The sequence below is a fragment of the Brachyhypopomus gauderio genome, chromosome 19 (genome assembly GCF_052324685.1).
Source record: "Brachyhypopomus gauderio isolate BG-103 chromosome 19, BGAUD_0.2, whole genome shotgun sequence".
In the NCBI taxonomy this organism is placed as follows: domain Eukaryota; kingdom Metazoa; phylum Chordata; class Actinopteri; order Gymnotiformes; family Hypopomidae; genus Brachyhypopomus; species Brachyhypopomus gauderio.
In genome coordinates, this window is record NC_135229.1 from 12,550,185 (window position 1) to 12,694,363 (window position 144,179).

General features: G+C 45.7%; 7 protein-coding genes across 11 annotated transcripts; 4 read left to right on the plus strand and 3 right to left on the minus strand.

Moving 5' to 3' along the window:
- Positions 1–5,687: 5,687 nt before the first annotated feature.
- On the plus strand, positions 5,688–13,676 carry inhbab (inhibin subunit beta Ab). The gene is made up of 2 exons (XM_076982009.1): positions 5,688–6,745; positions 11,763–13,676. Exons 1-2 carry the CDS (start codon positions 6,319–6,321, stop codon positions 12,539–12,541), a joined length of 1,206 nt encoding a protein of 401 aa, XP_076838124.1. The 5' UTR covers positions 5,688–6,318; the 3' UTR covers positions 12,542–13,676.
- Positions 13,677–50,454: 36,778 nt separating this feature from the next.
- Positions 50,455–56,855, plus strand: mplkip (M-phase specific PLK1 interacting protein). Its single transcript, XM_076981194.1, has 2 exons — positions 50,455–51,206; positions 51,527–56,855. Exons 1-2 carry the CDS (start codon positions 50,886–50,888, stop codon positions 51,731–51,733), a joined length of 528 nt encoding a protein of 175 aa, XP_076837309.1. The 5' UTR covers positions 50,455–50,885; the 3' UTR covers positions 51,734–56,855.
- On the minus strand, positions 56,623–59,996 carry LOC143482709 (ras-related protein Ral-A-like). Its single transcript, XM_076981193.1, has 5 exons — positions 59,399–59,996; positions 57,839–58,005; positions 57,543–57,751; positions 57,031–57,205; positions 56,623–56,875 (listed from the first exon to the last, which is right to left on the minus strand). Exons 2-5 carry the CDS (start codon positions 57,950–57,952, stop codon positions 56,753–56,755), a joined length of 621 nt encoding a protein of 206 aa, XP_076837308.1. The 5' UTR covers positions 57,953–58,005; positions 59,399–59,996; the 3' UTR covers positions 56,623–56,752.
- Positions 59,997–65,011: 5,015 nt separating this feature from the next.
- On the minus strand, positions 65,012–68,786 carry c19h7orf25 (chromosome 19 C7orf25 homolog). Its single transcript, XM_076981102.1, has 3 exons — positions 68,610–68,786; positions 67,383–67,513; positions 65,012–66,821 (listed from the first exon to the last, which is right to left on the minus strand). The coding sequence occupies exon 3, from the start codon at positions 66,803–66,805 to the stop codon at positions 65,492–65,494; it is 1,314 nt and encodes a 437-aa protein (XP_076837217.1). The 5' UTR covers positions 66,806–66,821; positions 67,383–67,513; positions 68,610–68,786; the 3' UTR covers positions 65,012–65,491.
- Positions 67,888–93,846, plus strand: fbxl7 (F-box and leucine-rich repeat protein 7). Its single transcript, XM_076981101.1, has 4 exons — positions 67,888–68,596; positions 71,905–71,994; positions 88,374–88,976; positions 91,743–93,846. The coding sequence occupies exons 1-4, from the start codon at positions 68,560–68,562 to the stop codon at positions 92,477–92,479; spliced, it is 1,467 nt and encodes a 488-aa protein (XP_076837216.1). The 5' UTR covers positions 67,888–68,559; the 3' UTR covers positions 92,480–93,846.
- Positions 93,847–95,324: 1,478 nt separating this feature from the next.
- impa1 (inositol monophosphatase 1) lies at positions 95,325–98,307 on the plus strand. The gene is made up of 9 exons (XM_076982231.1): positions 95,325–95,452; positions 95,994–96,087; positions 96,174–96,307; positions 96,423–96,527; positions 96,613–96,658; positions 96,745–96,853; positions 96,974–97,082; positions 97,532–97,683; positions 98,075–98,307. Exons 2-9 carry the CDS (start codon positions 96,025–96,027, stop codon positions 98,200–98,202), a joined length of 846 nt encoding a protein of 281 aa, XP_076838346.1. The 5' UTR covers positions 95,325–95,452; positions 95,994–96,024; the 3' UTR covers positions 98,203–98,307.
- Positions 98,308–98,380: 73 nt separating this feature from the next.
- Positions 98,381–109,948, minus strand: LOC143483387 (uncharacterized). 5 transcript variants are annotated; one of them, XM_076982228.1, is made up of 21 exons: positions 109,761–109,948; positions 108,718–108,808; positions 108,501–108,566; positions 108,242–108,408; positions 107,998–108,161; positions 107,165–107,259; positions 106,891–107,058; positions 106,558–106,662; positions 104,852–105,124; positions 104,646–104,737; positions 104,370–104,558; positions 103,750–103,932; positions 103,562–103,660; positions 103,156–103,245; positions 102,727–102,841; positions 102,528–102,646; positions 102,332–102,445; positions 102,177–102,240; positions 100,788–100,881; positions 100,270–100,438; positions 98,381–100,006 (listed from the first exon to the last, which is right to left on the minus strand). In XM_076982228.1, the coding sequence occupies exons 1-21, from the start codon at positions 109,806–109,808 to the stop codon at positions 99,824–99,826; spliced, it is 2,688 nt and encodes an 895-aa protein (XP_076838343.1). In that variant the 5' UTR covers positions 109,809–109,948; the 3' UTR covers positions 98,381–99,823. The 5 variants fall into 5 exon arrangements, 4 of the variants coding, with proteins under 4 accessions (XP_076838343.1, XP_076838342.1, XP_076838341.1 ...); XM_076982227.1 differs by having other exon boundaries at positions 104,370–104,737; positions 104,852–105,097; XM_076982226.1 differs by having other exon boundaries at positions 104,370–104,737.
- Between the last annotated feature and the right edge of the window lie 34,231 nt (positions 109,949–144,179).

Genomic DNA, 144,179 nt, shown 5'->3' on the forward strand with positions numbered 1-144,179 from the left:
AATTGTGGCTGATGGCTGAAAGACCAATGAAGTCTTGGTAAAACACCTGGTGCATACGTTTGCATCATCGTGCGTGTCAGTTCAGCGCTGGTGTCTAGCGCACCTCTTTTTTGCGCTAAAATATCCTTTATTCTCACATCGTACTGCCAGATACTTTGGTGGAGAGTCAAAAAGGGTTCCCCTTATTAGCCCAGATAAGTTTGGTGTCCAGATTTAGCTTATTTTCCGCCATGGTCGCGAGGCTAGCATGGCTATTGCCTGAGGAGAGACCACAACTTGGCTAGCAAGCTATGTCCTACAAGACTCATTACATTAGTTGATCTCATACAAGGTGTTTTCTGACAGTGTCTGTGCGTAAATTGACACAGTTTTGAACTACATTGGACGATGGTGTGCTGCACAGATAAATGGTCGTGGTAGATGTTTGAGTCTCATGATGATTTCGCCAAGCAAGTGCGGGAAATGCTAGCTCGGACTCTACAGTAAAAACTAACGCAGACACGTCTGGTTGAATCTGGGCGAGGGGACAATTGTGTGAATTTGCATTCTTGCTGAAATCGTCCTTTAATTCCTTCCCATGATCAGATTTTATCCAAGTGTTCTTTCTTGACCGTAACTTGACTTTTTCATAATTGGTTCTATAAAACCTGTGCGCTCTGACTGTGAAACAGTTAGCTTGCTTCAACAGTAAGAAAAGTGTTTCGGCTTTTCTATGTTTATAGGAATGACCACTGAGCTCGGGAATATTTATTTATTGCACAGTGCGCAGGCTAATCTGAATGATAATAATAATTAAAAAAAATAATGAATGCAATAAGCATTGTAATAACACAAAACATAAATTTACAGTTTCAAGCCACATTTTACAGTTTCTGTAATAATACATGTACAAGTATATGTGTATTTTGTGGAAATGGTTTTCAGTGTTCAAATAAATGTGTATGAATTTAAAATGAGGCAGAGTGACAAGCTTATTGCTTGCATGTTGGTTGCCGGTAAGTTTCCTGTAAGTTTGGGTTTGGCAAGTGGCAGTAAATTGGATGTGTTATTCAGACTATATTTTTGGGATGTTTTATCTGGGATGTATATTGTGTATATCAGAATGTATATTTTGATGGTGTCCACTAGGGAGCGCTCTACCTCTTAGGATTATGCCTGGATGTCATTCCATAGCCTTGGGCACCATTGGACACAAATGGGGGGTGGGGGGGGGGGGGGGGGGGTCAGAGCAAGGAAACTGCAGAACTCGCAATGACGTGGAGTTGTATACATCACTCAAGAGCATATGTCTAGTGGTGTCATGAAGGCGCGTGGTGATCGGAAATAGACCTTTGGAAGAGGCGCGTCTCTCATGGCACCCATGAGCGAGTGGCGTGATTCATCGGCCGAGGAGGACGTCCACGTTTAGCCCCGCGAGACGTGCGAAGGTTCCCTCACCACTGCCTCCGATTCGACACCGAGAGGGTGAAACGCCACCCCCTCCCCCACGCCGTCTCGGTGATATCACCTAGACCCAGAGTGTCTGGCACACTAGAGTGTCCATTGTGGTGGGTGTGGGTGTGTGTGTGTGTGTGTGTGTGTGTGTGTGTGTGTGTGCGTGCGCTTTTCTCTCATGAGAAGTTTGTGAAGTCGTGTGGGTCTTTGTCATCAGTGTTGTTTAAAACCCTCATCAGAGACAAAGTAAAGATGAAACTGGATTCAGTCACACTGCCATGGCACCGGTGTGGAGTTCAGTCGGGTGCTCCGGCTCTGCTGCGTTGCGATGCTGAATAACGGCCATCTCTGTCCCTCGTGTGCAGAGGTGTTGCCGTGATTTATCGCGAGCACGCACTTGTGCGCCTTACGTCAACGTCCAGTTGTATTGTGAAGAATAAAAAGTCTACCACAGCGGGCCTCTTTGTCTCGTATAGAGGACCTTGTCAGCATCAGCTGTGGGCGTGTGTTCGACTGCCTTATGTAGGTTCCTTTAAAGGGTCTGGACATTTTTCTTGTGGACTTGCTTGATTTACTTTCATGTGCATGACCATGTTCCAGAAACGGTCGTTATAATTAATGAAAACCGTGAGCGGCTGGAGATGTGTAATGGAGGTGGTGGACGCTGAACCGCTAGAGCTATGACCAGTAGTTTGTTCTCATGACATGAAAAACGACAATTTCAAAATGAGCTGTTTGTGCATTTTAGATTTCGTATATGGACTGTAACAACTCTGGGAGTGAATGGTATGTTTTGAATACTTACATATTCAAAAATCACGTCGGTACAGCAAAGGAAGTTTAGTGTTTCGATGACGCGGTCCTTTTAAGCTGTGTTGCGAGCTAGCTGAGGTTAGCAGAGGTTAGCCGAGATTAGCTGAGGCCTTCTAAAGTCGCCTGAAACTCAGACTGCGAAAGCCAAGATGAGGACATGTGTGATTCCTACGGGGCTTGCAGAGGCAGTGCGAGGTGAGGGGGACCAACATGACTTGGGCTGAGTCATCAGCGGTGATCACGGACCTTCTAAGCACCATGTGTGAAGAAACAGGTAGGGAGAGAGAGAGAGCGCGTCACAGGCGAAAGGGGGAAGGCGAGCGTTGGAGAGAGAGAGATCCCGCCTACCCAGCTCGTTGCGGCTACGTAGGGTCTGACTCAGAGAGAAGCAGCAGTGGGTGAGGACTATCCTGCCAAAACTCACACGCCACCTCCTTACTGTGTCTTACATCACCATCTCTAACACACACACACACACACACACACACACACACACACACACCCAGCCATCAGTTATACCTCAGCATAATGTGATTACACGCACTAGCACAGAGCCTGTGGGTTATGGGTGTAAAGGTGAGCCAGGCTGTCCTTGGCTCTGTGTTCTAATCCCACAATATATTTATTGATGCTTTATGATATAAACTTCATAATAAAAGGTGTTTTGATGGACATGCGACAATAAAAATGCAATATGACAGTGCTCACACGGCCTTAAATAGAGATTTACTTGATTTCAGATTTGTTTTTTGCCTTTTGTGCCCATTGAGACCTACATAAAAACTGCAAATTCTGGGGGTCAAACTTATAACTACGTAGCTTTGAAATGAATACCTAAATAATTGAGATGCTTCCAGTCTTGAGACCAATCATGGCTGTTGAATTTAAAACCTTCTTGAAGAACCTTCATGGAGAACCTGCTGTGGTAGTCGTAACGTAGAGTCGTTGAAAAACTATGGGAGACATTTAGTACCATGTTAGACCGGTACAAGAGCTCCATGGTGGTCTTTACTGACGTGCTGATTACGATTCTGTTCATAAAACAACAGGTAGTGACTTCAGATCAAATCTGAGCTTTGTTCTGATGTGGCGGCTTCAGAGTCCAGCAAGCTCATTTTCTTTGTCCAGGGAGGATCTGGGTGATCGTGCGTGCGAATGGGCATCTATCGGATCTTTAATGAGCAGGAAAGAATTTTTTTAATGTGTACATGTACTAGATGAAGAGCTTAATGGACCATTTCACAGAACAGCAAGAACAGCAATGAAAACGTGATGCACAAAAAGAACGTTTCTCTGAAATACATAACGGTGGAACACGTGAGGCAAAGAACGGACAAGGACACACACACACACATGCACACACACACAGTGTGTCAGCTTCAGAGAGGAGATACTGCAGTCAGTGGGATGTGTGATGGCTCCGTATGGGCAGCTTTCAGAAATAGCTCACCACACACACACACACACACACTCGGTACCGTCCACTGCCCAAGCAAACATGTGGCTGCACTAAGAATAAAGAGTGATATAGTCACATGCCGTGAGAGTGCCATGTCCTGATGTACTTATAAGCATCATATCCCAAAGGATGTGTGAGTGTGTCTGAGTGAGTGAGTGTGTGTGTGTGTGTGTGTGAGAGGCTCCCTTCAGTAACCTGCACTGTGTTTAGTGTGAATGGGAAAATCAAGGAATGATTTCTAACCACCACCTTACCACACAATTCTCTTCACGTGTGTAAGACGCTTGTGTTTTTGTACATTGGTCTGAAGCTTTGTCTCATATGTTAAACTGTTTAAACAGAATCATACATTAGGTACCATTACATTACATGTTACACTGGAAACTGGGGAGGAAAGAGTTCTCCAATATAAGCACACAGGACTCTTGGGGGTCTGGTTGTTATATGGAGTAATCGACACTCAAACCTCAAAAATAAAGAATATCTGCAAACATTATGCCTATGACCCATTGAAAACCAGAAAGGAGTAGAAATAATTTGACTCCTAATAAAACTGTACTTTATTCATTTAAAATATGTAAAACCAAGCCCAGTTCAGACTCAATACTCTCAAGTCACCTTTATCAACACTGCAGTATTGACAGAGTAAGGCTGTTTATCCTCAAACCTCCTAACATTACATTGTCCAGCGCTGTATAAATTGTGACACCAATTATAAATGATTTTTTATATATATCATGATATAAAATGGTTCTCTGCTGTTGTGGAATGTGATGTTTTTGCACTCGTACGAGACCAGAGGTCGTGACCTCGTGACTCTGCTTGCGGGGTCCTGAGCCCCTAACGTATGGGGACCCCTGACATCTGGAGCAGCATAGCTTTCACACACACGTTCTCTCCCGATGAAAAGCGAGGCCCTCGCAGTCCGGACTGAGCAATGCTTGTTTTCTTTAATTGTTTTATGTGTTTCGTACATTACTGATGCCCAGATCACCCCCCCCCCCCCCCCCCCCAGCTTTTCTCTCGGATGAATGGGGAAGATAGAAAAGAGTGGACAATGCACACTGTTGCCACTAGGTGGAGCAGCGTTGCGGCGCTTCCCATTGTGAGATGGGCCGTGGTTGGCACAGGTCGAACCTATCGCTGGTGTCATGTTCATGCTAGTCTGTTCAAGCATCGGCTGTGACACACACAAAAACACCCTCTGCTGAAGTGGACCCACCTTCCACGCTATATTATTCAGTCAGCCAATTAGATTAGTTATCTCAGTTTCTCAGTAGTTTTTCTCTGCTGCTCTGGATATCGTGAATGGATAATTGGCAGGGAGGCGAGCTACTGTATATTTAGCAACGTCCAACAGGTGACATAACATATGTTTGCGTCATTCCTCAAGTCGTCAGACTCTCAGTTTAATGATTAAATGTTAAATATGTAACAAACTGGTAGTTTGAGCCATGTGGCCTATGATAGTATCATGCTGAGTAGTTAATTTGGTGCACAGAACACCCCCATTGGTAGAGGAAATGCCCAAGCTGTGCTTCTTTCTAAGGGGTGTGTGCGTGTGTGTGTATGTGCGCGCGCGCGTGTGTGTGTGTGTGTGTGAGAGAGAGAGAGAGAGAGAGAGAGAGAGAGAGAGAGAGACGGAGCATGAATCAGTCTGTGTGCGTTTGCATGTGTGTGTGTTGTGCACACAGATAGTCACGCTGACCCCTCACCTTCCCCTAACATCATGTCCCGACCCACAGTTAAATCACTGTGCAGATCAGCAGCAGATGGATCAATGCCTAGAGAGAGGGCGGGAAGGAGGGAGGGGAGGAGGGAGGGACGGAGAGAAATAGAATGAGAGAGAGAGAGAAAGAGAGAGAGAGAGAGATGTACGAATGGGAGAGAAGTGTGACAGCAAACGTGCGCGTGAGTGTTAGGAACTCTGTGCCAGGGACGAAAAAAAAAACTGTTACACATATTACTGGAGGAGTTGCTGAGGAGAGAGAGAGAGAGAGAGAGAGAGAGAGAGAAAGTAGAAGTTAGTGACTCAGAAGTAGTGAGGAAGATAGTAATAAACTGAGAGGGAGGGAAGTAGGGGGAGGAAGGTATAATTACAGAGAGAGAGAAAGCGAGAGGGTAGACACGGTGAAGAACGAGGGAGAGAGAGAGAGAGAGAGAGAGAGAGAACTGTCTAACCCTGCCCACTTTCCACAAAACCATTCAACTCCGGCGTAGGGAGCACCACTCTGTCAGTTTCCTCCCGAGTTCCGCACCTCAGCTGCCAAGCGTTTGGACCGAGCTCGTCCGGACCACGTCGGGACCAGGACCTCCCTCCCCAGGACTACAAGCAGGAACCAGGACCATCCCCGCCGCCCGAGCCGGCCAGGACGCGCCCGCCGCCCGTCTCTCCGCCACCAGCCTCCTTCCTGCGCTATGGCCGCCCCTCTCCGATAAGGATTTAACTCCAGCCTTCACGCCTCCCGTTTCCGCTCACCGCCTTCCCCTGACCCGGCGGGGTGGGCACTCCTCCACCGCTCCCCCCCAACGGAGCCCGGCGCGCGCCCATCGCTACGACGACGGGCCGAGTTGCGTGGGAGCCTCGCGTGCGCGCTCCCCGGACACCCAGAATGCCCTCCCTCGCTGCCGTGGCGACAGCCCTGGCGATGTTGTTACTCCTCTCTGGCTGCCCGAGAGGTAGGTGTTCTCCGACGCCGGGCGCTACGAGGGCGGCCCCGGGACGGGAGGCGGACGACTCGGCCGCCCCGTGCCCGTCTTGCGCCCTGGCCCGGCTGGATACGACGACGCCGGCCTCCGAGCCCGGCATGGTGGAGGCGGTGAAGAGGCACATTCTCGGCGTGCTTCACCTGAGCGCCCCGCCAAACGTCACGCGCCCCGTGCCACGTGCCGCCCTCCTCAACGCCCTCCGGAAGCTGCACGTGGGGCACGTCGCCCAGGACGGGACGGTGGAGATGGAGGAGGAGGGGGACGAGCTCACCGGACATGGTGCGGACGCAGACGGGCAGCCTTCAGAAATCATTACCTTCGCCGAGCCAGGTGAGTCCGAGAGTTGAGTCAGGTGAGTCCTTACGGGCTCGTCCGGCGCCGGACACTGATGCAGGTCGCTCCTTCTGAAGTAGCTCATATTAGGTTGCTCACGCTGAGATTTACAGCACTTTCTTATCTTCACTTTAAACAGCAGGTTGAGAGAAATCAAATTAACAGCAGGTTGTTTTAGTTCATGGGGAAATCTTGTGAGAATTCATACGAATGTTTTTTGTGCACCATTATGAGACATTTCATTATCATCTACGAAAATTAACCAAGCCACAAAAAGTGATGAGTGCTGTTCATCACTGGACGACTGAAGTGAAGGAGCCGCCCCTGACAAGCTCGGAAATTTCTCTGTGAAGTGTCTGAAGATTCAAAGGTTTGATCTGTCTCCTGAGGCAAGGCAGATTAGGACGAGAGACAGAGACAGAACCCGGGAGAAAGAGAGACAGAGAGGGATTGCTTTCTATGGGTCGGAACTCTACAGAAACGAACACGTGTTCTCCAGCTGTGGAACACCCAGCCAGGAAACTGTCTGTCTGCACTGCTACCGATATGCTGCACGAGAATCATGCCCCTCTGTAACCTTTTAAAGTAGTTTCATTTGATACGACACTGGTAGATATAATCCTTATCATTGCTGTTTAGGCATAAATTTGGTGGATAGAAAGTTTGACATATAGTGTCAGTTTGGCAGAGAAAGAGATTAGTCCTGCTTTTAGGGTATCTTGTGCAGTCATTGGTGAACTAAAACTGAAACGTTGTCCCTAATTTGAGTGTAATCTGTGCATGGAAAAGCCTACCGCAGAATATGAAGACATTCGTTTCAGAAAACGATTGCTTCGGACATGGCTGGCGTTTCAAGCCAACGCTGGCGCCACCTCCGAACGCCGCAGCTGACATTCGTGCGTTTCTATCTGTGTTCGGAGACGTTTGCCTGCTTTGACGCGGGACACAGTGGGAGATCAGGTGGGGGTTCTTCTCTCTACCTGCTGGGGTTAAGGCTCTTTGCCATCTGTGGCAGAGTGCGCCGTGTCACCAATCCCAGAGTAATCTTCAGAAAGAATGATGTCGTCGGTACCCTCAGTTTGACGTGGCGAGCGAGGGTGGGGGGGCTCCCTAAGGGAGAGGCACGCACCCTTTTGGAATACAGTGGGCTCCATTAATAGCCGTGTTCCGTCCCAGCGGGTTCCTCAGAGATGTGGGATGGGGAGGTTTGCAAAGGCATTCCACTTTTAATTGGTTCCTCGTGACTTATTTCTAACAATGTCACGGAGCCACAAATCAATATGACACACAAACAAAAGGGCGAGCAGCATTTATCCCGGCAGGCCCGGCTCGTCGTTGGGCGTAAACAGACGGGCCTACGCACCAGCGCCGCCGAACGCTCGTTTGTGCCGTTTTTTGATGGTAATGAGGTGGGCGTGTCCATAGCGGAGGGGTGTGTTTAAAGCCTCCGGTGTGGTGGCCAATGGGGGCCTCCTCGCTTACGTGAACATGGCCGTCAGCCCACGGCGATGAAGAGGCCCGTTCTGAATGGACCCCGGGGTGAAAAAAGGATCCTTCCGTGTCTTAATGAGGCCACAGGGTGATAACGACACACCCGAGAAGGGAGCTCAGAGAGCGGCCGACTGCAGCCCATACAAACACTGGGTCATTAGTGGGATATAATTGCTTCATTCATCAAAAAGTACATCCCAATAATTACTCTGGGTTTGCCAGGGACTAGGGAGGTGACTTTCAAAGTGTTTACTGAAAGAAAAGAGAGAGGGAAGGGGAGAGAGAGAGTGAGAGAGCCAGAGAATGGGGTGGAGAGAGAGAGAGAGAGAGCGAGAGACATCTCTGATACTCACTAAAGTAACAAAGAACATCCTTAGTGAGTGTCATATCTGAGTCCTAGGTGAAGTCTTTGAGGGAGGGGGGACGTTTTTACAGCTGTGGCAGATTTTTCTGGCACTGGGCAGAACCTTTGGCCAAATCACAGATGCTGGGTGAGGTGAGGGGGACATCATACCCCTTCTCCACGCCCTCACACCTGGGACGATCTGTTCTCAAAAAGCTGGCCTGCTTCCTCACAGTCCAGGACTGCATCCACAAAAAGAAATAATTGCAACTGGTGTCAAGTGTCGCAACAGAAACAAGCTTCACCTTTTAATTCGCATTTTAGAGCGCTATTTTCTAAAGAATCCGGTAAATGTTTTATAAGCTGGTCATATGTCATCAGAATAGCTGCGTACAAGTTTAGTCTTCTGGACAAACAGCGAATTGCCTCTTCATTGAAGGTGGGGAACTATTCGTTTCCGAGAAAGGTCCCTCGCAGGCGTGCGGGTTCGGCCACGGTCGGTCAGTTGTCGCAGAAGGCTGGATGGTGCAGGGTAAAGACTCGTAAGCAGACTCGGGTGAAGGCGGGACGTTCAGTGGGAGGTTCGGGGGCGTGTCCTCGACCTTACATGACACCGGTCATAGAAGCGTCGGCAAGAGTCCTTCTGGACTGTTCCAGTACAGAGGGCAGATGTGTGGCGCGTCTTAATAGCAGATGCACACACATGTGCTCGCACACACATGCACACACACATATGCAATTGCAAACACAGTGTTAACTGTGTAAACAGAATAAGTTCTTGGATTAAGAAATAAAGTCCAACTGACCTCTGGTCCCAAATGTCAAATCTGTTCAAATAACAGCCAGTGGTACTAAAAAACAGAGCTGGCATTTATCTGTAAATAGATAACGGCTCTCTGTCACTGCCATCTTGTCCGAGTCTCGCACTGGCTCCCAGTAAAAGGAGTTTTGTCTTTGAGCAAGAATGTATTGTAAAAACAGCTTATGGCAAAATGTACTTGAGCTTTACTGTTCAGCAGGACTGACCTTTGGGTGACCATGTTTTATATTTCAACTAAGGTGGAGGGACACACACCCCTACCCATGTTTAATGAAGTTAGCAGTCGTACTTACACGATAAATAACAATAATCCTACACAAGCTGCAAAGACAGATCATCGTATTTATCTTCCTCCAGCTGTTACTGTAATGAAATAATGAGACAAATAATAACATAGTGCTAATTGAATAAATTAATAAATTTGCCATTCAAATCCACTACTTCACAGGACAAGATCTTCGGAAACTTCTGAAGTTCTGATGTAGCCAGGTGTGGAAAGATCAAGTCTGTGCATGTTGCACATGAACAAAACAGGCATCACAAAAATAAGTCCAAGTGTGAGAGCATCATCAGTCTCGGCTGTGTTTGGGCATTTAGGCCTAGTTCATACACCAATCATAAGATCATATAGCAGCTACATTTTCCTCTCTGACCAAAGGCTACCATATAAACATAAACATGCCATATTTGTCAATTGTGATTATTACCCCAATCGAAATTTGTACTCCACGTTCACCCATCAGTGCTGTGAGAACAAACACAAACACTATTGATCACTATGGGGCTGTGGTGAACACGTGCCCAGAGCGGTGGGCAGCCCTAGCCTGGTGCCCCGGGGAGCAGTTGGGGTTCAGTGCCTTGGTCAAGGGCACTCCTGTCATGGCCTGGGAATCGAACCCACGACCCTCCAGGCACAAGACCACTTCACTAGCCATCAGACCATGACTGCCCTATGAAGCAACAAACTGTGGCGTGTGTGAAGATAGGAACTATAGAATGGTCAAAGCAAGACCAAAAGTGTAGAAAGCAAACATCAGTAGGAAAGGAAAGACATTTTAAGCATTGCAGAAATCCCAAATCTGGGAAAAAGGACATATGAGGACATCACCCAAACTAACCCAGCCAGGCACAGAGGGAGCTGCAAGCATCCCACTGCCTGTCCCACCAAATGTCCCACTGTCCTGCTGACTGTCCCACTCAGTGTCCTGCCGACCATCCCACTCAACGTCTCGCTCAATGTCCGCCAATTACAATTTCCAACTGCTTGTTATGAAGATCTAACGCTAGGAGACATCGGCAGTGGCCTCCAGCGGGAGATCTGTGAACACGCCAAGCGGGTCAGCAGCAGTCAGCAGCCCACGGCACTGTTCAGCGAGCGAGCGCAAAGTTCTGAATGTAATCGGTGACTTATTGAGCCAGATTTTCTGTAGGGAGCTGCATAATCCATTCAGACGCTGTTATGGACAACCTGTTGCAGCTGAATAATGAATGGATGAGTGCAAAGAAATCCTGCTTGTGTTGCATGGAGCTCTTTTCTTCGGTGCCATATCAAATGACAAGGTGAAAGAGAGGTGAGAGAAAGGTGAAAGAAAGTATCACAGACTCCTGGTAAAATCTCACCTGTATTCCCATAATGAAACATTTCAGTGTAGAGCCAGGGTATATGAAACAGGCTTAAAGGCAGGGGGGTTTTGTCATTAAATGGGCTGTCTTCGCCACGATCGAATAACCGATCGTGTATTTTAACCAGACGTGTTGACTAAATAATTGAATTAACAGCCATTCTTCAGGAGGTGGGGTCTGGCTGGGATTGGTGTGAAATATCTGGTGTCTCAGATCAGTAAATCACTGGAGGTAACTGAATCTGAGCAGCTTACTGCACGCAGTCATGTGCGAGGTACTGGGATGGCCCTTGTCATAACATGACAGGCTTTATGTACACAAATGGAGTGCCAGGATTTTAGCAGCAGGAAATGTTTTTATGGAGAAGGGCTAGGTGTTGATGAAGGATTGCAGATGGTAGAGTAAGACTGTGAAAGCACCCAACTTGCAGAGAGAGAGAGAGAGAGAGTCTGTGCTAGTTTATTAAGTCCACTGAGGTTCTCGTTTCATTCAGCAATTTCTAGACCGTTTGGCCTCTCTCCAACACGCACAATAAATTCCAGTTTATACCATAAATCAGCTGAGTAAATCTTGGGAAGGTTAATTTTTATAAATGGTGCCTCTGGCAAGATGCTTCTCCAGAGAGGTGGTAGTACAGAACTCGTGTCTTCCCACTGTGTTATTATTATTTAAGTGATAGAAGAATCCAACCATCCAGGTGTGTGATGAGCTGCTCTGATCTGCTGTGTTTTCAACAGACGCCCCCGGCATGGTGAAGTTCGACATCTCCAAGGAGAGCAGCGGTCTCTCCGTGGTGGAGCAGGCCAACGTATGGCTCTTCCTGAAGGTGGCCAAGGGCAGCAGGACCAAGGGCAAGGTGTCCCTGCAGCTCCGGCAGACCCTGGGTGGGCCCGGGGCCCGGCGCGAGGAGACAGTGTCCGAAAAGACGGTGGAGACGCGGCGCAGCGGATGGCACACGCTGCCGGTCGGCGGGAGCGTGCAGGCGCTGCTGGACGGGGCCGAGGGACAGCTGCGTCTGCGCGTGTCCTGCCCGCTGTGCGCCGAGGCCGGTGCCGCTCCCGTGCTCGCGCTCCCGGACGAGCAGGAGAAGGAGCGTTCGCACAGGCCCTTCCTCATGGTGGCGCTGCGCCCGGCCGAGGAGGCGCGGCGGCGGAGAGCCAAGCGGGGGCTGGAGTGCGACGGGAAGGTGCGCACCTGCTGCAAGCGCCAGTTCTACGTCAACTTCAGGGACATCGGCTGGAACGACTGGATCATCGCGCCGTCCGGGTACCACGCCAACTACTGCGAGGGCGAGTGCCCGAGCCACGTGGCCAGCGTGGCGGGATCCGCCTTGTCCTTCCACTCCACCGTCATCAACCACTACCGCATGCGCGGCTACAGCCCGTTCTCCAGCATCAGGTCGTGCTGCGTGCCCACGCGCCTCCGCGCCATGTCGATGCTCTACTACAACGAGGAGCAGAAGATCGTCAAGAAGGACATCCAGAACATGATCGTCGAGGAGTGCGGCTGCTCGTAAAGAGAGACACGGCGGAAAACGCCCCCTCGTGAGCCACTCCGAAAAACTGCCCAGCGACACTCGGTTCACGGTGGTGCCACGTCCGGTGGATTAGTGGAACGGGTCGGCCCATACGCATTTCCCGAACCGTCGCCATTTCTGGCTAGGACAGTTTCTTTTGTGGTATGTCTGTGGGATGTTTCAGAGGCTGACCCTTGACTCGAGTGATCTCTGTGGCACTTTCGTATAAATGTAAAAAAAAAAAAAGAAGACTAAAAACATAATATATTTTTGTTATATGAGGGGGAGTGGGGAGAGTAAGTGTGAACAGGTGCATGGTCAAGCTCAAATGTCATTCCATGTCCTCTACGCTGCAATAAAGAGAAACATCTCGGAACTGCGAAGCCGAGAAAATGAACTATGCAACTTGTCGAGTGTTGTTATTGGATGTCTGTTCTTTTGTTCTCATTCATGTTGTTTTTATGGTTTTCTTTTCATGAACTTTCCCAACAAAGTTTTTGAGTTTTTTTTATTTCCTTTTTTTTAAGTACTTGAAAAAAGTTTGACCAGGTAGTTTGACCTGGAGCCAAACTATGATTATATTATTAATGCTATTATTATTATCAATTCTTATAAATTATGAGTGTTGATAAAAAGTGATGAGAATTTGCACTAGGCCAGCGTTCTTATCATGTCTGCCATGCAAGAATATGATGATGTACATTTGGAACTCAAAATACCAAAGAACCAACTAGCTTTCACGAAAGAAAATGCCCAGCCTACCTGTGGAATTAGTCCAATTATCCGCAGTACACGACAAACAAAATGTACCAATGTCACTAAAGTCCTTCTCATGTCAGCGTTTTCTCCGTTTCCCAGAAGTCTGTGTGTGGTGCCTGGGTCACATGACATATCCTGCAGGCTTTATGCAGAACTGCTTTCTGATTGAGACGTTAATTGTTCACACTACGAAACGAAATACGGACTTGCGGGAAAAATGACCGCGCTTGTCTTGACAAAGCAAACAGCCAGATATGAAAAGCTCTTGGAAATTAAACATGTTACCTTTGTATGTACAGATATCAAACATGAGGTGTTACAATGTATTGTTGTACAAATCGAATATGTGCTTGTTATGTTTTATATCTAATTTATTTTGCAGCTTACTTCACATTTCATTAATAAAGCTAAGTTGTAAAAAAATGCGATTTTCTGTTTACATTAATTTTATTCTTCTGCACATGTTCTTGGTTTATACGTGAATATTACTGCTGCATCCTCCCTTTGTCCTTTGAAGATCCAGAAGTTTCTGCGGGGCGGGTTTCCTCACAGAGCACATATGCCAAAGTCTTCACGTCCTGATGCCGACGTGGTGACTAGCCTATAAACTGCTGCTTCTGGTCGTCCTTTTAGCTTTCTCAGGGACCACGTTTACCAATGTAACCTTCTGTTCTGGACCAGTGAGCTTCCTGGGTTCCCAGTTGGAGCAGAGTGGGTTTTTGGGGCCATCAAACAGCTCAGAGGGGTTAACTGCTCACTTTCCAGAGGTGTAAAATAAAATTCTCTGAGGACTGATGAGAAGGAAAGCGTGAACTTATGCTTCCAGTGTGTGTAAGCTAACAATAGCGTTATAAACTGCGTTATTATGAACTAACAAATATGGTCTAATATGTATTGCTCTGAGATCTACATTTTACTGCTCTGAGATCTACAAATCATTTCATCTGAGCCTTAATGAAAATCACATGATAATCCTTAAATATTAGCTACATATTTTACCATATCATACCTATCCCCTCCTATCAGTACATGCTGCTTCTTATCACATTAATGTGCATCACTTTATTATGACTCTTCCTGATATTGTTTCCTTGTCAGATTATGAAGTCAAATGATTTCTGTCCCTGTGGGCATTTATGTTGGTTGGGGATCTAAGACAATGTTTACTTATAAGAAGGCAGTCTCATAGCACACGGTTTGTCCCAGGCAATGTCCCCGAGCTGACTGTGAAGAGCGTTTGTGAAATAACCAGTGGTGATCGGCCTGGGCTTTCTGGCTTCAGCATTCGTGCACTACATCATGTGACAGTCAATCTCGGCAGTGATGCAAAAAAACAAAACCCCAAACAAAAGCACATGTCTGTATTTAGTTAGTGTAGCGTAAGGTCATGCTGAGAGACTCCCCTGCAGGTAGCCAGGCCTTTTGAAAAGACAGAGAGATCAGAATGCACTGGTACACCATGCTGGCTTAAGGACAGGGAATAGTACCAGCACAACATACCTTATCCGCACGTGCTCCGAGACCACGAGTGATCCACCCTGAAGAATGAGAGCTATCCAATCAACAGCCACTGTATCTAAAGCACAACCAATCAAATCTCAGCGAAGACAGCCATGTCATTCGTGCTTCTGTTGACCTGGGCCCTGCTCACAGCTGACTTCACCCCTGGACCTTCACGAGCTAAATCAATAGTGCTCCTTTCAAAGTCAAAGTCAAATTTATTTATATAGTGCTTTTTACAACATATGTTGTCACAAAGCAGCTTTGCAATCATATGGGTCCAGATCCCTAATGAGCAAGCCAGAGGTGACAGTGGCAAGGCAAAACTCCCTAAGATGCCATCTAGGGTAAGAGGAATATCAGGCCAATTTCTTACATGTGTTGTGAAAAGCGCTATACAAATATATTTGATTTGATTTGATTTGATTCTAGCAGCTCCAAGAAGCAACACCTCAGTCTTATCAGAATTTAGAAGAAGAAAATTAGACACCATCCATTTTTTTATGTCCTGGACGCAGTTCTCAATTTTGGTAGTAGTATTGACATAATCCGGATTAGAACATATATACAGATATACACATACAGATATATGCATTAGAAGATATATAATGAGTTTCATCTGCATAGCAATGGAAGCTAATAGCATGCCCACGAATGATTGTGCCTAGCAGTAGCATATACAATGAGAATAATATGGGGTCCAATACAGATCCTTGTGGGACACCATATTTTACTTTTGTACGTTATGAACATTCGTTATTTACAAATTGGCAATGATCTGTCAGGTAGGATTTGAGCCAGGAGAATGCTTGACCTCTTATGCCAATGAGTGTAGGCCCTTGCGAGCTGTATCAATGTGGAGGTTGTCCAATCAAAAGGCATACTTATCATGTCAAATTGAGGTGTCTTGCAGCGTCCCATGCCCTGACGGAGACTCACTGTACCTGCCTGCCGGGGGCCCCCTGGGCTGAGAGGGGGATGTCAGGTCTGTTGGGAGTTCAATCTCACACGAGCATTTGCTTGCACAAATCTATCTCGACACTTGTCTCAGGTGATGGAGTCTCGCAAAGACGGTGAACTGGTTGGCTCGGGACATGCCACGCTGACCTGTGGCAGGACTCCGCACAAGGTGGCCTGTTGTGCTCAAGGCTGAGAACAACATCCCCTGTCTGATGGCCTGGTCTGCCTTCTCACTTCCACAATGGTAGTGAGAGTGATGGGGAAATCGAACCCTCGCCCTTTTGTTCGCGGAGGAGGGGTGAAGAGACATGCAGACATGCCGGCTCCGCTGTTATCGCATCGCCCCCCCCCCCCCCCCCCTCACCTGCCCCCAATTCCACCTCACACCCCCCCACCGTTGTCCCATTGCCGAGGTGTGGTGCACGGACGTGCACGCAGGGCGGAATGCAATACCTGCCCCGGGACGAGGGGCACAGGAAAGACATTCAGGACAAGAGACGCGTCTCAGATAAGGCAGAGGCTGGCGTCGGCGAGCGAGTACTACATGGGTAGGTGCGTTAGCGCGCTGACCCAGAACATCATCGGTGCATCTGGCATGGCCCAGTGATGAGCACAGGGACAAAAGAGCATTCAGGGCATTCTGCCCATTCCGAACAATACTATCTACGAAAAGTGTCGTATTTATACTGTCTGGCATAACGCCCTACAGAAAAGCCCAATGTTAACACATGCACATATTATGTGTACTATAAAGTACTGTGACTGCTTAGGGCTGATGCCAGATACACTATATGCAAAAAGTATTGGGACAACCACACATCACACCTATTCTAACATCCCCTTCTAAATCCATAGGCATTTGCAATTAGAGCAGCTTCCTCTCTTCTGGGAAGAATTTCAGTAAGTGTGTCTGTGGGAATTTTTGCTCATTCATCCAGAAGAACATTCATGACATTCGACACTGATGTTGGACGAGATGGCCTGGTTCACAATCTTTGTCCTAGTTCATTCCAAAGGTGTTTGATGGGCTTGAGATCAGGGCTATGTGAGGGCCAGTCAATCTGCTCAACACAAACACACCCAACCATGCCTTTATGGACCTTGTGCACTTTGCTTTGTGCACTTTGCTACAGTCATGCTGAAATAGAAAAGTTCCCACAAAGTTGGAAGCATAAAATTATCCAATATGTCTCGGTGTGCTGAAGCATTAAGAATTCCCTTCACTGGAACTAAAGGGCCAAGGCCAATGGTGGAAAACAACCCCACAGCACTACCCCTCCTCAACCAAACTACACTGGGTACGATGAAGTCAGGCCTTGTCCATCAGACTCGTCTGTCGTGCTGCCAGTGGTCACTCCACAGAACACGTTTCCAGTGCTCTAGAGTCCAGGGGCATCATGTTTTACTTCGCTCCATCCGACACTTGGCATCGTGCCTGGCAATGTGCGGCTTTGCACGCAGATGGGAACTTATGGAAGCAACGTGACGCTCCCTGTGCTCAGTGCGCTGATGTCAGAGGAGGTTTGCAAGCAGCTATTGACTCAGCAGCGCGTTGGCAAACGATACATCTCGGCACTCCGCGACTGCACTCTGCAACGTCACATGGTCTGCCGCTTTGTGGCTGAGTTGCTGTGGTTCCTAAACACTTCCCGCCGTTCAATAAAACCACTCGGAGTCGAGCATGGAACATCATGGAAGGACGACATTTCACAAACTGACTTGTTGCAAAGGTGGCTACTGCTCACAATAGCATGCTTGACTTCAATGAGCACTTTTAGGCTCACCCGTTCTTTCACTAAAGTTAGCAAAGGCGGTCTGCATGCGTGGGTGCTGGACTTGTTTCACCTGTGGCAGTGGGACTGAACGAAACATCCAAACTCAATGATTAAGAGCGTCCCAATACTTTTGTCTGTATAGCATATGTTGATTCCTAACAATGGTGCTGAAATGGTTCTTACATAACCGCAGGCACATGAAGAAGAGCATATCAATGGGGTCCTTAAAAACGATCAGCTCGAACGAATTCTTTTTGATTCATACACCACTGCATCAAAAGAGATGAAACCTCAAAGCATGTTTCCAAGGAAGCAGTCCTCAGCAAAAGTAAATATCTTAAGGCAATGGTCTTCAGCTGTCTTTCCCTACTGTTTTCTAAACACAGATGTTATAGAGGAATGCAAATATGTACAAAAGTCCCCCACTTGGTAGTGATCATTTTTGTTTGATGATTAAATGAAACGAAAACCAGCTGGACAACATAATCTTGGTGCCCCGTTCTATTAAATTGACATCTAAATTCCAGTCCAATTCCAAAATCTGTCTTTATACCCACGTAGCATTTACCTTCATCGTTAGTTCTGTCACAGTATTCAAATTTACAAAATACACAAACACCAAAGACTAAAGACTGTAAGGGAAGGTGGGTATATACGTTCAATATGCCCAACCACAACTCCCAATGCCAAATGCACTACAGTAAACTCTTGGGAGTTCCCCCTCTCCCCCCACACTGTTTCATAAATGGCTAAAGTTCATTGAAGAGCTTCTCTTGGCTGGGCACGCTGTGTGTGCAAAACCGACCCGGCCTGATAAAAGTGGCGCGGGTGCAGAGGTGACGGGCCGGGCTCGCGGGTCTGGTCGATCAAACGTAAATAAGGAAAACATTCTGCAAACAAGACATGGTGCATTGACCTTCCTGGGCTGCAGCCCTTGTTGGTTTCGGAAACACTTTGGATGGATTGGGCTCGGGGTAAAGCAAAGAATGGTGGTACAACACGTGGTAGTCCAACGTGCTCACCCTCCCGCCACATTCGCAGCGTGGCTCTTCGTTATATCACTTTGTTAATTTAGCGCTTATTTCTTATTTTAGCGTCTTGCTGTCACCATGTCTTTTAAAGGTGCACAGAACTTCCAAGCAGCTGATCGGTTTTATCTGCTACCTGCTGATTGGGTCTGACTGACCTGCCTTAAGCACAGTCTCTCATCAAACCGGGCTGTATCTCGGGCTGTGGTGGTTCCCTTGACAGTGTTCGCCAGCCTCGCAGAGCTTCTCAGGTTCAGCCTTCCTGTCCGTGATGGGATACGTGTCTGTTTTAGGCTGGTGTAAGCAGGTCATTTCTCAAGCCTACGGTGTCACAATTGGGACACTCTCCTGGGACCTCCTTATGAGAGTTCTCACTTGGCACCAAACCGTAAGCCAGTATTGTTCGGAGCAGAAGTAATACCCCGCCATTATATCATTTTGTTACCCTCATTAGAGATTCTTTACCCTCACAAATGCAAAAGTTGATGTATGATGACTCTAGCTTTTGACGACTCTAAAAGCTAACTAGTTCGATGAGACACTTACGAATACATAGAAATACTATGCCGCTTGACCACAAGAGTGTTTAAGGAAAAGTGTTTAATGTTCAAACCCTTGGACGTTCGAGCTGGCCTCTGCGCACCTGCTGCTCAGGGGAGGGGCATCTGTAGGGTAGTAGCCTCATTCAACACGTGCTAGTATTGCCCCCGTGTTATTCTAGGGCCTCGAGTGGGAAGTGACGTGTAACGTAGATGATGTAATCTGCCGCCGCATTGACCTTCTGGCTCCGACCACTGTGTAATGATTTTTTTCTCTACTGTTGGTCATCCTACTCAAAAGGCAATCTCTGTGCCACACAGGAGCTGTTGGGTGCCATTTTGAAACAAACACAAAAGCATAGAAGCGGTATCTGTGTTCAGGCTTTTTTTTTAATGGGTCAGAGTGTCGGGATGTTTAGGGTTGGACACAAGCCGTGTGCTGGAGTTTGGTGGGAAGTAGCAGCACAGGAACACGTCATGTTAAGCAACGGTGTGTGCAAGCAGTAATGGCACGATGTAATTGCAACCTGCAGTCCTGTAGGTTACGATGATTACGGTGCAGTCTTAAAACGTCGTAATACGACACGTTAGAGATGTGGGTTTGTGGTGCGTGGCTGGGTCCGCTTTTTCATTTTACAAGGCTTTGGCTCAGACGCCGGTTCCAACTGAACTGTCATGACTTTGAGTTTCCTGTTTCTTGTGGTCTTTGGTCACTTGAAATGTTCTATTTTTAAATGGCATTCTTCCAATTAAAGTAGGTTCATGTCTCAGAACTTTTATAGCAACATTTACTACATTGTAGTCCAGAGTTGTTTAAACGCAGTGAGTACACATTTTGTATTCATAAGGACTCGCAGGAAACCAAACATATAACATGGATCAGCATGTTTATTATTTTTTATGGTTTGAAAGCAGTGAAATTGAAAAAGGGCAACATTTGAACGCAGACAATGGCATTAACCAGAGGCGTTTGGAGTGTATAGTCCTGTACAAAAAAAACCTTTTGTTGTTGTTGTTGTTTGGAAGGAATTTATATAACTTGGGCAGACAATTCCTGTTTTTCCTCTCCTCGAAACATGATGTATTTTTTTTCCCTCTGGTTTTCAGAATAATTGAAAATAAATGCACCGAGCCAAGTGAGGAACCACGCGGTGTGTTACTCAGCAGCAGTGGAGAGCAGGAAGAGAGTGAGCTGGTTACTAGCGAGATGCACATGGTGTGGTGGCAGCCTTCATCACCTGCATCCTCTTCCTCGGATGGTACTGAACATGCTGACTCACTCCCACTGCAAGTGTGGGTGACTGAAGTGTAAAGCCATGTGTGCCACCTCCACATACTATACACACACACACACACACACACACACACATGCAGCGTGCTAAGGAAGCACACACTCACGTGTGCATGCTCTCTAAATATCGGTCTATATGCCATGCAGGTCCTGTAGTGCATGCCGGCCGGGTTACGTCGTGCTGCATATGCGTCAGAGCCGTCACAGGTCTGTTGAATCAGTCGGAGCACACGTCACTGGGACTGCGTGCGGATCGGTAGCCGTAGGCTAACACGTGCCACGCTTCTCCTTGTGGCAAATTACACCCTGCTATTAGGATGGAGCATGTTCTGGGTGGAGGCCCATTACTGATTTATGATTTTGGCTACAGTGGGGCGAGGGTGTAAAACATTATTGCCAACGTTTGTGTTAGTAGTGTGTTTCAGTGTGTGTGTGTAATTTGTAACTCATAGAGTTTACTCTGTTTGGCAAATTCACACCTAACCAGAATTTATTTATGTGGAGGAGAGGTGTGTCATCATTTCTTATGACCTATGAACTCTGACTCAGAGACTTAATGTGGTTATAATACCAGTTATAACATTGAAACTTTTAAACTTTCTGAATGAGCTGTTTGTGTTTTAAAAGCTAATGAGAAAATTTACCAATTATATTAACTGTTCAGAGTTATTAACCCCTGGCAAAATCAAAAGATTAAAGATATTGTTCAGATTTTATTGTTTATTGTAACGACATTCAAAGCGAATTAGTGAGGCGCTGTTGATTTTACAAGAGACTGTCCAACCTTTGACATCATGCGTAAATTGCTTTAAACCATGATTGATAAGATTTCTATATGTAATATCTTAAGATTAGAGCCTCAATTCTGAAATGACCCCAAATCCCCCATTGGGACCCCTTTTATAACTGAGTGGCTGTTTGGTCGTATCGTTTATCAGGCTGGTGATCACCATGAATGGCCCGCCATTGGCTGAGGTGTCCGTGGCGACGATGACGCATCGGTAACGAGGCAGCAACTTGCTTCTCCTCATCCTCACCGTCCCTATGGCGCTGTCTTAACCCCCACACACCCACCCTCTGCTCCTGCCCACTTAGAGCCAGGCCTCTGTTTCTCTCTCTCGGTACTGCCTACAACACTCCTCAGAGAGAAAGGAAAAATAATAAAATCATAATAGATCTGTCCTCAGAAGCTTGCCCCTGACCTGCCCTTTCTACCCCTCCCACACTCCCAACTGGGTGTATTACGTGCCAAAGCTTCCTGCTCGTGGTTGGACACGTGTGGTCACAGGGTTATCGAGCACACTATTCTACCTGTTAGAAGTAAAAGGTCTTTGGTGATCCGTGTCTATTACTCCAGTTAAAACAGATGGCGTTGTTGGCACGGCATGTGAGAGCGATTGCACAATTTCCACGGATTTTACAGAAACGGCATAAAAATGCACCAGCAATACAAAAAGGAGGAGGTCTTCTTCAAATCACCTGTGTGAGCACCACGGCCATGTTGGAAGTTTCGTGCAACGCGCGGACTCTATTTCGGTTCCTTTTGCTCCAGGCGTCCTGGCTGAGTGTGGGAGGCTCCGCCCAAAGTCTCCTCAAGCAGTCATGGGATTGCTGAGGTGCAAACTTTCATCAGGGGTGGCACGAACTACTTCTCCAACTGTCCACCCTACACTGCTGGCCACGGGCACCACACGTGCTTGTTATGTTTCACTATGTTGTCAGTGCGAGGCAGAGGGATAAGAACAGCACAAAATGGCCGAAAGGCAGCTTATTTTACTCTTAATCAGGACATTATTTCTCTGCTATTAAATATAAATATGTTTGCTATTAACGCATAATGTCCCTAGAGTCCCTAGCAAGCTTTAGTAATGTTATTTTACATGAAGGTACTGTGCAGAGTTTCTGCTCAAATCTAGTGTTTTTGCCTTGACAGTTCACATTCACTTTTGTAAGCGTCCCATCACCGTTTGCGTCCTCAGCGCGAATGTAGATCTGTCCACGACGGAGAAGTATGCACACATAACATGCGTGATCTGCACTCACACATGAATATCAACAAAAAATGAGAGAATCCATCAGTGACGCGGGAAACAGAAACACTGCTTCCAGTGAAGGATGGCTGAAACAGCCAGCCATTGAGGATTAGGGCGAGAATGTGACAAAGCCAGAGATTTAGCTGTTATTGCCGGCATTTCTGTGCAGAAACATATGTGGGTGCAGCAGTGAAACCATCAGCGCTAATCTGACAGTTCTCAGGGGACGCGACGCCATGGGTCAGATCTATTATCAGCCTAGGACCACAGACGAGGAGTGATTTGATCCAGTTTTTGTGTTCACGCCACTTTAAAAATATACAAGTACATAAATAAAACCATTCCATTCTGAAGTTAAAAAGCGAACTTTTTGCACGTATTCATTGATTAGCTTAGCATAGAGTATAAACTTAACAGCTCTGGTTCAATGTCTTTGTCGTCACCCAAATTCAGCATATGCAGGTAATTGTGTAAAACCCTTACCTTAAGGATAAGGTATTACCACTGATAACTGGAACTGTGAGCGTCTCACAAGTGGGAGTGGTGGAATGGTGAAGAAATCACTCAAGCCTGACGTGTTGACAGTTCCCCAAGGAGGCTGCATATTTTAAGGCTTTCACTCTACGCTTATCCCTCTGTTATGAAAGGTGGCCTTCCGGTTATGGACTTTTCAGCCCATTGTTCAACTCTGTTTTAGAGTCCAACAGGCTAGCTCTCCCACTGACCCGCTAATCCTCATCCTGCGTGGAGAAATCCAATATCGTTTTTACTGACGTCAACTAAATGACGGATTTTGTGTTCGTGTCAGCTAAAAAGTCGTAGGACTATACCGTGGAGCCTGGATTTCCCAGCAATACCTTCTGCAGTCAAATGACCAACTATGCAAGGTGATTGGTGATTGCATTTGGGCGTCACTTACATTCCACATGTGTTTGTAGTCACTCCTCATCATCACCTTATTTTAGAAGTCACTACTTTGATCCTACACTGTCTTTATTTTCCATACCTGTCTCAAAGATGCATTGTACAGTTATGGTCTTTAGCTCACCTATTGTCTTCAGACTCCAAAAGCATTTCTGACCAGGTATTGTTTTGGGTGATAGGCCATTCTTAACATAGCATTAACCCTGACGTGGTAGTGGCATGGTAGGTGGGGTTGAGGTGGTGGACGTTACTTGAGCAAACCGGTGTTGATGGGTGTTTTGCCCCTGCTGGATTGATAGTGGTCTCGCACTGAAAAATACTCAGAAATACTAACAGCAGCCATGTGGTCAGAAGCAGACGTCATGAAAATGTCCATATAGAATCATATAGAATCTATATCCATAGAATCAAATAGGACACAAACTCTAACTGCACTCTAACTTAGATTTTATGTATTAGATGATTCAAATATACTCAAATCTCACAGTACAAAAAGTGTATCAGATGTTAATTTTAAGTGAAAAAAAAAACAAACAAAAAAAGAAATTTAATAGACAGAACTTGGTTGACCGAGGTACTATGCAAACCATGAGACAGGCCTAATTGAAAAAAGGTATTACTAAAATTGATTATTCAGCAACAGACTTGAGGAAGTTACCTGTGTTATCTGTGACTTAAACCTGTGCTATTACCTATTATGCCAAGGTCACAAAGAAAGCATGTTTCCTGGTTTCTATAGTAAAAGCAAAGATGCTTTGAAGAACATATTCGAAAGAACTGCAGAATACATTATGTGGCTGAGGTGATGACCACTCAAGCCTTCCAGACACGTGTTTTCCTTAGTCAAGACAAACTGCCACAAATAATAGTTAATCTATTTTGGGGGGAACTCTTTGAGGTCAAAGAACAGAATTTTTAAAAATATATTTTATTGCATTTGACTGATTTTCTGAGGTTTCTGGAATATTTTATCTTACATTATGGACAATTTGAAAAAATCTACACCTTGTTAGTCATAACATCATGTCTTCGTTAACACATTTGTCAGTTGCAGCTTAAAAATGGAAGAAGAAATGGAACCACTGGCTTCATGACATCAGAGAGGAATGAAAGAAGCGAATGTTGTATGAGTAATACAGGACGGATTTTGGAATACTGGGTGAGTATTGGAATCTTGGATGAGTATACTGAGAATACCGGATGAATGCTGTTGTTGTCATATAGAGACATTGCTGTGCTTTCAGAATTCAAGAGTAAGTTAAATTAATGTGAATGTGTTATGGAGTAATGCAAGAAAGGATAATGGTGGTAACTAAATAAGTGGTGTCAGGACGAAATGCAGTTGCTCTTCATGTCAACAGCTGAATCCTCAAACATTCAACAAAGTAAATGAACAGATGTCTACGTAAGTTAGCCCTACTATGAAGGAGCAAAACGGAGCACTGCAGAGGCACTGGGAAACATCCGAGAAGACATTAAGCAAATGAGGGTTTCTGGATATCGTGGATATCAGTTTTCCAAACCTCCAGAGCCAGCATGGCTTGACACGATACCAACGTGGTATCTGAAAACATTCGTTTTTGCCTTTTTATTGTTATTCTATTAATTTAAAAACCATCCAAGTCCTAGATTTGTAGATTCTGTCTTTTTCTTCCAGGGCAGACTAATGCATGAGACTGGGGCTCCACTCCCTATGGGCAGATTGCCTGTAGACGCCAGGCCATTGCACCGAGCTATGGTTTACCATGTCTAAACCACACGTTGGCCCTGATACGGCCAGGAGCTGTTTTTCCTCGGTGGATCCCGACTAATTGAGGAGTATCACGCACACGGGTCTTCACTGGAGTAGGCCCTGGCTCCTGCTTCTGAGACTCGCTCCGGATGACTGTATTCGTGGCCACATCAGACGGGCCCCGACTCAGACGGGACCGTGGTGTCTCGCCGCTTGATCCTCGGGTCCTGCAGCTCTGATTGAGGAAGCCTCTCTCTCGTCCAGGTGGCGGGATGGTGTAATATCTCTACGCCATGGCTTTCTCTACGCCAAACCAAACGGTAGATGTGAACCTGACGGTGTTAGTGAAGGTGAAGCTATTCAGTTCAGTACTGTTTCCATCCACCAGCACACCTTTTATTTTATTTTCTACAAAGAAATCTCCTTATTTGTTTGTAAACAGTAAATTTTGCCTTTCTGCATTTCATGAACATATGTAAAAAGAATTCCAGGTCCTCCATAAAGCAGACAGAAAAACTTTAAACTATAATATTAGGATTGCAATATGCGCAAATCACCTTCCTTTTCTCCTTCTGATTAACTGAAAAGTAAAGGCCAGCGTACATAAATATAGATGCACGGTTAACTCAGTGGTGGTAAATCCCCCTACACAGTTCATTGACATCACAGAGTGGGCTCAGATGCACACTGGAGTGGACCTGTTCTCTCACAGGACCTCACTGTGCACAAACGTCTAGTCCGCTACATACGTTGCACGGAGACCGTCTATAATAAGATTACGTGGTGCGTGACATCAGGTGCCTCCGCCACCCATAATCACACGGAAAAAACACGTGAGCTCAGCGTCTGGAGCCAAAAGCGTCGACTCATCCCGCCTTTTAACGTCGTGAGTGGGGAAGGTGACACACGTGTACCTTATCTTCAGATCCAGGTATTACTGCGGCTCACGTGTTTCCAGGCAGCCTGCTATCATCACGTGGGAGCCTGACTGATGGCGTGCCATGCACACTTAGGATTCGTCGCAAGCAGGTGGTTGCATGGTTGGCACACGTTGCCTCGTGGTCAGGGAGGCGGCCGTGAATCAGCAGCGGTCTCTAGCAGGTTGTGGCTATTTTAAGTGTAGTGGCGGTATGGCCAGGTGTGGCGTGTATGCACACGCATGTGTGTGTGTGTGTGTGTGCGTGCGCCGGCTGGGGGTGTGTGTTTGTGCTGTGGGCGTGATTCAGTGTCATGGTCTCATCCAAGAAAGGGCCTTTGGCAAAAACGGAACAATTTTTTTCCCATTAGTCCCGGTTATTCCCGCACTCATTAAGCCACACATGAGTGCCTAAACCACATAAATGGAAATGGGTAACTAGGAGATTATTTGATCTTGCAAAGTGAAGCCCATTTCTGAGTGGGGTTCACAGCTGCAGGTGACGCTGTACAGATATTCCTCAGCCTTATTTGGGTTGCAAAAAAAGACAGTATTCACTAATGTTGGCACCTTTGCTAAACTGATGGATCTGGGGTTTCACTGGTTATTACTCTTAAATTTCGAATTCCGTAGATTTTCCATTTGAATTCCATCTTCACGTGTTTCAGGGTGTATGTGGTGGATATCGAGATGGTCTAGAATGTGTGTGACCTTGTTGACTTTAAGATGAAAGATGGATGGTGGTCACAACCCCACCTACTATGTGTCACACGCGGCTAAGCTATGTCCAGTTTTTATTTACCATGGCCAGAGTGCTCACTGTTCTCGTCTGTATATTGTCAGGAATTTAAATGTTGTTAGGGCCAGTAGCTCATTAAAACACATCTGTGGTTTTCACCAGAAGTGCCCACACCCCCCTGCACACACATCCCCCTGCACGTACACACACACACACACACACACACACACACACACACACACACACACACACACACACACACAAACGCATACACACCCTTCAATGCTAAACTAGACTGGGCTTGTTTATTTTTTGTTATAGTGTTACCTTTTTATTGAGGTGCTTGGAGTACAGCCCCCTAATATTTTAGCCATTATACAGTCGGTCGTGTGATTGAAGAGGAGGAAGTGTGGCAACACACACACAGAAAGGGAAGCGGCCATCTTGTCATCACACCCTCAGCTAGAACTTGCAGTCATGACACCCTGTGGGGAGATTTGCCTGTGACTGCATTGTAAACTCCTGCTGCACAACATTGTTAGCAAGCGAAAGAAAACAGACAGTAATTCCTACAGGAAACGGCGCTGCTCACGTACACGGGACTGTCGTCACTTTACAGTCATGCGCTAACCCACTAACCTACAATGGCCCAGTACAAGAGAGTGTGATGTTCGTTATTGTCAGCCTAGTCAGCACTATGGACCAATCCCTTGCCTTCAGACCAATTGTACCTGCACAGATATTTTCTAAAGACATTAATCTAGCTCTGTGGGGTTTAGCCGTCAGTTAAATCGGCTATGCACGCACCCACCATGTGGGTTGGAAGGTCGCAATTCTATTTCCTAAGAGACAGATTCAGGGGCCAATGGTTGAAACTACTGAAGCCCATGCTAATCGGGAGTGAGCATTTATTTAGAGGATGAGGCTCATGCGTGTCGGTCTACATGTTCGTGTTCTTCTGGAGAGATGACTCATTAGGAATAGAGACTTTGTCCTCCCAAGGGCCACGAGGGCTTCTCTAGATGTAGGTAGCATATCCGCGGGGAACATGTTGATTAATTAAAACGTGTCTCGGGCGATTCATTACGGTTACGTGTGATCGTCTATTTCTGTCTAGATTTACTGATGACACAGGTTGTGTGGTTTTTTTTTTTTTTTTTTTTTGCATGTGTGTGCGTTTTTTTTTGTTTTTTGTTTTTTTTCCTCATCAACGTTATGACCAATCCACCCAGCGTGACGTGTGAAAACGCTGGTGTTCTCCATCAACACCTTCATTACTTAGCCTGCGTGATGCGCCCGCCCACCCACCAGGCCTCGGTGAGTGACTCTGATTGGTGAGGAACAGGCCATGTGTGGGCGATGAGGTGTCATTCTCATATTAGTGGCTCACACACTGTGTGTACCTACACCCCGTGGTCTATTCCACAGCTCTGAGAGGATGATGGTAACAACGACGAGGATGATGCCCACGTTGTCGAGGTACAGTATATTTTATCCACAACATCCGACCAGAGATAGAAGCAGCATGCCATTTTTCTCTCTCTCTCTCTCTCTCTCTCTCTCTCACATACACACACACACACACACACACACACACACAAGAATAGGATGCAAACTTGCACAAACACTCACGCACACACGCCCACGCATGCAGACATGCTCTGACTCATCTGCCTACCTCTTAGTGTGTTATTAAGTAAACATCTGAGAGAGAGGGAGAGAGGGAGAGGTAAGGAGGTGAACGGAGGTAAGAGGGGATCCCTCATGACAGCTGGTAAAGGAAATAGGGTGAGAGCTACGATCACCACCCACAACATCCACCCTAAGTCCACCCACCAGTACTCCTGGAAGGGCTCTGGTCATGATGTTAACGTCCATGAAGATTTCTAATCTTTTATTTTTTGTCAAATGCCAGATGTGATGAGACATTTATATTTTATTGCTACAGTTCACCTGGTGGTAGGGTTTACAACACACTGCTTTTTCAGTAATACGACATTACGCTAATGTAAAGCGTGATGTAAATCTCTTAGGTCATTTGCAGATATCAAGAAAACTATTACTACAATAGTAAGACAATATTATGAGGCAACACATTCTGAGGTAAAGTTCCATTTTCCCAGAGAGGTAGGGTTCTTTAAAAGCTTAAAATAGCATCTCCTCGTGTGTCATTTTCAAGGGACCACAGCCAAGCGACAGGGCAAGTGCTGTGGAAGCCATTCAAAACCCACCTGTTTTCCATGAACTTTTCATTACCTCTGTATCGAATGTGTGTCTAGCCACAGCAACTGTAGCCGATGAGGAGGGAGATGAGGGAGACGCTCCCCACCAAACCTGAAGCTCTCCTGCCGAGCCAAAGAAGTTTCATAGCTGCATGGATGGTCCATTTGTGACCTTGTCACATTTTCTGTATTTAGTGGACAATCTTAGCCAGAGCCGCTTGCATATTCACCAGCGTTACGGTTAAAGTCTTGGGAACTGAACCTGCGATCTTGGCTTTGCTATCACAACACTCCACCTTCTGGACCAGGTGAGCTGGAGCTACAAGAGAGGTGTGACGTTACCGACTGTGCGCACGTGCCCCCGATACCATGAGCAGCAGCCGTCTGTTCCTCCAGTATCGGCTCGGTAGCCCAGTTTCTCACGGAGGTCCCCTTCTCTGGTGTCGAAGCCCGTCACGGAAACGTCCCGTGGACCGCGGCAGGCGCGGGGAGAGTTTCTGCTGCACCCAGGTGTGACGGCAGGTCACACAACCACACCGTTGCCGCCAGTGGGACCAGATTAAAAACATATCCCATTATGCATCTGTGTGAGTCGGCCCTCATCAGATGAGCGTGGATTCCATCCGGAAAGGCCACCACAGCCGCAGAGGGGAAATCTGTGGGCCACATGCACTAATCAGTCTACAAAGCCTTCTGGGTCCCGGTCGGCCACGGGCATCATTCTTCTGTGGTTTCAGAACAGTGGGTTGCATCAGTGAAGGCCTGATCTCCAGCTGGGGACATTGGCAGTCCTCTTTGAGCCTTTCAGCGGTCAAGACGTGATAAATGACAAACAAAAGTCTTGTATTTACAGAGCTGCATTCACTTTGATAGGTGAATTTGTAATACACAAATAAACGGAATTAACGGAATTAGGAAGTTAGGAAGTGGAGTAACTGGCAGTTTTTTTGAGAGAATCTGAATTACATAATGAGAACACATCCATTAACACTACTATGTCCTGGCGGAAAAATACACTCATCTGGCAAATGAAACTGTGAAAGAAAAAAAAAGTCTTTATTTTTATCCATCTCACACCCGATGAACACTTTTGGACGAAGGAGAAGAGACAGAGAAAATCTGTGACTGTTTTATTGTTACTTTTATAAAGACCATGATGTCAACTCTCTTGACCAATGAAAAAAGAAGTTTTTTAAATGTACATTCCTTATAATCAGATTATACTCTTTTTTACCATTTTACATCAACGTCTTTACCGCTTTGCACATTCGTTATCGGCAGGTGTGGACTCGATTGGGCCGTTAGAGACTGAACGGCTGCCGGTTTAACGGCACGTTATTCCTCTTGATCTCACGTGACCCCCGTGGCTTTCCTTCGCCCGAGCATGAGTCAGAGAGGCATCAGAGGAAGTTCTTTCAGTCAAGGGGCTGTTTCATGTTCCACCATGCTGACGTCCAGCAGGTCCCCTGCTGACCCTGACATCAAGGTGATCTTTTGCGCACAGCTCTCCTGTCCACCTGGGTAAATTGAGCAATAGTGAATATTCTCTTACAGCAGGGTTCTCTGACTGACTCAGTCAAGATCTGCATCTCTACAGACATCACCATATCTGATTTCACAGATCAGGTCACTTTCTTTCTTCGTGGTTTGTATTAATGAGGTGGTGATGAATTTCATTCTTTTTCTATAGTGTAACGTGCTGGAATGTGCGGGACGTTCAGGATGTGTGCATGTGCATGACGTTCAGGATGTGTGCGCGTGTGGGACGTTCAGGATGTGTGCACGTGCGGGACGTTCAGGATGTGTGCGTGTGCGGGACGTTCAGGATGTGTGCACGTGTGGGACGTTCAGGATGTGTGCGTGTGCGGGATGTTCAGGATGTGTGCGTGTGTGGGACGTTCAGGATGTGTGCGTGTGTGGGACGTTCAGGATGTGTGGGACGTTCAGGATGTGTGCGTGTGCGGGACGTTCAGGATGTGTGCATGTGCGGAAGTTCAGGATGTGTGCATGTGTGGGACGTTCAGGATGTGTGCGGGACGTTCAGGATGTGTGCGTGTGTGGGACGTTCAGGATGTGTGCGTGTGCGGGACGTTCAGGATGTGTGCGTGTGTGGGACGTTCAGGATGCAAACAGTGGTGTTCTAGAACATGACCAGTATACTCCACAGTGCTCGTGGACTAGCCTGATTTTGGTACCATTAAGTCTACATTTCCAGGTTGACTCTATATATATCTATATAGGGTATACTGAAATGAACGCCATAAAAACTTCGTTCAGCCTTTCTGACTTTGGCATGAGCAGTAAATCGCAGTGCTGCACTGTCCTCTTTTAGATACTGCATTTCTTATTGATCCACCTAGCGATTAAACAAACAAAACTGCTATGCTGTTTCTGGTTTTCACATAGCACAGTGCCAGAACCTCTAATAAATACTAATTCTCTTTCACGTCGTTTGTTCCATGTTGCAGTTGTAAAAACAGTGCCGTGTGACCCCGCGTCAAACATGTGGTTTCAGTCAAGTTCGAAATATGCACATGTCCAGTTTTTCAAATGGCTTTATCCCTGGTGCTTTTGTTACGATGCATGGTCAGGAAATGTCATTTCCATCCAATCTGTCCACCATTCATCTACACTGAACAATAAAAGTCCCCCTTCAATTTCATATCTGAAAGAAATATTTTTAATGTTTTTTTTTTTTTTGTTAAAGGTACAGCTTTCAGTTTTACAGTACGTATGGGCAAGTGCTTCCTTACCAAGTAATTAAGTAATTATGTAAGGACCTCTCTGGTGCATATACAGTACTCCTTACACAAAACGCTGTAGTATCATGCTTTTAAAACTCCAAAAACTTTGTTAAGTAATGATAGCTGTTGGGTAGAAAGGTGCCCATTCATTAGACTGTATTAAATATGTTTGTCAGCACATCGTCTGGGCGGTTGGAACAAACAGACCTTATATCAACTCAGAAAAAAAAATTCCTTCAAATTGCAAATAATTTATTGCTTTAAAACATTGTGTTGTTTAATTGCAATAAGCTCAGATTGCTGTTAGTATACTGACAGCAAAATACCTTCTTACTTAGGAATATAACATTTGTTTTGTAGAAGGACACGTAAATGGGGTTAAGATAATGACAATGCCATCTTGTGGTTGAACTGAATAATGAAAACATTCAAGTCATTAACGGTTTAATCTCTTAGTTTAGAACTTTAAATCACTTTTATTCATTATTTTATGTTTTTGGGGTAATATGATTAGCTGAAGCTAATGAACAGAGTGGACACAATAGTAAGATCATGGAGTTGTGTGTGAACTACACATTTTTCACAGGAGACAGATACCAAGGCCCCATTAAATTATCCTCCTTGGGTTCAGAACAGGTGATATCAGGGTTGGTAATGACTATGTCCACAGCTTTATAACTGTTGTCACTTTCTTTGTGAGAAAAGAGGCTATACATGATGGCTGGATAGTCAGTTCTCATTTTCCATGTTTTATTCTTGGCTGTGGTGAGGTGGTCTCCTCTTCACCTGTGGTCTGCCCTGCGAGTTCGGTATTGTCCATACACCGGATTATTGGAGACACTGGCTACTTCTGGGAACAGGAAGACCCCAAAGGCATTCAGTAAGGTAAAGGCCCATATTTACAATCTGTTTCCGGGTTGACAGGAAGCACAGAATCATTTGTTGTATGTTTTCAACTTGACAACATATGTAACACAACTCAGGCAGGTGGAGGTCAGAAACCATCTTGTTGATTCGTCTGGTCCTACATGGGAACGGAGTTCAGCGAGTGTTCTTCACACAGTTGATTCACAGGCTCCTGGAAACCTTGCCGTAACCAAAACATCTGTTGAAAACCCCACTCACATCAAATTACAGTCTAAAGAGTTATTCAGACCACCACTACACTCATATTTACAGACCATTCCTGGGTTTTTCCATGTAACATTAAACACTTTCTTGAGAAAGTGATAAAGAGAAGCATGCGGTGAAAAGGTTTCTACAGCGATGAATACCTAAATACATATTTCATTATATATTTAATGCCATAAAATGCACAGAAATGTAGGCCTTGGCTACTGCTCCTGTGATCCGGATCCGGATGCAAACGGATGGATAGATGGATGGCACATAAACGCTCTTGCTAGAATCAGGACTGTGCATATGTTCTCTCACCATGGACCGCAAATGGGGTTGAATTCAAACTAATGCACTCCTTGGAAAACACCTTTTCAGAACAGTATAACGCTTATGAAGTTTATAAACACCTTTGTTCCCAGTGCAGTAACCATGTTGCGAAATCCAAAGCGGAGATGACACGAGGATGGGTGGATTTCTGTGTCCTCAAAGAACCTCGGACTCCTGGAAAACCTCTCCCCACCGTGGAGCGGAGGAAGGTGGAAAAGAAAGCCCTGCTGGAGTGTTTTCTCAGCAGCTGAGCGAGATATCGCAGCTGGAAACACTGCACGATCCTTCTCTGGTTTCCTCCTTTTTATCCTGGACAAATGGTGAAATTGTTAAGAATATGAGGTGCGAGGTAACGTTCTCCTTAGAACAATTTCGAACCGTAAAATGACCCTTTCCAGCACCCCCGTCCCTGGGATTTTTTCTGTATTTTGGAGAAGTACATGATGAATGTCTACAAACAAAGGGCTTTGGAAGAGCTGAAAAAATTGGGTGTCTATGGGATAGCGTAGAATTCTCCTCACAGATGTATGTATGTGTGTGTGTGCGGGTGTATGATGGGGGGCATATAGAAGAACAAAACGCGCCTCACACATTCATGGCCAGCTCTATAAATCTCTTACCCCTGGTTCTCTTTCTGTCAGGTTCATTGCTGCAGGGAGTGCGTCCCGGAGACGTTTCGTGTGGGTTTTCTGTACGGGTCAGGCATCCTCCAAAAGCATTTACCCACATCAACAGAGAAGAAGAAAACTTTTGACATTATATCCATCATGGGAGCTCTAGTTTAATATAACTGCAGAGCAGTCTTGGTGCACATGGGTTTTGCTTCATTTAGACAATATTCTTGAGACCTGTTGGAGGACATCCCTCACCAGTTTGCCGTAACGTTTTTAGTTGGAAGAAAAGATGATTCTCAACTTTCCTCCCAAAGAAAACATTTTGCAGTTGTGTTTAGAAAGATGACATACTGGCTATACAGGTGTAACATAGGTCAAACATTTAAAACACGATTACTGCTAGACTACGAAAACCACTATAGTAACAAAATTAATCCCAGCACCATTACAACAAACTGTACAACAAACATACACTGTAGATAAAAATGTTATTTTTCAGATTACAATTATGTGTCACACTTATGTGTAGAATCTTAGTTGCTTTCCCACTAGAAGCGACCATGTAAACTATAACCACTACAGTATGATTAGGGCTATGCAAAAATATAAAATATAATTGTATTTGGAAGAAGAACACAGTCTACTGATGTGCTGGACTTTTCGGGAGTTAATGCATCATGATGTCATCATGGACTCTAAAACCTGGACTAGACTTGGTCTTCAGTGGCCCAACACAGTGGTGTCCATTTCTAGTGTCTGAAGTACACCACAAATCACAGTTTCCTAGTATCCCTGTTTTTAACACACCTGACTGGACCAGATTGAAAACAGTACAGTGGCAAATCCTGTGGCACCTATTAAGCATCAATGACTCTAAAATAGAGACGGACCCAGTAAAAGTGCTGTGATTAGGGATTTCACATGGTGGTCCATGATGACAAACTATTGCTTCAGTTCCATCCTCACCCAGTCAGCTTGTGAAATACAGGATGGTCCCCCCTGGTCTTCTTATTCACAGTGTGTTTCATCAGCATCAGTCTTTCTTTGATTGCAAAGCAGACCCCCCCCCCCCCCCCCCCCAATGGAAAGGCTCAGGAGTGGTGACACCCGTTCGTTCATTCCACTGGCCTGCGTCCCGCGGGGTATTAATAGGCAGGACGTCCCGTGGGGTATTAATAGGGCAGGACAACAGTGGGCCAAGGGACAGCCCAGAACAGAAAATCTGTACACCGTGAGAAGGGCATCGCCTGAGAAAAAAAATAGGTTCTACAACAAGACACAGATAAACACACACACACACACACACACACACACACACACACACACATACACACATACACACACACACACACACACACACACACACACACACACATACACACATACACACATACACACATACACACATACACACATACACACATACACACACACACACACACACACACACACACACACACATACACACACACACACACATACACACATACACACACACACACACACACACACACACACACACACACACATACACACACACACACACACACACACACACACACACACACATTTGAAGGGGGGTGCAAGGCGATGCCTTAAGTAAAAGAGAGTGAAAATCCTCCTAGTAAATCTCCCTCCCACCTTTTTAGATGAGACATGGTTATAAATATTTCACTTCAATCAAAAAATGAGTTCTTCAAAGCAAAGCAGACAGGCACAAGATATATTTTTTTGATTATATCGTATATACAAATGTTATGTGCCTTGGTGTTGCCTGTTGAAACTTCAGTGTGCACAAAATATTAGAAGACTGGCGTCATGAACCCATGAGGAGACAACCAAAATGAGTGATGAAGCTTTAGAAATGGTTTTACCAACACCAGGGGGCGCTAATATGTAAGTGAGCTTAATAGCTTTTGGATTGATCTTCAACAGAGAGGACAAATAATAAGGGAAATGGAAAAGACAATCTAATATTGGAAAAGGAAATTTATTAGAGAGGTATATTTAATAGTAGATATGAATAACCAGGCGACCCACCAGTATGCTTTATACTAATGTTCATAAGCTCACAGAGCTTTGCTACTTTGGTGTGAAGACATGATCTGTTATTGGACTGTATTGGGCAAAAAGAGATGCCAAACTGTCAGAAGATGTAGACGCAGATCTCACACTCCCCAAACCAATGACACGTTTCAGACGAAACAACAATCATTGATTAGATGTGGAAATATTGAAACAAAAGAAACAAATGTGGATCCAGCAGCACAAAGCAAGAGGGCGGTGATACTGTAGAAAAGGCCCACTGCTCAGAGAACAGACAGGTGTGGGAAAATCTGTCAGCATTCATGGCAACAGCGTGCGGCTGAATGTAGGTTGAATGTAGGTGCCATACGAAGGGCGATTTCACAGGAGTGCAGTGCGGAGAGCGGAGGCAAACGAATACTGGAGTGAAAAATGCAGAACTTGTGCTTATGAGAACTATTCAGAGTCAGAAACAAGACAGCAGCTGAAAACTGGACATTTGGTTGAATGGGGCTGTACATCGACTATATTAGACACCTTCAAAGCATGTTTGGTAATGGAGATAAAGAAACCAGACAAGAAAGTATTTGTAGTAAATCCAGAGTCCACCTCTACAACAGCCGGTAACAGCAAAGCAGCCTATGGAAAACAAATTCAAAACAAATGTTCTTGAAATGGTTATCAGACTTACGGAAGCTGCAAGGTAGCAATAGCTTAGAGAGCAAATGCTCCATGAGCCCTTAACAATTAGCATCACCCTTTCTAGGCAAAGTCACTACCATGCTACATAGGATGGAGAATGTATGGAGGGTGCCTCAAGAGCCTAGCAATTATACCAAAACCTAGTGAAAGCATAAACATGAGTGCTTGATGCACCTTTATCACATGTCATGGCAGGCATGGATTTAAGTCACTGTCTTTTGGGATCTCATCAGTACCCAAGCACTTTCAGCTGTGAAATTCTCATATTGTTTCTCACGGGACTGAGGTAGACCCTGACAATTTTACAGCAAAACCACTACCAGCATGTCTGAACCTCAGGATACTCGAGGAGCGAGCCACTTTATAGGGATGGTGAACCGTGTTGGCAAGTTTTCCCCTTTCCTACCCACTCTTAAAACAGTCTTTGAAAGGCCTGTTGAAAAATGACAGCACCTGGACATGGGGACGGAGAGCAAAAGGTATCTTTGAAGGAAGCAAAGAAAGAACTCGCCTCACCAACTGTCTAAAGACAATACATCGCAGAAAGAGAAAATGGTGAATCGGCAGGTTCATCCCCGTGTGCACTTGGAGGAGTGCTAATGCAGCATGAGCCCAGAGGAGAATAAAGACCAGTGATGTACACATCCAAGTCTGAAACCCTGAATCGCACAGGTTCGAGAAAAAGGCCTGCGATGTGGGCCTGTGAGCAAGAGTCTGCATCTAATTGGATCGGACTCCACTGCTCGTACAGACCACACACCACTGATCTCCATGCTGGGTTGTTGACCACACGATGACTTACCTTGAAGAACGTTTGGATTCGGGCTGAGGATGATAAGATTCAAGTACAGGAGCATTCCTATATGTGGGAATAAGCTGGTCACAGATGGTGCACCATTACAAGCTCCACTTGGATTAAAAAATACTACTGAGATACAGAGATACACTGGAAATGGAGTGGGAAGTCAACATTGATCAAAGGAACACATACCAGCAAAAAAGAAGATGAGATCTGAGTCACACAGAACAGAAGTAAAATCGGTCCAGACAATCTCCTTCCGTACAAGTAGTGGATGAGTTCCTGCTTAAGGATGAATTAATCCTTTTTCCAGCCATGTGCAAAGGAAAATCTACCTTAGGCTTCCAGGCCTGATGAAATACATGGCAAAAGCACAAACGTCTGTGTCAGTCAGTGAACAGAACCCCTGCTAACATCCTTTCATGTAAGACTATGGCGGAGAGTGGCTGCAGACCTCTTTCAGTACAGAAATGGGCATTGCTTGATTACTAATTAATTACTTTTGTAGAACTCAACCAAAGCTACAAGCCTGACAACTCACATATTGTGGGAAGGATTCTTTACCAGGTTTGTCCTTCCTGAAATACTAATGACAGACAACATGATGCAGTTTGCACCCGAGTTTGAAGCATTCGCTCAAGATCGTGATGTCGAGCGTGTCAGTCGTAGCTCCACAAACGCCCAGAGCGAAGGGGAAGCTGACGGAGACGTGAGAACAACCAAACACATACTGAGGAAGGAGCGAGAACATCAGGAAGATGTAGTACAACCTCATGGACTCATGGAGTCTCCGAAATGCTGATGGGGTCTGGGTTTAGTTCTACAGTTCAAGTTTCTTCTCATATATATATGAGTGGCCTTCAAAAGTAAAGACGTAAGGATAAAAAAAAAACCCAAAAGACAGCTCATGGGGAGTTACTAAAACTTGAACCAGGCAGAGAGCATGAATCATCTAAGCAAAGATTACTGGAACTGTCCAAGTGCCATCATGAATTCCAAGATCATACAACATGAAGACTGACCTGGAAACACTGAAGAAAGAGATCTCAGTCTTCTGCAGCGCCGGGGCAGGTCTGAGCCCAACGTGTGGCTGACCAGATCCAGAAGAACCTCCCATCCAACAGAAAGACTGGACTGGGTTAACAGACCATGTTCAATATAGTTCAAGTTTCTGTGAAGAGTAAGGCAGAATACATATCTTCAGCAGAATCTGGTTTATGTAGTCTACTCTGTTCCTCAGCTTAGGAAAAAAATTATGCAGTTAATGTTTAAAGAAAATACTGATAATGCATTTTGTTCTACTAACAGCTAGACATGATTTATAGGAAGAGTTAAAGAAATGTGTTAAATAACTAAAGGGGAGGATATAGTGGAGTTCTGTCTGGACACTAGGTGGCGCTTGACATTGGGGCGTAATAATATGCATCAGACGAATCAGACACACAACATTATATTATGTAACATTATGTAATCTACTTCCATAGTGACCGTGTCTCTTGTCTGTTTTAGTCTCTCATGAGCTTCTCCTCGAGGGATTTGGCTTGAACGTATTCATGGATGTTTTTGTGTCTCTGAACTTTACCCCTTCTCCTCTTTGGATGTTGGACTTTGGGTGGAGGGCTTTGATTTTCCGGACTTGATTTCAACAGCTTCCAGCTCTAGTCTTGGCCAATTTATCTTATCTTCTGCATAGCTGATCACTGGCAGGGTATATGTGTTTACGGTTTGGGTCTTTTATTCTCATTCAACTAGCTCTTGAAGACCTCCTCTTACTGGGTGAATATGTTTCGTTGTTGCTGTCCTTCTGGGTTTGGCTTCATGGTTCCTGTGAGATCTAAAAACCTTTGAGGTATTTGTATCTGTCTGCCAGGCCTGTTACCTGGCCTTGGAAGGCCCCAGAATAAACCCAGCAACTTTGCGGAGGTTTAAACCATATGGTGGTCTTGCCCTTCCAAATTTTACAAATGATCGCTGGACATTTAAAGCTCTATATGCATGCAGGGACCAAAACTCTAAAGATCCCTGGAGACGACGTGAAGAATCCTACAGGATGTATGCATTATTAAGGCTGGGTTGTGAAATGTCCGACAACCTGATTTTTTTCGAGACGGACGGAGATGTTTATTGGTGTCCCAGTTCAAGCCTGTTTGCAGACTCCCCTGTGGAATCATGTCAGGTTTTTGATGAGGGGAGACCCGTCCCATAACTACTTCGCTCCTCTCAGGTTCACGTGCAGTAGAAGATGGAGATGGAGATGGAGATGGGGCTGCCGTCATTCCAGGTTCTTCAGGAGCTCCTCAAGCTCATCGCTTCTTCATATGCCTTTTATTTACAAACTGTAAACTTTGACTCATCTGTTTATTTACTATAAAGTAATTCAGGGGGAATTGTTAACACTTTTCTAAAGGTATCATGTGAAATGGAGTTCTAGCTACACCTAAAATAGTTGCAACTCCTCACGTGGTACATTTTTGCACATGTTCTGGGAATGTTCTAAAAGAGCAGATTTATGGACCCCCACTGTAGATATATCACCTAAATGACTGATTTCAGTATTCCACTGTTGATGCATTTATGTCTCGACATAAATAATGACTTAACCATCTAGTGTAACTCAGTGAAGGATACTGGTACTGCTACCACAAACCTGGCTTAAAACTTAATTTTCATTTTCATCATCTAAAATCATTTTCATCTTTAAAATTCTAGACCACCTAGTTTTCAAAGTTTGAATGGAATACAGCTATGTTTAACAAAACAGTTGGTAATTGTTGATTTGAGAATACTATTAAAGAACTCTAGTTTCCAATTGTATTATATAATGTTTATGTCTGGATGGTTGTTTAGCATTGCCTTTGTCTGATCACTGATCTGTCATAGTCCTGCATATACCCTATCTTCCCCCACCCATCCTTGATGTGAAATGCACTAAAAATTTGATTGCAAATTAAAATGCCAGCAGTTTGAGCCTTTAATGTTGTCCCCAATCCTCTTCTGTGATTGGTGGATAGTGTTCCTGACAGGGGCTTCCATCTTGTGGTCAGGCGGGTTTCTGGTCTACAGTTGATTGGTTGGTAATTGTCCCCTTGTTGGGGCCAGTACTGTCCTGCTATGTGCTAGCTGGCTTTGATGGGATCTGGTAGCAACAGGTTTCTTAGTTGGCCATGCAGAACTGTTTCTTTAGCCCATAGGCCCGGTTCACTTTTAGGTCCAGGTGCTGCTTGGCTCTTCATGTATATCTGCTGCTATAATGCTGAAGGTTTGTGCTCTTGTATATCCGCTGCTATAACTGACTGGACGGGTTCCTGCTCTGGGAGACTGAGGTGCTCCACTTTCAGGTCTCCAAACCACCAAGCACGGGTGTTATGTGCTGATTCATCATCACATACGTTCTTCTAGAACCGTTTCATTTCAGCTCTGGGTGGATCCACAGGCTTGTGCGGCACTGTTTCGGAGCACACTGCTTCTTCTGGGTATCTCCTCTGTCTGGCTGCCAGTGCTGTTAACCTCTGTTTAGCCTCCAAGGACATATGGACTGCCCACTGTATTTCTTCTGCAGCCAAGATTGCACAGTTCATAACTCAACTGTACACATCAACAAGCTCCAGCATGTGTGTCTCAGCACGTGTGAACTCAGATTACCTATAGAAAAAAAAGCTACATCACCAGTAAACTTATTAAGAACATCAATGCTTCTACTCTTTTATGGAAGTAGCATAATGCATATTCCTCATGCTTATAGATGTATGCATAATATGCATAATATATAATGTATCCATAATAATGTATGTATGCATAATAATGTGTGCATGCATAATAAATAGTTATGATGCAACCCTTATACAATTGTGTGTGTGTGTGTGTGTGTGTGTGTGTGTGTGTGTGTGTGTGTGTGTGTGTGTGTGTGTGTGTGTGTGAGAAAACATGGCTTGCTGATTTAGGAACCAGTGGCTGCTTTATGGTGCCTTATGTGGAATGTTCAAAAGAATCCAGTTAAGTTTAACTTGTCATTCCATTAACGTCCAGGCTGCTCTCAGAGTTGTGGATCACCTGCTACGTTTCATACACAGACAGATGAGAAACAAATGACATTTGTTCACCATTTCTTATAGATTTGCCACATTGCGAGTATGTGTGTACATAACAACTGCTCTGTGATACTCACAAAATCACAGAAACCAACTAATTTGCAAAGTCAGCATCAGCTACTCCGAACAGAGTTACAAATGACTGAAGGCTAAAAAACAGGGTTAGAATTTGACCCTGAGAAAACCTCTCATAACAATTGATCAGAAATCTTCTTGATGTCAAACCATTGCATGAGATTCCAGGAAAGACTGGATGAGTGTTTTCGACTGGGATGTTGTCCTCCCTGATGACGTAATTAGTCTCCCCCATGTTTCCTGGGAGTTTTACTTACAGCTCCTTTAAAGAAAGTGCACACCGGCTGCTTGTGTGGCCTTTTGTGTGTGTGCATGTGTGTGTGTGTGTGTTTACACAGCTTTATACTGAAAAGCATTATTCTACATTACATTCTCAATACAATACACTTATTTTAATTTTTTGTTCTCTTGGATGAGAAAACTTTGGGATTTCATTTCTAAATTGCTCGTGTACAGATCGAATTTGAGGAAAAACGTCATAGTCTGGTGATGGTCAAAGTGATCCATATTAGCTCAATAAGCTCTTAAAGAGGTAGATGCTTCTACCCAGGGATCTGAGCAGAGAGTTGATGAGGTCAGACATCTGTAAAGTACGCCTCATAACTCACACGCTGCTGTTGCGTGCCGTGGCATCGGCACACGTAACACTGAGCACAGGTGCCAGACACGTTAATACAAGACATCTCTCATTCTTCCCTTCATGCCTACCTTCCTTGCATGCTGGATGTAAATTCTGCTTCAATTAAATGACTCTGTTTCACGCGTTAGAAATGTGGCCCTATTTATGCAGCACAATTTCACAGCAGGTAGCTAAGTTAGATCATCGTGTCTTGTACTGATGAAATGCGTGGGCGAAATGTTTGGCCCTGTCCGCATGAAACTCGTAGGAGTGAAACCCCCTACACACAGAAGGAGAAATTCTGCAGTTGCCTTCGAGACTGTTTTATCTTAAGTGGCATTGCTCTCGCATTGTTGCAGCTTTCCTCCTGCAATGGAGCATGGGTAATGTAGATGACACTAACGTGCTCCCTGTGCATCCTGGTACTTCAGGACCCCCCCCCCCCCCCCCCCCCATGTTGGATAATACCAGTGTGCCTTGTCCAAGGTAAACTGGGCGTGTGTGAACATAAACGTCCATGAGAGGTGTGTTATTGTCGTTCGTGCCCTTGGACAGGATGAGCAGAACCCTCTCATTAGCTTCCAGCAGAAACCCCCTCCGCCTGTCATCCTGATGCCTTACAAGTGCTAGAAAATGCTCAACCCCCCCCGTCCCCAATTACCCCATGCCTGAAAAAAGCTAAGGAGCCTCCACCCTGTTCAATAGCACTCTATGAATATGCACAAAATACAGAGGAAGAGAAAGAAAGCCAAATCACGCACATTTTAACACACCATCTTCACTTTTTTTTTTCACAGGCAATGTGCAATGCCTAATTAAACATCAACTTTAAATAATTAACCACTAATCAGTCCCACCAGGATTTCGCGGGCCTTTTTTGTGATTGTTGCGGGCTAAAATGTTTGATGTTGCGGGTGTTTTTCAAAAAAATTGCGATGGAAGTTGCGGTGTGTTTTTGCTTTTTTGTGAGTACATTACAATAGGGAGTAAATGTTGTATGGTTTCCTCTATTTAGTAGTCAATTTTAATTATCGATTTACCTATTTAATCAGGGTTGCCAACTTTTCAAGATCGCTTGGAGTGAGATTTGAACCTGGAGGCGGTGGCGAACATTAATTGTTGACGGGGGGCGGGGTTAGCGAACGTAAGTTGTTACCGGGCGGCCTGTAAAATGGACACAAATTAAGTATTATATCGAGATCGATCGCCAGTGGTTGGCGCCAGAGCGAACTAGTAACTCATAGATATGGATCAGAGATAAATAAACTTTATCTCAGTTTAAAGTTTAAACTTATAAACTTTATCTCAGACCCTCGCCGCTTGCGTGCGTTGCAGTGACTTCGCAGGCTACCGTTGCATTGTGGGGAATGTAGTGTTTGTGCGTGCATCGGGCGGCTGTGGCCTGCGGGCCGGTTCTAATAGTAGTTAAATATCATCCAGGGGGCCATAGATAATCAATTCGCGGGTCGGATCTGGACAGTTTACCCCCGCTTTCATGTAGTGTACCGGGATACTGCTTTTCCCGATCTTTTTGCCGTTATTTTCGTCGCTCATGCTGCTTTCAGTCTGCTCCTCTTGAACGTATATACGGAAGTAAGGCGGGAGTTTGTCGACGTCACATCAATACGAAATCAGTGATTGGTCAAATTTGCGGGAAAGTTGCGGTGATTGGCTGAAGTTGCAACACCGCCCTGAATTCGCGGGGTTTGCTTGAAGTTGCAAATCGCAACATCGCGACTTTCTGGAGGGTCTGACTAATAATTAAACCTGTATTCAAAATAGCATGGTTATTCTACAAAGCGTTTCTCCAACCCTAAAGCATCGTGCCAATTTAGAGCCAGATATGTTCAGCACAGGTATTCAGGAACAACTTTGTACCACACTATAAAGCCATGCTTGTGTTTTATTTCATCGAACGCCCCTCAGCCTGACCAACAGCTATGAACTGAGGACTCACTCAGTTGATCTTTTAAGCAGAAAGAGAAACGAAAACAAAAACTTATTGGTGACCTTCAAGGGCCATACAGCAAATCATTGCTGAGAACTATAGCATCGTCACCGCCATTTCTCTCAGAGCAGAAGCTGTGAGTAAAGGAGGTCCTTCCTACTCGTCAGAAATACCTCTGACCTGAAGGACAGGTGACAGTTGGCACGTCTGGAAGACGAGACTGGCACAGTCCATCTCCACATGAAGCGAGTTTTGATCTCAGATAATACCGTGGTCAGTTTTAGGCATAGGTGACCTTAAATGTTCTTCAAACGTTCTTCAAACATTCTTCATCAGGGATGAAAACCTCGGTCCTGGACGACTCCAGCACTTCCCAGTTTAGTGGTTCTCTGACTCCAATTCATCTTGTAAATTGTATTAATCTCATGAAAGGCTTAATATGAGCTAATAAGTTGAACCAGGCATGTCAGAGCTGGGAAAACAATTAAGTTGCACAATGCAGTTTGTCTGCCAAGGGTGCGGCTAAGAATTCTCATTAAAGAATGTTTAAGATTAGAGTGTCTGTCTCATAGTGTCACTTTAATGCTGCATTCACAGAAAAATGTGAATTTTTTTACATGTAAAAATGTAACTTATAGGAGAAAAAGAAACTAACAAACAAAAACAAATCTTTAATGTCTGCCAATGAACCCTACAAGGATTTACTGTATGTAATTTTAGATCATTTGTATTGCACACGTATAATGAAATGTTCCCACAATGCAATGTGGCAGCTGACATTTTCAAATGGTTTAAAAAGAAGATAGAACTGCTAAAAATAGTTGCAAGGTTTTCTTAGAACAGCAATAATAAATAGTAGCCTACTTTGAATATTTGACAGAAAGCAGGTAAGAGTATCCAAGCACAGAAACGTTAAACTGAATGGCCTTTGACCTTTTCAGATGCAGAATTTACCTTCTCCGTGATGACCTCAGAGATGAGAGGGTCATGAGAACAGACATTCCAATATCTCAGATTCTAAAAACATCTTGGCTTACATTTGAACCCATGATCACCTCTGTAATATGCACATTGAGTTGTGCCTTGTGGAAATCAGAGAAAGGCCCCACATATATTTTGTCTAGTTTAGATGTGTGTGTGTGTGTGTGTGTGTGCATTGCTACCTTCAGAAAAGACTTGCTTAGTGAACATGCCACTTTTGCCTAATCAGTGCAAACATACAGTTATCATTGAACAGTGCATCTGTTAACACACACACACACACACACACACACACACACGCACGCACGCACACACACTCTTTAAATTCATGATCTATGAAACAATAAGACGATATGGGTTCAGTTTGATTGTATTACTTTGTCTATTTTTTTATGTGTGCCCCCACCCCATAATCATTTTAGACAAGAGTTAGAAGTAAGAGTTACACCTATAGTTTAGCATTTACTTATTTCTTTTTAATGACAGACACAGTGGTGCAAAAAGGGGGTATGCAGCGTATGCGATGCATATGGGCGCTGCACTAGAGGGGGCGCCAAATCGATGCCAGAAAATTATTTGCCGAGTTGGTGGAGGGTGGGGTGGAGTTTGCATACACCTCAGAAAGTATGTAGTTGCAACCCTGGACAGACATCACATAATATGTAAATAAAACAACAATAATAATAGAAAACGTTGTGGCCCAAGCAATGGTCGTGTAATTAAACCATAAGTATATTTGCATCATCGCTGATTTGCTCCGTTTCTCGGGGCGTACTTTGAAACCTTCTCAGAGGAGATGTTTTTTTTTCCCTTAATTATTCAGAGGTGTGTATCTATTCTCCATGTGTTTGGCACGGAGAACAGCGATCAGTCTTTTTATGTTTTTGAGGATTAGATGAGGGAAAAGGGAATCTCATCCCAATAAGCCGAGTGTGTTTTTGTGCTGACAACAGTCTCCTGGTGGAGGTCAGGCGCTTATTCGGCACACGTCTCAGCGAAACGTCCCTGCAGGACAACGGACGGGAAGTGAGGTGGTAATACTTTATGAATGCGGCAATTATGGAAAACCGCTCTTGAAATCCAGACGCAAACAGTTGATTTAATCATCCTCTGGACGCTGAGGAGTTCGTCTCTTTTTACTCAGTCACGCTGTGAAGGCCTCAAACTGCTGCTCCTTGCTGTCTATGGACTATGACTCTAATGGGTATCACATAGCTTTCTATGCCAACAACCTGCACAGCAAAATAAAAAATGAATAAGTGAGGCAAAAAGAACAGTGAGTCTCATCCAAATGGCCTTAGATGTTTCGAAGCCAGCTGGAATCTTCAACTCAGGAAAAGAGCAAATTGTATGAGCGCGCGCTTTGTTATTCCTAATCATGTGAAATCAACGTTCACAAGAACACATTTCTTAATGGGTCCAGCTGTGCCCTCAAAAGAGACAATGTAAACTGCATACCACATTAATATTACTATTGTATATATATTTTACTTCATGAATGGCAGAAGGTAAAGACAAATGACAGTCGCCGAATCCATAGTGAATTTGTGCTTCCTATATTGTGCACTAGGGCATGAGGTAATGGCTTTTACACTCAATGCAGTGTCCTATTCGTCATATATGGAAACATTTTGGATTAAGCCAATGCGTCATGCATTATTGTTTTTGGACATGTGCCATTTTTCTAGACTACAATTTAAGAATATTAGTTTAGAAAATATAATTTCTTTGAGAAATTATCATCAGGCTCACTGCAATGTGAAATTAGTAATTTCCTGCACCTTAACTCGTTCAAAAGAGAAGCTCAGAGCACCATGAACAAGCATGTCATCAGCAAGGAATGCAATTACACGACAATATTTGATTATTAGAGCGTGACTGTTCCCCAGTGCTGTGAGACACACAAGGCAGCTTGTCCTCGAAGATTTGCCGCTGACCTGACCCTAGAGTTAGGGTCACAGAAGTGAACATTTGATACCAGTATAGCAAGAGATTGGCCACAGCCTGCCCAGAAGGCCTGTTTATCAGACACATTTGAAATATTGAGACAGACATTTTTCTACCTACTATTTTACAGCTTAGTGTACAGGAGGGCAGAAGCTGGCTAGCAGGCTATCTATATAGATAGGGCTACAGCATGTAGTTATTAGCTCCCATGGTAAAACGGCAGACTATCATTAGTGTTTGAAATTAAAGGAAAGAGTATATTATATATATATATATGTTTGATCTTGTGAGTGAGCAACATTACACCAATGCAATCTACACATATTGGATAACTAAAGCAAAAGTGACCTCTACTGACAGAAAAGCTAACCGGCAGTACTAACCAGCAATACTTGTAATTCTAAGATTTATAATTGAACAACATTTTAGATGGATAACATGTTAACACATACCTAATGTATACTCTTTACAAGCCTGTTGATCCATACCGCTCTATTTTCTGTACATCTACCATAATTTAATGGTGACTTCCTAAAAAAAGGGGGGGGGGGGGTAACTGTCTGGAACAGCGAAGAATGACATGGGAGAAGGGGCACCACCCATCTCAAGCCTCCACTGGCGGGACACTCTGTCTGTCCTGATTTTGCCCTGTACTGTCCTGACACAGTCCTGTACGCAGCAAGGTCATGGCTAGACATCAAGACATGGCTGCAAGTCCTGGTTATTTGTTGTTGTTCGCATTTTCTTGACCATGTTTTGTGGTGCTGGTCAGGACCGTGACAGAGCCCGTCCCCAGTGAGACACAGCATTGTTCAGTAACAAGAACAGGACTGTTTGTGCCGAATTGTTGCTGCTGACCCTCATGTGTAAGAATGACACTGAAATAGGTCAATGGGACAGGGTTGCTCACTTTGCTATGAGATGACTGGCGCATGCATTTAAAAACCACAGGAAAACAAGATAACACTTTTTGCTTAGGGGCTTAAACCCTAAAGGAATCGCCTGACAATAGTGCGTTCATGCTAATGCGGCTTCTGTATTCAATAACAGAGGGCACATACATGTTGCATTGTTTACTGAGTGGTGACATATGGCATTGTGATAGACAAAATCTCACTGCAATAAAAACAGCTCACTTCAAAAACAGCTCTGCCCCTGCCCAGACTGGACTATAGCCAGATTAAGGCTGTGCTAGCTATATTGTGGTAAAGAATATAGTGGAAAACAATATAGCTAGCAGCTAGCACGGCCTTAACCTGGCTATAGTCCAGCCTGGGCTATTTTGTGTCAACAAAATCTCCACAAAATTTTAATCAAAAGCATGTCACAGTTCTGGACACTACAAGAACCCTGTTCACCCTCCACTGACTATTCCACATTTGCCCTAATGAATCAGTCATCTCCGTTACTGAAACAAATGATCTCTTCTCTAGCAGAGATGTTAATCACTGTCAATTGCCACACTTAAGGCTTTTTAAACACATTCATATTTTAATTGCAGACTAATGGCTAACAAACAGAGGTGATGTCAACAAAGAACGAACCAGGACCAGAAGCTGATGACCCTTCCCTCTTAATGCATCTCCATACAGTTCTCCAAATTTACTCTATGGGTAAATCCGTTGTTTTCCAAACATATGGTTGTACTGCCATATTTGACCCAGTTAACACATGGTCCCAGACCTACATCAGTACATTAGCATGTACATACGCATATTTAACTCCATCAGAGGCCTACAGATATCATTCAACAGAGATCAACTTTAACCCAACGTACTTTATTATGAGTTTGCTGTCCATCTGTTTTACACTATATTAGGAGGCAAGCAACCAAACTTACAACCTACAATACATCAATTTAACAAGACAACTTTAATTTCATCTGTTTGCACAAATGCATTTGCATGATTTTGGACTACATGATGAAATCTCTGGGCACACCACAAGACGACCAAGCAGATAACAGCACCCCTAGTGGTGGCTGGACTGACCTGCGCTTAGCTCTGCTACACACCCACACTAAACTGAAAACTAGCTACCTGCTCCCAACGACGAATGAAACTGCAGTCTCAGGGCATTTACTGGTTTTGGGGTAGATTCTGCTGCCGTAAAATTGTAAAACACATTTTATACACGGTATGAAATAATTGTTTCTAAACCAAAGTGTAACAGAGATGTAATTCAAGGTTAAGACTTCTCCTGTAACTTTGCAGACAATAATTTCTGTCATTTTTCTTTATTTTGTGAATGCCATTAGGAATATCTCTGTCAATTTAAACAATGGTAGTTGTTCATTTCAATCTAAAGCGTGCTGCGCTAAAATTATATGGTATTGTTTACAGATGTTTCTGTAACAGTATTCACAGTTCCCTTTATTACACACCAGGAATATTAGCCAATGTGTATGCTATTTACTCCATGTTATACCAGGTCCAAGATGTCTTATTTACTAGGAAATTGTTTATTTATCCTCACAATATGTAGGGGTTTTGGATATGAAATTTAACTACCCTACCTGCTTGCCTACAACCAATGATGGAAATAGGTACAGAAGAAGGATTAATGTGCATAGAAACTTAATAAAGTATTTGACTCCAAAATATTGCTGGTAAGAACCTAAGGGAACTCACTTCTCAAATAGCTCAATGCAGGATATAAGATATACCTAACCAACTTTTAAAAGTTCCAGCTTTATATAAAGTTTATAAAAAGTTCCTTTCTATAAACAATAGCTTACTTTGTCATGTGTTTACTATAAACATGCACAACAGATGGGATACTTTATATGGAATTGGTGTTGGCATACATTTATTTTTATCTGATATTAATTATGAGTTCATCTGGCTCACTATAGCTATAACCAAGGGAGACCTGATTTTTAAACCAACAAACAATATTAAACAATAGAACAACTACTCCAAATTAAAGTAACACAAGATACCCACTGGAAACAGAGCAATAAAGACCGGTGCAGGGGCTTTACAGTGCAAGAAAAGAACACCCCCAAGACCCAGTAAAAAAGAATAGAAGAAGAGGGAGAAGAGATTATGTAGGGAATGAACATATAGCCAAAACTTTTTCAAACCTACCAAACACAAGGTTTGAATGGAAGTGCAGGAGGGGCATTGATATGTATATGAGGTGTTGATGGGCCAATCACCATTGAGTGATAGCCTTCCTAGTTCATAGACATTTAATCCCACTAGATACGTGAGCATTCCTATGATAGAGGCAATAGATACCAAATCTGCATTATTTAAATTGCTCCTTTCACTACTTCAACACCGGGCTACTATGTGCGCCATTTCCCAAACATTTAAACCAGTTTCTCCTTTTTAAAAACAATTGAAGACTTTCACAAGTGAGTCATTACACACTGCTTTAGGCGGAACTACACAGCTGCGGTGGGCCGCATGGTGCCTTTAAATTAGACTGCAGCTGAATCTCGGGACGAGTAGATGTGTGTGTTGTGCGTGTGGGTCGGACCCGAAGAACATTCCGGATAGGACCACACGGATATTATTCACATAGTAAAATATTAACACGCCACCAACTTGGCTTGCGTTGCCAAAACAAAGAAAAGGACCGAAAGAGCAGCGTGACGCAGATTATTCACACATGATGTGCTTCTGGCTTGTATTTACGGCGGACTCGTTTGTAGAATAAAATAGGAAAATTATAGTAACAGGTACAGTAAAGGTAAATGTTTATATGTGTGTTACAGTTATTGGAAGGTTTTTTAATTTTATTTTGAAGGTTACTGATATAGTTAAGACCTCGTTGTATTTCCGGTTCCGGGTCGAGGCGGCTGGTTCTTCTGTTTACGTTGTAATCGTACGTGAATATTTATTCGGACGGTTCGGACAGCTCGCCAGCTGAGGGACGGTTCTGCGCCGCTTGTTACTTAAAGTTGGAAGTTATTCTAATAGTCAGATAAAATGCAAAGGCCAAATTTTCGACATCAAGGAATGGGCCCAAGACCCGGAGGGTTCAATAGTCCGCCGCCGGCCTTCGCCTCTCCGCCGTGGGCGTTCCCGAACACACCGCCGCCGTTTGGACCCGGACACCACGGCGGCTCTCCGAACACTCCGCCCCGGGAGTTTGGCGCTAATAGAGGCGGCGGTAACGGGCCGTATAACGACAGAGCGGCGGGTCGAGCGTACTGTAGTCCCCGCGGCACCCCTCCGTCCAGGCACGCGCCCTATCACGCGCCCGGACGCGCGCGCTATCGCACACCCGGACCGCACGCTGGATATCAGGTAGCGAGCTCCAACACCAACCCTCCCGCTCCCTCACTTCACAAAGTAGCGATTTAACAATTTAATAGCGATATAAATAAATAAATATTTATTAACTACTGCAGCCGAAGTGATTGAGCTCGTGACCGACCAGCCTGGCGTCCGTAAGCGCGCGCGCTGCTTGGGTTTGGTGGCGTAAGTTTGCACGCGCCTGCAGGCTGCGGACACGTGCATGATGTTGGTGGGGTTATAGTGAAGCAGTAACGTTGTCTGATATGTGCCAAAGTCGCTCCGGATTGATTGTGACCGTCTTTTTTTTACATAACGATTGTTTCCTAAAGGGTTCGCCGCGGACATCCACACCGTTTGGGTCATCGCATGGCAGGGAGAGGGGGACAAATGATATGGAAAAATATTACAAACCATCCATGCTGCAGGACCCCTGGGCTGATCTCCAGCCCGTCTCAGTCACAGAAAACCAGTCCAAATGCAGCTCCCAGCAGACCACAGACACAGGCAGGACAGGGAGGTACTACAGCCCCAACTGAGCCCACTTTATAGGGTCGTGTCGGCGGATAGACGGGCAGCCACAGCTATTTTATCAATTAGGACAGCTCTACATGTGATCAACTTAAAGTGGGTTGTCGGTAGAGCAAAGGTGGGAAAACGGACACGACACGTCTGGACTTGGACAATAGCAATAACTCTTGCAAAGCTGTTTACAGCGTTTTTTAATTTTTTTACACAGCAGTCCGTTTGTACAGTGAGATGCTATTATTGTACTTTTATATTTTACATTCTTTTTGGCTATGGGATTTGCACAGTTGTGCCAGATGGCACAATTAGTCAGTCCCCCACAACCCGATGTTGAGCCCCAGTGGTGTTTGGTCACTGTTCTTGTGGGCTTGGGGACAGTGAGGTTTAGACAGTACGTCTACCTCTGTTCCTGTTTTCAACCAGCAGTAAAGTTTTCCTAGGCATTCTTTTCTAATTTTGTACATATTGTACAAATTTTATTTTCAGACCTTTCATTTTATCTTGATTGTCAGAATTTATTTCTTGAAGAGAAAATAAGCAACAAAACTGGACAAATCTTAAACAATGTTAAAAGCCCACTAGGGGCTGCTGTTGTTCACATTGTTACAAAACATACGTCGTTAAAATAAATGTATAATTTTTACATTCTCAAGATTTTCTAAATGCCGAAGTACATCATTTTGAGTTGGGTCAAAACGAGGGGCTTATCCCCCTTACACACATTTGTTCTCAGTTTGCATTCTTTGTATTTTCCTTCCCACACAACACCTGCTGAATATATATTTGATAAACCTGGACATGTGAAACCATCACCTTTTATAAAAAAAAAATTGTGCTACATTTTATATAGCTGAATGTTTCAAACGCTGATGGTTGGATAACATCTTGCGACAAATACAGCCAATTATAGTACTATAAAATAAAATTCTAACCTGTGGCTTGAAGAAAAAGAGGAATAATTCTAACAATAGAGGGTTTTCCATCCACCGAGTTTTTGCGCATTTTGAAAATGCGCATGAAAAAAGCTGGATGGAAAAAGTCCATTTTCGAAAAAAGCCCCCAATATCGCAAAAAGATTTTTATGCTAGGAGGAGGTAGATAAGTTAGACTATCGCATCGCCAAAATTCGGAAAAACTGGATGGAAAAGGGTTTTTCGCATAAACGATGACGTATCATGCCTCAAGTCATGTGGTTCTGTACATGATCGCGATGTAAAGATGGCAAATGCATACAAAAACAGTTCTGGAGAGAGCAAAAATTGAATTTAACTTCTCCATGTATAGAAAAGAAAAAAATGTTTCAAAACCTCAACGTGCAAAAATGCGTAACTGCCAGATGGACATAAAACCACTATTGTTTGGCGTCCTCTCACATGATCTAAAGTTTATTCGCATAACTGTAATGAATGGAAACAAGGCTTAATTCGCATTTTTTTCTGCCAAAACTTGGAAATTGCGCATTATTTTTTCGAAAGGTTTGGATGGAAACCCGGCTAATGACAGTTCCTCACATTCGTAGCATAAAACAAATGTCAATTGTAACTTTGCACAGTCTACAGAACTGACAGGTGGAAATGAATCAGAACAACATTAAGCATTTAAGTAGGTATTAAAACCTAATTTTCCCCATTCCCCCAGTCTTTCCCTGTATTCATCATCAACCCCTCAGCACTGTGAGTAGAGTGAAACAGCATTAGCTAATAAGGGTCCTTCCAGTCACCAACAGTTCACATAAACATGCCAATGTACCTCATGACTAGTGTTGTCAAAAAAATCGATATATCGATACGTATCGATACTGAACATTCTGAAACGGTACAATACTCGTTTCCCTTAAGTATCGATTCTTTTTACATAAAATGTGCTTTCGTTTGACCCACCCAAGCTGCCGTAATGCACAGGAGTTTGTAATGCTAATATGGCAGCTAAAGCAAACGCAGTGCTGTTGGATTCGAAGCAGATACAGATGGAAAACCAAAGGACATGAACAAGCCCATTTGCAAGCGGTGCTTTTGGAACATTTCAACGAAGGGCGCTAAAGCCTGGTTGAGTGACCATAGCGTTCGACTCCGCGCGCACCTCCGCGAGCGGTGGAGGCGTTTATACTTTCCGCTTTGCTGTGTTGTCCGAAACTATATGTGGTAGTATAAAAGAAACACCCATCAAAACAGGGGAATGAACACTTACCTGACGAATTTTAATGCTGCTTTGTGTTTCAGGTTTGAAAGGTGCAAAGACACTTTGTCAGACGTTCAAAAGACGTCCACTGAAAAGCCAGAATTAAAGTTTTAGCGACGTCTTTTTTATACGTCTATTACTGCCGTTCAGTTGCAGTTTTTGCACGTCCTGACATCCAATAAAGGTCCTAGTCAGACGTTCAGATAGAAAACTCGTCATAGACGTTCATGTTAAGTTAAAAGGTTAAGGTCCTAGTCACACTGTCAGATTTTGAACCAGTTTTGAACGTCCACCAGACATGCAAAAATGGGTCTGGACTGACCGACGTGATACATACTTGATTTTGACGTCTTTCTGACGTCGCATGTTTGTTGGGATAAGTTAAATATTTATACATATACTCGAAATTATTTGCTTTTTTATCACATTATTTAATGGTTGTTTATTTTCAAAATGCCCAATCGTAACGTCTTCACGTTCTCTCATGTTTCATTCTGTAATTACAAGATGCTCGTATTTGTTAACACAAAAGAACTGTTCAGTCAGACAGATATTTGTTGTGAAATGAAGTTACAATTTCAAGCATTTTCAAACACAAAGCAACATTCATTTGTTTGTTTATAAAAAATATATAAAAAGGCTTTAAAACGGAAATTAGCACCGTATCTGACTTTGGTATCGAAAATGGTATCGAATTTCAATATTTTTTTAAGTATCGCATCGAAGTTGTAATTCTTAGTATCGTGACAAGCCTACGCATGACTAACACCACCATCAGGTCATTCAGTTATTAGTGAAGCTGGCACAAAATGTAACACATTTTTGTTGGGGAGAGCAAACGGGTTAAAACAGAGTGGACAGAAGGTTGTGTACAGCAGACGATGGGTCTTTGCCGTAAGGTGCATCCTTTTAAAAAAGTTCCAAAGGATGAGTGCGTGATGGTTCAGGCCCAGACATTTGCGCCAGATTTTATCAGCGTGAGGGGAAAGGTCAACTCCGTGCAGTAGTTATTGCTCTTGCCTCTGACGAAACGCTGCCGATTGCAGCCTGAGCAGTGCGCGTCCTGCAGACGTCACACAAGGCTGTTCCTGAGTGCAACACAGTACCCCTCTTCAGTACCCGCATACGGTTCACACAAACGTTACGCCAGGTGTGTCTCAATAACGTCCAGCTGTTTAATAAGGTCAAGCATAACAATGTTGAACTCCTGAACAGAACTCTTACATATTTTTAGAATTATAGTGTAGAACATTATATATAGCATGAAAAACAGCCCTTTTCTTTGAGGTAAAAAAGTAAAAAAAAAAAATGTAGTTTGACCATTTGTCACCCATGAATGTTTGTTTTTACATTTAAACATTGGGAGTAGCTCAATTCAGTAAACTGAATTGGAACCACTCACATAAACTGGAATTAAAGAAAGTCATATTGAGTGGGCCAAGTTCATCGTGCATACAATAGACAAGCCAAAAAATAATTAAACATGGGCAAAATTGTCAGTCACTACAAACCTACAGTACGGCTCATTGGCCAGACACTGTTGGCTTTTGCTTTTAGGCATTATGACTAAAATGGGAATTTCAATACACCATACCAATATCGGCAGACTTCTTTTTTTATTGGTTGCTCAGTATTCCCAGCCCGTTTCTCATTGGTTTGCACTTTAAGGCAAGGATGGATCTACAGTTAAGGGTCACCGTGTTGTGCAAAGGGTGATAGCAGCACACCTGCAGGTCTCGTGCTGCCCTTCAGCGCCGTGCCTCCTCTTCCTCCATCTTGGAGCCTTATTCTCCTACAAATACGCGCACTTCCTCACCTGCTCGGGGGGGCACACAGCCTTTTCAGCTTGTTTATGGCAGCACAGAAACGTTCCGGTGTGAAGCCTGTGTCAGGTTGTTATTTGCATAGTAACCCAGTGGAGTACAATTATTAAGACTCTACACCTCAGACCTGAAAACCTTATTTGAAGCAGCAGCAAATGTTTCTTTAGCAGTTTTAAGTGTTTATTTGGAAGGATTAGAATGCTTTAAAGGAGATTGTGAAGTAGAAAGCAAGGCACTTATTTTGCATATCATTTACAAAAATGGAGACCTTGGTAATTGTGAATTTCTAACAAATTTAAAGGGCCAGTATCACGTTCACTGGTGACCTTATCTAGGATCAAAGCTTGGTGTAAAAAAAAAAACAACAAAAACACGTGCTACTGAAGGAGAAGAGAACAGTGCTTGGTATTAAAAACAACACCACGCGCTGGTTGGGTCAGCGCAGCGGTTCAGATGCATGCGTCGTGTTGCCATACTGCTGCTCATTCTCTGGTTCATCCCACAGTGAAACGTTACACTCTGGTATGCAGACACGCGCGGTGTCGGAGAGCAAATCGATCGCAAATGGAACGGTGGAGGAAGAAGTGAGGAGAAGTTGACGTGAAGGACTAATTTAAGCAGGACGGCCATGTTTCCACAACTGTCCTCTCTGTGTGTCTACCTTCCGATAGCTGTACATCTGATGTTTTTGGAGTCATGGGAGAATAGGGCCCTCAATTACCTTAAATAACGGAAACTACCAGTACATGCAACATATGTTGCATCTTCATAGCAGTCTTGGGTACTCATAGTAATCCTAAGCATTTGTGTTTAGAAACTAACACCATGTTGCAGTCGTGTTTCTATTCTCCAAACTTCATGTACATGTGTACATGCCTGATGCTCTGTTCCTTATTTACACACACACACAAAAAAAGAGGTAAAGCAAAAACGGGAAGATGTGATTGAGGAGAGCAGACCAGTAGTGACCAGGGGAGACGCGAGCAGAGTGACGTAGCGTTGGCTTCACCGCACGCACCAACGTCGCCGTTATAAAAGGCCACATCTCTCCCGGACCCGCTTTGTAAAACTCTTCCTCTTGTTTTTCCCATTCTTTTCTTTGCTGTCCTCCATCTTCCTGGCTCTGACTTCACGCATGAGGTCAAAAAACACCTGGATGGGTTATAAAGGTTTTAAGTTGCAACCCAAACTGCCCCACACCTACAGAAGCGAACGAATCTCAATAAAATTAATGAAATCTGCAATACGTAATTGACGCCGAATCTTAAGCTACAGTGTGACGCGGGTGAGCAGGAACTCGCAGGAACCTTGTCTACGTTGGCACGGGTTTTGGCGGAGGTCTCCACGTAGCCGACTCCCCATTGGTCGGCTCGGGCCTTGGCTTCCTCCACGCCCACCTGTCGTCGGTCCTCCAGGTCAGACTTGTTTCCGACCAGCAGGAAGGGCACGCTCTCGTCCTCCTTCACACGCAGGATCTGTTCTCTGAGAGACGGGGAACCAGCATGTAAGAACACCGCCCTTCAGAACCACCACACACGCCATGTTTTACACAATCACCTGCTGCAAAATACTACACTGATTGGCTTAGTTATGCATATGAAAAAAAATGTGTGACTGGTGGTCCTTGAATTGGTCCCTTTTGTTCTTAGTCTACATGAACATACAGGTCATTAGTCATATGTTACTCTTGATTGGTGCATGAGGAAAAGAAAGTGACAAATGGGGAAAAAACCTCCAGCTCCACATTGTAAAGTCAGAGCAGTTTAGTGTTTGGATTTGGCATATTTAAATATGGACGGTTTAAAGGTACTAATCCAACCTGAAGTCAGCAGTAGCAGCAAAAGACTCCGCTTCTGTGATGGAGAAGACGCAGAGAAAGCCCTCCCCGCTGCGGAAGTAGTTATCCCGGATGGCTGCGTAGTCTTCCTGCCCGGCCGTGTCCAGTATATCTATCTGGACCTCCTCTCCATCCAATACCACTTTTTTCCTGTAACTGTCGGCCTTAGTGGGCTCATAGTCTTCCACAAACTGGAGCCCGAGAGAAAGCATTGGTTAAAATACGCGCGGTGTTTCACAAACCCACAAGACACGGGACGCTCCAGACTGAAGTCTCACCTCATCATACATGAACTGCAGCGTGAGAGCAGACTTGCCCACCCCACCGTTGCCCACCATAATCACTTTGTGAAGGGCCAAGGAGCTCTGTCCCTTGGGCTTGCTGGCCGCCATCTCCCCAGGCAAGGACAGAGAGAGGAAGACAGACTTATTCTACACAAGGCAATCTATGGAAAGGAGAAAAAAACAAGGCAGATCACAGTAATGGAGAAACAGACAATGCACAGAAAACCTCAGACTGCTTAATGTGTGTCATGACAGGCCACAGAGAGCACGCTAACGCCCCACACACGCCCAGGTTGTGACGGAGTGTCACGCACTAAACAATAGCTGCTTTTTTTTTCCAGAGCCAGAATGGAATTCATCCATTGCCTTACTCACTGACATTAGAGCCCGTACTATAACTGACACGGTAGGCTTGTGGCATTACCAACACTTGATCCATATTTGGGCATAGTGTGTCTTGGTGCAAGTGCACAACAGTCCCATTTCTCTAATAAGATAAATGTGCCTGATTTACATGTTATCTGCACTTATTAGTTAAGCCTATCAAATGGGACAGGTTCAACGGGTCTGAATAATCATAATCGTTTAATCCAAAAGTAGTATTTATGCCGTTACTAATAACTGAAAGCCATTAGGTTCATTAATGTTTAACCATATTAGCATTTCTCGCAGATGAAATACTACTAGAGGCATCCTGTATCCAAATTCTGTTATTGTAATCTGTGCATCCAGACTAATGAAAATGTCCTGAATTATGACAGGAGTTATACATGTGAATTCACAGTATTCACGATTATATCTGCACAACCTGTCACTGCAATCCACCACTGAGCAGTTAGGTGCGTCTCAAAAGTTAAATCACCCAATAAGTTACGTCAATGTCTCACTGCTGGCTTGACAACTACAGTCACGTGAAAATAAAATCCACCGGGAGGCTGACGGGCAGTGCTGCTGCCCACAGACCCTTCTGTTCATTTGTATATGCTCCAAGGTCACGGCAGAAGCAGGGAAGCGAAAAGTTGATGAGGTTGCCACTGCAACCTCTCCTAAAAGCAAGATAAAGGTACTTTCAAATTAGTTATATTTATAACTATATTATATATATAATATATTACTAACAAGTAAGCAAATGAGGACTTTTATTATGCCCCATTGGTCTATTAAACAGCAATTAAGCTTCAGCCCAGGATGTATTCTACCTTTCAGTGGACTTCACTGTACCTGACTTTAAATAGTAAAAGTGTCACACCAATGCAAATTCCAGCTGTTCAGTCATTTATTTAGCAGAGCTGCACCATGCAAACTTGAAAACATCCTGCTGGGTCTTGAATGTTTGGGGTTCAGGTGTTCACAGAACCACCTCAGAACCCAGAGTATTGTTATTTACACACGAGATACACCCATAAAAACATGTTGGTGGCTCCACAACACTGTACGTCACTAAACCACATTACTCCCCAGCTCACGAACATGAAACATGTCGGACCAACACCTCAACACTACCATACGAACATGAACAAGAGACGAGTTAAACCGGACCGGTCCAAGACTTACCGGGTCCCCCCGGGGCGCTGCCGGTTCTCCCGGTACATTCACGGCGCTGAATGACTCAATGATGCCCCGGTTTACCGTTACGCTAGCAGGCTGGACGGTGAGCTAGTGAAGGTAGGGACGGGAGCGGGCAGAACCGGGCAGCGTCCCCACGGTCAGCTACAGCCAGGCTGCTAACTAGCTCGCTAGTCACTTTAGCTTAGCTAGTTAACTTCGTTAGCTTGGTCACCGGTGTCTAGTTCAATAAAACGTTTTGAGCTGTTAAATGAAACCTGTCGCGAACCGAAACGACGTTCGTGTTAAAGTTGTAATCCTGAAGTAGAGCCACGAGTTCAACCGACTCAAATGGGGGAAACACGGTTGAATCCTCCCGTTTTCTGACGCGCGCCTAGCGGCCGCTTTCACAGCTTGTTTTGTAGGCTCCTTGCGTTACGTCACGACGCCATGACAACAACTTCCCCAGCTCGCGCGCACCGCAGCTCGCGCCTCTCCCCAGCTCGCGCGATTTAAAGTTTAAATGGAGCTTCTAGGTCACATATGTCAAAGTCAAGGCCCGCGGGCCAGATCCGGCCCGCGAATTGATTATCTATGGCCCCCTGGATGATATTTAATTACTATTAGAACCGGCCCGCAGGCCACAGCCACCCGCTGGTGTTTTGCACGCACAAACACTACATTCCCCACAATGCAACGGTAGCCCGCGAAGTCACTGCAGCGCGCACAAGCGGTCAGCGCGGCGAAAATAACGTAATCGCAGTGGCTCAGCTCGTGCGCGAGCGTCTCGCGCGCTGTCGATTCGCGAGGTCGTGCATCTCTCGAATTTTGTACTTTGCGCGCGCCGCGCCTCAGCGCAATGAACAGTCATGTTTGCAGGGTTCATACATCTTTATAAGGTGGAATTAAAGCACTTGTACGTCACTTTCAAGGTTCATTTCAATATTTCCCAGCACGTTAAACTTAATTAAGTTAAATATTTATACATATATTCGAAATGATTCGAAATAATTCGCTTTTTATTCACATTATTTAATGGTTGTTTATTTTCAAAACGCCCAATATTAACGTCTTCACGTTCTCTCATGTTTCGTCCTGGAATTACAAGATACAAGAGAACTGTTCAGTCAGATAGTGATTTGTTGTGAAACGAAGTAGTTACAATTTCAAGCATTTTCAAGTACTTTAGCTTAAATTCCAGCACTTTTCAAACCTTTACTTTATTCATGTTTGCTTGTTGAAAAATATTTTCACTTGAAAATAAGAAAATATTGCTTTATTCATTTAAGCATAAAATAATATACACTGTGTTAGGTCTTGGTTCAATAGGCTATGTGCAATCATTTTAATATGTTTTAATAAACATTGAACCAGTCCGGCCCTCGGCTTGTAGCAAATTTGTTTTTTTGGCCCTCGGTGTATTTGACTTTGACATCCCTGTTCTAGGTCAAGGTGTAAGGATTTTACAGCAGTTATAGATTCTGCTGTATCTAATCGATAGATTCGATTAGAAGCTGTATTTGTTTTATTCTTGCTGCAGTGTACTACTTTCAAAAGGTTTAGGCTATGTAAGATGGATTTGATAGATTAACACCAAATCTATATTGTGATACATTTTAGGTTGTTACCACAACTACATTGTAAGTGAAACATTTAAATTAATTGTAATGTCTAGATAAAAAAACTACATAATATATTCAACATGAAGTAAATTTATAAGTATAAAAGATTCATATACATAAAATATGACAGAAATGCATTATATAAACACACTTGGATTAGCATATTTCAACATGAAATTATTAGAAATGTTCAACATGAAATATTCACAGTCATTTAACATGTATATATTATGCTGGGATTATATAATGAAGTTATAAAATGAAAACATAATCTAATTGTGTGCAACCGATGTACATATTTCAATTATATAAATCCAACAGACATTTTTTTTCAGTGTGAGGGAGAGGGGCAAATGGGGCAGATGGAGCAGAGGGGGTGATGGAGCAGAGGGAGTAGAGGGGCAGATAGAGCAGAGGGGCAGATGGAGCAGAGGGGGTGATGGAGCAGAGGGAGTAGAGGGGCAGATAGAGCAGAGGGGCAGATGGAGCAGAGGGGGTGATGGAGCAGAGGGGACACACCTTTTCAAGCCCTATAGTATTTCCTTCAGGAAATGCAAGTCTAGTTGACAATTATTGTCTTGACTTTCCTAACAGACGTGGCAGCAGTGGAGCAATAGTGCGAAATGAAGCTTCCCCTCCTAATTTAAAAATCCTCAGTAATTAAAACAATCAAAATCAATTTAAATCATAGAAAGCATTTCTGCAAAATCTTCAAGAAAGTCTGTATGTAGTCTGGGAGGATGATGGATAACAATCAGTAGAACTGGATTACTGTTGAGTTGTACTGCCAGATATTCAAACATAAAATGTTCCCCTAATGAGATCTGCTCACAGCGGAATGCTTTATGGTAAACACATGCAACACCACCACCTCTCTTATTTACTCTAGAGACATTAAAATTGTTAATATTCACATGGATTTATCCACAAATCCAATCACTTCAGAATTCATGAGGATGCATAACTCTTTTGATGTCAGGTCCAACTCATAGGCCCGGCCAGATTTGATCCTTTCTAAACGCATAGATACTGAAATTACTGATGTCGCAATCTCTGATCATTTTGGTATATTATTCAATATGTCATTATCTACTAGAACACTCAGTGAAAAGCGTACAATAACCAAGCGTTATCTCAGTGCTGGCAGTGCCGTGGCCTTCACAGACATGATACAGTCCCTCCCTCCTCTCTCAGAAAATGGGAATGAGCTAGTTGAAACATTCACACACAGAGTTAGGAACCGTATTGATGCTGTGGCACCAAAGGTAACTAAAATTATGGTAGAATTAAGATGCCCCGGAGAAACACTCCATCTGTTGTAAAACTTAGGCAAGATTGTAGGCAGGCTGAGATGATGTTGACATATCCGGTGTCTTCCCTGAATCTGTTTCATTTGAAAAATGTGATGAGTTTGCAATATTACTAGTATAAGGCGGAACATAGCAACAAGCACTAATAGACTATCAACTCTAATATCAGTTAATCAGCCTAACTGTTATATGTTATATTTTCAAGAAGTTGACATTGTAACACTGTTTGATGTGATTTCATCACTAAAATCCTCTACATGTGAACTGGACCCTTTACCAACATACTTTTTTAAGCTCATTATCTAATGATGTTTTTAACGATCAGTCTCTGCAATGGGGAGAATTCCCTAATATTCTTAAAACTGCAATGGTTAAACCACTACTAAAGAACAGAAATCTTGATCCCACAATTCTCAATCAAAGGCGTGCAGAAATAGTTAAAGCACCACCAACTCTGCCCTTTATCAACGAAAGTGCCCTGAAACTTAAAAATTATTATTAACATTTTACTGAGGTCGGTTTGAAATGATCTTTTGAAAACGTGAGCGATTAAAAACAATGCCCTGAAATGAGCCACCACCTCACACACACCCGACCTCTCTCTTCCTTTAACACCAGATGCGCTGCAGCAGCAGTTCAGTTCAGCGAGTGGAAGGAAGCGTCTTCAGCACAGCACACACGGTCACATATAGACTTCTTCTCCCGTGCCCCTCCAGCCAGGTCACATACACATCAAGTCAAATCGTACCGTTTGCCCTCTAAGCCCAACGTGAAATCATTTTGTTGTGCAGTAAAATGTCTCATACAGCACCAAACTACTAAGCATTTTTAGCCGACTGGTCACCTGATAAACTAGTCGCTTTAGCCCAAATCAATGATGGATAAGGTGAGGACGACCACATACAAATAATTAAGGTAGAGTTTGCAAATCTATAAACAGAAGTTACCTGAAGGACTTAAAAATGACTGTATATAGTTAATATTGGATATGGATTGTATCAGTTGGTGGTGTGACTTTTTTCCATTGAAAACTCACGTTTAGAGAATGTTACAAATAAAAGTCAAATTTCATTCAACATGTGCGTGTAATTTTTTTTATAATGAAGTGTTCCACGTGTGCTAAAAAGTGCCCCCCCCCCCCCCCCCCGAGCACTTGCCCCCCAAAATGTCAACTATTCTCAATAGTTATTAATTTATATCTAACTTTCCTTTTCTTTGCAAAATAATCAAAAAAATTGTGTCAACCCCATTGAGTGATTGTTATCAATATGCAGATGACATTCAACTTCACATTTCTCTAGAACTTATAGCACTAAAATCAATTGGCTCACTGAGTGCATAGGTGGTATACATGACAATTTTCTTCAATTAAATAAAAAGAAGACAGAGGTTCTTGATAGTGATGTTCAGACTTATTTAAATCAAATGAATCTGAAGGCCAAATAATGTGTTAAGAACTTGGACGTCACTTTTGATAATGAGTTCAGCTTTTAATCACAAATCACGACAACGTGCTTATTTTCACCTTCGAAACATCGCTAAGGTCCGAGATATCCTCTCTCCTGCAGACAGTGAAAAACTTGTCCATGCATTTATCATATCAAGGCTAGATTATTGTAACGCAGATCTGTCTTCCAAAGAGCTCTATTTCCCACCTACAAAGAGTTCAGAACGCTGCTGCAAGGGTTCTGACCCGCAGGAGAAAGAGAGATCATATTACACCTGCACTCCACTCACTGCACTACCTGTCAGTTTTAGAATAGATTTTAAGGTTCTGGTCATAGTTTATGTCTTCATGGTCTTGCTCCTCTTTACCTCAGTGAAACGATGATTAGATATGTTCCAGTCAGGTCTCTCAGGTCTTCAAACAGTAATCTACTGGTGATTCCTAAAAGCCAATTAAAGCTTGGCGAGGGTGCTTTTAGCTACTATGGCCCAAAGCTCTGGAACTCTCTTCCTGAGGAGCTCAGAGACATTTCATCTCTGTACAGCTTCAAGAAGAGTCTCAAAACCTTCCTGTTTAGATCCGCATTTAGTTAAGAAACTAATGGTTAATAATTTTATTACTTTATCACATTATCTTATCTTTGCTTCTTTTTAAAGTTTTGTTTAATTCTGTAAAGCACTTTGAGTTGCATGTATTTATGAAAGGTGCTATATAAATAAAAAGTATTATAAAGGATGCAAAGTTTACTGGGTGCTTTAAACTTAATGGACATAAATTCATTTTACTTAGTTTTTGTTCATTCAACCAGGTTTTAGCTATGTGGAACATGATATCACAATCTGCAAAAAGCAGATGAAGGACAAATGCATTTTTCAGGACATTAATGAATTATTCATTTGGAGTGCAAGGTGTGCCTAGAGGGCGTTCCACACCAAATGGCACTGTAGCGACCTAACAGCTTTGAGAAGTGTCGATATATGTTTAGTTAATATGGACTATGTGAGCTGTAAATGACGTCTGTCTGTTTGATGGTCACATTTATATGTTGAGTACTTGGCTCAAAAGGTTTAAGAGCAGGTGAATGTGTGCATGCATAAAAGATCACATTTAAAAGATCAGATGTTAAGCCTTTTTTGAGAATGTAAAAACTTTGAGCTAATATCAGTTTTATATATTTATATGTATATTATATTTATTAATCAAAACATGCAAAAACCATGATGAACTGAGCAAAGACATTATTTTAGTAATTTTACAGCTGTTTATTTAACCTTTCAGTGTTTTTTTTAATGCAAAACAGAAACGTTCAAATGGTAGATATGAAACATAAATGTTACACATCAAAGTTTGCAAAATGGAAAAGAAAAAATTAAAGGGGAAAAAATACTAAAAAAAAAAGTGTACAGCATCTGTTCTGTTTGACAATACACGTTTCTGCTGATATAATGACATTTTGGTACATCTGACACATGTGCAGGCTACGGTTGAGGCACTGAGCTCACAGAAAAACATCCTGTAAAGGGTTAAATGAGGCTCACACTGCCTATGTTAGCAGCCGGTTGTGCAGCTCACGTGCAGCTGTGTAATAACACCTCTTGCAAGTGTTTCGCTTTAAGCTTAGAATATAACGGGCCTGTTTATTTCTTGCATTTAAAGTGCTATTGCACGCTATTCCAACTGGACCGTCTGCGCAGGTCTGATCCGTTTCAGTCATTCCTCCGGCTCATATTGGGGTGGCCCTCCATTCTTTGCCCTCCGTTAAGGCGCGAGGCTGGTGGATGAAGACACTGTAGCGAACCCCTTGGTTGGCGGCCGCGCGCACGAACCCACTGTTGGCGGTCATGGTGACGGCGCGTAGCGAGTCGCCGGTTCCGAAGATCGTGAGCGACCTGCGGTTCACCTTGGAGCTGGTGACCAGGCGCTGCGTGCGGTCCGACGGCCGGTCCGGCACCACCGTGAGCCGAGCCAGGAGCTGCTCGGCCCGGGTCTTCTCCCCCGGCCCGCCCAGCGTGTCCAGGATGACGCGGAAGTCGTGGACGGCCGAGTGGCAGGCGAAGAGCTCCTTCCCCTGCATGAACGCGTCGAGCTTGGGCAGGACCTTCTCCTGTCGTTCCTGGGCGGCTTGCTCGGTCAACACCTGCTCTCGGAATGTGTAGTGGCAGTTGCCGTGGCTAAGCGAGGACACGTAAGTGATGAGCGTGGTGATGTCAAGGTTGGCCCTGTTGCACACGTCCACCTTCACCTCGGTGGGGAAGGCCAGGCTGGCCACGATTGTGTCCCGGTCCACGCAGGTATGCATGATGTCTGTGTCATCATCGTCGTCTTCATCTTCCTCCTCCGCAGCCTCGTTCTCCTCCTGGTCGTCTTCTCCGAAACCACCTTCGTCCTCGCCCTCCTCCTCGTCATCCTCCTCCGCTCGGTCTTCGTCCTCCGCTCCGCCTGCGACTGTGTTTACGGCGACGATGTCGCCCCTCACCGAGATGCCCATTTCTCTGAGCCTATCGGCCATGGGACTAGAGACGCCGTTGTAGAAGGCAAAGATGATGTGAGGGTTGCTGTACTGCACGGGCTGCTGCCGGCTGGCCTGGAGGAAGTCTTCAGCCTGCCGGATTACGCTCTTATCTCCATACTGCCCCCGGCCCTGCCAGATGTTGTGCAAAGCCTCTGCCTTTCGCCCGATGGCTTTAACCCACGTGTGTCCGTCATTGGCCACCACATCCACCACAAGCGTTTGTTTCTGCCCGTCCGGGCCCTCGTACGCAAACACGTGCAAAACGCTCATGATGTTTTCCAGGCTCTCGGCCGACTCCACGATGGCTCTCAGGTGGGTGAGGTTGGTGCTCTGCAGGTGAGTCTCTTTGATCACCACCTGTCCACCTTCCACCTTCTCCAGGAACTTGAGTTCGGCACGAAGCTTGCTGCACAGCTTGGCACGACCCTCTACTTCTCGGGCCTGGCGGCTGCATAGCAGATCCACTCGCACTAGCAGCTCCTTGGCTGCCTTGATCCGTTCCTGAAGCATCGGGCTGGTGGCCATGTCTGGAACATCATTCCTTCAGCAAAACAGGACAGCGTCTTGAGTGAGAATGCATCAAAACCCCAGAACACACAGCACCAAAGACTTCCAAGTACATCAAGTCAGCTTTTTAGCAAGTGTCCCATGTAAATGCTCATTAAACAGAACATTTATCTTCCATACAAGCTTGTGATACGTTAATACACTTACAGTAGTACACTTACTGGCCTCTTACATGGAGAAAAACAGCTATTAAAGCAATTAGCCACGTATAACTGTGATACACATTTCATTCAAGGTTATACCGTTGAAAAAGACAACATATATTGATATATAATAGGAGTTTGTCAATGACACTCGTACTTTAATGTCGAGCCCAGCGGTTGACTGTAGTATCTGCGGTTATGGCGCCGTAGGGAGGAGCTGACTGGCGTTAGCCACCTTAGCAACTTTAGCAGGGACAAACCCACCTTAGCTAAACAAAGTTACTGAGAACACTCACGACGCTATACTTTAATTCAGAAGTTGACTAGTAAAAAATAACATACGGCGGTTCATTAATTAAAAGTTAAATCAGAGCTTATTTTAAAACACTTACAGTATACATCCGCGAGTTTCAATTCTGGACTGTATTCAGCGGCGGGCGACTTGTTCGACGGCGATGTGGAGCGGCACCTGCGTGCCTGCAGCGCCGCCTATCGGGCGCTCACCACATTACACGAATTGTGTCTGCAAAAATAAATTAGAGGAGGTTGATTTTTACGTACACGTTTATTTGCCAGAAATAGGGAAGGATTTAAAAACCAATACATGTACATGGGTATGTTTTTATTGACCTGAATCATCTTAAATTTTACAAACAACAACTAGACAGACAGACAGACAGACAGACAGACAGACAGACAGATAGATAGATAGATAGATAGATAGATAGATAGATAGATAGATAGATAGATAGATAGATTATGGAATGGTGTGACACAAGGGATCCCGAGGTCAGTTTTGCATGCAATGCACTGACAGACGTCCACCAGCAGAGGGCCTCTCACAGCTTCTCAATAAGCGAGTGCGACCGCAGTTGTTAAAACACTTGAGAACTTGAACGGACCCAACCTGATGACAAAATGATCTTGGCTTTATTATAACTTCATCCAGTTGCATGTACTCGCATTGTTTCTCATTTTGGCACAACTGCAACTGTCTATTTGATTAAATTATACACTATTTTGCTTTTGTGGGCAGTGCAATTTTAAATGATGGTCTATATTTCATCTCAAGGCTTATTCCTAAATTCTAAACTACATCTTTTGGAGAGCATGAAGGACCGCACAAAAGCGCATTGGGGCGAATCCGCGAAGGCTCCTGCGGCCAGTGGCTGAGGTGTCCGGACGGGTCAGACCCAGAGAGCGTATCGGGTCAGACCCGACGGGGAGATGCGTGTCTCCTGACGCACCAGGCTGCCGATCTGATATCACACTTTTCTTTTCTGCACGATTATGCGCCGTCTGTCAAGAACCAAACGTGCTCCAACCGCGAGAATGTCTGGACACTTTCAACGTCAGACGTATTGTACACTTAAACCGAATTCACATCGGAGTCGTTGAGCCGCTCGGTTCCGTTATGGCACGTCCTGGACTCTATTAAATCACGGAGAAGATCGAGTCAGCGCTGGACTCTATTCTTTTTTCTTTAAGCCCAATTTTCTTTGGTTTTCTTGGTTTCACGTCTATGGATACTTTCACGGGGCCGGGTCGGTAGATTATGCATTCCCCAGGATGGGTGCGAACAATGGCAAACATAGTGGGAGCGAAGGTGAGTTACAAACCCGAAGTTTTCCACTGGGCTCCGTACAGTGCGTCCCGCAGCCATATTCATATTCCTCCTTATTCTTTTGTGGACAACAGCGGCCAAGACGGCAACGGGCTCTTCGGCACACACGTCGTCCACGGTCATATATACCCGACTGGCGTTTATTTAAATGCACATTTGATTCGTTTTGTTCTGTACTCCACTGTCGTTTGTGTTGCGTGGTTATGCAGTCGCAGTTATTTATTTTTTGACTCATTCAAAATGTGTGTGGGAGTGAGTAGGGTAGACAGATGGTGAAGGGCTAACCAATTTCAGGCTGTACCCGGGACACCAGACTATACCCGGGACACCAGGCTATACCCGGGACACCAGACTATACCCGGGACACCATGCACTGCATGAGATTCTGAATTGTGGATTTTAATTTGCATAATTTGCAAATATCTGAATTAAGCATACAAACCAATGATTTCAACTTACAATAGGCGACGAAATTCAGAAAACAAATTGATGTACATCAATAAATGAACAAATAGATCAATAAACGGTTGTCATAGAAAATTCATTTTACTGTCTAGCTTTGCACCCGTCTAAAGAAAGATCAGAGTGCCTCTAAACAGTGCATATCAGGTGACCTAAACATCTCTGCCCACATGCTCTACACATCAGAAAGGGTTCCTAAAAGCAGATAAACTTTATGAGACAGAAAAGGTAAACAGAACACATGTTTTTCTGAACACGGCTCTCGCAAGTGAGAATCTCTGAGCTAAACACTAAATAAATACATTTTAACAAGTGGTAGTTATAAACAAGCCCATTTAAACTGTATACGAACACTCTAGATTGTTGGGAAACCACATGTGAGATCTATAGCTTAGCCACCATGTTTTTTTTCTGCAACATATACAGTAGGTTTCGTTGCAGTGTCTGGAGACACCCAGCCTGTGCACCTGAGGCATGCAAGTGACTGTCATTACCTTGATCAGGTGTGTTAGGACCTGTATTAATATTCTCCAGGTTTGGGTTGGGGACCTTACCTTAAGGGCTATGCACAGAAATGATTGCAGTGTGTAGTCCTGTTCAACCCGTGAACACAGGCACTGACTCAGTGCTGGATATGATGACTGGCATTTTGGCTAAAATAGTGTTTGGAACATTTCACAACCATCAGCACTCATGCCAGAGACCTCTCACCCCCCGATTGGTTTCTTGGCAATATCAAGTTTTGCGGTACGCTAAAGCATGGCAGATTTCTTGGAAAGGTTAAGGTTTGGCTCGCCTTTGAATCTGACAGTGAGAGAGCAAACCAATAAATTCCCACCAAGATTGTACTAGAGAGCTCGGAATTCCCAAAATTCACACGTTCCTGTCTGTCATTTCACCGGTTACACCAGGTCCTAGATTGACATGGGCTTGGAGTGACGGATTTAATTTGATTCCCAGCTGATCCGCACTGTTAGTGTGAGGTGACTCATGTCACCCGTGCCAGTGTCACACGAGATGACCTGTGTTGCCTCTTTCAACTCAAACGACTGGTGTCTGATGATCTCCAGGTTTCTCTCCACACGTGGAGACAGAAGCCGTGCACCTTTGTAGCAGTGAGGATGGAATGTTGATTTCACGGCGGTCAAATGGGCTGACCATAAGAAACAGCTGGAGTTTGTAAAACATCAAGAGAACAACCCCTGAGATAAAATGCATTTTTGAAAAATGTGTTTATCTGAAACTGCTAACAGCTTAGCTTTGGCATTGATGGTATGTTAAATCATACCGTCTAAAAACAAATCAACTTTGCAAAAAAATTTTGCTTGGTGCAACTTGTACTGGTTTTAATTAGATTTAAATGTTTTGGGGAATTAAACAGTATTTTGCCATTGCCCAATCAAAACTTGAATAATACTTAATCTATGTCAAAATGCCAAAGATGCAAGAGAATACATAATTAATAACATTTATATAAAACAACAAAACGTTGCATAGTTCTGTCTAGAGTTGGTAAATTTATTTATGCTTATAGTTGGGTGGTCATTGAGCTTTACCTGAACTAGAGATCATTTTGAGCATTGTATTTGCTGCCAATGAATGATTACAACCTCCATTCTGTTCAGAATCATCTTACCTCCTAACTACTGTGGTTCTGTTGGGCCTTGCTGGCTGAGTTCAGTTTGCACTTGTCCACGCCTCAGAGCAACACGTTGCGTCTCATCATAACCACCAGCTCTGCTTGTTGAATTTCCATGGGAACGAATTCGGGCCTACCCAGAGTTTAGCCAATTAATCTCAGTTACAGTCAAGCCCAAATTCTTCAGAGACAATGGACAATAAACAACGCTGGTGATTTCGTCTGACGTCAGATTACAGGGTTACAGTTTGAGCGAGGGTGAACACGGATGCGCCACACACTTTGATGAATGCTCACAAATTAATGCACTGATATCACTTGAGACTATTTCATGGAAAAGAGGCGTGTTTACATAGGAAAGCATACTTTTGCCTCGTTTTTGTGAGAGCTCCCTCTGTCAGGCCTTGTATGGTAAAATAAAAAGCTCAAGGGAGCTTTTGCTGTGTTTGCAGTCGTAATATGTTGCTGTAAACATACTTCTTAGTGATGGGGCTTCAGAGTGAATCTCAATCTCTGTTTTCTTTTTCTTCTCTACTGAAGAGCACTCACACCACTCCATCACTGTGTCACTGATAGTTCCAAGTGTAATTTAAGCTTCAGTATAACCTCATATAATTCTTTTAACAGCAATGAAACTACAGCACCTCCCTGAATATATATCATTAATCAGAGGGCTTTCAAGATCACAAGACTCTTCCGGAATTATTTAAGCACTGTGGCTCACTTCAGCTGGTTGGTCAAACCTTTTGGTGTTGAACTTTAGATAGTTTTTGTGAGACATCTGGATTATTAATCTAAGAGATGAACAGAAGAAAAACGCATATATCTGTGAATTTTTCTAGATGTTGCTAGGCAAGACTACAGAATATTACTCAGTGTTCCTCCCTGTGTTAGAAAAGCAATGTTAATGCAATGTGCACCATACGCACACAAAGCTTCTCTCTCTCTCTCTCTATCTGTCTCTTTTTCTCCCTTTGTCTCTCTTTCTCTCTCCCCTTGTCTCTCTCTTCTCTCTCTCTCTCTCTCTCTCTCTCTCTCTCTCTCTCTCTCTCTCTCTCTCTCTCTCTCTCTCTCTCTCCCTTTGTCTCCTGCCTTCTGACCAACATGTGCCATGCCAGTGAGTGATATTGTATCCTGATGTGTCCTGATGTGTCCTGATGTGTCCTGCGGGTTCTCTCTGTGACTGCAGGCAAGGGCAGTTCGAGCATTTCCTCCGACCTGAGTTCAAGTACGGACCAGACATCCACCAAGACACCGAAGAATGCGGCTACCAGCGAAGGTAGGGCATCTGCTCCTCGTTAGCTACCACTGGACGTTCTTTGTGTTCAACCTCCTCACTGCCTTGTTGACTGTTTGGGGCGGGGTGTGTTACTCGACGCTTTACAATGAACGCAAAGTGCGCACGATGGTCACCGTGGACGTCCTGTCTGTGTCATTGTTCCTTTCGGGGCCTTAACAATCAAATGTGCAGTCAGTGGAGGAAATACAGCTACTGGTTGGTGCTGGTTAGGAATGGTGCCTCTGGGAAAAGACGGAGGTGGAGCGTTCGTTCGGGGCTGTGTGTGGAGCAGAATGTAAGACAGGAGGGTGTGTGGGTCTTGGTGTTGAGGGCACACAGCAGCTGTGGGAAACTCCCCTCAGATCTGGTGAAAAAGGTGAGTTCAAGGGTGACTGGGCTTTTTTTTAATCAGCAGTATAAACATGTCGGCCCACTACACCACTCTGGCATGACAGATAAGAAAATTGTCCATAATTGTGCTAACACAACAGATAGGAAAATCTTCAATCTAAAAGTAAACAAGACAGAAGCACACGCATATATTCACAAACAGTTACGTCAACGAGGGAAGAGTGAGGTAAAACGACACCCTTCTAAACTCTTGAGCGGTTAACAGCGGCGTGGGGAACGTGGACGTTGGTAGGAGGCCTGCCTGGGCCGGAGGGAGTGTGTGTGCCGTGCGTTGAGGTCGGAGTTCTGTTCTTCAGGGAGCGGGCATGCATGGACCCACCAGGCTGCACGTGTGCCTGATCGGAGTGCTTCCTGCTCCGACGTGGTGTGGGCGACACCCCTCCCCCCCTCCACTGATGGTAATGTCAGTCCGCCGCGAGCCTGATTTACGCCCACCTCTCCTCATGTCGGGGGAGGGCGCGAGAACAAGCCTTCATCCCAAGTTATGGGAGGAGAGCGAGCAGGAGGTGAGGATTAACTGCAGCAGCCAGCCCTAAATCGTTACTAAGGTATCATGCAGGTCAGATTCAGCCGTGTTCCTCTCCCCTTCAACTCCATAGTGATCCATTGGCTCTCCGATTCTTGGATGACTGAAAGCTTGATCCAGAGGCTCCAGTATGCGAAACACTTGTCAGGATGCCCATTGGAACGGGCGCTGTCCCTCGTCTTCCAGACATCTGTGATCTGAAACATCACGCAGCCATTTATGGAGACACACGAACAGAAGGATGCGGCTTAGCGCGAAGAGCACGAGGCGTAAACTATAAAAAACAGGATTTGTGGGTGTTTGCTTGCCCTGTAGACTGCATAGCCCAGAGGACCTGGGTCATGTGAACAGCCAAACCAGACACAGATCGAGGAAGGCCTGTGTTTGTTGAGACGAAGAGCTCTGGCGTGGGATTGCGTTAATGTATATCTGCTGCGAGGGGTGCTCATTCGTTCCTGGGTGACTCACCCGGGACTTACTCAGAACAGAGAAGAATGTTGAGCTAAGCCCAGCTGCCGCGGGCCGCAAGCAACACGCTAACCTGGCTGACAGACGCAGGGCAGAGTCAGCCCGAGCTGATAGCATTGTTCCAAGAGCTTGGCCTTTCCTGCTATTTCCTTTGCGATAACCTGCCAAGGCTGACTGCCCCTTGCTGTAGCTCAGCCCAGTTCTAAATGTGGCGCTCGAGTAAAGGCCAGACAGCCATTAGCAAAAAAACTGCCAACCAGGAATAAAATCATGCTGGGTTTCAGTCATCTGAAAGTGTCTTGCTTTTGTCTTCGCTCTCCAACCATACTGTAAAGTTTATCGGTGAACTGGACAACAGTATCAGTCCCTGGAATGTGAGTCCGGACCCCAGCGTCATATTTTCTGCTAGTCTAGACTACTGCATGAGACTCATAACACGGTGCAATATGCTGATAGTTATATTGCTAAAACTCGACTGGCACATAAAAACCTAAATAAAGAAAATGACCCGTCTTAATGAATACTTTCAGCTTACACTGTGAGTCCAATTAGCCAACAGCAATTTTGCTGTGTGCTTGTAATGTAAAATCATCCGTAAAATGGAGTAGCTAACCCAGTAAACATGGCCGTTCAAAGAGTGGCTTGCTGGCCCGGGTACGTTTGTCCTTTTGTTTTCGGGTTTCTCGCCAGGCCGTCAAAAGTGCAGAAGCACGTGAAGCCAAGTTTGGATCGGTTTTATCAGATGTAATTAGGTCAGTGCGCTTTGCTGGTCCTGCTGGAAGCAATCTTAATCTCCACACTAACATCTTTGGGCAACATGTGCTCTCTGGACCAATCCGCAAACTGTAAAAGCAGCTAGCGTGGCTCTTTATGTGGTATCTGGGGTGCTTGGCTCATCAGTCCACAGCAAGACAGAGCACCACTGCCTCGTGCTGTCAAAACTGTACCAAAAACCGTACCAAAAACCGTCCAGCCCCCTCGGCGGTTTACTTTGCGTGCTTGGCCGAGTTTGAGGCAGGTCCGCTACAGCAGAACGGTCTCGGTGCCTCCCAGTTCACCCTCAGTGATAGAGACAGGGGTTCTGAGCTTATGCGTCAGGCCAGTGGAATTCACTCTCCCTGTCTGAAGGCATTTAAAGGGAGAAAACGTTGCCTCACCACAGGAGGAGCTGTCATTACTGGCTCAGCACAGGCTGTACCGCTGGAACAAACATTGTTTTGTTTCATACGTCTTCACGCGGAGGCTACAGGTGACGGTTAGCGATTAGCATCTCGCCGCAATGGGTCGGTGCTCCGGGGGAGATGAGAAAGGAAATGCCGCCACGGAAAGCCCTGCAAGTCCGTGTTGAACTTGTGCACGGAGGGTGTTTCTCTGGAAGTGGTCTGATATAGTGTTGCGTGGTGTTTTCACTCTGAGTTTCCTATGGAAATCGGAGCTCTGTGTCTGGAGCCTGCTAGAGAGGGTTAGTCAGGGTTGAGCTGCAGTTCACTCGAACAGGCACACACACACACACACACACACACACACACACACACACACACACACACACGCACGCACACGCACACACACGCGCGCACGCACACACACACACGCGCGCGCACACACACATGCACTGTGGAAGGCGGCAAAGGGTCACACACACACACACACACACACACACACACACACACACACACACACACACACACACATGCGTTGTGGAAGGCAGCAAAGGTCACACACACACACACACACACACACACACACACACACATGCACACACGCACACACACTAGGAAGGTGTGGTAGTGTACCATCACTGCTGGTTATTTTCCCACACACAGTGGCCCACATTCCAGTTCAGTTTCTTTATATCTGTAGAAATATGATTATTTTTAGATTTCATACAATATTCTCTATATGCATTTATAAGGACAAGAAAACTGATATGGACAGTAGATGGTAAATAGAGCTCTCCCCACAAAATGTAAAACCAAAATATCCCAGAAGTGTAGTGATTCTACCCAGTGTCAACACTGTTTAATGCAGTCGATTTATGACTTAAGCATTTCATTTGACTAATAGGGGGTCAGTTTACCCAAACACCCTCAATGTTATTGGACTTTAGATAAAGATTTCCCAAGCCATTTTTCCAATACGTATAGGAGTAAAATTTATTATCAGTCATACAACCGAAAAAGCTATATAAAAAAGAACCTTTCTCCACTGAGTATGAGTGTTGGGAGCTTCGGAGGTTATGCAAGCGATGGTGTAATACCTTTGGAACACGGACCTCCTCAAGAGGGGCATTGAACAGATATAAGGCAATATGTTTCTTTTATACGTTCCTTGAAGCGTTGCTTTCTTCCTCTTCTATATGGGGATTGTGTCGACGCCTGTCCATACTGAGACGGGCTTTTATTCAATGTCCTGTCCAGTGTTCAGAAGCATTTTACACTCAGCTATAAGTAGGCACTTTGACATGTCCCCCGCCCCCATGTTGTGCTCTGTCTGTACATTTACCAAAAAGAAATATGGCCACGTTTAACTACAACTAAGTTCCTCTGTATGAAAATAATCAAAGATGGAAACTGGCCGATGCTTATGGTGTTCGGACGCAGTGTAGAAATGAATATGATGGCTGCTTTGCCACCAATGTGATGACAACATTCAAGAGTCATTCGAATGAGACAGCTTGACCAAATCAAAGCTCTCGCATTACTGGTTGGTTTAATCAGTGGGAAATGCTGTCTGGCTTTGAGCAATCACACTGACTACTCTTTAAAACATTAACCTCTGGGCTAAAACATGTCATCTGAAAACCAAGGAGGAATCCTTTGATAGTGAACAAATGTTGTGTTACATGAAGCGTAATTAAGCTTCATGGAGCGTGCTTCGTACGCAGTCGGAAACAGACAGCCCACAGTCACGATACGTGAAGGCAGCGGTTCTGGACATGATTTTAGATTTGATTTTGTGCCTGAGCTTCAGGCACTGCACGCCTGGTACAGCACAAACAGAGCTGTGTAGAAACGCACACCCTTCTCACGGGACTCCAGATAACAGCCTAGCTTCATCTTATACTGGATCTGGAAAGCAGGGCTCAGTGCTACATTATGCAGACTCGGGGAAGCGTGTGCTAGCTCAAGATTACGCCGGTTCTGGATGGCCTGGGCGGCTTTTGTATTATCGGGACTCATGGTCTGGGCAAATTTTCTTTGGCTCCACACGAAGTTTGTTTTGGAGAGGAATGGTGGCTGAAAAGGTATGCGGTGCAATTTGATAGGCTTTGTGAGGGTCCACCAAGAAGACTGCCTGGACACCACGTACTGAAGAATACTCATCAGAATTGACTTTGAACCGTAGCATAACAGAGAAAACGCAGACCCGTGGACCTATCCAATGCTAAGACAGTGCTTGGTTTTGTAGGTTAAATGTAGATTTTGGTGAAAAAAATCTAATGGTCACAATGTTGCACTCTAAATTTGGTGCTACCTGCAACAGCACCTATATTGAGGCTGGAATTGTGTTAATGTTTATGGATGATAAGGTAGAAAATCACTCTATTGGAGAATCGAACCCATGACTTTGACGCTACTAGCGTTTAGCTTTACCTTCTCTGTCAAGAGATTTGCTTAGCAATCCATATAGGAATGTGCAGTGCTAACTGGGTGTAAGCATTCCTTGTTAGCTTTTTAGCACATTAGCTCTTAAAAAGAAGCAAAATATACACAACCCGTATGTCTTGGCTGATTTTAAATTAGATTTTCTTTTGACTATGTATTCCTATAATTGTCCAGTAAACCCATCAAGGGAATAGATTTTAAGAACAAGACTATGTTCAGGTTGTGGTGCAGATGACACTGGAATGACTTGAGAGCCATGAAGAGAGCCATGATTTGAGAGCCATGAAGATATGACCTCGAGAATGATACCTAGATGGAGTCCAGACCCTGTTCTTTTTACCATTTGCTGTCATTGCTCCTGTTTTTAAAGAAGTGATTTTATCAACTACACAGCCACATAATTCAATTTCAGGGAGAAACATGACATGTATACCTATATTAATTTCTCCTCCCAGAGGTTTTTCCCTTTTTCCGTTAGTGTAGACCATGGACCAAGAGTGCTGAACACCGTCCAACTGCAGATGTTGGGAAAAGACATTGGGAAGGATTTGTTTGTGTTACAGATACTCCTTACACGACTCTTGTATCGACACAGTCCTCTTTTCTGTTCTCGTCTTGCCTTTGCCCCGCCCACTGTGACAAGTTAGCAGTTCTCATTGGCTCATTGTGACGGGTTATTCAATCTCTTTGGCTTCTGGGAGGAAACAGGTGGCAAGGCGGAGCCAAGAAATGGCTACGGCAGAGGCGAGGAGGTCCTGAGTGGGGAAGGTGTTTGGTAGGAGTGAGGACTTCCTGCCGCACGTCAGTAATTATATGACTTAGTACAGCTAGACGTAGCTCTGGAGCACTGGGTCAGATTCCACTGCTTCATAGCAAATCGGATCACCTCATGTTCTTTATGAGAGAAGTTCTGTGGTGTAGTGAAAATCCCAGACCTCGCAACTGGGAAACACAGATCACAACCATCATTTGTAAACATCCGGTTTTAGCATCTGATCTACTGTTATATGAGGCCCAGTTACTTCAGAAGACGGAAACTCAGAAGTAGATGCAAATACGTCGACCTTGCGTGAGTTTCACTAGGAGAGAAGTGGGTAAGCCCACAATGTTGTGCTCCGCCAAGAGGGTGGAGCCTCCGACACGTTCTAAAACAGACGTCCTAGGCCGTAAAGTCGGGGAAGGAGTTCAGACCGTAGGGCGGAGTGTGATCTTTCTGCTGGACCCCTACGACGAGGGCCATTTTGAGTTACTGTTTTAAAAATGTGCTAAGAAAAGGTCTGAAGTTTCACCTGCGCTGTGTGTCCGTGTGTCTGTGTGTGTGTGTGTGTGTGTGTGTGTGTGTGTACATTTGAGCTTCTGGTCAGCATCTCTGCCACATTTTACCAATAGAGCTTAGTGCGGGCTCTTTTACGGCAGTCCCAAAACTTAGCCAGCTGTTCTAGTGATTTCTGATTGAGGTTTTAAAAAATGGAAAGATCTTTTGATGTCTGGAGACACTTGCCAGAACATTGCATTTAATGAGAGACACACACTCAACCACAATGTTTTTCTTTCCAGAGAGCCCCAGCCATTACATCCCTACAAGTGGATAGTGACGATTCAGAAAGCAAAGCAGGTTTTCAAAGGCAGGAGCAGAGTGAAGTTTAAAAAAAAAAGTATCTGTTTCATTTCCCATGAGAATCTTGCATGGTACATCAAGGTTTATAACGTACATATTCTTGCTGGAATATTTTAAGACAAGACTCGGTGGAATCTTGGAATACATGAAATTATGGTTGTTGTTGTTTTTTTTATTTTATATACGGACTGTAATCATTTTTATTGGGCTATTTATGTAATGTGGTTACACTAGCATTGCAGCCTTTCATGTAAATGTTTCTGTCTAGTTGCTATTCATAACAAGGACTGAAACAACAAGGACTTTTTGCACTTTCACAAGAAATAAAGGGAATGTTTGAGAGCATCCCATGCACTAGAAAAAGCATTATCTTTCTAAATCTAGTTATCTTTCTAAATCTAGTTGCCATAGTTCCATCATCCTATATTCAGTTTTAACCATCCTATATTGATTTTGTCTATGGAGGTTAGAATGATTCTTATGATGAGAGACCAGCTCACCTGATAAAAAAATTGACTTATTTACTGTATGTCTAATGGAGAAGTTGTGCATAATTAATGACTTGGTAAGACACATATTATTGAGGAGTCCAGCACGATTAACTGACGAGTTGAATCCTGTTTGATCAGGAAAATCACCAAGTTGAATCACCAAGTTGTGCTGGATTCTGGCCCACCAGGTATGCACCTCTGGATTAGAAAAGGCGCAGTGTGATGTTGGTTAGAAACATGGTCGGACCGGGTCAGTGAGGAGTGGACGGGGACTGCTTTTCTCTATGTGGGGAGGATGGAATACACATGACCCGTAACCCGAGGACTACTCTCAGGGAAACATGGAGAACTCCACCATAAAGACCGTTCTGGGACACATGAAGACATTCTCTTCCTGTCCTTATTAAATGATCTTATTATTGAAAAATCCCCTTTGTCTCCCCTTGTGTGTCACCGTCTTGATAAATAAGCCGGCAGTAACGCCAGAGTGTTCTTGGGTCATACACTGTTGTGGCCTCAGATGTTGTGCTAGGTTCTTTGCTATTGCTAGACTGCGTTCAGACTCTCGCTGTAACATACCAGCAGACTTTGTCATGTCTAATGTCTCCCTCATGTTTCCAGTTGCTCTGTTCTAACTGTCTTCCCCACCGATGACACCATCATGACTCCGGGGTCTCATCCTGAGAGACGGCAGTGATGGAGTCCATACAGGAATCAGTTCCCTTGTGCACAAATTTATAATACAGTAGTGCCACACAGCCTGTCCTAAGACACCTGGGTAGCCAATTGTGCAATTAACTGTGGTCATCCATAACCGTGGGGTGAATGGAATTGCTCTATATAAAAGGGTCTGTAATACCCATATGGATTACAAAGAATTTACGTACAATTGCCTTGAGTGAAATTGGCATTCCTAACTTTCATAGCCATGGTGTAATGTCATAGTCAGCCTAGCCAAAACAACACCAATCATGTTATGTTTTGCATGAACTGTGCTTAATTTGGTCCAGGACTCACACTTCCACACCTTCTCGGTCAACATGGACACCTTCCCCTCCGAGCTGGGTTCCTGCACAGGGGAACCAAGAGCAGGAAGCTGGTAGGCACGAGCGCACGAGCGACTCAAATGCTTGTTCGCTTTGAGGTCATGTCGAAATAGGATTATATGAAGGATTATTAAGGATTATATGAAGGTGGGTTACGTAAGGCAGGTGGCGAAGTGATGTTTGAAAATGACAGAGGGCGGCGAACACGGAGTCCTGCTCAGTGGAACATCTGCCAAGAAGAAGCTTATTCCATCCGCCCTGCGTCCTGCATGCAATTCAGTGAAATCATCTCAGGCCCCCATGTGGTAACAGTTTAGAGCAGCGTCTTTAACTGCTTCACGTCCACGATCGGTTGACTGCTGCGTGCTGTACGCTGTGCTGTCCGTCATGGAGCTTAGCCCTCACGTAGAGATTAGGTCTCCGCAAGGGACACCGAAGGCTGTGAATAATGACGTGGTGCACATGTTCTGGTTTACAGAGGGGTGGGCGATACTAAATGGCCTGCATGGGCCAGATAAAAAAAAAAAAACAACCTCTGGGTACGTGGCTCCGTAGTGGAGAGCCAAGAACAGCTTGAATTATATTCCAGGCATGTTAACATTTTGTGCATGCTTGACACGGGACCTGTGGAAGTCATCAATTAGTATGTTCTAGAATGGAAGTGCTGCTATACTTATTAACATGCATATCATTTTTGCTATAACATGGACATGAAAAGCACCCAGATCCCAGGACACATAGTGATCAGACTCCAGAATGCTTCTCCAGATCCCAGGACACATAGTGATCAGACTCCAGTATGATTCTGCAGATCCTGGGACACAAAGTGATCAGACTCCAGTATGCTTCTCCAGATCCCGGGACACATAGTGATCAGACTCCAGAATGCTTCTCCAGATCCCAGGACACATAGTGATCAGACTCCAGTATGCTTCTCCAGATCCCGGGACACATAGTGATCAGACTCCAGTATGCTTCTGCAGATCCTGGGACACATATTGATCAGACTCCAGAATGCTTCCCCAGATCCTGGGACACATAATAATCAGACTCCAGAATGCTTCTCCAGATCCTGGGACACATAATAATCAGACTCCAGTATGCTTCTCCAGATCCTGGGACACATAATAATCAGACTCCAGTATGCTTCTCCAGATCCTGGGACACATAATAATCAGACTCCAGAATGCTTCTCCAGATCCTGGGACACATAATAATCAGACTCCAGTATGCTTCTCCAGATCCAGGGACACATAATAATCAGACTCCAGTATGCTTCTCCAGATCCTGGGACACATAATAATCAGACTCCAGAATGCTTCTTCAGATCCTGGGACACATAATAATCAGACTCCAGAATGCTTCTCCAGATCCAGATCTGGTCCGTGCATCAGAAACGAGCCTTCCCAGAACCCACTGAGGGGAGAGAAAGGGCACCAGCGGATGGGTGGGGGTGAAAAGGCCCTCTCTTTTGCCTTCTTTACTGTGGCAAAGGCCTAGTTTATTGCCCAGATGTTTGAATATTTCCTCCATGATGTTTTTGATTTAATAAAACGAATCCTGTGCTGGCTGGATTGAGTCACTGCAGGAGCAGAGTTTGTCATTTTTCCAGTCATTTCAATTACTCGGCTTCTCTTTATAACAATTAGACCGTGAAAACATCAGCGTGGAGGAAGGTTGAGAACTACATTTCCCAGCATCACCTTCTCCCACAGGTTCCCACCCCTGTATTCTAACCCCCCACTACTTTGATACCTGATACAACATTCTGCACCACTGCTGCTACGATGCTGCTGTGGTTCACTACGAAAGCAAGCGAGACCACTTCACATGTTGCCGTTTTGCGCTTGCTTTCACCCTTAGCTGCAATATTTGTTCCTTGCTATTCCTTGAGGAAAACTCCGCCAACAAGGAAGGAGCTTGGGAAAAACACAGTCTAGCTACCGCTCTGCCAGTGATTTATTGCTCTGCTGCGAGAGAAGATAAAAAGTTTGATTTGTTTGGACGCATTCCCCCTGCGTGATGGCTGACTCTGACACTGCGCAGTGAACGGCCTCGGCGAGGGAGATTTGCCCTCGGCCGTCCGAGCAGAGGGCGGCACGACGCCTGCGAGCGATTTGCCCACGTGGGGCGCGGGCGACGGGGGCGCGCGAGGGCACAGTTGATCTCGAAAGCTCCGAGCGAGAGGAATCTCGCGTGAGCCGTGTGGGAAGCGTTTTAATCAGAGCAAGATGCAAAGCTGGGAGCTGAACGGGGCACAGCCGAAGCGGTTGCAGGTCCCGCGTCTGCCCTGGGCTGGGGGCGGCGGGGGTGGCCACTGGATCAGGCAGGCCCGCGTCTGTCGGCAGCTCCAGACACAGCCGGTCCCTCTGCAGTCCCGCAGAGCTAACCCTTTCACGTTGAGCGTTTTCCTTTCGATTCGTGTTGGGTTAACGGTGTCTGTGTGTTGCCGGCCCCTGGCAGGCCTGACCCGGTGGGGGGTGGGTTTAACCAAATGCAGCAACCCGGTCCCAGAGCCTCCTATTGCGAAATGTGACAAGCTTCCCAGGGATTGTGGCAAGATCAGGTTACCGTCTGCCTCTGGAGATGGCATGAGACACGCTCCATGACATCACTTCCTTTTTCTTTTCGCAGTGAGGAGGATGTGAAATCCAGGGAAGTTTTTATTTTCAGAGACGAGTTCAAATATCAGCACAGAGTGAACATGAGTGGTTAGGTCTGTAGGGACAGTAGAGCTGAGTTAGACTGATATAGGTGTTCTCTCAGCTCGAAATCATCGCTGTGTTCATGTTCAAAATTGAGATTTTTAGCTCCCTGGATGTGTGTCCTCTTATGGAAACCTGAACAATATTCTTGTAAATAAAATAATGGAGTGTGTGTGTGTGTTTGTTTGTGTGTGTGTGTGTGACCCTCAGTTCACCTGCAGTAGAGGCCTTCAGGAGTCTGCTGAAAACATGGAAACTAGTTCTTACTCCAAACATCTCATTTGCATCCTTCAGAAGGGTGGAGATTGTCTGCTCAGATTGCATTTAAGAGTCCCGTCTAAAGATAAGTGCCAATCTGCGTTGTGCGTATTCCAGGGCAATTGCCACTGAACGCTCCCAAGATGAAACAGCATCTTGTTTTTTTTGGGAGATTGTTTACAGGGATGCTGTTGGTTTTCTGAGAAGCTGAAAAGTCTTGCAGTCCCCTTTACATCCCTCGTATTTCTGTCATTATATTCGCTCTCCCGGTAAACGTGTGGTCCTCATTATTTTGAGCAGGATCGGGGGCTTTATCTGCGTTGTTGTTGAAAGGGAGCTGAACGTGAGTGTTTACAGGAGCGCCATGTGAAATGGCTAAACGGCAGGACAACATTCCCAACATTCCTTCCTGCCGTTTACAGGACTCATCAGTTAGATCTCCTACGTCTCAGAGGCAGAGGACAGCAGGAATTGGCATGGGTGTCTCATACTGAACAGTTTATTCACGCATTTTTTTTTTAACCAAGACAGTCAGTCTTTTGGAATTTGAACATTTTTATGAGTATTAAACAGGAATGAATAAATGTTTTGAAGGGAGGTATTTTAAATGTTGCGTTACAGTGTTTGTAAATGTATTCAGGAATGAGAATTCTAAAACGGACGACCTGACAAAGTCCTGAAGACTAAAGTGTGTGAGCTGTCTCTGAGTGGGCCATGGCGGGCTCTGGATTAAACAGCAGCAACATGGAGATGTTCATGTATGTCTTCACAAGCACTTAACCCCTCAGTGAGGAGAGCCTGCTCCTGCACCTCCTCACAGTCCGTCCCACACACCCTCATCATGATCTTCCTCGTGCTCCTCTTCACACTCCTCACCACTGACTGTTTCGAGTTCGAGACAGACAGCGGTGGAATGCGGTGTGGCCGAAATGAGACGACGCGCGGCTTTTTACACAAGACACACTGCACCCACCTCTAACCGCCTGGTTTGGGCTTAAGAGAAGCACGTTCTCGGCTTGGTGTTGGTTCATACCTCGAAAGCCTTGTGAGAAATGTGTAGGAGAAATGTTTCCTTTCCTCTTACTGTGGTGGAGAGATTTTGTGGGGAAGCTTAATGCCTTGTTAGAGAAGGATCCTCACAAGGACGGTGTTCCGAGTTCTTCATCATACCTGCCTGGAATACCAAGTTGCAGTCCATTATGCACAGCAGACATGCTTGCTGAAAAGATGGTGAGAGAGGCGCTTTAACGGGAAGCGTGTGGACCCTGGCTGGCCCGATTTCGTCCTTTCCAGGAGAAGCCTGGCACACGTTACACATGGCAGTCCGAGAAATGAACCAGAATTACCTCGTTTGGTTCTGACCCCAAGATTCCTGTTGTTCTTTTCGCAGGTCAGTTCTTAGGTCATAAAGTGGCCAACGTTAGATAACAAAACTTATTTTCACTATCTTAACTACTTGGCATTGTTCATAAAGTGCGTTTCAGATGCTGAGAGAGCACTGTGAGAGGCTGTTGTGTGTTGTGCTATTCACGGCCTCGAGACACTCCGGAAACGAGTAGACCGGGCAGACCTCTGTTTGGCGTCATTAGACGGGTGAGCCAATAGAAACCTGCACAGAGGTTTTTCCAAATGGACTTCTGCTTAATGCTGAAAGAGAATTAGTCACTGTTTAATCCCCCATAATCCCTCCCACTTTCAGCATTTTAGCAGCCTGGCACACGTGGTCTGGATCATCTGATCCAGAGTTTACATTGGGCGTGTTCACTAACACGTGTGTTAGGTGCTAAGTCTTAGCCGGTCATTCGCAACTTGCCAAACAAATAGAATAGAAGACGATTGCCCCACATAACCAGACAAGAGCTCAGAGTTATGCTACGTCATGGGAGGATTGCTGTTTTAGACCCTGCTTCCAAAAGATCTTCTTTGCTTAACGAGTTTGACTTTGTTTTTTAACTCGCGTGATTATGTGATGCCACTGCAGATGTGGATACTAAAGTCCTAAAGCGTCAGTCTACCGCACAATCCCCAGGGCACGGCTTTCTCCGCACTGCCTAGTTCGTTCTCGTCACGGAAAGGGTAGCATTCCAGCGACTGGGGCTGAGGGCCATGGTCCAGCTGGTGCAACCGCTTCGCGCTCGTCCGTCTCCGGCAGCGACATTAAACGAGCGGTTGGTGTGAGCCTCACCCGCCATCACGTCGCCCCACACGCTAGAGCCAGGGCCGGACACAGCAGTGTGGTGGCTACAGTCACGCACGTGAACCCTCACACGTGAACTCACGTCCTTTCTTTCTTGCCAACGTCGTTTTGGCTGAACGTGTGGCGTGTTTCGCACGCGCTGAGCCAGCATGTTCATATATTTGTTTGCGATTGAGATGAACGTTTAGATGCGATCGTCTGGATTCCTTGGTTTCGTTTAAATATGTATTAACTGGTTCCCCCAGGATGGGCTCAGATCGCCTTGCCTCTGTTTTTACGGCGATGTGGTTTCCATATGGGGACCCGATGGCAGTGAACCGGAACGCCAGCCGCCACCGTGCCAGCGTGTCTACGGAGGCACGTGGCAAGAAACGCACTTTCGCTCGGAATCCTACCACTCCTGGTCTTGTAAACCCTGAGGCACCGAAACTGTCTGAACACATGCTAGGAATGTTTTGGGGTTATGTTAAAGGATTTATTCCAGGGCTGGGGATGCTCTGCTGTTTATTTCATTGGATTACAGTGTTTGGTTCATAGCTGGATGCAGTGGCAGTATGGTGAGTGGCAGTGAGGCCCGGCTCTGTGTGCCCAACTCCCAGGATCTGAGTGGACCGGACAGGTTTCTGGCCCTCAGGAAATACGCGGTCCATCGGGGGAAATGAGTGTTGGTGCACACGGCTTCCGCGGGGGACGGCGTGTACACCAGACCTCAGCAGAGCTCGCAGAGTGGTCGTGTTTCCTGAACATGGCACTCCGTGGCCATCGGGGCACTCTGAGGGCCAGCGTGCAGGAGGCGAAGAAAGATCAGCATGTGCCCCACACTCCACCCACACACTCCCTCACTCTCTTTAACCTTCACCCACACACTCCCTCACTCTCTTTAACCTCCACCCACACACTCCCTCACTCTCTTTAATCTCCACCCACACACTCCCTCACTCTCTTTAACCTCCACCCACACACTCCCTCACTCTCTTTAACCTCCACCCACACACTCCCTCACTCTCTTTAACCTCCACCCACACACTCCCTCACTCTCTTTAATCTCCACCCACACACTCCCTCACGCTCTTTAACCTCCACCCACACACTCCCTCACTCTCTTTAACCTCCACCCACACACTCCCTCACGCTCTTTAACCTCCACCCACACTCTCTCTCACTCTCTTTAACCTCCACCCACACACTCCCTCACTCTCTTTAATCTCCACCCACACTCCCTCACTCTCTTTAACCTCCACCCACACTCTCTCTCACGCTCTTTAACCTCCACCCACACACTCCCTCACTCTCTTTAACCTCCACCCACACACTCCCTCACTCTCTTTAACCTCCACCCACACTCTCCCTCACTCTCTTTAATCTCCACCCACACTCTCCCTCACTCTCTTTAACCTCCACCCACACACTCCCTCACTCTCTTTAACCTCCACCCACACACTCCCTCACGCTCTTTAACCTCCACCCACACACTCCCTCACTCTCTTTAATCTCCACCCACACTCTCCCTCACTCTCTTTAACCTCCACCCACACTCTCCCTCACTCTCTTTAACCTCCACCCACACACTCCCTCACGCTCTTTAACCTCCACCCACACACTCCCTCACTCTCTTTAACCTCCACCCACACTCTCCCTCACTCTCTTTAATCTCCACCCACACTCTCCCTCACTCTCTTTAACCTCCACCCACACTCTCCCTCACTCTCTTTAACCTCCACCCACACACTCCCTCACGCTCTTTAACCTCCACCCACACACTCCCTCACGCTCTTTAACCTCCACCCACACACTCCCTCACTCTCTTTAATCTCCACCCACACACTCCCTCACGCTCTTTAACCTCCACCCACACACTCCCTCACTCTCTTTAATCTCCACCCACACACTCCCTCACGCTCTTTAACCTCCACCCACACACTCCCTCACTCTCTTTAACCTCCACCCACACACTCCCTCACTCTCTTTAATCTCCACCCACACACTCCCTCACGCTCTTTAACCTCCACCCACACACTCCCTCACTCTCTTTAACCTCCACCCACACACTCCCTCACGCTCTTTAACCTCCACCCACACACTCCCTCACTCTCTTTAATCTCCACCCACACACTCCCTCACGCTCTTTAACCTCCACCCACACACTCCCTCACTCTCTTTAATCTCCACCCACACTCCCTCACGCTCTTTAACCTCCACCCACACACTCCCTCACTCTCTTTAACCTCCACCCACACACTCCCTCACGCTCTTTAACCTCCACCCACACACTCCCTCACTCTCTTTAACCTCCACCCACACACTCCCTCACTCTCTTTAATCTCCACCCACACTCCCTCACGCTCTTTAACCTCCACCCACACACTCCCTCACTCTCTTTAATCTCCACCCACACACTCCCTCACTCTCTTTAACCTCCACCCACACTCTCTCTCACTCTCTTTAACCTCCACCCACACACTCCCTCACTCTCTTTAATCTCCACCCACACTCCCTCACTCTCTTTAACCTCCACCCACACTCTCCCTCACTCTCTTTAACCTCCACCCACACACTCCCTCACTCTCTTTAACCTCCACCCACACACTCCCTCACTCTCTTTAACCTCCACCCACACACTCCCTCACGCTCTTTAACCTCCACCCACACACTCCCTCACTCTCTTTAATCTCCACCCACACTCTCCCTCACTCTCTTTAACCTCCACCCACACTCTCCCTCACTCTCTTTAACCTCCACCCACACACTCCCTCACGCTCTTTAACCTCCACCCACACACTCCCTCACTCTCTTTAATCTCCACCCACACTCTCCCTCACTCTCTTTAATCTCCACCCACACTCTCCCTCACTCTCTTTAATCTCCACCCACACTCTCCCTCACTCTCTTTAATCTCCACCCACACTCTCCCTCACTCTCTTTAACCTCCACCCACACTCTCCCTCACTCTCTCTTTTTTATCTTTGCTTCTGTTTCTTGCTTTCCGCTCATTTTTTCTCTCTGAGTGTTTTGTGTTTGTCATCACTTCCTCTCTTCTCCCGTCTCTGCCCTCAGACTCGGACATCAGTATGCGGACGCGGAGCACGCCCAGTCCCGCTCTGATCCTCCCACGCTCCTCCCCTGCCCTCTTCAATGGCTCCTCCACCTCCTCCTCCTCCTTCACCGCGGAGACCATCGCCATGGTGCACTCCCCGCCCACCGGCTTCGCCCACCCCCAGCGGGGCCTGTGGCAGCCCAAGGACCAGCAGGGGGCGCCCATCGACATCCTCCCCGACCACGCCTTCCTGCAGATCTTCGCCCACCTGCCGACCAATCAGCTGTGCCGCTGCGCCCGCGTGTGCCGTCGCTGGTACAACTTGGCGTGGGACCCACGCCTGTGGCGGAGCGTGCGCCTGACCGGCGACGTGCTCCACGTGGACCGTGCGCTGCGTGTGCTCACACGCCGGCTCTGCCAGGACACGCCCAACGTGTGCCTGACTCTGGAGACGGTGGTGGTGAGCGGCTGTCGGAGGCTGACCGACCGCGGCCTCTACACGGTGGCCCAGTCCTGTCCAGAGCTTCGCCACCTGGAGACAGCCGGCTGCTATAACGTCTCCAACGAGGCTGTGTTCGAAGTGGTCTCGCGATGCCCTAACCTGGAACACCTGGACATCTCAGGTAAACCAATTTTCTTTCACGTTTTGATGCTCTTGCGGTAAGAACAAGCAGGCGATCATGTCAGTGAGTTTTAAACTGCTGTGTCCTCATTCTGTTTGTTAGCTACTATGTCTGTTCTTGTAAACAAATTAAACACACATCACATGCTCTTTCTTGGCACTGATTTGCTGTGTATAAAGTTTGCCTTGATGTCTATACAGAAAGACATTACAAGTCCCAAGAATGAGCTGATTTAAAGATACCTGATGAAAACATAGACTGCTACACTGGGAAAAGTGATTAGAGAACAGCTGGTGAAGCTGTCTTCATGTGGTGAAGCTGTCTTCATCTGCAGTCTGCATGATGAATGCATGTTCATCTTCGTGTTTGGTTTCCTCTCTGTCACAAACACACACTGATTCAATTCCCAGAGAGTTTTAATGAAAGACATGACAGTTCAAACATGTATTAAGCAAATGCAAAACCTGATGGTTCAGGAATGTACCCATGTAAAGTTAGTGACGTTTCTTATGCGTCCTGACCTCACCTGACCCTGCGATCGAACTTGTTCATCAGTTCATCTCTCTAATTTGAAGGCAATGTAAGGGAAGTGAAATAAACCCAGGCTAAAGCCCAGCGTGGCCCAAACACAGTCCAGCTCAAACAGCCTGGCACAAACACAGCACCAAAAACAGCATGGCCCACAGCTTGACACAAACACAACCAGGACAAAGCCCAGACTGGCCCAAACACACCTCTTCCCCTGCCTTCTACAATTCCTCCACTTCCTCTTCCTCCTACGGAAACCATCGCCATGGTGCACTCCCTGCCCACTGGCCTCGCCCAGCCCCAGTGAGCCCAAGGACATCCTTCCTGACCACGCCTTCCTGTACACCTTCACACACCTGCCAAAAAATCAGCTGTGCCAGCTCTCTTACTGCTAGCACAACTTGGTGTATAAATCAGCCCAAATCAGCCTGGCCCAAACACAGCCAGGCCAGACCCTAATGTGGCGTGGCCTAAATAATGGCCCAAACATATCCTGACCCAAATGTGAACTCTACAGGTACTAATTCAGTTTCACCCAAATACATCTCAGCCAAGCGCTGTCCCGCTGACAAACGCAAACCTGAACCAAATGCAGACTAACCAAAACACAGGCCAAACAGACCACTGCGCGTGTTCAAGCTGACGACTTACTCTTCACAGAAGATATCTGCAGGTGTCCTTTCCTCAGATTACTCTGAAATGTCCATGACTTCCTCTTGGACCTGGGAAATGTATTAATAGCTTCGCTCTTACGGTCCAACTGCTCTACTTTCCATAAGGAAAACGAGTCCGTGTAGAACCTGGACCGCTGACTTCAGCGTGCTTTGGGAAAATCTGCTCTGCTCATTAAAATAGTGATTGATAAAAGCACTGACTGATTTACCATTTCTCAGATGAACAATTCTGTTACAGACACTAAATTAAAATGTTAGTCATTTATTACAGTTTTTTTCACCAACATTCCTGATCTATTCAGATAAGATGTCACACTTTTGCATTTATTTACTGTCATCAAACCTTGTCATGAACTAGCAAATCCTAGCCAAGACATAATCTTTTTCAAATTACATCTAAACCCCAAAGGGGACACCAGGGACAGCAATATGAAATGTCCATCCAAAATGGAATTCTAAAAATCCTCTTGCTACACAGAGCCCTTTCCTGGTGTTTTATTTCAGACTTCCTGTATTGCACTTCCGTTTGGAGTACGTTGTCAGAGAGGAACAAGTGGTGTAACTTCCAGTCTCTACGGGTTCACACTCTGAACTCCCAAAGCGGAGCGGTGCAGCACAGCTCCCCCTGCTGTTCGATGTTGTTTCTGCACACCAACTCCTCTGCAAAGAGACTAGCTGAGAGGTTTTCCACCTAGCCCCCCCATACAACAACGAAGAATTCTTTGCTAAGTCACGTCTTTTTGTTTGTTTGTTTATTCAAGGGAAAGATTCAACCTTATGTTACCCTTTTTGAAAAGGATGAATAAGATCCTGATTTAACTTGTGCTTTGAAGAAACATTAGCCTAAAACACAGTTTCATATGATTCATAACAACAAAGCAATGCAGGAGGCAGGGGTGGCTACCCTCTCTGAAGGCTTGTCTAAGGCAGTCAGAAATGGTTTACATAAACATCAAACAGGTAAAGAAACCTATTTAGAGTGCAGTTCACTGAAGCTGAGGAACCAGAGGAACCTCAGATTGCACCATGCAGATCTGCGTGCAGACAGTGGCAATTTTCAGCAGCCGTGTCCCCATCACACTTAGCGATTGCTCGTGTCTTGCGGTTGTACACCAGCACTGCGCTCCATATGGGGCAAATATTCGCCTTGAGGGCATTTTCACAGAGGTTTGCTATCTGCATTTGGGGCCTCCTGTCCTTACTGTCCCATCGGACTATGTGCTGCTTTTGAGGTGTCTTCTGGATATTGAGGGGGAGGACGTCTCCTACAGCCTTGTCTTCCATTTCTGCTGTAGCGGCTCAAGTGCCTGCCGCATTTGTTCAGGAAGCAGCACTGACCCCTGATGCACTCCACTTGGTTGATGTTTTGTATGGCTTTGGAGCCCCCCCCCCCCCCCCCCCCCCCCCCCCAAGTTTCTTATTCCTTTCTGACAAAACATCCATTAAAATAAAATACATGAGCTATGATACTATTATGAATTATAGTGTAGTGCTTTTCGATTAACCTGAAAACTCTTGAGGCGAACCACTCCCTAACAGCTTACGGTATCTCCCTTTTGGACAGGTTGCTCCAAGGTGACCTGCATCAGTCTGACACGCGAGGCGTCCATCAAGCTGTCTCCGTTACACGGCCAGCAGATCTCCATCCGCTACCTGGACATGACCGACTGCTTCGCCCTGGAGGACGAGGGCCTGCACACGATCGCGGCGCACTGCACGCAGCTGACGCACCTGTACCTGCGTCGGTGCTCGCGCATCAGCGATGAGGGCCTGCGCTTCCTGGTCATCTACTGCCCGTCCGTGCGCGAGCTGAGCGTCAGCGACTGCCGATTCGTCAGCGACTTCGGCCTGCGAGAGATCGCCAAGCTCGAGGGCCGCCTGCGATACCTCAGCATCGCGCACTGCGGCCGCGTCACCGACGTGGGCGTGCGCTACGTGGCCAAGTACTGCGCCCGCCTGCGCTATCTCAACGCGCGCGGTTGCGAGGGCCTGACGGACCACGGCCTGGAGCACCTGGCCAAGGGCTGCCCCAAGCTCAAGTCCCTGGACATCGGCAAGTGCCCGCTGGTGTCGGACGCCGGCCTGGAGGTGCTGGCGCTCAACTGCTTCAACCTGAAGCGGCTGAGCGTGAAGGCGTGCGAGAGCGTGACGGGGCGCGGACTGCGCGTGGTGGCGGCCAACTGCTTCGATCTGCAGCTGCTCAACGTGCAGGACTGCGACGCGCCACTGGAGGCGCTGCACTTTGTCAAGCGCCATTGTAAGCGCTGCGTCATCGAGCACACCAATCCGGCCTTCTTCTGAGGGGGCGGCGTGCCACCTTGCTTTAAAGCCAGATACAGGATACGGCCATATTCAAAAGAATACGTCCACTAAAATCGCTCGTTGGTTACAGGGAATGAATGTTAATGTGGACTACTTTGTTGAGTCTTATTTGTTTAGTGCTAAGTGGCCAGCTTGTCATTCAGTATTAGCAGTGCTAGCAGTTTTTGGCTGGTGCTTTCCATTAAGCTCGGGATACATTAAACGTACATCCATTAAAGGAAGTAGTTTTGATCATCTTGTTTATTGCCGCTGTACATCTTCATTGGGTAACACTTTATGTTACAAGACCACCTTACAACTACGGCACTAATTACAGTGTAATATGTTGAGTGCCGGTTTGTATCAACACTAGGAAACAGAACCGCTCACTGTCCTTGCTTTGTACACACTGGTTCTGTAAGCGCCAACTCATTGTTCAATGTTGTTTTTCAGTTGTCAGTCTGTTTTCATAAATACTGAAGATAAAACACGAAGCAGTTGTCCTTGTTTGTGTGAGACGGCATTCAGACTTCTAGCGAAACCAACACCAGATTTTTGGAGAAAAATAAGCATAATGCATCCAGGCTTAAAGTGTCACAGACGGAGACAGCTACAGCCAGTTCATTTAATTTGAGAAGTTTTTCCTTGTTTTTGTGTTTTATCCATATTTATGCTCCATGTGTATTTACTGATACCTAGTCCTTACACTCGTTTGACTATATTACAGATAACATGTGCAGAGGTTTCTATTCTATTTGAAAGGGATGAATAAACTGATGAGCGATGCGGTTTGTGTGTCTGTAGGACATGGATGAACTGGCGACGTGTAGTATGAACAATAAATCATGATGTTCACGGTTAATTTGACACACTTTGTACAGTATGTAACAGAAAAGTCTTCACCCTACGTGTCTACATTTCAATCCTACAGAATGTTTACATTAAGTTCACAGTGTTAAGTGTTTGGTTTGTTTAAGATGCATTAAATAGAATTTTTAATGATTTTTTTTTTACTTATATGGTAGCATCTGCCCAGTTTTGCCCAGTGAATGTTGGGACCCTCTGTTAGCTGGGGAGTCCTTTTTCATAGCAAGAGTACCTGGGTTCTGCATTCTGATTACTTCCTCTTCCCATTCTGACTCTAATTGGCCATTCATCCGGTCATGTGACACCAAGTGACCCAGAAATATGTAAATGACATGGGGTGGAAAAAATATATATGATGTGCTGACTGGATGTTTAGTGCCATCAAGAACCGCCTGTATTTTTAATAAAGGTGGTCTTAAAAATTTTCAGTAGCGCCTGTTACAGGGATCATTATGCTGGAATAAAGAGATCAAAGCCATATTAAAAAGAATTATGTTTCACCGTGTGTGCTGAATCAATATACTTTTATATGAGCTTCAGAAGTCTTTTGCAGCTGATGAAGGACCTTGTGCTATGCACTACAAATTTTACAACCTCTGCTTCCTTAAGAGTAAACGCACACAGACGGACACGTTGCACAGAATCTCACGAAAGTCCTTCTGAATAAGAGTATGCTGAAATTATTAATTTTATGGTAGCTGTCATTGGTAAGATGGAAAAGTATCTTCAGTAGATCCCTGAAGTAACTAACATTGGTCCTATGATCCTAGGAACTTAGAAAGTAGCATTAGTGATGAAAGATCTCTTTGTATGGCTAATTTGATAAGGTGTGGCAGGAACTTCCTGTTTCCAGTCTCATGCGTTAGTGAAGGCCCTGTGAACCCTTAATGACATCTCCCCTGTACTTTGGGTAGATTCAACTTGACCTCTGACCCAGACAGGCAATAAGAAGCATTCCTCACACCCACTAAAAACTTGGCTAGCATTCAGTAATATGCTAATGTAAACATGAATTGTGCTGTAATAGAAATGTATCTAGAAATGCATTCCATTTTTACTTGACATTTTCCTCTTTGGTTTGATTCTAGGAGTATTTTATCAAGTAGTGTATTTGCGATAGACTTCAGGGGTTAAAATTACTGACTTTTATTGCTGAAACCATGTTGGAGGATGAAATAACTGTTCATAAATCATGTACAAACAGTACACAAATCAAATCAAACAAACTAAGAGCAACAAAGCCATGTTGGAAGCACGTGGTTTTGTTTTCTAGTGTTCCGGGACCAATTAACCACGTGTTTCATTTTAGCCTAAGCACATATCTGGAAAACTCATGTCCCCTATATGAACTCCACAGCACATATTTTCCCCAAATGTTTCAGTAACAGTCATAATTTCTGCAAGGGAATTTATGATACACTGTCTGTGAATCACTGTCTGAACACTGATATTTTCTTCATTCTTTTTATCTGTGTCTGCTTCTAAGTTAAAATCTCTCTATTCCTTCTTGTTCCCTCTTTATTTAACGCTCTGTTTCCATTACCCCTACACCCAGGCCACTGTACCTTCACTCCTGATAAGGAGAACACTGATCATATTATTTTATTATTCTTAGCCAAATGTCTTAAGACACGTCTTATTTCTTCTGTATTTGACTAGATCTCTTTCCTTACACTATCCCCCTGGTACCAGTTACGGAGCACTGAGGGCTGAACAGTTTTACTCTGCTGTTTGTGAACCCTGGTGGCTATGATTTACGTCTAGAGACGATTTCAAAACCTAACAATCTCTATTCAGCCAATAAACTCAAGCTGAATTTGAAACTAAATAAATGTAATTTCATTATGGCTCGAATTATGAGAAGTGACACCCAGGGGCCCAAAAAACTCCAGACTGCTTTATTAAACCTCCCATACACAGTCCTTAGATCTCCATCTACTGGTAAAACTGGTATTCAGCATTTAACAACACGTAACCAGCCACCCAATACTGCAATAAGAACATACATCCTCTAGATGGCGCTCGGCGCTGGTTTTATATTTATGCTATAACTCGCACTAGACGAAGACGTTTTCCTCTTCGCACTTCCTGGTTTGGTTTTGGCCGGTATGTATTTTTCACATATATTGTAAACTTGTTTGGTTGTATTACAGGTGTTTGATGTGTTAGTGTCACGTCCTGGTGCAGTATTATGGTTAGTAATAATTCAGCTGGCCACATTTCTAACAGTGAATCATACTGTTAATTAATAAAGCATCTGGATCGACTGAACTACAAATGCAGCTGCACATCCACTTACAGTCGCATGATTTATCCTGAAATAGATTTTATTCTCAAATGTATTCTGCAAAAGCCAACATAATTTGTCGGCGTCAACTCATGAAAGCGCTTTAATTTAAGCGACTGGATTCTTGAACGGGTTTCTGTAATGTCGTTTTTTGCAAAACCGCTTCATAAAACCATAAAAATAGGTTATATACAAAAAGCTGGCGTCACTTAGACGCAGCCTTAAATATGATCTGCATATTTTTTTAGTCATTACGTTTTTAACCACTGTTCCTGATTAGGTTGTATATGTTGCACATGAATACTGGATTAGTCAAGGATCATAGTATTGGTTAGTGGAGCCTAACCTGTTTTTTTACAGGGTTTCAGGACAGAAACTGCTTTGAGGCAAGATGTCAGATCTTTGGCAGGAAGCCATGGACCATGCCGTAGGTGTGGCAAAAAAGGCGGGAGAGGTGTGTGTGTGGTTTCACTTCATCTTTACTTTCCCTTTTCCCACCTGCCACCACCCAAACACGTTCTTTTGCCCTCTTCCCTCCAGATTGTTAGAGATGCACTGCAGAATGAAATGAATATCATGTGCAAAAGTTCCTCGGTGGACCTGGTCACCAAGACCGATCAGAAAGTGGAGCAACTCATCATCGACTCGGTGAAGGAGAAGTTCCCAACTCACGGGTATCGTCACAGACCCGTATCGTAACCATCTGTGGCATTTTTAACCAGTGCGGTGGGTCTGCTGTCTGAAGCCCACCTACGTGACACAAGGGAGTTTCTTTCCTGATTGTTTCAGCTTCATCGGAGAGGAATCGGTGGCGGCCGGGCAATCATGCCTCCTGACTGACAATCCAACCTGGATCGTGGACCCGGTGGACGGAACTACAAACTTTGTGCATGGGTACCACAGTCAGCCAAACCCTTAACACAGACACAGATGGTGTTGCACTGACATATGTATATATGTATATGGCGTTCTGTTGCAGATACCCTTTCGTTGCTGTTTCTATCGGCTTTGCAGTCAATAAGATGGTAAGTGGCCGTTCAGCCTGCTCATTTTGGCATGTGTCGTCATTTCTGTGCTTTTCCAAAGGGTGGAATGTGTGTTCCTCTTTCAGTTAGAGTTTGGAGTAGTGTATAGTTGTATAGAAGATAAGATGTACACGGCCCGTCGAGGGAAGGGAGCCTTCTGCAATGGACAACCTCTCCAGGTATCTGACCAGAAAGGTCAGTCATTTCTCATCATTGATAACTGTAGTAGAGTCCACTGAGTTCACACTTCAGCGTCATTGGGAGAGGCATGTCAAATGCTTCGACACTGACTAGAAAAATCAAATCCTCTTTCAGACATCAATCAGTCCATCATTGCCACAGAGTTCGGCTCCAGCAGGGATCCTGAAGTTCTTGACAAGATATTCTCCAACATGAGGAAGATTGTGTCCCTGCCAGTACACGGGTAGGCTCCCTGCACACTCCCACACACTCCTGTACACTCCCACACACTCACGCACACTCCCACACTCACGCACATTCCCACACACTCCTGTACACTCCCACACACTCACGCACATTCCCACACACTCCTGCACACTCCCACACACTCCTGTACACTCCCACACACTCACGCACACTCCCACACACTCCTGTACACTCCCACACACTCCTGCACCTCTGAGGAAACAGGCCGGGCCTTTTCTCAGCTCAGCTGCAGTACACACTCCAGTAGAGTCACATTTTTGTCTTCAGAACTACTCATAGCCGTCACACAGCCAGACGCTGTGTGGCGAAGAGCAACGTTCCCGTCTTTAAGACGCACATCTTTTCCTAACCGTGGCAAACGTGTCAGATGAGGGGTGGGGGGGACTCACGCACACCCAGTTTCATTTTCCTCCACCCCTCCCGAAGGATACGTGGGTCGGGCTCGGCTGCCGTCAACATGTGCTTGGTGGCTGCCGGCTGTGTGGAAGCGTACTACGAGGTCGGCATACACTGCTGGGACATCGCGGCAGCCGCCGTCATAGTGACGGAGGCCGGAGGAGTCCTCATGGACCTGGAGGGTAAGGACAGCTCGCAGACCCTCATACCCCTGACCCTCATACCCGTGACCCACATACCCGTAACCCTCATACCCGTGACCCACATACCCGTGACCCTCATACCCATAACACTCGTACCCGTGACTCTCATACCCGTGACGCACATACCCGTAACCTTCATACCCGTGACCCACATATCCGTGACCCTCGTACCCGTGACTCTCATACCCGTGACCCACATACCCGTGACGCACATACCCGTGACGCACATACCCGTGACGCACATACCCGTGACGCACATACCCGTGACCCTCATACACGTGACCCTCATACCCGTGACCCTCATACCCGTGACCCTCGGTCCTTCACGGCCGTAAATCTGAGGCTGAAATCTAATGTAAATGTTCTGCAGGTGGACCACTGGATCTGATGTCTAGAAGAGTCCTTGCAGCCAATAATAAGACAATTGCAGAGAGGATCTGCAAGGAGATTGAGGTTCATCCTCTCGTCCGAGACGACGCTCCTATAGTAACTAAATAACTGTTCTAATATTATTATTAAACCAGTTATCTGGTCTATTCTCAATTTATTTTGAAATTTATGAAAAATGTTTGTATTTTGTCCAAGTAAATTGTCTTTAAAAATAAGCTGTGTTGTTTTTTTCCTTACATGTGGCCAGTTTTCTAAGCCTTATTGCGGCAAGTCAAACAACAGCACAGTAGAAAAAATAAACATTTTAATTTCTCCGTTATTCACAAAGTTAAACAAAATATTAAGAGTGTTGTCAGAGTGTTTCAGTTGCAGCGCTTCATGTAAATTTTTACACACCCACATCAGAAATGAACAATACGGTACATTCCTGTACTTATTACACTATACACACAAAAAACCTTTTCAGCTTATCAATTATTAAGTTGTAATAAAACACGACACAATTATTCTGTGCACCAGTTAAAAACAAATCAAGTGCTGGAACTGCGGTTTCCCATAATTCCTGGGCTCTAATGACGAGGACGAGAAGTTATTGTAACGTGGTCAGTACTTCAGCGGGTGTTAAGTTTCTGAGTGCTGTCTGAATGAACACTGCGTGGTTCTGACCCGACACGCTGGACCTCAGAGTGGTGCTCTTGACTCTGGCTTTGTTAAAACACTCGACACAGTGCCAGACCAAGAGATCAAATACGCCGAAGACCATCAGTATTCAGCTGGTGACAGTTTTAGCATTTCAGGTCTGCACTCACACACATCGAATTTGAAATGGAATAATGACTGGGGAGTTAAAATGCAGACTGTTTTAATTCGAGGCCACATGAGGTGGACTTTTACAACCGTATTTATACGGCTTGCCCAGGTGTGTCCCCTTGCACCAGTAATTCTTATTCATTCATGCACAAGGGAGCTAAGAGGATCTAGAGGTGATTCCAGATATGGAATTTTTATTCAAAGTCTCAGCATGAGAATCGAGTGCTAGCAAAGCTGACTCGAAGCTGAAACATAAGATTAAAGATATAGATCAGACGCCAGTGTCCCAGACCAAGGTGCTAAACCTAGGCTCAAAAGTAATGTTGGATCAGTGTTGAAAAAGAATGTTAGAAGCATTTAAAATGTTCAGAAACAACCAAACGCTTCAAAACCGCACTGGGCATCGGTTTAACTTGCAGCAAAACTTTGACCGTTCTGCTAAACCAGCTTTGAGGATTTTTCAGGTTAACAATCTAACCTGAATTTCAATGAGCAAACATTTTACTTACTGAAGACAAGAGAGAAAGTAAAAACAGCCTGAAAATACTGTTTTTTTACCAAACTTACCAAAATGGACTGTCATCCACCCAACATTAACACAATACTGTCAAAATAAAGACATTCTGCATTTTAACCGACTTTCAGAATCATTCCAAATCCGATGTGGAAAAGCACAGACCAGGCAGCACAGAACACCACGCTGTCCAAACATCTGCACCCTGCTTAACTTGGCTGAGCAGACCGATTGTTCTCCACACGGGTGGTTCAAGGTGTCCTCCACCCGCAGCTCTGGTCCCCACCGACAGCACCGCCTGGCGTAAACAAAGAAAACAAAGTTCTGCGTTCCGGCTGCTTGGCTCCGTTGGCTGACGAGAGCCTGTCCCCATGGCCACGCCCCCGGCTGGAGAGGCGGTCCTCCTCAGTCGTTGAAGAGCAGCAACAGCTGGGTGTCGTCAGGCACGCCCCTGCTCGGGTGCAGCGCGGAGTACCAAGAAGCCCCCGCGGCCGGGGGGGAGGTGGGAGAAGGCGACGGGGTGGGGGGGCCGGCCGGCGTCAGCCCGGGGGCGGTGCCGCAGATCAAACCCACCCTCTCCCTCAAGATCTGAGGAGAGAGGACACGCCCTCTGAGTGAAGACCTCAGCTAACCTCAATGACGCAAGGTGCATAGCTGTAACTGGAAAACACCAGTATGAGTTTTTTTGTGTCAGTCATTGCTGTGTTGAGAGCAGTGTCCTGACTAATGGCTATGGCTGCTCAGCTGTGCATGGCACACAGATGGACCACACTGACTGATCTATGATCAGTTGATCTATACAGGACAGACCGATCTTTAATGTAAACCTATAAATTGCACAACTGCCTGACCTGTTTGAGACGCTCCATGTAGAGCTTGTCGGATTCTAGAGGATGTTTCTCCGGGACGGGAATCTTCCAGCGGTCCAGTTCTGCTCGCAGTTCTGAGCCCTCAAACAGCACCACGGGGTCCAGCCTGTTCTGGTTGATCAGCTCCACCAAACACTCCTTGTAATGCAGCCTTCGGCAGACAGATGTAAACATGAAGCCGCTCGTTCTGGGTGGATCCTTGAGACGTTCGGTTTTGTTTCTAGAGGATCAGTGTCACATCCTCACCTGCTTCAAATCATCAGGCCCTTCGGTGGTTAGATCGTACGCGACGGCACAGATCAAAAATTTTATTGAGCATTAGGATTGAGGATTGAGGATGCACCCGCAGGATTGAGATGCACCCGCAGTGCACGAGAGCACGACGTCTCACAGACTCTGACGTCACACCCGACTGCATTCCGAGCGTGTTTCAAGAGCGCGGGACGTCAGAGCTGTGAGTGAGCAGCGTCCTGCTGCGGGATGTGACGGCGGTGACCTACGTGCAGTAGCCGCTGTATTCTTGGAACGCCACCCGTCCACACGCCTCCTCCCTCACACTGCCCGCCTCCTTATGCTCCATCACGGTACACACACCTACCACACACACCAGCAGAGATCAGTGCACGTACACACACACACACACACACACACACACACACACACACACACACACACACACACACACACACACACACACACACACCAGCAGAGATCAGTGCACGTACACACACACACACACACACACACACACACACACACACACACACACACACACACACACACACACACACACACATACACACACCTACCACACACACCAGCAGAGATCAGTGCACGTACACACACACACACACACACACACACACACACACCAGCAGAGATCAGTGCACACGCACACACACACACACACACACACCAGCAGAGATCAGTGCACGTACACACACACACACCAGCAGAGATCAGTGCACACGCACACACACACCTACCACACACACCAGCAGAGATCAGTGCACGTACACATGTACACACACACACACACACACACACGCACGCACACGCACACACCAGCAGAGATCAGTGCACACGCACACACACACACACCAGCAGAGATCAGTGCACACACACACACACACACACACACACACACACACACACACACACACACACACACACACACACCTACCACACAGACCAGCAGAGATCAGTGCACACGCACACACACACCAGCAGAGATCAGTGCACACGCACACACACACACACACCTACCACACACACCAGCAGAGCTCAGTGCATGTACACATGTACAGACACACACACACACACACACACACACACACACACACACACACACACATACCACTGACACCATCAGAGATCAGCACACATGTACACATGTACAGACACACACACACACTCACACCTAACACAGACACCAGCAGAGCTCAGTGAATGTACACACACACACACACACACACACACACACACACACACACACACACACACACACACACACACCTAACACAGAATGTACATACACACACACACACCAGCAGAGCTCAGTGCATACACATGTACAGACACACACCCACACCCACACCTACCAGACATCAGCAGAGCTCGGTATACATGTACACACATACACACACGCATACACACACGCATACACACACACACACGCACACACACACGCACACACACGCGCACACACACGCGCACACACACGCGCACACACACACGCGCGCACACACACGCGCGCACACACACGCGCGCACACACACACACACACACACACACCTACCACAGACACAAGCAGAGCTCAGTGCAGAGCTTAATTGTGTCAAATAACGGAAAGTATTTGCGGTGACGGTCTAAACACCAGGTGGCGCTACCTCTCTGACTCTCCACAGCTCCACGTCTCTGACTGACCATGATTGGGTGGGAGATTCCGTGGTGCTGCAAAGGCAAGCAGAGGCATGAAGCACGTGAGCCACGTGAGCCACGTGAGGCTGCACCGGCCGTGACGTGAGGGACGGCGAGGGCCCACCTGCAGGAGGCTGCGCAGACGCAGGACGCTCCAGTCCCGCAGGTGGTACAGGCAGTCCCTGGGGTGGTGGGCGTGTAACCCCTTGGCACCACACTCGGCAGAGAAATCGCACTCCTGCGAGGAACGAGACATAAAAAGAAAGACACGTTACCGTGAGGGAGAGAGAGAGCGAGAGGGAGAGAGAGAGGGGACTCACGGCGCCTGGCCTGAAGGGGCGACTGCACCCGCCACAGAACTCGTGCTGGCACTGTGAGCACTTGAAGTGCAGGCAGCCGCCTTTCGACAGGAAGAACCGGAGCTTGCACTTCGGGCAATCTGGGAAAAGAGCAGAGCCCAGTCAGCGTTCTCGCACGGTCACGCCGGCGGGGGCGGGGCTTGCACGAGCGCCGGCGCACCTATCTTGTTCCTGCCGAGGAGCTGCTCCAGGCGCGAGTTTTGGTACTCGGGGCTGTTGAGCTGCTGCCACTCCTTGAACCTCTCGCAGGACAGTCCCTCGTGCTGGGGGGCCCACTGGGGAATGAGCGGCGCCGGCGTGGAGGAAGGACAAAGGAGGCAGAGTCACGGGCAGTTAACGGGAAGGCTAACGAAAGCGCTAACAAAACTGCTAACGAAACCGCCAACAAAACCGCTAACGAAACCGCTAACGAAACCGCTAACGAGAACACGGGGCGGAAGCTAGCATGTCGCGTATGCTCGATGCTAACCAGCCGCCGCTGTGCTAACATTCGTTATGAGGGTCGGTTTGAACGGCGCGGTTCAGGCGATCCCGACGTACGGCCAACGGAAAAGGGCTCCGCGGTTCTGTCACTTTCAGCTTTACTTACGGGGCTCCTGCATTTTGAGCATGTGCTCTTCCCACAGCTGGGACAATCCATCCTCAGCCTGTCTGCCTCGTGGAGGAGCCCGAAAGAACACTGCCAAGGAGAGAGAGAGAGAGAGAGAGAGAGATGAGAGAGAGAGAGAGAGAGAGAGAGAGAGAGAGAGAGAGGAAAAGAGGGAGGGAGAGAGAGAGAGAGAGAGAGAGAGAGAGAGAGAGAGAGAGAGGAAAAGTGGGAGGGAGGGAGGGAGAGAGAGAAAGAGATTTACAAAAATGCTAATGCTGTTAATGCTGAATGATAACCACTGGGGGCCAGTTAGCATTATGTAAATGTGATGGCGCGGTCTGCTCCCCGCTAGCTCTCATTAGCCGCCGGTCGCGTTACGTCTTCCAAGCCGCGCGCAGGTGCTTACGTGGGCGCACCAGCGGAAGTCTGGCATCTCCTGCAGAGCCTGATCCCTGAGCTTCCTCTGGAAGAGCTCGTGGGTTTGCGGGTCCAGGTAGTGCCTGATCTGTGAGGGGCGGAGAGAGAGAGACCCGGGTGGGTGAGCGGCCAACGCGGACGGAGGCTAGGCGCTCGCGTCTCACGCGGCGCACGCACCTGCGTGTCCAGCAGGCTGAAGTACTCCACGGACACCTCCCTGTGGGCGGGGCCGCGCACGTCCGGCTGGTTGCACAGGGGACACACGGCGTGGACGATGCTCTTCTCCTTGATGACGGACGAGAAGAAGGCCTTGAAACAGTTCTCGCAGAAGGTGCATGAGCAGTGCGTCATGGTGATCATCTGCGGAGAGAGGCAGAGGCCGCACGTTCAGACGTTTCACACCTACGTAATGACTCCCTCAGGGGCCTCAAATGTTGTATCTTATATGCTTTACCACGCCTGATTCTACTTATTAACCAACCAGTGATCAATTAGTGGTGGCAGTGACGTCAGCCATTGGCAGTGAGACCAGTGTCGGCTTGATATTACTAGCGTTTCTTGTCTTATGCGTTAATTAGGCCATGTGAGGGATGAGCAGACATAATCACGGTTCTGCACGCAGGCAGAGGTTGGGAGGGAAGGGGGGGTGTTAACACTAAAAACACAGCTTAAACCGTGGAGTAAAATAAGGTGTGCTAAAATTAGGCGAGACCTTAAGCTGTTCAGGCCCCCCGGGGACGGGGATTTGGAGACGGCTCTACTGCTGCGGAGACGGAGGCTCTGCTACGGTGGCTGACCTTGCTGAAGGACACGCGCTCCTGGCAGATGGGGCAGTCGTGGGAGAGGTACTTGAGGGCCGCGGGGACGTCCCGGCACGCCTGCACCGCCTCCAACACGTCTGCGGGACTGAAGCTGCACCCGTCCGCGCTCAGGATGACCCGTAGCATCTCGGCCTTGTCGCCTCGGACGCCCTCCGGGACGGGAACCTGATGGCGGGCGTTCGGGACGCGGGTTCGGGATGCCGGTTGGGTTGGGCGGGGATGAATCGGTTCCGGTTTGACGGACCTACTTACCGGCGGACCCGCGAACCTTTCCAGCTTCATGTGAATCCGCTGATCATCCATCAACACGATTCTGTTCGGCTCTTTTAAAACGTTCTCGGCATCTGAAGCGAACGGTTGCGTGAGTCAGGTCGGAAAGTGCTCCCTGGAAATAATGACCCACATACGACACCGCCGTCCCACGGCTTCTTAAAGAAACTCTGAAGCTGCCCCGGTACCTCTGTGCTGTCTGAAGGTGACCATGGCCTGGTCTGGCCGGGTCAGGGGGTAGATGACGGTCACCACCTCGCCACCTCTGCTCTGTTTCCGCTGGAAGTAAATGGTGAGTTTGTTCTTCATCCTGCTGGGCGTGACGCCTGCGGGGAGGTGGCTGACCACCACCCTGTGTCCGTCGTCCAGCAGCTCATCCTGGGGGAAGGGACCCTCCTCAGGGGCCTGGCAGTGCCTCCAAGCGTGGGGGATGTCTGTAGAGCAACGACACAAAACCACTCCTGGTTTTCCCAGGAAGCAACGTGTGGGTAAAATAAATTTTGCCACTTAAAGGACGTGCGACACGAGGCGTGGGTTGAGAGATTTAGCATTTACAGATAACGGCATGGTCTGCTTTGCTGACAATGATGTTATTACACTGACATAACTCACTTATGTCAAGGCGGCTTAATCAAAAGGTCATTCACTAATGGTTAAAGTCAGTTTGAGACATTGAGCCTGTTCCATCTGACACACATCAACCTCTCAGCATATGTTATGATGTCTGCGGATCTCAGTCATTCTCTGCCTAGGACGTCTTTATACTGTAGTCTTTCAATAACTACAGTCTAACTTGGAATCAAATTTTGGAAATTCAGTATAAATAAAATGCTACAATTAGAATGCATTACTACTTATAGAACATTCTATAGTTTTACTAACAGATGGTAATACTTTTTACTAATACTAATGCAAACTACATGTATTATTGTCCGTCTATGTCTGTGGTGTCTGTCATTTGTCTGACTGTTTAACAGTTCATTTAGGCTTATATGTTGCTTGGTCATGCACACACAATCACACACATCTTTACATGTACACACGTACACACATACCTGTGTGGTCGCCCGTATGGTCCACCTAATCTCAATCTTTTATTATACAATCATCAGTATCATTTAATTTGCCATTATATTTTCATCGTTATCGTACCGGATTATACTGTATTGTTTTCATTTGATTTTGGAACAAAACTCAAGTTGTCCTCCAAAGGTGGTGGCGTGGAGTTAGGCCAAAAAAAACAAAACAACATACAACTTTTCCTACTTGAAGAACAGGTTTCAAAGAAACAATCTTCCAACCAACACATAGGTTTGTTGACATTCCCCTTACTATGAACAAGTCAATCATTCCGGGATAGTTTACAGCCAACAGAACACTGACCGTGGTGGACGTCTGAGGCAGTGTTTTTCACGAATCGGTTACGTGGAATTTAAAGCGCTCACTCGAGCTCCTGTTTAACGCCTGGCCTTCACTAAAGAGTCTGCAAACATTCAGCATTACAGAACTGCTGACGGGACAAACGCTCTCAAGCATCAAAGCTGCGTGAACCATACAAACTTTCAGACGTCTCGTCTTTAAAGGCACATTAGTGCCTGGGCAGAACTGTTTAACCAAAGCGAGTTATGCTTTTTTGATCGTGTAAATGCCTCGATCTATCAAGGCGCCCGACGATTATGAAGAGTTATGAAGCGCAAAAGAAGCGGAAGCAGACGCACATAGCGCACGAAAAACGCAACGAGCAATTCCAGCGCTAATCTCCACGCTACTGCGGTATCGCCTTTACAAAAGCTAAAATCCTGATGATAATTAACAAACCGTTTGCTGTGCATCTCTACTGCAAGACCACATCAGAGCCTTTAAATGGGTTCAGTGTAGAGGCTCGGGTGCCTACCCTTGTCTCTCTGTTCCAGCTGGTACTCGTGGACGACCCGTTCCAGCTGAAGGCTTCTGAACAGACCCGCGATGTCATCAGGACTGGAAGCACTCGAATCTGGAGCTGGGAGAGGGGGGGGGGGGGGGGGGGGGGGGCCTTTAGTGCCTCAAAACCACAAACGCTACTCACTGAATCCTCAAAGGCAAGAAACAAAGAGGTGGGGGGAGAGCAGCTCGGCACCGCTTTTTATAAACAAGTGTCTAACTGAACCTGAACGTAATCTGTCTAGTACGGAGACCCCAGAACATACACATTTGCGTTTAGCTTCTGGGTTTCTCCTTCAGGCCCTACCGGTGGCGCTGGTGACAAACGGGTTGGTTGGGGCGTTGTTCCGGGCGTCCGTGTCTCCAAACGTGATCCCAAAGTCCAGCAGCTCCTGGGTGTAGGACCTCCTCACGCCACCCGTCTCCCCCGCGCCTCCTGCCTGCGGTTGGCTGTCCTTGTCGCTATTGGGAACGGCTGTTTGCGGTCGGGAAGTTACAGGGTCACAGTGAGCGTTACAGTGGGGACCGGCAGCCACAGAAAACGCTCAAGGCTGAGGTACAGACTGTGAGGAAGAGCTTACTGTTGCTGGGAGCGGGGGTGGAAAACGAGGATGACGAGGAGGATTCGGGGTGCGAGAACTTCCTCTGTGCTGAGTGACCGCTGGTGTGAGGCCAACTGCAGAGGACAAGATGTTCCACAAACCAAGTGTGAACTACTGAAACATCAGCAGAGCGATCATTGAGGCTGGGCACGGTGCGGACGAACGCCAGCTCCAACACCAGGACCTCAGACGCCGGAGGAACGCTGCAAGCCCTAGCCTGCATCTCTCGGGGTTCCTTCTCAGTAAGCTGTTTGATGTTGAGGGTCTTTAGTAATACAGCCTAGAGAGATCTGAAGGGCAAAGCTGACGAATCCCTCCCAGAACACAGATCTCTAGACACATACGATTTTAAGAAAGAGCACTATGCAGAAAACGAACCCTCTGGAGCAGATTAATTACAACATTCATCCCTATATCCTATTGTAATCAAATATCTTGTGTCTGGGTAACTGCACTAGCTTAAGTGTTTCTTCCATTTAGACAAAAAAAAAAAGAATTGTAGATCACTATGGATGAGTGTGTCTGCTAAATGCTGTAGGTGAAAATGCAAATGCAATGCCATGTAATCTGCATAAATGCATGCCCCGCCCTCTGACATGCACTAAATAACGTAAACACAGACACCTGTATTTATTACACGTGAGTGAAAGGCCCATAACTCAGTGGTATAACGTTACATTAGATGCTCTCGCCACAGCTCGTCAGCATCAAGCAGCATGTCCTCAAGCTAGGGGTCGGGGTATTCAATAAAACGTCTAAAACGACATTTTGAAAGGAATGAAACCGCAGATCTCTTTGCGTGTGATACTGACCTCATCTGTGCCGAAGCAGGTTTGGGCTGAGCCTGCCATTCGGTAGGTTGCTCCGCCCCTGGAGATAGCGTCGGAGCTCTGATTGGATAAACGGCAAAGAGGGGCGTCTCCCGCTGAAATGCGGCTACCATCTCCTCCAGGACGATGGACAGGCTCGACCAACCCTGCCGGTCACGAAACACAAACCTTCAGCGCACGGCCAGCACCAGCGCAAGGTTCAGGGCACAGGGAGAACATCGCTCACTGGTTTCCAGTTGCTGAGGCAGTGAAGGAGCACATGGCCTTGGGCGTCCACACTGGTGCTGTTGCCGTTGACCACCATGCAGGGGGAGGGGCAGACCAGGCAGCGGGGCGGGTTCTGAGGGTGGGTGTCATGGATCCAGATGCACACTGGAATGTTGTACTTGTTGCCTTGGTGACCAACACAACATGGGTTTCGTGAGGTGAGTCACATTTAGACGGACATAAAGAATTTGTCAGATGTTTGTGAATCCTGGAATTACCTTCATAAACAACGGGAACCGTGCCGCGCAAATTAACCAACTTCTTCCTCTCGTTGTTAGGATAATCTATATATGCAGCAAAACGTAATACAAATGTTAAAATATATGAGCTCATCCAACAGGTCAAAAGCATTGTCCAACGTTCACGCCTCCATGGAACTCTGATTGGAAAACATGAGAACTACAGTGATACTAAAGTCATAAAACCCAAACTTACGGTAATAGCCCTTGTGCAGGTGAAGGTCTGGAAAAGACGTTCTGGCTTCCTGAACATCACACAGCACCTCAGCTGGGTAGCAGTAGTTACACTATCAGCAAAGACAACAGGTTATGAACACAGCACAGGGAGAAGCAAACGTCTCCGCCAGTAAAACTACTAAATCAAACACCACCTCCACCCCACTCAGCCTGTAAGGCCTGCTGTGACACATCACGTTGACAGCCACACAGGCTGCATGGGGATGTTTGAGAGCTGCGATGTCTACAGAGGCCTCTGGCTTTTTTTTTTATAGCTCTGAATTTTTCTTGTGTCTAGTCACAGCACCTAAATCTACATGTGCATTTTAAAAACACACGTTATGTTAAGACACAAATGGCAACTTTCCATGTGACATTGAGATTGCTCACTTAACACCTTATTCACAGGACTTTAATCCATCAGCAGCCATCAAAACTATAATGACGTGCTTCATGTCCTAGATGGAGACATCACCAGCAGCTCAGACATCCACCCACGCCCCATCAGCTCAGACATCCACCCACGTCCCGTCAGCTCAGACATCCACCCACGTCCCCTCAGACATCCACCCACGTCCCGTCAGCTCAGACATCCACCCACTTCCCGTCAGCTCAGACATCCACCCACGTGCCTTCAGCTCAGACATCCACCCACGTCCCGTCAGCTCAGACATCCACCCACGTCCCGTCAGCTCAGACATCCACCCACGTCCCGTCAGCTCAGACATCCACCCACTCCACCCACAGTGGAGGAAACTTCACAGGCGCTTCAGCATAACTACAGTTGTCCATGAAGTTAACACAGGACCACCACGGCAGGAGCTCAACACGGCCACCAACACCGTGTTGGGTCCATCCTCACCCAGCTGGGTAATTAACCGAACGGCGGTTCCGTGCTCGACGTCAGTCGTGCAAACACAGACCCAACACCCGACAGCGGCTTGTTTTTGGACCCGAAACGTCAGCCATAGTGGCCGAGCTGGCTGAGCGTTAGCCTGGCTAGCCAAACAAGGACAACATTACCTCCACCAGCGCTGTGTGCTCCAGCTCAGACGGGCGGCACGTCGTCATATTAACGCAGGAACTTATAAAAAAACAACTACCGATGTAGTTTATATGGTGCCGTCAAGTGCAACCGGGCAGCAGTTTCACATCCACAAGTTCCTCCATAGCTCAAAGTTCACGGAGAACGAGTTGCGCCCCGTGACGTCACGGGCTGGAATCGTTGACGCTGCGGATGTTTTATTATACAAACAGGTAATAAACACAAATAATGCACTGCGGATGTTTTATTATACACATACATCTAATAAACACGAATAATGCAGAGGAAACGTGAAGGTCGGGAGTAAAACTCGTTTAATATGAACCCACCCCACGACTATGCTGGGCGTAGTTTAACCCATAGGCTACTGAGTGTGAATTTTTGAAAGGCAAACGAAATATGCATGGGACGTCATTGTTGCATCGAAAATATCAAAGAAATACAGAAGAACAAAAATTTATGGATCGAAAGGACCAGGGGCGAGGCTAGGGTATTTTTAGTGGTGCTAGAGCACCACCGTGAAGTTGCTCAGCACCCCCTGGCTCAACACATTTTTTAAATATTATATTATGCAAAAACCTTGCTCTGTACCTGCGCAATACTTTGGTATTGTGCCTCTGTGAGCACTGGGGGCTGGGCACCCCTAAAGACCAGATCCTAAAATCGCCCCTGGAAAGGACATTAAGGGTACACTTACATTAGCAAACACTCAACCTTGCATTACTACCAAACGGCCACTAGGGGTCAGCAGAATTCCTAAGATCGATGTACCGATTTGTATTACCGAATACTTGTGCGACCACAGCGTGAAAGGAGGTTTAATGTGAGATCAGACATAACGTCTATTCCTCTCGTGTGTTCAACGAATTCACTGTTTCACTGTTCACTTTGACTCTTCATGTTATTAATGTTGGCAACCCTCAAACAGATCTGTGGAAATAGCTATTAGTTCCTTGCTTTGTTGTTTTGCAAATCTACTTTCTGATGTGTTGTAAAAAGTGTTATATTTGACTTATTTTTTGTAATTGTCAGATCTTTTTTTTAAGGCAAAAATATGAAATAAACCAATAGAACTAAGGATTTCAGCTCAGATCCATTCAATAACAGCATCATTCATATTGGTGGAAAGGAATTATGATTAGACAAAGCGTCTCCAATTCATGGTAGTTTCTCAACGCGGTTTTTCTCATCTCAACACGAGTGAACGAACGGAATGACTCAGTGAAAGGTGATGAGTTAATGCAGTCTGAGGTTTTGTTGTTGTTTGGGGGCTAATTAGTCAGATTGGGCAGGCAAATGTCCTATGCAAATGAGGTCATTTTAATTGGCTCTGCTTGTTTTCATTTGGTGTTAGCCACACTACGCCTCTTGATCAATAAGCAATAAATGCCAGGGCTCAACTGGACGTCATTATTTCCTGTAAGCTTTTGCAGCCCAATATCACTAAGGCCGGCCGTGTCTCCTTGAAGCGGGGCTCGTGGCCACGAGGCGCTCCCAGCGGCCTGGAGGACTCACACGTGTGTCAGGGGAGCCTGGTGGAAGTGCGGTGGTTAAGTACTGATCTGGGAACTGGAGCTCGCTATAGACTGCGAGGTTTTCCGTCATCCTTTTTAGTTCTAAGATTGAACTGTGGTCTGTGGTGGGGATGCAGTCAGAATTCAGAGTTAGTCTGCTGATATTAAAAGGGCGTATCGTGGCGAATAAAAGCCTTATTTTTACATAATTTCAGAAAGCATTCTTTTGTATGAAAGCCAAATCAAACTTTTTGGGGGGTTTGTTATTTATTTCGCAGCTCTTAGGTCACCGTTGTTCAGGAAATAATCCAGTGCAGTCTGCTTTTCTACCCTCGATCACGTCTTCATTTACTTCATATGCTCAGAAACATTCTCACATTAGCCACTTTTAACAGTAGCAGAAATCAGTACTGACACATATTGCTTAGGCTCAAAGCCATTTCAGACTGAATCATATGCATTTGAACTGGACGTGTTTGAAGTAATTTCTTGAACGTCAGTCAGTGTCAGTTGCCCACTGTGTGGAACGAAATAAAAGTAGGTTTCAGGAGTGGGTGGACAGGCACAGGGTGGGACTGGGGATAGTTACAGAGAAAAGCACGCCCGTGGACAGAGACAGAGTGATGAGACAGAGTAGCTAATGCACTTTTCTCACTGTTCCAGCCCCTTTTACAGCTCGCCATGAGGTGAAGGTGAGTCCAGAGACCAGTCCAGGATCACTGGGAGCAAATGCAGCGATAACAGTTTTACCCATTTAAAAGAAAGATCTATACATTTTTAATCAAACTGACTAGTTCTCTATTTACAGCTCGTCCTTTTGTAGATGTCCAAAACCTCTGTAAAAGCATTAATAGATTACTTACAGTGTTCGTCCCAGCGTCTTTATTGTTATTTTGAATGAACACGAAAACACATCTCATATACTTTGCTACAGTTTTTTTTTTCTTATTTTCTCCTCAGGAGAGCAGCCTGGACTCTCTCCGAGTGAATCACCTGACTGCAGGTCCGGGTGAGAGAGTCGCTCTGGTCCAGAGAGCATTGTACCACTGCCCTACTTCCAGACAATAGGTGCACACTTCATTACGCCTGTTCCTCATGCAGTACACACTGGAGAAGGGAGAGAGCCATCAGGCCCGCAACAATGGAGTGAATTTAGCCCAGCTGTGCATTAACCCTATCGACAGACAGACAGACAGACACACACACACACACACACACACACACAAACTTACTCTCAAACGCACAGAGGAGGCATCACAACCTTTCTTGGTTCTTGGTTAGGCAGCATAACCCCGATGCCAAATTCAAAGAGACCACCACTGCCTGACAGCCCATTTAAAAACCTCTGAGCTTAGCGATGCAGACATTAATAGTAGCTAAGTGCCTTTGTCAAACACACACTGAGACATACACACACACACACACACACACACACACGCACACACGCACACACACACATGCTCGCACGCACAGCTTTCCACATGAAAGTGGAGCACACTCTGCCTGGAACAACATGAAAGTGCCATAGGAACTATGAACCCTTTAAATTACTCTGAGCACGAGAGTCAGATTGGAGCATAAAGTAAAACTAACGGCCCTGACCAAAGAAATGTAATGAAACCTGGCTTTGGGCGGAGGGGCTGTGCATACCAGGGAGGGACCATGAAGCCCCAGATGGGGAAAACCTCTAATTCCATAAAAAAAACATCTCTCACACTGAAAGCTCCACCCGATGACTTCAGCATAACATTTTCTCTTTGTCCCGCTCCGTGAAGAACACCTCGCCCCAATCATCTTAATGCTTCATCCGTTCGTCCAGACTACCTGCGATGCGATGGACCTCAAACATCCAGTGCAGGAAAAGGCAGACGGTAGAAAAGCTCCCCGTCGAGAATAAAGCAAATCTGGAAAAGTCTCAGCAGAGAAAAGAACCCAAGAAGGTGTTTTGGCCTGCAAGTGTGTCCATGTGCGTGTGTTTGTGTGTGTGTGTTTTTTTTTTTTAACAGGATGTTTTATCGTGCGTTTGATCTAGTTGAAGGCTAAAGAGGCCTTGTCACATCCACTCTGGGCCGGTATGGGGGTCTGCGTAATGGGGTTTGTCATCTGCTAATGATTGCAGTCCTAAGCCACCAGAGGTGGGTGGCAACGACGGCTGTAGGAGATCCATAGCGATTCAGCATCCCATAATGAGATAATGACAGCCAATGGGCAGCCAGGGCCTGGTGCCTCATCTGCTTTAGCCGAGGGGAGAAGAGGAGACGTCCCAGGGGACAGCAGTCAACCGGCGTCCCCTCAGCACACCACCTCGCAGCTCGGGCAGCCACGGCACATTTAACATTATGCTCTCTGTAGCAGTCCATCGGCAACCTTGCATTAACCCGCCAACTACCTGCTGGGTACTGAGTGCACCACTTGAACCGCACAGAAGGCCCGCGTGGCTCTCGGGCAGGACCGAGCAGTTTAGCTCTTACACTGCTGAACGCTTTTTAGCCCTGACATTGTTATAGTGTTTTGAGAATGTGACTCACAAATTGCTGTTAGCAAGCAAAAGGAACTACCTGAGATTCATCTCCCGAAACCCTCCCGAAATTGCTTAAAAATGTATACAGCAAGGAAGCAATAAGGCTCAACCTCTTAGAGCCCCTGTTTTTAATATTTAGGAGGGTTGGATCCCAGTTTAGCTCACTTACAACAAACGCTACATGTGGATGATATACATGTGTCTTTTCTTGTAAGTCAGCGTTGCAATGCATTCAAACCTCTGACGGCTGAGAAACGGCAAAAACAAAGGCCTTGTGTCACGTGTTTCAAACAGACAAAGACTTTCCAGGATATAATACAATTTATATCTGACCACTAAACACCGCGTGTGAGAGCGGAGAAGAATCCAGCGTAAAGAGGTTTGTAAAGCTAACAGGGCATTTGATTGGCTGAAGTACTTAGTGCTTTAACCCCATTATTTGTTGAAGTCTGACTGTAGGACTCTATATATATATATATATATATATATATATATATATATATAAATAATTAGAACACATCTTTAAAATTACTCAAATGCTTTAAACGCTTTATTGTTTTATTTAAAAGAAATTGGTTATACTCCATGAACTTCCTCTTTGCCTATAAATTCTAAAAGCATAATGGCCATCGATCCCGACCATTTAAAACGTTTTATCACCTTATTGTTTCTGCATGTCTTCTTCGGCACGTGAATCCCTTGGTATAGGGCTTTGCACTTAATCCGTTCTCCGTGTGCCGTGTGGGGAAGGGAGGGGGGGGGGATTGATTTTACAATCCGTTTTAATTGGAGCTGCTTTAGCGCTGCGGGCGTAACGCCGTGCCCCGTCTGTCCCAACTCCGGCACGCGCCTGCACGCCTGTCAAGGCGGAGGAGTGGAAGGTTAAGCGGAGGGATACACGGCCCGGGATGGTGTGCGCCGGCGAATGCCTGATGGTGGAGTCGTCTTACGGAGAGGAGGAGCTGACACCGCACACAAGAGGGAAGGCCTGAATGTGAACAACTTGTACAATGGTGAAAGCTACTGATTACATTTCAGGACATTTGATTGTGTCTGATAATCTGCAGGCGGTGTAGCAGCCTGAATGTACTGAATCAGATTTATCTTGCATGTCCACCTGGTCTTGGTTCAGCTTGGCTTACGTCCATGTCCTAAAGACACCCCACTGCAGAACCAGGGATATATTAGAATATGTACGTTTATTCAAATTATTGCAACATTTAACCATGATGCTGAGAAATGTGTCCCCTGCCCTTCAGATCAGTGGTATCTGACCTTAGATAGCAGAAGAGGCGGAGCTACAGCTGCTCTACATCCAAAGCTCCTGATTGGTCAATGTATCCTGAGACGTGGTCATTCGTTTTCACACTCTAAAAACAGGGACCTCAAATCATCCTAAAATGAGATGATTAATAAATGAGAAATTGGGTATTTAATTTGGTTTTGTTTTGGGCATGTGTTTTTTCAGAAAAGGGAGACATCACAAAACATCACCTTTTGTATGCTAGAGTGGAAGAATGTGGCAAACTGCAGGCAGAGACTTATGAAGTCCCCGGGCCCTGAGCACATTAGAAAGATGTGAGTATCATGATATGGTAACTCTCAAGGCAGTCATGTGTCTTTGACTCCCAGATGGTTCACTTTATTCAGATTTAATGACCTGCAGAAAACGAACTAAGTGCAGTCATACAGTGGCGGGTGTGCGGAAACAGACGCTAGATTTTGATCCGTCGCTAGAATGGCCTGATTTACTTTTGCTTCACTTTATTTATAACTTTTGTAGTCTGTGGCTTTTCTAACTATAGGTCTCCTGGAGGATAAAATACGCTAATAGCCTTGTGAACAACACCAAGAGAAGAGATTATTAGTAGTGCTGGTGTGCTGCTTCAAAGCATCCACTATCCCTTTAATCCTATTGTGTTTAAACGTCTGAAACATCCTGAGGTTTACATGTTGACTCTCCATACTGAAAACCTGCACAGAAAACAGGTCAGTAATCCTAATTTTGGGAAGTCCCTTTCCCCACTGACCCCTAATTCCTTCTGAGTATCTTCTGGAAAATAAGAAACATGTAAGAATAAATAAACACCAGCCATTTCTCCCTCTGTGTGTAATCTGCTGAGTGTTTATTAATTTTATGCATGGGCCTTTCGCCGGCCTCTCCGCGTCCGGTCCTGCTGACTCAGTCCTGCCCTTCCCTGTCTGTGTTCTCACCCTGCGTGACCCGACATTCGGGAGATTTAGGACCGCGCGCTGGGCGCCCCACGACTTTGAATGAGCGCCAGCGCCGTCTCAGTAAGTCGTCGTCAGCTCAGCAAACCTCATGCTTCTCCCCTCCGCACGGGAGGATCCATTTGCTCTGGACCGGATTTAGTGCTTACAAATAGCTGTTATAGATTTGCAGTTGCTTTTCTTTTTAAAAAGGAGACACAGGGAGTCTGTCGGAGTCAGAGGCGCGACAGACAAACCTTGGGAGGACCAAGACTCAAAAGGGAACCCATCCTCCATTGGGCGGCCCGTTAACACAAATTACAAATTACTCAAAAACAAATTATACAGATGAATACACAAGATACAAACAAATTACACAATCAGGCTAAGTATAAGGTAACTAGAATTAAAGTTCTGGGTGTTGATATTGTCAATGTAAATGTCTTGCGATGAACGCCAGGTTTTCATTCCGTGTCGGAGTGATGATACTGGTATTGTAGGCTCCGACTGCAGTGTTACTCCCCAGGTGAACCTTGGAGAGGAAAGAGACATGAAAAAGAAAAAGACATGCATTCTTTACTCATGCATGTAAAGAACTGAACTGAACATCCATCCATCCATCCATCCATCTATCTAGCCTTCTATCTAGCTTTCTATCCATCCATCCATTCTTCCATCCATCCATCCATCCTTCCATCCATTCATTCTTTCATCCATCCATCCATTCATCCATCTATCCTTCCATCCATCCATCCATTCTTCCATCCATCCATCCATCCATCCATCCATTCTTCCATCCATCCATCCACCCATCCATCCATCCATCCATTCATCCATCTATCCTTCCATCTATCCATCCATTCATCCATCCATCCATCCATCCATCCATTCATCCTTCCATTCTTCCATCCATCCTTCCATTCTTCCATCCATCCATCCATCTGATTATTCCATCCACCTGATTATTCACCTTTAAGATTCTTTGAGCACTGCGTTTAGTATTTAATATTTTAATATTTTATCTTGACTGTTTAACGATCTATATTTAGATCAAATATGTACTTAGCCATTGTGTAGTTCAAGTCCTGATTTGATGATTTTTATCTAGCCACTGTACAATATATAATTGGTTAATCATAGTTTGTTAATCAATCAGAAACTGAACTTTGCAGTGAATTGGTTTGTCCTAGAAGTCTGCTGTATGCAGAAGTCTGGTCATGTTTGACCAGATGTGTTTACACATATCTGCAGGAGCTCGTTGTGGATCAGTTAGATGAAGTGGATGCCTTGAATTGAGATCTTTCAGCTTCATCCATCACTGACAAACAAGATTTCTGAAGCATGGATACATGTTCACAAAAGGAACAAGTATAAATGATAAATTCTTTCTTCTTTCAGCATGAATGTTAAAAATGTTCACGTAATGTTTGGCACATCTAAGTGCTCTCCATTTCAAAGACCTGCACCCACACAAGTCTCTTGCAAAAGAACAATCGTACCAAGACAGAATCAGCAGACCTGGGGCTTTTATTCACCTGCCTCAAATCAGCATATTTCGGGAAGGAATCCTAAAAGAAACTCCCTCTGGATATTCTCGAATACCTGACTGCTTTGTAGATGATCTGAGTAAGGCTAAATCATGGACGATACGACATTTCCACAACTGAAACATCTTTGTTATCCTGGCTCTGCTAGCCCAACCCCCTCCGTCCCATTTGTATGTTGGAGACATTAGAAGTGGCAACAGAAGTTCGGGCGTGTTTCCCGGGCCCCTCCGCAGACGTGCGGGTTCCCCCTCCGTCCCCGGCTGAACCCGGGCGTCTCTGCGCCTGGCGGTTCCGGTGCCAGCCCATCACCGAGTCTGGAGCGGCCGCCGGCCAGTTGCAGCTGCGACTCGAACATAAATCACCAGGAACATAAATCACTGCGGGCCGCGCAGAGCAAACAAGCTGGTTGTGTATTGGTTTTTTATTCCTCCCTCTACCGGCAAATAACGTCACTCTCTCCGCCGCGCTTGGTCCCTGCCTGGCTTTGCCGTAATGGTGCGTGGTGATGGTGTTTTTAAACCCCGCCTCCCTTCCACCCATTCACCGCTACCACCCCGCCCGCCAACTCCCGGCACCGCTGCACACCCACCTCTGTCTGGCCCAAGGTTCCCGTTAGGACGGACGGCATAGGTGTGTGTAAGAACCCTAGCTCCACAGGAAGGTGAAAACAGAAGCGTTCTGAATTTCTAACCCCTGATACATTATTCATGCACGTAATGGGCCCAACACAGCATGGTGAACCGGCGAGCGCTCACTTCAAACGCCGTGCGCGTAGCACTGTGTGGGTAACCCCCGCATGTTTCAGTCGGAGGGAAAGTCTTTAAAATGCACACATTAACATCTGAAAACGCCCAGCACGCCACACGGATCCACAGTCCCGCAAAACGGCCCAATAGAGCAAAATAATACAGGGGAACGACAACTAGGAGGTAATACAACAGGTTCTGAATGTGGTTTAGATGCATAGTGGGGGGTTACGGTGGTGGAGGAGAGATGGGGGGGGGGGGGTTTATTTTATCATCACTTGTCTGCTTGTACTTTCCCAGATACTGTGTTTGTGTTTCACTGTGAACGCTGTGTTTCGGGAACAGTTTTCACCATTGCATCGGAGCCAGATAACCTGGAAGTAGACGCACCTGGAGGTCACAGGTCAAGTAACTCAGGAGTGTCACATCACAGCGTGGGTCAAAGAGCGTGTGAGAAGAGCAAACTGGTGGGAAAGAAGATGTAGGAGTCGATTCCTGGGCAAATAGTGCAAACAACGCAGCTTTAAATACATGTAAATGGTGTCTCTGATTAATCCGGTTAATTAGCGACATATGAGGTACAGCAAGATTGGACAAATGAAGTGAAGAGAAGAAGATAAACGCCAACCGAAGAAAGATGGAGGAGAAGACGAATTACAGGGCTATCAGAACAGACTGAATTATGATTGGTTATAATTAGATTACAGATCCCTTATTGAAATAAATCTACATTTCTTCACTTTATATTCCAATCTTGTGCTAAAATCAAGCTACTTTTTTTCCCATTGCTTTTAACCACCCAGAAATGGGTTTTCCGAATTCATATGATAATGAAATGCCATTGTATTCGCCTGATTTTTTTGTTTCTCTTGCTCTCTGCAAATTAGAGCAGGCTGCACTGTGACGAAGTGTTCCAGCGCAGATGTTTAATTAGTGCCGAGCCTTTAAACGAAGGCACTGACAAATATGTATAAGAGTCTGAAAGTACGTTTGCGTTCATCTCCTCTGACCGCCGAGGAAGCAGAGGTAACACTGATGGTGGCAGAATGTTCCAAAATCCAGGATGTTTCGATGAATGATTACTTGATGTTGAGCATGAAATTATTCATTTTAGCTTTAATCTTTGGAACAAATTCTGGCAAAGGACATACCAACTGGCATTAAATGAATACCTAATTGTAAAACAAAAACTTTGCATAAAAAATCCCCCTCAAAATTACAAATACGGAATCTATTAACATATTTTGTAATCATATGAAGTACAAGACTGTGGGGTATAAAAAATATTTTGAATGCATTTGGGATGAAAGTGAATCGTCATTCATGTAGCACTTGTCTATATGTACATGAATCTCTTATGTAGATTTTAAATGAAAACTTGGTTCAGCAACTTTTAGAGTGAGGGACCTCCAAGAATTATGGGACCTATAGACGAAACACACACCTCCGCCTTCAAAACCACAGACATAACACACACCTCCGCCTTCAAAACCACAGACATAACACACACCTCCGCCTTCAAAACCACAGACATCACAGACCCTGCCAGCCACCTGTATTAGAACCCAGAGCTGAGATGTCACACAGCAAAATATATAAACAAAATGGAAAATAACACAGACTCCTTTTGAAGATGTAGACCCACAATTAATTAGGCATGTAACGATGCCCATACCGCCCCAGTGTGCCTAATCGTATTTTGTTGCAAGAAGGTGTTTACAGCTTAGCAGCTAATTGTGCACATGCCTCGCGCTAATCTCCATGGCTAGGCCTATTGTCTGCGTGCTAATCCCTTACAGCGGGGCTGACTGTAGGAGAGGCGTGTTCTGCTCTGCCCCCTACGGCCCTGCCGCTGTATGCTGATGACTGCACCTTGACAAGAAGAAGACCCCTCCCTGGTTGGACGCCATTTAATTTCATTAAGGAGACGTTGGAGGAGGAGGGAGGCAAACAAGCTTGGAATGGAGCAGAGACACAGAGGAAAAGAAATCAATTATCTTCTGATTCCCTCCGAGGAGGCAGCATACGTGCCATCAGGTGACAGTGGGAAAAAAATGTACCCCCCCCCCCCCCCCCTTTCGACGATCTTCTAGTCTCCAGGCAACTTATTTTCCAGAATGAGATATTAAGTCAGGTCAGTGGACACAGATGTGCTGTGCATGGAAGCGAAAGTGGATGTCTTAGGTTGAAGGGTGGCCTTAAAGGACACACACACACACACACACACACACACACACACACACACACACACACACACACACACACACACACACACACATGTCATGAAACTGGATTGTAATGTTTCATATATCCATGCACATAGACGCAAAGATGGAGGAGTCGCTTGCCCCACCTGCCCGCATCACCTCGCCACTGAGAGACGACCCGCCTGATTCTTCCATACGGCTGTCGATCCGAACCTCCAGTTTCCACTGATCTCTGCCTGACTCGATACGCTGCATCGCCACATCTAGACCCAAGGAAGAGGTGGTTCTTAAGGAACCGCTCGCTTCCTTGTTTTAAAGGAACAATAAGCACAGAATTGTGAGTAACAGCATTACTGGTCCAGGTTCACACGGGTAATCGCAGGGCTTGACTTCTGAACAGGAAGCTTCCTGCTTCATCCAAACAAGGCAAACTGTGTTCTTGGCTCAACTGAGGTGGAAAATGTTCCATCTCACTCTCTCCTTGCAAATTGGAGGTCTACATATAGAAAGGCCTGCAGTGCCTACACAGTGAACCATATGTGGACACGCATGCCACTGCTTCCGAGCTGCAGTTTTATGGAGTGGGCTACACAGCCCAGTGGGACGCGCGGACCCCACCCAAATTCTGCCGCACTGCACCGTGACTCCTGCACGCTGTGTTCTGCAAAGAACGATTTATGGGGAGTACCCAATACGTTTTTAATCGAGAGTTTATAAACATATCTATCCTGAATCTATCTTTAAGTGAAATATATATATTTTTTCTCTTGCTAGCTTGCTAGCTATTGCTAGCTTTGTCTGCTTTTTGGGGGGGTGGGGGGGGGATCATGCGATCTCTCAGTCAGAAGAAGAAGACTTGGTAGGAGGTGGTGGAGGTGGTGGAGATGGAGGAGGGGCGTGGTCAGGGGGATGAGTATTTAGCTGAGAGGCGGATGAGGACAACATCCCGCGCGGGAGGATGGGGTTGCTTGGCGACAGTGGTGGGAATCCGGGGCTGGGGGTGCTGGGAGAGCCGTGACTAACAGGCACCAGTCCCTCAAGGTGAATGTCACGACCCAGGCCGCCGAACAGAAGTGACAGGGGGGAGCACTCCCGTAAATCTGCTTTTCGTTTTAATTAGCCTCAAAAGGCAGGGGAGGGCAGAGGAGACAGGGCACAACAGGGAGGACGGCCCCCTTACCGCAGGGAGGAGAGAACCCTTAATACAACTTCCATTCCAGCCCTTGCAAGCAATGCCAGGGGTAATGGGTTCAAATACACTCACCCTTGACCGGGTAATGTTCTTTGTCGTTTTGCTGAAGACGTCCTTTTTGCCGAAGACTACAAGATGCCAGACAATCACAGCCAACACGTAGAAATCACACGTCATTCTTTTCGTTGTTGCGGATGGGCTTAAATCAACTCAAGACAGTGAAACACTGCTCTCTGTAAAGCAACACTTAACCCGTAAATGCCGACAGCAAATTTGGCAATGGAAGGATCTCAACTGTGAAATGTAAACAGGACCTTCACACCTGCTTTTTACCTGCGGTCTTGTTTACTTGATTTAAAACAGGCCAGTGTTTTGTCCTCTGCTACAAAATGATTCATGATACTATAGGCATATTTTGTTAACGGATCAAGCCATACCTCAAAGTTCAGCTCTGGTCCAGTTTTCCCAGCTTTAACTGTTGTAACCTCACACATGCTCACCTGACAGAACCCTGAATAAAGAAGGAAGTTGAGCAGGTGTGTGAAATTCTTCCATGGAATAGAGGAAGAAGTGACATATTATATGTCAGTGCTTTTAGTGTAAGACATACCACAAGATAATCACTTCATTTATGCTAATTTGACTGCACCCTCTGAGTCCTGCGTGATGTATGGAGAGTACTTTAGGGTACATTAGGGATGCCTACCTTATTGATGTGGTCTACCTATTATGCTGCTACTCTGTGTCAGCCAGCTTCCAGTACAACCCAGTATAACCCAGTACAACCCTGAACCTGACATGTATGTTTGAGTGGTTTGACTAAGGCGGGAATATGAAGTTCATCCATCGTTCGCCGCCCGGTGCGTCCGAGCGACGAGCGGCGCCATGGCGACCTCCACCCGGCGGTGGGTGGCGGGGATGGTGGGCGGAGCTCCCTCCGGGCGCAGCAGTGTGCGGAGAAGAAGACGTCCCCCCTGCCGAGGACGCAGAGCCCCGGGAGGGGGTGTGGAGTTTTTATTGGGGGGGGGGGGGGGGCAACACCAAACCACTAATCTTCGCCAGCTCCCTCCCCTCTCCTGTTGCAGTTGCCTGGTAACCGACCAAGCTCGGCTGCCTCTAATTAGCTGTTATGGCGAGCTGCTTATGCCGTGGAGAGGTTCGCCAGGCAAGGCGCTACGGAGCTGCGTTCACGCCTCTCAGCCTCTAACAAAGGGTCCTGATAAGGCCACGCCCACCGGGTTGACCCAGCCGGGCTGACCCAGCCGGCCTGCTCCGGCCCCTCCGCCTTCCGCCGTGGATGCGGAGAACAGAGGCGCGGACATCGCGAGTAATTGCGTCCCGCTGTATCGATTTCCCCTCAGGTACGTTTTCTTTCTTTATCAAGGCGAGTCATGCCGGGGAGGTTCTGTAAGGGCCCTCTCGGTTCTGGAAGGGTTCATTTGTGGAAGGACTTTCTACAAGTGACATTTTCATGAATATTTTAGAGGTTTGGGTTTTCAGTGCCATCAATGCCGGAGTCGGTCTCAAAAATAGACACTGCGTGATGTTTAACTAGTTACCGTCACAGTTCGTCCGAGAAAAGGGCAAGGCAGTGTTTCGGGGCTAATTGCTGAACATTATGTCTCTCAATGGGTTCTCAGTGCACCGACACTAATTATGGGTGTGTGGTTGGAACCAGCATGCCTTAATGTCTAAAAATCTCTCTGACTTTATGCTGTTTATTCTGCCGCATTTTTGTTTTGGATATAGGACACAAATATGGTATGAACCTTAGTGTAGGCAGACTGAATCCCTTTGAAATGTAGAATCTGAGGTACTTTTAACCATATCAAATTTAGAGTGATATTCAGCTCAAGGTGTCCCATCTGAACAAACACTCCCAGCCTCCCTTAAATGATTTACATCGCTGAGTTAAGTCTGTGTGCTGTAGTGTATATGCATAGAGATGTTTTCAATACAAGGAACAAATAAGGCATAGAGACGGGGAGATGATGGCTCTTTAAATGTGAGATGCCGTTAACAAATCCATCTCACCATAGTCTGGGTATTAGTCACTCCCGCACAAAGGAATAGGGGTGTGTGTGTGCGCAAACAAATCATGCACTGTGTGATATTCAAATGATGGGGTGGTGACACACACACACACACACACACACACACACACACACACACACACACACACACACACACACACACACACACACAAACACAAACCCAACATCAAAGAATGTTTGTCATCATCCAAAATGATTTCGCCTTTCTGTCTTTCTTTATTCATCCTGTCTCTCCTGCTCTCTATCTCTCTCTCTCTCTCTCTTTCTCTCTTGCTCTCTATACAGTTCTGCTATCTGCCTCTTACTTGAAACTCAGTTACTCTTTTAAAAGAAAAGGCATAAAAATGGCAATATTAAAAATACTGAAACACTCTTCAGCTGTACACCTTAATTCGACAACAACACACACACACACACACACACGCACACACACACACACACACACACTCACACACACTCACACACACTCACACTCACACACACACACACACACACACACACACACACACACACACACACACACACACACACACAAACACACACATACACACACACACAAAGAAAACAATTCCATTACATAATCTCATACCATCAGTATTTCCCAACTGGGAACTTGCACATGGAGCAGATCCTGGAATTTTGTCCTACCAGCTCACACATCTGGGGATGTTCAGGCGATGTTCAGTACTGTGGTCCTCAAGAAGTGGCCAGAAGCCCATTACCTCAAAACAACAGGCTACCTGAACCGCATGATCAAACTCCTCATAAATACTTTAAGCATTTCTTCTATTTCAAAACAATTTGAAACCCTAATTACAAAAATGTTCAACTCTTTGAGTAACTGTCAAATTGGAGACAACGATAATACGACTGACTGGTACCACAAAGAGTTCAAATAAACTAAAATAAAATAAAATTCAGATAAACTAGGAGCAAGCAGTGTCATTACGTCAGGCCCAATTTTCCTCTGTTTTATTTCTACGCACTTCACGTCATCTTCACTTCACCGAGTCTGAAGGAGAACCACGATGTGAGGGAAGTGTGGAAAGAACTCACGGGAGGAGAGAGAAAGGGGAGACGGGAGGAGCGCCACAGGAGGAGCCGGGCGAGGAAGAGGAGGTGAAGGCGAGGTGCGGAGATGACAGGTGAACCTCCTACCCTCTTTGAAAGCGAGCGGGGACGGCGAGGGTGGAGCGGAGGGTGGGGGTACTGTGGGAGAGGAGGCCCCGTTTCATCTCAGCTGACGTTTTGGGCGAACGGCTCGAACAGACGTTCAGAGGAATGGGGAATTAGCGCAGGAAATTTTCAAATTAAGGCTCTGTATTATGCGCATGACAAATGCTCTCCAGGCTACAAGATAAACATGTTATTATAGCCGAATAATAAGGCACTTCTTCTTCGTACAGGTGCAGTAAATTCAGCTGTGTGACGCATGCGTTTAAAACGCTGCCACTGAAACGTCGGAAACGGTGCAGACGCCCCATGTTTCTCGCCTCCGATTGGCCGAATCTCCTTTATGTTGACGCTCACAGTGCGGAAATTGCCATGGCAATGAAGCTCGTTCACGATGATGCTTCTCCGGGAAACCCCCGTGCGGAAGGCCGCGGTCTGTTTGATGAATGGTACTTATTACAATAGAGACATTTGATACTTCTGAGGGAGACCACACGTTCTGCTCCGCCTGATCAGGTGGAGGCATCTTTCGGGGGGTGTGTGGGGTTGGGGGCAGGAAGGCTACCTTTGTTCCCACAGATATTTGGAGTCATCAAGAAAGGAGACCCCTTCTCCATTCCACAGTCCATGCAATTTTATGGTTTGGTGAACACGGCCCCTGCAGCCCTGAGCTGACTGAGAACGTTCCGGCGACGGTGAAGTGGGAGCTAGCGGCGTGCGGGCGTGGTTGTCCGGCCTCGTCATTCCACCGGCTTCATAAGAGCCTTCCTCAGTTTACCGGTGCTCTCGCCCACCTCTCTTTCTGGGACCTCTTAGCCAAGATCAGGGTCCCGCAGAGCCCCAAAACGATAGCACGTTGATGGGGCTCGTCCCGAATGAGTTTTGGTAGCGGCGTACCGTCGAGCGGTGGAGTCCCGGCGCCAGCCGTGCGGCTGATGGAACGCAGCACGACCCTGACGGTCCGCCGCTGCTTCAGGCTGCGCTGGTTAAGACCGACACGACGCACGTCGTTGAAACAGTGTCTCTCCTTCCAGCTGCTGATAAAGCTCACACAACGTTGCCTCATCGACCAAAGAATATCGCTTAAAACGTTTCTTAAAAAAACATCTTAAGTGCGTTTGAAACTGCAAATTTGCACAGCTTCTATGAAACCGAGTCACTGTTGCTGTTGTATACAATGTAACATATGTAAGTCTTAGATCACTCAGTATTAAGGTAAGTAAAGTAAATTAGAAATAAGGAGGAAAAAGAGTACTAGCAAAAATGTATAAGGTGGTGATGAAAGTGTACAGAACAGCTTGAACCCTGGAGTGGTGTGCTGTTCAAATCGTTTCCCATGAGCCCTTGCATCTAAAGGCTGAGATCAGGCTTTGCATGCGGAGCCTTGTGCACTGTGGATCTTCAGAGGAATGACCCGGTCCTCAGTCTGAGCGGGTCTCGCCCCGAGTGCAGTAGAGGGTTTAAGCTTAGTGCCAACCCAGAACCAGCGTCTGCAGTCTGAACCCAGTTAATGTTGACGGCGTGGTAGGAATGCACACAGGTATACACACATACACACGCACATGAACAAACAAAACAAACCAATAGACATGTTTTCCTCACCCCGGTTAACACTGCTGGTTTTGGAGTCACGAGGCGTGAGGCGCGCGTGGAGCAGGTGGGACGGCTGCGGGTGCGTTCGCACCCACCGTCTAAACAGCGGAGGGGCCCGGCGGGCGGTCGGGTGGGTGTGGGTGGTGGTGGAGACACGACACCGTCCGCACCGCGAACACCCACCGACACTTCCAGAACCAGACGCAATCCCAACTGACGGGGAGCAGCGAGCGGTCTGCGTTCAGCAGGCCTTCGTAAGTCTCTCCTCCCTCTCTCTGGGAAGCTCACTGGTCGTGTTGGTGTCCATCTATCTCACGTCCATAATCAGACTCCCTTTGAAGCTGCAATCGAGCTGCCTTCCCTGTAGATTGAGCAGACCCCCTCCTCTTCCCCCACTACTTCCCTGCTGGATTGAGCTTTACTGGGCTATGACTGATAAAATCTTCCCTGTTCATAATTAAAACTCAGTGTGACGTTGCTGCAGACTGTGATGGGAGAAAACAATCCGAAACCTGCCAAAATACAAACAGTCATTTTTAGCACACCGGGTGTTCTATAGGTATCACAGGTGTTTAGGTTTATTCAAGATAATAGTAGGTCAGCTAGAAATTACACCATAATCACCGGGATCATATTTGGGAAAGGTGAGCTGTATTTGGGGAACTTCAAAGAAAGTCATGAAAATGTTGACCAACCAGACTCGATAAGGCTGAGGCAGGTTGTGCTAGCACCCATTTGACCTGTGGTCCACGGACTCGCCTCTCAAACTTTTTAATACGTCCATCAGCTTTAAGACAGCATCTTGCAGCATCATGGAGACGTTTAGGCTCCGCATCGTGCTCCGTGCTGTTAAAGCTGGGCTGTAGGAGACAATGCCAGAAGAACTGTTGCTCAAGACCCGTCTTCTGCACCTAAATGAAACCCACCGCAGACTGTCGGAGCAAGTTGGTGACTTCGTTCCTAAATTGATTTTGAATCAAAGCAATAAAGAGGTGAGATTTGGGACCAAAGTTCTTCTCCTCATGGAAAGTGACTGCCAGAGCTGCCAAAGTGCTTTACTTGTGCTAAGGCTAACTAGCATGTTCTGTTAGCTTATTCGATACACCCTCTCACATTTATGCACTGGTCTTAGGTGCTGTAATTAAACTGGAGAGATTAGCAAGCAAGGTGATAGTAATAACATTTTATTATCTGCTGTGATTTGAGCTGTTCCCTGTGATTCACTTTGGAACTCAGTTCCAACGGGACAAGACATAAAACATTTTCAGCATTTTAGCAGACACACTTAACCAGAGCAACTTACAAAAGTGCTTTGTCATCTGCTCATCAAATGAACACCAGTACCAATATGTCAGAGTCCAAGAAACCATTGAAATAGCATGCATCTAGACACATGGCTACATAGATTTAATGCTGACATACAAGATACAACACCAAGCAATACACTGCTTGACAAGTGACACTTTAAAACAGTTTTCAGCATCAGCTTTTCAGACGATCAATGTCAATTATCATCCCTAAATGCAGGATTTCAGAATACAGGTGTTTCAGTAAAGAATCTTTTCTGAATAATGGAGTTTGCTTTTCTGACTTTCTCATTTCATAACAGCATGTCCTTGTGGCTTTGAGCTGTATAGCTGTATTACACACAACTGTTGGTGTATTTGACCACACAGGTGCGCCTAGAAGGAAGCTGTGTGTGTGTGTGTGTGTGTGTGTGTGTGTGTGTGTGTGTAGGGGGTGGGGGATGGGGAGGAAGACACCGTGGAGCAACTTGTAATTAATGAAGTCATAGGGTAATAAAAATGACTTCACTGCATATGCACTGCTGGGTTTTACACTTAAACATGAAATCTTGCACGGCAAACCACGACAAAGGCAGAAGACGGAAAACACCTATTATGTAAATCTGTTCATGTGTGTGTGAGCCTGGGTTGCGTGTTACGTTGCTCGCATGCATGTGTGTGTTTTAATATGCACTAGGGTCTGTTGAGCCGACGCACAACTGCCGTCGCCATATGTTGTGTAGGCTACAGTGCACAACCCCTCGCACTGCTGTAATTATTATAATCACGCCACAGCCTGCAGGAGGTTATTGCAATTCTCATTGTTTTTATAGAAAAGCCGTGACACAGCCTGGGTGAAGAATGTAAGAGCAGTGGGGGAAAGACAGTAGCAACAGGACCTCTAGAACATGTGGATTGGTGAGATGCATGAATGGGTGTCTGTGTGTGTGGCTGTCCTATGATGTGAAAGTCCATACAAGCTATACCACTTCCAAACTCTCTCTCTCTCTTTCTCTCTCTATCTCTCTCTCTCAGACACACACACACACACACACACACACACCCATGGACACACACACACACGCTACCAGGATGTCATCATACACACGCCAGCTGTTTGAGTCATTGTTATCCTGTTTCATGTTATTCACAAGCGTCAGGCTGAACCACTTCCGCCGGCATCAAAGTTTGTTGTCGCCTCTTTTTGATTTGCACTTGTAATGTATTTTCAACACACTGCAACAGGAGCCCTCACTACAAAACCACACCAGGCATCGGGCCATGCCGCTGAAGGAACAGCAATTGATACTGGCAGTTTTTTTTTGTTTTTTATTTTGATAAAACATAATTATACCTTATAAATTCTTCAACAAAGCAGATAAATCTAAGATTAACCAGAGGCACAGATGTTTAATTGTTGCTTTAATATTATGTTTTTTCATTTAATATTGAGATAAGTTTTGAATCTTTCTTTTTGTACTTTCATCCGATTACTTGCCCAAGAATGTTCACGCGGATAAACATCTATTTTAAATGATAATATTTCTGAACAAATTATTAAAGCAAGAGGGATTAAAAAGTGGTTTAACAGAGCCTAATTAAGCTTATTTTCCTACAAAGAGACAGAGACAGGGAAAACAAATCTCCTTCAGAATGATTTCTTGCCAATTGGATTTTCTTTTCTTATATACATCTTTTAAAAGCTGTTGAAACACTGGCCTCTGGGTCTTTGCATTCCTCAAGCAAAACATTCATATATCATCTGCTAATGTGGAAAGACACTTTCACAGGACAAATTAAAGTGGCTATAAGCCTGAATCCAGAGCAGCACAGCCTTCGTCTCTGACATATAGAAGTGGACCATAACAGCTGGTGTTTGGTCCTTGCTAATACCACCACCTTATTAATGCACCCCAAAAGGTCTCTTGCGTGATTAGTGAGGGGTTGGTAATAATTAAAGCAGACATTTTGTCACCCATTGGAGGAATACTGGAAAACAAAAGATTATTTATGCAGAGTTCTAATGAATACATTGCTCAACAACAGCTTCTCTCCACGCATGCTTCAGCTGGGCTTAATTAAAGGGCCGCGTGTTGTGCGGTTTCCTGGGTGCCATAAGTCACACGTGAACGCAAGCAGGTCTGGACAGTCCGGAGCCATGGACGGGCTTAACAAGGATTAATGTGCGCTGGAGATCCAGGAGCTGATGGAGGCTGGGAAGGTATGGAGGAGTGAGGATGCTCGAAATGGCTCTGGGTCAACCGAAGACGGCTTCATTTCGAAGAAACCGTTTCCCTCGTCCTAGTGAGGTTCCAAAAAGCTTCACATCACAGAATGCACTGTTTACATCACAGAATTCATTATTTACATGGCAGGATTTGTTGTAATTTAGAAGTATTGTTACAATTCAATGTTTCAGACTTCAACATAAGATGAGGGGAACTGACAATTAGAGCTGCGCAAATATATCATCTGTTAATCATTATCACAACACTGCAGATCTGGAATGGAGCTGTAATCAATTGCTTTTTCAATCAGTCCAAGTCACAAATAATTCACACTAATTCACATTAATGTCATTTGAAAGCTGTGGTATCCGAGTGTACTTTCAGATGCAATGAACCAAACGGGTGTATCGCTGAACTCTCGCTGAGGTCAGGCGCTATAGTTGGTCCTTTAAATGAACGGATTACTTTAAGTAAGTGCAGCTAATAATCGTGTCATTTACCCCAAGGTGTGTTTGAGATGCCAGCTGGAATGAACAATACTGGCAAGATCCGGAAGTTTCCTCACACAGTAAAGTGTGAAACCCACTAGTATGAATTACAGAGACAAGTATCCTAGGTCATTTAATGCAATCACAGCAGCAAAGTGTGAACCGTCACACACACACACACACACACACACACACACACACACACACACACACACACACACACACACACACACACACACACACACACAGCATTTGGCAGGTATAGGACCAGAGCACAGGGACCAAGGGCACCCACGGCGAATGTGAGGAGATAAAGCTGAGGGATATTACACCTCAGCTCGATCGTGATGCTTGGCCTGGCGTTATCACCCAGGGTTCAGAGTCCACCTCGCAACTCATTCGATCCAGCACAGGGGAGATGGCTCGGGAGGCTCAAACAGCGCCCCGCCGAGTCTCGCAAATTCCAGCCCGCAGCCAATCGCGATGACATTTTAGCCAGGACACACTTCCCACACACGGCAAAAGCCTCACTAGCTAATCCCACTCCTATATGGTCACGCTATTTGCAGTATAGTGACTGAAATAGAGGAGACGGCAACTACACTCCGATGCCATTTTGTTTAGATTATTTATCTGTATCTAGGGGTCGTGTTGGAAAAAGAGTTTCTTACGGAGACGGAGGACACTGTTCATTTTGACTCATCATTAAACCATTCCCTAAAATGTCACTTCATTACATTTATAGCGTGTGGCCAAAAACCTGTATGCAGAGCTGTTGACATATTGACCTGTGCGTCGGTAGACGGGCGTCATGTCAGCAGAACCCACGACCTTGCTGTCACGGGGATCACGCTCCACCAGGCGAAACTCAGGAGCGTGCGGACGCCCTGCTTCTAATTTCCCTGATCTGAAAGAGACTTTTCTCTAGAATGCTTCTGTTTGGCCTGGTTTCATACGTAGCATCCCTGAGGGATTAAAAACAGAAGACACGTGGCACCGTGTTTCTGGACGTGGCTAGCCGACAAACAATGCAGTAGAAAATCGCCCAAATATTTGATTGATTTTAGATTTTTCTGCAGATGGCTGGTTAGACACAGCTGTAGTGGATCCTGTGAGCGACTTCCGTGCTGCACTCTGAAACATGAGTGGAGAGAGAGAGAGAGGGAGATTCATGTTGACAGATGACAAGCTAGCTTGCGATATTACGTGGAGGAACCGGTACTTGTAAACACAGTCGGCCGAAGGCCAGCATGGAGATTTTAGCGCGCTGTCTGGCACTGTTTAGACAAGGACTAACAGAACACACACACAGCAGAACACCAAATGTAGCTTTGATTATGTGATTAGTGTCAGCGGTTTGGAGACGGAAATGTACTCATTTTTGCAGAGCAAAGGAAGGATTTGTTAAAACAAAAGGTGAAAGCCAATTAGGTGCAAAACAAAATCTTGCAAATATGTCTTAATTACAGCAGTTTATGCAAAATGTCCTTGACAAAGAAAGATTTGGAGATGAAAACTGCATATAAAATAATATTTAATAAAGCTTAAATTTCTTAATACACTAAGTTAGCAGTTTCATTGGTACACCCCAAAAATAACATTCACATAAATTGTATGTTGCAATAAGTAAAAAATGTGACTACACTGTGGTATAAATCACACCCAGAATTAACATGTATCTTACGCAGTCTAATCATAGCCATTTACACCTGGCTATTCAAGTGACCAGATTTCTTACATAATTTCCATTGAAGAAATTGTCATGCACAAGAGGTATTATGTTTCACAGGTGAACTAGCCATCAATATCATGTTTAGCCTGTATCAATTAGCCTGTCTCACTTATCTCCATATAGGGCGACAGTATGATATTAGCAGTAGTTTGCTGCTGTTGAGGATACATTCACAGTACATTTGCAGTGTGGAACGATGCATCTCAGAACACCTCTGAAAGTGGTTTTGAGTTATAGGATTACACACGTCTCTGAGGTGCATTGTACTAAGTCCTCACTTGTACTTAGTTCTGGGCACTTATGACGACCCAGGACACATGCTGATGAGCAGATGTGAACAAACCCAGACAAACCCAAAAACGAGGGTCCTGTGTGACTTCAAGCATGACATTAGAGTTTACTTTATACATGCAGCTGTTTCAAGGATTTACTAATAGTGGAGCAAAACACATCGAGTAATTGCGTGTGGAGAAACAGAAGTTGTGGAGGGGTCAAAGATGTGAGAGTCGTGAGGAAGAGTAGAACAGGCAGAGAGAGAGAACAAGGAGAACAAGGAGAACAAGTTCTCCGTCTCGGGAGAACGCGGACGCTTCAAATCTGAACTGCTGAGGGAGAACAATAATAACAAAAACCCCTTCGTTGGTCCTTGACAACAGAATGAAGGGCGTATCATCCCTCATCACCAAAGATGCTGCCCTGTCCTCCACCTGTTCAGAAGACTGGCCTGTGATGCCTTTGTGTGCAGCTCTGACAGCTTCTGCAGGCTGGGCTCTTTCCTTTGTGGAGACCCATCTTTCTAAGAAGGTGTGAGGACCAGCATCACACGATGTATCCGTGGACGAGGCCCCGTCGAGCTGTTGTGATAGTTCACAAAGACTCTCCATCGTTCTCCTCCAACTTCACCCCCACCCACCCCAACCGCTCTCCCTCTACGCTCCACCCTGCAATCTTTCCACCGTCCTGTACCTGGAAGCCACATTATCCTTCAAACGTATCAACAGGCAGCACCTTTCGTGACTGCAGTAATTAAAAGTCACCCATATATCTGGGGAAAGGTAAGTGCCCGCAGAACAACGTGTAGAAACGTGAGAGCTGGGATAATGAGGGTTCAGGGGCTGTCGGGCTGGTTTTAATCAGGGGAACTTTCACCGCTCACTGACCTGAACTCACTTGACCAGAAGACACACAAGGGTATGCCAGCCCAGTCCCCCCTGGGGGCCAGCGTCACATCACCAAGCTCCCTGTCCTTTCTTTTATCTTAATTGCCATATTGAATTATGTTAATATTTCTCCCCGTTCTCTTGTTAAAAGGTATTTTTTTCCCAAACTAATTCGAAGTTTGTGAAAGCTTTGTTGTCGAGAACTTTCAGTCCCAGGAAAGTCTACAGCACATCCCAGCAGTGGTCAGACCAGAGCTAACAGTTGGAGACGATTGCCTCTAATAAAACATCTATTAGATAAAAAACAAAACTCCAGAATTCAAACAATCAAGGGAACACTGAGTAAATAATCTAATTATTGAAGTTTTACACACTGCTATGCGAGGTCACAGATGTAACATAAGGGAAGCTTCAGCTATTTTCCCATATGTGGTGATTTCATTACTTCAAGGATCATAGTAATAACAGTCAGACAGGTGAATTACCCATGTGCAGGGAAACCCAAGGTTGCCAACCTTGAAAGACATGTGATAAGCACGACAAAATGTAACCAAGACTAAGCCCAGTGCTGCACGCGTCTTTTCAGATCTGATCCCAGGTCAGGCCGCGCTGAGATCCACACACGACACGTGTGGCATCTGACACCTTCGTGATGGTCAATATTCTCAAACGGGCCCACAGGAGAAGCTAGCCTCCTGTTCTTGATTATTTCCCATTGTGTGAGTAGGTCTTGTGTTTTGAGTGCAGGCAGCTGTATTATTCAGTGCTAGGCCTAAGAAAGCCGATGGAAATCACATGCGGGTGGGGCGCACAGTAGGGTGCGTGGAGTTGGCTGGGGTGCAGTGGGGGTATGACAAATTAATGAGGTCCAGGTTATGGCCAGATATCTGTTGACAATAGACCCAAGATCTTGTCGAAGAGTGAAGCACACCTCATCAGTGTGTGGATTTCTTTCAGGAATAACAGTAAAGGAAACAATAACATCAGTATTAAGGAAGATAAGCTTGTAGGGACTAGTTAGAATTATGGTAAACACTCCTAGCTTTCAGCAATGCTACCCTCATTAGCATGAACGTATTCTTCGCTGAAAGAACCCGGTGATGCAGAGAGAGACTCACTTTGTTGTTAGTGAATGTCTCAAGGTAACATGCCCGAGACGCCATTTTGTTTCACAACAAGGGAGGTATGACTGTGCACCACGCGGAATGCTACAAGTGTCCTTCAGACAACCCGCACCAAGAAAACCACAGTTGCCAGGACGCCACAGCACTGCGCCTTTGTGCTCGACCAGGAGAACAGATTCTCCTTCCTTCCTTTTTCTGTTGAGCTCAGGGGAATATTTAGAGAGGCTCGGCAGACTGCCAGACATGGCCAAAGCTCTCTAATGATCAGTCTGTGGCTCACCTTGCCTGAGGTCTGACATATAAACGTCACCCTTATTATTCTGACAAATGTCCTTTGTCATCCGGCTGACAGACGGGGCTTCTGCAGGCTCGGGCGCGATAGATAGCGTTTGAAAACAGACGTCCGACTCGCTACGTGTCATGACGCTGGGCCGGCAGGGACAGGATGGATTGACTCATACGCTGCGTTATGCGGGCTTACGGGAAGAAGACGACGGCCATAGCAAGAGTTGTCATGCTAGCTCACTTTTAGGTTAGCAGAAGCTTATGGTTGTGGAAAACCAGTGGGGTTTTGAGGAGCGAACTGTGTTGTAGGATATGGGTACGTGCCAATGCCAGAAATGTTTTGCTCTTCTGGTCTGCTGCTATCAAAGAAAAGAACACACTTGAGAGTACCAGCTCCTTGTGTGGTAAGTGTTTGGGTCAAAATGAATGCTCTTTGGCAAAAGAAAAAGAGATACAGATGAAAGATTGGGTTTTCTCCTGAATCCTGCCTCGCTGTTAATACTTTGAGTCAATTGAACAGTTTTGCTGAAACCAACTATACTGCAGTGATGTTTAATTTCCTCTCATCAGACGAAGAATCTCTCATCAGAGATTCCTTTTGGCTGTGGGCTGCGTTTTGATGGGGAAGAATGTCCTGTCAAAAAAAAATTGGAGCTCATTAGTAAACAAACAATTTGTGATGACACTTAACGGGGAGCACTTAAAACCGCACGCCGCCGACAGCATGAATTAAATACTGATGGCATACATCCGTTAGGCGTTCCATAGGCACGCTGCATTCCGTTAATCGAGAGGAGCTTCAGTGTGGAGGCAATCAGGCTATTCCACACCCAACCGCTGATAATTAAAACAAACAGAGCGAAAAAAGGGGGGTGGTAGCGGAGCCGCGGGTAGGGGGAGCGGTGGCTCAAGGCCCAGGCTAAGCCCCGCTTCTGTCTGGTCACCGTACCATCTCTAGCTGTGCAAACCCGTGAGCCAGCGTGGCAAAGTTTTGTCTCCTACCTCCAAACGTCTTCATAGTTTGATTACGGACCACACTGAGGCCTTGATCAAGGATCTATATCATTTTGGATAGTGGTGGGGGACAGAAAAAAAACTCACATCCCCCCATCTTAATTGTTGCGCAAACATTTGTTAGAAAAAAGATAACTATTACTTCCAGAAATTTATGCGTGAGCTAGCAAGGTTCATGAGTGACAGCGCTGACTAGCCAGTTAGCAAGTCACATATGCTAACCTATGCACCACAATGCTTTGATATGCAAAACTGCTCAGATAGGTTGAGGATGGCGTAACTGAAATGAAATATTTATGGAAATGCACATGAATCATATGTCATGGAAACTTTACGTTGTCATGATGACTGTTGAGTATTAGAGGAACAAAGGGTATGGACCCAAATGCCCAACCTTCTTTTACATGCACACACGGATGCAGAGAAAAGGTTTAGTGAATAAAATGAATGAACAATAATGAATAAAACATACACACACACACACACACACACACACACACACACACACACACACACACACACACACAAGTTATATGAGTGTAATTCCATATAAATCTACAAAAGAGGCAAGACAACCCAGATGACAGTAAGAATCTTAATAATCTAACATAAAATACCCATGGTAAAGAATAAAATTATTTTATTTTATATATATCTAAATCTCTCTCTCTCTCTATCTCTCTCTACACACACATACACACACACTTGTTCATTCTTTCCACAATTCTACAGCTTGGTATTTTAATGTTTACTCTGCAATATGTCACTACTTAAATGGTAATGAAGTTTTATCATCACTGTCTGGTACAGTCTGGTATCTTTAAAGCATAGTATCTTTCTTAATGAAAGTATTCTACAGAGTACTAACTAAAAATTCCCACTCCTCTGAAAGCATATATACTAATCACTGTCAGAATGGTGTCTAGATGTCATCTTTGGAGATGTAGTTAATAACAGAAAATGATTAGATTCATCGTTTCTTTCTCATGAGAGTGCAGAGTTTGACATTATCTTCTCCGGTATGAAACGTAATGGACAGATTTTCACTCACGGCTGGATTTAAATGAATTAGACATGACAATGATTCATTTATAATTGTTACACTTTGATGGAACCTTTATTATTCCAGAGGTTCCTAAACATCTTTTTTTTTTACTTGCAAATGACATGATTAATGTTTCATAAACATACTATGGGACGTTCCAAAGGGACTTCGTTGACATTTATAGAAGGTCTGTCAGGAGTCCCAGAAGTAGATGATTCCCAACTCAATATGAATATAGATTTGCTCTCTCGCATTCTATCTATTAATGGGATATCCCAAGCTTTAGTGATGTTTGGAGAAGCTTTATTGCACTTTCAGGACATTATTACAAACGAAATACACATAAATGACACACTGCCACAACAGATGCTGTCCTAATGACTGGTGTTTCAATGGGACATTGTTTATGGCTGTAACGCTATATTCATATATTCACGTATGTGTTTATTTTGAGGTGTGAAGAGAAGCCTTTATTTTATAGAAGTCAGGGATTAATGTCCATCTTACCAACATGACAACATCAAATATGCACCATTATTCTCAATTTTATGTTTCCTCAGCCAGATAAAATACGGCTGTGTTGAGGTTCAGGGGCCCGGCCCAGTGCTGCACTCTACAGCTTCACTCAACCTCCTCTGGCCTAAGCAAATCTGTCAGAAATTGGACACTTTGAGTAATTTGGCTCCTGCTATGAAGTAAACCGCTCAAGTCATGAATCGGGGCCGTTTTGGAGAATAACAAATGGCAGACTGCCGCGCCGGACTCAGCCCAAATCACACGACTGCGAGGTCACTGGTGTTGTGTATACAAACACGAAACACGTTTATTTGGTTTAAACGACATGGAACATGTTGGCGGATGTGATAATGGAATGTGAAAGCCGTAACATGACGCTGTAGATAGTGCATGTGTGTGTAAGTTATAAAAATGCCAGAGACTGAGAGAAACTACAAAGAAAAGGTGGAGGCTTAAGCCCAACGTAGTCCCACTGGTGACCTCCAAGATGGAGGAATGGCTCAAACAGATCCCAGGAATGAATCAGTCCAGAGTCCTGATGAACACAGTGCTGGGAACAGTGAACACACCTCAGTACTCCTTCAAATTGAAGACCTGAGAGTGTTGAAAGCAGACATGACTACTGTACATATGAATATGTGAATAAAGCTTCGAGTACCTATGAGCCACAGAGGAAGCGGACTGTTAGCCTCGTATGTTTTACATTTCCACGTACAATCCTTGTGTTACGCGGGCTGAATTCAACCCCACTAACATGACTTGTGCATATGTCAGCATACATGGAGTCTGCAATTAACCTCCCACCTCTACACACACAAACAAACCACGGGAAGTGAATACAAACTACTCATTTGTGAAATGACGTCTTCAGGCAATTATGTTTCCACAGTGAGAACATGCCACTGCTCGTGAGGTTTTCTAGATTTATCAGTCTAGAAGTATCTGAGAAATAAAACGTCGCCATTAGCTTGAAAACACCCAGAGCAACTCCACTAAAAACACACAGATCACCCCAAAAACACACAAATAGCACTCCCCAAAACCCTAGAGCACCCACAAAAATACACACAGCACCCACAGTAAACACATATCTGTAATGCCTGCGGCGTCAGTGAGCGATGAAGCGGATGCATGTGTTGAGTCGAGCAGGTTTATTAAGTGCAGATCATAATCAGAGCTGGGGTCACGGTTCAGGTTCAACAAGCCCACACTGAGATCCATCGTGAAGTAGACAAAAAGAAAACGAGACAGACTAAACAGAACATAAACTAGAAGATAAACAGGCAGAGTTTACACAGTCACACAAGAAACAATACCAGACTAACTCATAACACTCATGAATACATGCAGTCAATACATTCAATAACGGGGCTAGACGTGAGAATATCACTCCCCCAAAACACACACAACACCCCCCAAACAACACACACATAGCACTCTCCAAAACCCCAGAGAACCCCCCAAAAAACACTGAACACACACACACACACACACACACACATCTATATATATATATATATATATATATATATATATATATATATATATATATATATATATATATATATATATATATATATATAGTAGTTGCATTAGCTGGCTCATTAATGTGTCTGTAAATTCTTGAATTCTGCTTATTTACGCATAATTAGTGAGCACTCTAAATCTCCACATCTCTATAACTGATTATATTGACAGTTGTTTATGGCTGAAATCATGACAACATTTTAAAGTGCTGTGAAAACAAGAAACAGTCATTTCTTGTAAAACATTCCTGACATTGTAGCTGCAATTTCCCATTAGGGAAAAATTATTTATGCACTACACACAGGTTTTGGGCAGAGACTGCAGTCTGTCTAAGTCTGTTTAACGACCATGTTATGTCCAAAGACTACCATCTTACACATGCAATACCTTTAAATCATACCACTATGGATATTATTAAATTAAATCCTCGAAGCTTGTCCAGTAGTTCTGACTGAAGCATAAAGTGACAGATTTTGACAGATAAGAGCTAAGTGGCAGGCACTGAAGAAAAGTGATCTTCCAGTGATTTTCCTGGATCAGGTCCAGGAAAGAGGTCACCCTAAGGGACACAGCGCTCTGATTCCTCACCAACTGGCCTGTCCGGCATGCTCTTAACCAGAGTTTGCCGTTGATTCATTATTAGCATGTAGATGGATCGTTAGAAACTCCGCTATCCGGCAGCGGAGACGCTGAGTCCGGTTGCATGCTGCCCTTAATCAGCTGTGTGCGTTAGCAGCAGGGGGTATGGTCACCTTGCTTCTCTGCGGCGACGGGGCCTCATTAGCATGCTGATTACACCGCCGGTAGCGCTTAAACGTCCGCGGAGCTGTAATGAGGCGTGTGGCGGGATGATGGCGCAGCTCCGCCCGGTCCGGCGGCCGGTGTCGACCCGGTGACCTAGCCCCGAGACCTCCTCCGCCCCCTACACCCGCTGAGCCCTTCTGATCCTAATCAACGGCAGCAGTGCAGGTCGCGTGTCTCCACACTGTGCCTGTAATTACTGCTCCCTCACGGTTACACACACACACACACACACACACACACACACACACACACACACCGTTGCTCTCAGCTGATCGGCTGTGTCACACAACGGTCCTGACTTTTCTGCTTTATATGGAACAAGGTGTTAAATAAGGACACAGTAAGAATTGTTTAACAGGTCATAATGAGATTTAATAAAGGCAAGACAAAATCAAACAGAGAAATGATGAGCAAATGATATGACATGTTTACTGTCAGGGCCTGTTCTCGGGATCACGTCTGCCTGCACACTTTGGCACATAGAAAAAAAGAGGAGCGGAAATTAAAATTGACAGAAAGATGAAGGACAATGTAAAAAAGTCACCTGGAAATGGTCCAAATGACTATAATTACACATCTAATGTCTGAAGGCTACTTAACAGGGGGTCGACAGTAAATGAGAACCGAGCCTTTTGTTTTATTGCCATTAATATGAATCACCATAATAATCACCAGTCACTCCATCAGTCCCTGACCGGAAAAGCCTGCTGCCAACCCTTAATAACAGAAATGACTTTTTCCACCTGAAATGCCATGAGATTCAAGTAATTCTTCGCTAAGCCGAGTGTCTGGGCGAGCAGACCCACTCTGTGTGCAGCGTCCTTGTCTCCTCGTCCGATTGGCCGTGCCTGTTGCCTTAAGTCGTCTGGAAAATGTGAAATTTGGTGAAACCATGTCTAATATACCAATATAACGTTAAAGCCAACTGGTAGTAGAGGCAGTGGAGAGAGAGCAGGACTGAAGGTCAGGGTCTGGGCTCGGCTCTGTGGAGCTGACCGCGGGTGGGTGCGGGGGACAGCCGAGGAACGAGGTTATGGGGCACGGAGCCTCGAGGTCGCTCCAGGGGGCCGTGTCATGACATCTGTTCCCCCAACAGAAGGTAGCGGACATGCAGGCAGCGCCTATGTGTATGGAAAACAGATTGCCCAAGGATGCTGCCCCTTCCAAGGCGATAAGAAGGATTTTATGAAAGAAAGGTTGGCCAAAGTCCCCTAGATTTTTGGAGCTTTTAAATTTTGGTAGATTATTAGAGTATGGTGAAGGTTTTTGAAGGTTTCCTTAAATCTCAGTTGGAGCAGAAAGAATTACGGAAAACAATGTTCATTACTCTAAAAAAAAGGAACATTGGAATATGAGACACATGCATTTCTAATGTTTGTTTGAGTCTGTGAAAGGATAGGCCAAACGAGTCGATCACAGAGCAGCTTGAATATAAATGATGCTTTATGTTAAGGCTGTGCTGTCAGTTTGCGATCTTCACAGCTACCGTAACTCATCCGGCTGACGTAAAGGCACAGTGGTTCAGCGCTAATTAACAGAGCACATACAGAAACAGCACACACATACAGGGCCACAGGATAATATCTGCTGATTATTGAACTATCCATTGAGAACTATATTCACGCAGTATCACTCTGCCCTCAACACGCATTACTGAAATATCTAGTGCTTAGAAGACTAGACACATGGTATCTCCAAGGATACCACAATGCTGTCATTTAAAAGCGTATCTGCTCCAAATAACGCCAAATTTATCGACAGCATGTGACAGCTTAAATGTCAACAGCTTGTCAGCTTGTGAGCTGTTGCTTGCTGTGCCTCCCAAAACAGCACTTCACGTGACATTCCCAATGTCTGCCCAGTTTTCCCCACAGAAGATGAAATACAGCTTGCCGGTATACGGCACTTAACTTCAGAACTTTAACACAACACTAATCACAATATATAAGGCGCGTCATAATGTCTGAGAGGCCCGGTCACAGCTTTTTGTCTTAAAATTAAAATATGATATTCCTAAAATAAGGGTCTGCGAGCAATATGACAAAAAAATGCCCACTGGGTGAGATGCATGAATTATTTTTCCATTAATTACCGTAGCAGGAGTGGGAGCTGGTAGTCTTCCCCCGCCGTTTCATTTGCAGTAACAGCTAGCATCCCACTGAGGCTTTACATTCCCCTAATAAAAAATAAAAGACATTATTTTTAACATTCGGTTCTGTTGTTATTCAGCTCTTGTGTGTGGTAGGTACCCCCCCCTCCTTTTCACTCCATGGGACAGTGGAACCTGCATTAACAACAACAAATAAAAAAATCCCCAATAATTGATATATGTGGTTTCTAAATCTCTACACTGCTACTAAACTAAACCAACAGTTTTGTGTGTTTTACAGCAATATAATGTGTGGGGAAAAATGGTATTTAATATATGATTGCCAAAATTGCCAAATTGCATACTATATACAATATACTAAAATGTAATACTATAGTGCACACAAGTTGACTGCTATCATTATTACTTCTGATTCACTTGCCAATTATGATTTTTGATTCTTTGCACGGAAGGCAACCCACAAACCCATCACTGATTCACCGTTCGAACCCGGTAATTAAACGATTCCTTGAAGTAAAAGCATGTTTATGCACACCAAGCAAGTGTCGGCGCTGAAACTGGGTAGGAAAAATGGTAATAAGCACGCACCCGACCACGGCACCGTGCTATTCCTGCACCAGTGGACTTGGTCCCCATGAGATACGCTACCTGAGTCAAATTCATTATTACCACGGTGCTGCGTGTCCTTTCTCTTGTTCTTTGGCTGATCCTTGGCCCGCATTTGCATTGCTAATTTCACTCGCGTCTCTCGGAGGGCTCTGGCGTGATAAATCAGAGCCTAGCAGATGGTTTTTAATACCACTGTCGAGGACCGGTTGGATGTTTTGTGGCTGACTCTCATCCGGGGCCCTCTTGTTTAACTTCTCCTCCCGAGCATCTATCGGTTTTCTGCTCGGAGTCGAGGCTTTTATCGCCGCACTGATTACATAGTAAATGCCAGTGGAGATACACTTTGTTTGTCTGGAAGCGAAAATGTGTTAAGACATCAGGTCATACATTCTGATGGCTTATGTAGTAAACCCAAGGTCAAAACCAAAAACCCATGTTTCCTTATACTTTTTAATCCCTCCATTAAAACACTACATAACTTCACAGACTTCTATAAGTGGAAAATAACATTTCCTGTGGTGAGGTTATGAAGCCCCATGCACACCTTACATGGATCAACCCGCATCGTGGAGAGCTTTCAGAGTTACAGAAGCATCCTGCCGAGAGGTGGCATCCACACAGAAGGAAAGAGAGAGGAAGGAATGTGATTGGAGGAGAGAGTGTGGGCGTGGAGAGTGAGAGAGCTTTCCGACAAAGTTAGATGCTTTAAACACAACTTAAGCACAAAAAGACAAAACTGCTTCAACAAACAAAACACTGCTTAAATGATACGTAATAGCGGTTTGAGGTCGGCCGGGATTTAGGCCCGGCAGTAAAGTCGAGAGACAGAGCTGGGAGGGGAGGTGCGGGGGTGGGAGTAGAGGAGCGAGGGGTGGAACAGTCACTTGAGAAACACTGCAGAAACGGAGAAGATTTATTTTGACATCGGAGGAGCGATGCGGCGAAGGAGGCGCTGGGTGTTTTGACACGCATCACAAGGCAGCGAGCGCAGTGAGTTTGTGCCGGACTGGATTAGCGCCGCCCGCATTGTTGTGCCGTCTTATCGCCGTGCCACATTCTCTCGGAGTACCAGGCCCTCGGCGCACACTTGTGGAAACTCAGTCTCACCATTGTCCTCAAGTTCGCGTCCTCCGGCCTGCCGTCTCAGAGCGTTTCCGCCGTCCTCGCGGACGTGCTCCGTTGACTGACGTAATCATGCGGCCAGCCATGATTTTTCGGCATGGATTCACGACCTGCTCGTGCTCAGCCCGGGGTCCATTGGCTTGCGGTTTGACCATCACTAGCCTAAGGAGCGTCTTTCACTGTCAACAACCCCTTAAAGGATGAGGGTGGCTGTTTCCGTGCCTGAATTGGCCATCCTCTGTGGTGGGTGCCGTTAGCGGATTACGCAAAGCGCGAGGTAAATGCGTCTCCCTTTCGCCAACGGTGCGGGACCCAATCGCAGTCATGAGCAGGACAAGCCGTATCACACCTGGGCTCCTGTCACGTCCGCACGTCGTGGCCGAGATTGACGTGGCCTCCTCTGGGGTTAGAGGATGAGCTGTCATTCCTCCCTCACGCACATGTTAAATATGCTTTATCCTGAGTCTGAAGCCTGGCATTTCCTTTATGCCCCTCCGCAAATTAAACTTCCTCTTGATATGCTTTCAGTCTAGTTGCCCCCCCCCCCCCCCCTCCAAGCACCACCTGCCCCCCCGGCTCTGACAAATGA

What these genes read in the sequence shown, in the direction of transcription:
- impa1 (XM_076982231.1), top strand. Translation starts at nt 96,025, where the DNA reads ATGTCAGATCTTTGGCAGGAAGCCATGGACCATGCCGTAGGTGTGGCA. An exon ending in CCAGGTATCTGACCAGAAAG is followed by an intron (nt 96,854 to 96,973) that starts GTCAGTCATTTC and finishes ATCCTCTTTCAG; the next exon opens with ACATCAATCAGTCCATCATT. An exon ending in AGTCCTCATGGACCTGGAGG is followed by an intron (nt 97,684 to 98,074) that starts GTAAGGACAGCT and finishes AATGTTCTGCAG; the next exon opens with GTGGACCACTGGATCTGATG.
- LOC143482709 (XM_076981193.1), bottom strand. Translation starts at nt 57,952, where the DNA reads ATGGCGGCCAGCAAGCCCAAGGGACAGAGCTCCTTGGCCCTTCACAAA. An exon ending in TGCAGTTCATGTATGATGAG is followed by an intron (nt 57,752 to 57,838) that starts GTGAGACTTCAG and finishes CTCGGGCTCCAG; the next exon opens with TTTGTGGAAGACTATGAGCC. An exon ending in GCTGCTACTGCTGACTTCAG is followed by an intron (nt 57,206 to 57,542) that starts GTTGGATTAGTA and finishes CCCGTCTCTCAG; the next exon opens with AGAACAGATCCTGCGTGTGA.
- mplkip (XM_076981194.1), top strand. Translation starts at nt 50,886, where the DNA reads ATGCAAAGGCCAAATTTTCGACATCAAGGAATGGGCCCAAGACCCGGA. An exon ending in GACCGCACGCTGGATATCAG is followed by an intron (nt 51,207 to 51,526) that starts GTAGCGAGCTCC and finishes TGTTTCCTAAAG; the next exon opens with GGTTCGCCGCGGACATCCAC.
- LOC143483387 (XM_076982226.1), bottom strand. Translation starts at nt 109,808, where the DNA reads ATGACGACGTGCCGCCCGTCTGAGCTGGAGCACACAGCGCTGGTGGAG. An exon ending in GCTGGAACAGAGAGACAAGG is followed by an intron (nt 105,125 to 106,557) that starts GTAGGCACCCGA and finishes TGGGAAAACCAG; the next exon opens with GAGTGGTTTTGTGTCGTTGC. An exon ending in TCAGCCTGCTGGACACGCAG is followed by an intron (nt 103,661 to 103,749) that starts GTGCGTGCGCCG and finishes CGCCCCTCACAG; the next exon opens with ATCAGGCACTACCTGGACCC.
- fbxl7 (XM_076981101.1), top strand. Translation starts at nt 68,560, where the DNA reads ATGGGTGCGAACAATGGCAAACATAGTGGGAGCGAAG. An exon ending in CAAACATAGTGGGAGCGAAG is followed by an intron (nt 68,597 to 71,904) that starts GTGAGTTACAAA and finishes CTGTGACTGCAG; the next exon opens with GCAAGGGCAGTTCGAGCATT. An exon ending in GAATGCGGCTACCAGCGAAG is followed by an intron (nt 71,995 to 88,373) that starts GTAGGGCATCTG and finishes CTCTGCCCTCAG; the next exon opens with ACTCGGACATCAGTATGCGG.
- c19h7orf25 (XM_076981102.1), bottom strand. Translation starts at nt 66,805, where the DNA reads ATGGCCACCAGCCCGATGCTTCAGGAACGGATCAAGGCAGCCAAGGAG.
- inhbab (XM_076982009.1), top strand. Translation starts at nt 6,319, where the DNA reads ATGCCCTCCCTCGCTGCCGTGGCGACAGCCCTGGCGATGTTGTTACTC. An exon ending in CATTACCTTCGCCGAGCCAG is followed by an intron (nt 6,746 to 11,762) that starts GTGAGTCCGAGA and finishes TGTTTTCAACAG; the next exon opens with ACGCCCCCGGCATGGTGAAG.